The sequence below is a fragment of the Suncus etruscus genome, chromosome 14 (genome assembly GCF_024139225.1).
Source record: "Suncus etruscus isolate mSunEtr1 chromosome 14, mSunEtr1.pri.cur, whole genome shotgun sequence".
NCBI classification, from domain to species: domain Eukaryota; kingdom Metazoa; phylum Chordata; class Mammalia; order Eulipotyphla; family Soricidae; genus Suncus; species Suncus etruscus.
The window spans coordinates 43,140,370-43,273,239 of record NC_064861.1 but is presented as its reverse complement, the minus strand read 5'-3'; the positions used below and the strand labels follow the sequence as shown (position 1 = coordinate 43,273,239).

Genomic DNA, 132,870 nt, shown 5'->3' with positions numbered 1-132,870 from the left:
TAGTGTAACATTGACTTTAAGGCCAGTCCCACCATACAATTAGACAAAAGTGAATTAAAAGAACAAAGCAAACTGACTCAGTGACGGGCTAACCCCAATGGTTGTAGGATAGGATACAAGGGGTTACAAAATCTACTTTTTCCCTTTCTCTACCTCATTTGAAAAATGGTGGTTGTGGTGTCAGCTCAGTGACCTCCTGTGGTAATGTGTAGTAGTATACCTTTCAGCGTTCTCACCACTCATTGATCTCGATCTTTGTAAAGATATTGTCAACTAAACACACTGCACTTATTAAGGAATAACAAATTAATTTCCCCAATTTTATTAATAAAAGACATTTAGAAGTGATTGTGCAATAAAAACAGTATTAAGCTTCCCCATTTAATGAGGTGGCTGATGCTTTAGTTAGTCTGTGTGGCCTCATTATCAGCTAATGTGTGGATTCCCTTAGGTTTTCTGAATTTTTGCCAAGAATTCAGACAGCCCAACGCTACTTCAGTGAACTAAGGATTAGGACTTATTGCTTTCATTGGGTTCTCAGAATCCTTCCAGCTCTGACCCAGTTCTGTTGAGTCTCGATGTACCAAGAGGCATGGGGCCAAGTGCCAAGGGACAGGAGGCAGGATTGGTGCAGGGAAGCAACACTTACCTGGGGACTGGAGCCACAGATGATGTTTTGTTTAATCCACATGTGACATTTGGTTGTTTCCATATCCCGGCTTTTGTACTTGGTACTGCAATGTACATAGGTGTGCATATGTCTTTTTGAATTAATGTTTTTTTTTTGTTTTGGGGGAATAGATCCATGAAGTAGGCTCACTAAGTCTATGGAAACAACAAATGTCCAGTGACAGAGATAAAGAAGTTGAGGTAGATATAAAATACAATAACATATATTGTGTGTAAAGCATAGCGTGTATATTATGTGTACAAGCTTTAATGTATCCTATAGAATGGAATACTCTGCCACTGTAAGGTAGGTCATGCATTTTGCTTCAGCTCATATGGAATCACCTCATGTTGAGGGAGGTAAGTTGGAGGGTGAAGGACAAATGCTATAATCCCATTCGCCTGTGTATGTAGAGTTACATGACCAGGTAGTAGTAGTAGTAGTAGATATCAAATGCTGACAGACTGAGAATGCCAAGAAAGGGATGTGGGGGGAAAACTTGGGGGAAGGAGATTGGGGGTAACAAAAAGGTTTTATTGAGGCTCTTGGACACTATAATAGTTAAATTTTAAAAATGAGTTTGCTAAGGTGGTGTGGTAGGTGGCACTGGTGGAAGACACTGACATTGATGATGGGCCTGGAGAAGAAACATTCTAAGTCTCGATTTCTAGTAATTTTAGTGCCTAATAACTGTAAAAATCCACACCTAAGCAATGGAATCTGTCCTCTCCACTATCTCCATCATAGTCAATGCAGCAAAATGCAATGCACATGTGTGTTTGTGTATGTAATTGGGAGTGTGTAAAAAGTGTGTTGTGTGTGTTTGAGAATGTGTGTGAGGTGTAGATGTGAGGGTGTAAGAAGATGTGTGTGTAAAAAATGAACTGAAAGTTGGCTCATTAATGGAAATGTGTGCCTGTCAAGGGAAGTAACGGGTTGGCCCCTTTCTGTCAGCATACACTCTTGCTTGTTCTCTCTATACCTTCCTCCCCGCTTCTACTTTCCCTCCCCACTCTCTCTATCACACACACATACACACACAGACAGAAAGCTGATTTGAAAGCAGAGAAGCCTGTGTTTATGGTGCTGGATTTAGGGAGCTCTTTAGTTGGCTGTCAAGACATTCCTATCTACCTCTCATGACTGTGGGAGGCCACTCCCCATGGAGGGGGTGCTTAGAAGAGTCTTCTCTGTCCCAGACAGCAATGCTGAGATGATATGCAGACACTCTGCCTTTGGACTCTGCTAGCAGGGCCCCCCCTGGAATATTGACACTGCCACACTGGCTTTGGGGTTTAGAGATAATTGAGTCTGTTCCTCATAGGGATAAGCACCTTCCTCACACATCACTATCCTTCTCTAAGATCTGATCTTTTGACTCCAGTCCCTTGGAGTTGAATAGCTGTTCGCCTTATTTGGGCCCAATGTCATGGCAGCATCTGGTCCCGTCGCTGATGGAGGCACAGCACCTCTTGAGTACCAACTGTGCTCAGGAAGCTGAGCTGCATACTGGGGCCAAGCAAGGGTTCCCCCCCTCCTAAGGACAGCCTGCTGAGCTCACTCCAAAGCCCCGTCTCAGCAGGGATTTCCTGCCCACACATCTGGCTTGGCCTCTCCTGGGTAGGTGAACCGAGAAGGTGAAGTAACATTTCAGTGACTTCTGTCAGCTCATCCTTGTAGCTGTCACAGAGAAATAAGCTTTTTTCATGCTCTTCCAAATGCTGAAGCCACAGTGGCCATAGGTGAGGATGAGATGTGTGATTTGCTGTAAGTCCAGCACCTCACCTTCTTGCAACCTTGTGGCACAAATGTGAGCAGAGACCCCAGGAGATACCATCTACAGCCTCAGGAGAGATGTGGACAGGGTCACATGTGGGCCACAGTAGCCACTCCACCTCTCCTCTGCTCCCCAAGCCTGTTTCTCACCTGAGCTCTCTCAGATCAGTTGGGGACCACTTCTTCCACCCCCATATTGGGAGGTTCCTGCCTGGGTGCAGTTTGCACCCTCCTCTAGCAGTACATCCTCAGGCTTTCTTTAAAACAAGACACTATGGGGCCGGAGAGATAGCATGGAAGTAAGGCGTTTGCCTTTCATGCAGAAGGTTGATGGTTCGAATCCCGGCATCCCATATGGTCCCCTGAGCCTGACAGGAGCGATTTCTGAGCATAGAGCCAGGAGTAACCCCTGAGCGCTGCAGGGTGTGACCCCCCCAAAAAAAAACCAAAAGAAAAAAGAAAAAATATAAAACAAGACACCACTGCTCAAGAAACCAGAGAACTCTTCTCATCTCCTGAACTGCTGTGTGGATCTCTTGTCTCTACCCAAAAGATCTTCTGCGGTGACAGTTCTAATTCACCCAAGTGGAGTATGTCACCATCACCCTGAAATGAAGGTGCTGGCACTTGGAATAAAAGCCTGACTCCTGCTCTAGCATCTCCCTGACCTCCCTTCCTGCCTATCAAGCCTCAAGCTCTAGGCACAGCCTTGACTCTGTGCTCAGCCATGCCCAGCCCACCCCTAGGTGCACTCCTATCCTCTGCATTCACTGCCCACTGTGTCCCCCTGCCCAATGTGCCCTCTATCCCCTCTGCCCCTTTTACAGACCTTATGTGCCCACCACACTGTCTGTATCTCCTTCCCCCCTCTGGACTCACTAACCCTGTGCACTCACCACCCCCTCTGACTGGAGCACCCTTGTCTTGAATCCCCATAGGCCTCCGCCATTCTATCACCTCTCTGGCCTCTCCAGACTGTGCCACTCTGGCACCTCACCTTTTTCTGCTGCACCATCACTTTCAGGGCTATTTGCTCTTTGATTTTTTTTCTATATTCTTTTTTGGTGAGGACACAGGAATGTACCAACCTGGCAGCTGGGTTTGGTGGATGTAGCTGTTCCCTTTTCCAAGTGGTCACATGCACAGTTCTCCTGTAAGGGGACCTGCTCTTCCTTGCACCTGAGCCAGGTGCTGATCCTGGGATATAAGTGGCAGGAGTGGGAGGGCCTCTTGCTTAGTATTGGCTCTGTTTTTTTGTTTTTGTTTGTTTGTTTTTGCTGCCATTTTGAGTAAGGCCCTGTGATGCTCAGGGGCTACTTCTAGCTCTGCTCTTGAAAATGATTCCTGACAGTGTCTGGGGAAACATGTATGATGCATGGATCAAACCCATTCCTTTGGCCTGGCTGTGCAGCTCCAGTCTATTGAGCATCTCCCAGATTAACTTGATTTTTCAGGGGACATATGTTTCTCCCACATCCTGAAAAGCAACCGCTACAGGAGCCTGTTGAGAATCCTTTGAAAGTGGGCAGTGGAGGGAGAAGGCTTACCAGATGCACAGGGAATGCTCACGCCTGGCCTCCTCATTCTCAGCTGTGGGTTCCGGATCATGTGAGTGCAAAGGCCACACCTCACAAAGCAGATGTGTTGATGGAAAGCGGGGAGAATACGCCTCAGTTGCGGGTGTCAGAGGAGCGGCACAATATCCTCCTGACAGTTGAAAATTGCAAATTTGAAAGATTCCTTCTCACTTGTCAGCGATCTAGTCCTCCCAGCGCAGATGAATCCTAGCTTAGCTCTGAGGCAGAATTTCCAGCAGCTCTACAGCCAGCAGGTAAGCAAGCACCCACCTGCACTTAGAAACCAGGAACAGCCATATGAGGCTGATGGTTTCAGAGCTGAATCCAGACTTTTTCAGGTATGAGGTATTGACCAAGGGGAGAGATCAGCTGCCACAGAAAAGATGCTGTGGAGAAGTTGTGGTGAAGTTGGTGAAAGTAGGGAATCAGGTGGTCTGCTGGCCTTTCCTTTGTGGGTGACAAAGTGGGACTAGAAGTCCATTTTATAGAACTAACAATCACACTCCATTCAGGCCACTCATGCCCCTTTTTTCCTGGTCTTTAAATCCAACCAGAAATCTGCCTGTGACATACACAAGTGCTGGGAAGCCCCCTCTCTCCCCTATCTCACTCCCCTACTGCTTTTTTCAAACTTACCATATTTTTTGCACCATAAGACACCCCCCCCCCCAAGATGGGGGAAAATGTCTGTGTGTATTATGGAGCAAATTTTGACTTTAGTGATGAGGACTTCTTGGCGTTCCCAGAAAACTAGAAGAGTAGTCAAAACTTAAACTCCCTTCATTTTTTAATGACAGTCATAATGATTTCTTAATGTCAAGTTGACTGCTGTTCACATAACATGGTTGAAAGCTTGTTATAGTATATTAAATATTTTAGTATACCACTTGATTTAGAATATTTTTTCTTGTTTTCCTTGTCTAAAAACTATGTGTGTCATATGGTCAGGTGTGTCTTATAGAACAAAAAATATGGTACTTTCTTATAGGGCTATTCCTGGTCACCATATGTAGTCTGTTAGTCTTCTTCCAGCTTCCTTGCACCCCCAAGCCTTATTTTTCTCACCCCCAGTGCACAGATGGCCCCTGTGTCTCCCTGCATGAGACTAATCATCTCCATGGCTCTGTGACTAACTACAAGGCCCGTTTTGTTCAGTAATAGAACCCAAGGACCCAGCAGGTCCTGCTGTGGAGTACATAGTTGCTCAGTTCATCAGATGAACCAACATTAAGAAAAGGGATTATAGCAGTGAGCAGAATGGACAGTATCCTGTGCCCCTCACAGGTTTGATCCCCAGCAACCCACCCTCTACCTGAGCACTGATGGACTGGCGCTAGCATCACATATCTAGATGGTACCATGTGGGTGGGCTTGGGCACTGCTTCCTGTGTGGCCGGCTCAGTCTTCCTGGAAGGGGCCCCAAGTCCCACTGAACCCTGCTGAGGCAGGGTTTATCTCTAAATAAAATGCAAAAAGATTGTTTAAAAAAATGCTCTGTCCTATGGGCCTTGTGAGGAAGACAAAAAGCAAATGAGATTTCTGAGAAGAATGAACATGAATTCTGTGTGTGCCAGTTGAGTGCTGGACCACACCATTAAGGTGAGCTCTGTTTCCTGCTATATGTGGAACACCTAACACGAATGCAGATCCCTGCTTCTTTAGCTGCTTTAAGTTGCCTCGTTGAAGGCAAGAGAGGACAGGTACACTGCTCCTGACAGTAATAAGGCTTTTCCCAGAGTTGTTTACAGGTCATGTTTGCTTTCATTTTCATTGCCTTCTCATTTCAGGAGCGGCTGTAGGCAGCCCCTGCCATTCCGTGCTCCCTTGACATTTCCCACTATTATAAAATAAATAAAAAAATGGGTAAACCGCTTGGGAGTTGCTGGTGTTTGAAAACCCCTCTCGGAGACAACTACTGTGTGGAGAAGCTACGCAAGCCAGTAAGTGGGTATTGACTTGCATTGGCATTAAAGTCTTTTTGTATTGACATAAGGGTTTTATCAAAACTTGTCCAAGGGGCATCATCCATCTTCATCTTGACTTAAAATAGAAGATATTACCAGGTGGGTATTCTAGCTACATAATATAGACCAGTGCATAAACATATAAATGCATAATCAATATTTCACCATCAAATTAGGATCTGTTTTTCAATGATTTTCAAAAAGAACCTCAAGATGAATAATGAAGTGCAATAACCATTTTGAAATGCAAAAATTCTATTTTAATTTTATTTATTATTATTTTGGTGTTAGGGCACACCAGGGTGTACTCAGAATTTACTCCTGGCTCTGTGCTCAGAGATCACTTTGGGGGGGGGGCTTGCAATAGTTCTACGGACTGAACCTAGGTCTGGGGAATGCAAGGCAAGTTTCTTATGTGCTGTATTATCACTTCAGCTCTATATTTCTTAGCAGTAATTTCTTGTTTTAGTACGAGTTGGGGTTACGGTGCAGGCAGCAGAAAGGCCTGGCTATGGCAGGAAGAAATGCCTGCTTGGTTCTGGTGCTGAGGAGTATGGACTTCCCTGCCCTGGAGTCCACTTTGTGGCAACCTATCCTGGTCCTCCTGGAACCCTCTGCCTTTCTATGCGCTCATGCCATCTTCACTGAATGTTTGCCCACAGTGGTTAGTAGATGCTGCTCCCAGGCTCCCAAACAACAGCGCAGAAATAGGTAGGGCTGGAGGTTTATGCCCCTGGGAAGAACCTTAACCAGAGGAGGTGACACGAGGCCAACAGCTGGTCATGGGTTCTAGTCCACAGTATCCTGGGGTTTGGGTAACACCAATGACAGGGTCTTAGGCTTCTCATACCTGGTCCTACATCCAGGACCTTATTGGTCCTATGAAAGTATTTTTGTAATGGAATATTTGCACTTGAAGCCTTGTGTCCTTGATGGCTTTTGGGGGATCTGGCCAGATGTACCATTCATGGCACAAACTTTTAATAAGTATCTTCTTGTCATGGAGCAGTTTGGAGGAGGAGCTGAGAAGTTCAATAACCATGGCCCAGGTCTTTCTTAAAGAGAAAACAGTAACTTCATGTGCGATACAGATGGGGAATCAGAGGTCCCTTGAGACTAAAGGACTGCCTGAGCATTCGGGGACAGCACAGAGTGTCCTCCTCTGGGCTGCTGGGGCTGCGACTTCATCCTCAGATTAGAGCAGTAGGCTGCAATACCACCAACTCCACGTGCCCCTGGCTTCTCTGGAAAGCAAGACCCAATCCTAGAAGTTGAACCTCCCCTTCACCACCACTTCTGCATGACCCCATGGCCCTGGCTCCTTTCTTACATGAACAAAGGGCTGGGGTCACCTTTGGACTCAGGAGGGGACCTTGGGATAGGCTTTTTCTGATGCCTGGGGGGAAGACATGTGAATGCAGGTGGGGTTTGATTAGGAAGGGGGAAAGTCACTGCAGTCCCCTTCACTATGCTGACCCTGAGTTCATTCACCCACTCCCTGATGGCTGCTGACCACCTTCCCCATGGCAGATAACTTCCTAGGAACAGCCACCTGCTTTGTTTGTTCCATGTCACGCTACCAGTGCAGCAGTCATGTATGCTCAAGGGATCAATGAGGGAAAGAGAGTAGCTTCCTGTCAGGTGTTCAGATGCCAGATGTCCAGAGAGGATGGCTGGGCTGAAACCATCCTTGAGGACCAAGCCCTAGGCCCCTAGGAGGGCTCCTACCATGCATGGCTGGATCTGCCCAATGTGGGTCAGAAAGGCCCAGGGAGAAGGTGCAGATGTACAGTAGAGATCAGGCTTTCACACAGCCCCAGGGTCCTGAGGTGGAGTTGCTGTCTGACTTCAGATGTGGATCCTCCTCTCTGGCTCTGTCCACTTTCCTACTCCTCCCCTCCCCTCTGAGTTTTTGGGCCAAACCTAGCTATGCTCAGGGCTTGATCCTAGTTTTGCACTCAACATTCATTCCTGGAAGGGCTTGGGGGACCCCATGGGGTGCCAGCAATCAAACCCACAAGTCAAGTGCAAGTCAAGTGTCTCAAGTGTCCTGCCTGTTGTACTGTCACTCTGGCTCCATGTCCACCTTAGAGATGTGGAAGGTCCTAATCACTGGATATTTGGTTGCAAACTTTCTATGGGAAAAGGTTGGGGGAGAGCAAAGAAAATATATAGTGGAGAAGAAAGCAGGTTTGGAGACTCCAAGAGGAGGCTTCAGTTTTGTCTTAGGGAAACAGACTTGGATGGGGAGGGAAGGGCCCTGCTCACCCAGGATACACCCAGGCCACACACAACCTGGGACTTAATTCTGTGTGTGTGTGTGTGTGTGTGTGTGTGTGTGTGTGAAGGGGGGGGCAGATATCACTAAAAAGCATCATAAGGTGAGAGTATGGAGAGAATGGCCCTTGCGGACTAGTGGAGATGAGTCACAATTTCCCAACAGGCTCCCACAGTGGTGACGGTGATGAGGGTTCAGGAGAGAAAGAGACCAATGTGAGAGTTGCTTGAGAGACAAGGCTTTGGACTGCAAGTTAGGATTCTGTCCTAGCTAGGACATTTGTCATCTTTTTTTTTTTTTTTTTTTTTTTTTTTTGAGCAGTACTGACCAGCTTCTTACCACCAAAAAGGAGAAAAGTCAAGAGTGGCAGAGGGAAGCTCTCTTTTCCTCTGTATGCAGGGAATGAAGGGAGAATTAAACATAATAGAGTTAAGAAGTACTGTGGAATCAGTCATCCTAGCATGAATGAAAAGCAATGTTCAAACGTGTGCCAACCACTTCCCACACTGTGCAGACAACACTGTGGCTAACCAGAGTAGCAAATCAATGTAGATACCTAAAATACACGGAAGTGGCTCAGCAGAAAAACAAAACAAGACAAAACCAAAATCAACTTTACTTGTTCAGTTAAGTAAATTATCTATTTGTATATTTATTATATCTGTACATATATATGAAGACATACAGAATGTTGAAAAAATATTAGCTAGAAAATCTAGCAGAAGTATATGAGTAGGTATTTTAAAACACTTCAAAATTTTCAATTGATGTGGAAACTTTGAAAATAAAAAGCAGGAAAATCATTTCCAACTGAACTGCTAATCTGATTGGAGAAGGTCAAACTGCCTTTCAGAGGGCAGTAAAGGATTCCTGCTTGATCCTGGCTTTGGAAGGGGCAAGCAAGCTGGCCTGCAGTTATGCACCCCCCAAAACTGTTAGCTCCACAGCTGTTAGCTATGGGCTGAACTCAATTGGAAGACAGAGGGCAGCTCCCCAAGGAAATCCATAGAACTCAAATGCCCATTGAACATAGGCAGGGATTAGGGTAGTGGGAGGACTAAAGAACCCTGGAGAACACCTGCATCACTCCTTTGGCATGAACTGGGGACATACGTGTCCATTAGCTCTTCTTCCTGGCTTGCTCAAGCTTCAGAAGTGTGTGTGTGTGTGTGTGTGTGTGTGTATGTGTGTGTGTGTGTGTGTGTGTGTATGGGAAGGTTCTCAGAAATAAGCAGGTCTCCAATACCAGCTGGGTGTCCAATATTCATCTCAATACTGATGCCACCTCCCAGGATGCTTATCAGACCCTGAAGTTAAGGGCTTATTTGGCTGCACAACAGTTCCCTTTCCTACTTCAGATGCTAGCTACAAGGTCTAGCTGTCACCCCTGCTTCTGATTTTAGATCAGAGTTCCTGAGGGCTCTGTCCCTGGGCTCGATTAATACACTAGAGCAGCTCACAAACCTTCTTGAGATGTTTGACTTCCTAGACTTTGAGTTTGTTATACCAAAATATGGCCCAGTAACAGCCAACTGGAAGAGATGCCAGGGTGAGGATTGGGGAAAGAGTGTGGGGCTCCTAAGGCCTCTGTAGGGACATCAAGCTCCCTAAGCCATGGCCTGTTCACAAAACCAGAAGCCCCCCTCAAGCCGTCCTCTTGGATTTATATGGCTACTTCAGTCCTGAGGCATGATTTATTCATGCAGTGGCCAGTGAAAGGCTGTATTCACATTCCAGCCTGTCTCTCCTGTGGGTTGGAAGTTAGGACTCCAAGCCCAAGTCACAAGGCTGGTGCTGGCCCTTCTCTTTAGAGAGGTACCAAAGGGACCTCATTAACATAATGAAAGACACATCACTGGCTCTTATCACTTAAGAAGTTCCCAAAGTTTCAGGCTTTCTGGGACAGATATGCGACAGACAGATTAGCTGTACCTATAACCTATTTCTTACAAATCACAGTGTTACCTCCTGATGTTAGTGAGGAGCTGAGTCATGCCTGGAGCCCCACATGCCTGCTGTGGCAGGAAGAAGCTTCTATCTCTGGGAGGATGCCTTGTCCCGGCAGTTCCTAAAATCCTTAGTGATGCAGCCTAAGTGATATCCTCTCATTTCCCTCAGCCATACATGCCACCTTACAATCTAGATTCTTCTCCCAAATTCTCATGAGCTTGAGAAGGGACCTGAAGGCTCTGATCTGCAAAGAAGTCCCTGTCACCTCAGGGCCTGTCCTGCTTTCCTTTTTTTGTTGTTGTTGTATGAAACTAGAAAAAAAAAAACCACAGAAAAAAGAGGACATTAGTCCTATCCAAAATCACATAGCTGTTTCTGAAAGCATCTTCCTTTACAATGAAGTCTTGCACTTAGTTGACTCAGGACAAGTCAAAATCTTTAGCCTGGTGGTGAAACATTGATCCCAAAATCAGATCACTCGGTGCCTATTTGGTCCCTACTCTGGGAGCCAGCAGTGGTTCCCAGTTCTGGTTGCTAGTTCAGTTCATCTAAGAGTTCTCACAGCTTTGCCCAGATACACTGACTTCTGAATCTGAGCAGGAGTTCAAGTGCCAGAACCTTCTGAAATCCTGGGAGACTATTGTGTATTCCAGGGTGGGGGATGGCTACTTGACAGGAAGAAGACACCCACTTGGATGTGCCTGGAGGCCTGGTCTTGGTTCCGGGTGAAAAGCTGCTTGGCCTTCATGGCTTCCCCTATCTCTCTTCTATTTTGTAAAGTATCTTCAAATATTCAAGCATGTCACTTCTCTAAAGTGGAACATTTCCAAAGCACATCTATGTGGCCATAGAGGCAAAGGAAACAGAGTCAGCAAGACAGATATGTGAGACATGGGCACTGCTCTTTCTTGTTGCAAGGTACTGACTGATATGGAAGATTCTGTCTTCTGGGAAAAGTAGAGAATGTGCTAGAGCAAGGGAAGTGGAGTGTGGGCATTCATGACTCAACCACAGACTTTCCTGGATCATGTGACCTTGCTTTTGTGCCATGCCTGCAGGATTGCAAACATAGCTTTTTAAAAAGTGACAGTTTATCACTAGACAGAATACAGGAGTAATTTACCACCAAACTCAGAAGTGTCACTCTGCACAATAATTTAGCCCTTATAAAATCATTCTCACTTGCCTATTCTTTTCACCTATATTCAAGGAGAAAAAAAAAAGCAAAGCTCGATTTCCAACTGACTAACATAAACCTCAATTAATTACCCAGAGAGATTTGCCTTTTTCCAGTCTGAACACTTTAATGGCCCCTATCAAAGGCTCAGGTGGTCTGAGAAAGAGAACTGCATATCACCTTCACATGGCACTCCAGGAAACTGACCCAGCAAAAATAATTCTAGAGGACGTGCCAGTGCCTTCCCTTTGATGGTACCCTGTGGATTTTCATGCATTTCTTTCTCTCATGCCTGCCAGTTAGGGAAGGCTATGTTTTAATTAAAATTCTTTAATCAACTAAGTATTTAGTATCCAACTCTGTAGGTAGAAGAATCAAGTCATTTTGTGTCTCCATGTAGGAAAAAAGTTTTAATATTATGCTACTTGTCACTTTTATCAACATTTTTGTCTGAAATAAACAGATGCCCACATCATCCAGCTATTTGAATCATGTAAACATTTTTTGTGTGTATTGTGGTTAGTGTGTGTGTGTATGTGTGTGTGTTTGTGTGTGTGTGTGTGTGTGTGTTGTGGTTTGCCCCAAATAAGGTGCACACCAGCTGTCATTCTGCCCTTTATCCAACTGACTGTTGATGTCACTTTAGGCATCTATACCTCAACTCTGTTATTCAGAGGCAGCTCTGGAGCTTAGAAATACACAGGAGGGCCATGAAGTGTGCTTCAAGGGCTGGGGCTCATGTTCAACATGTAGAAGTGCCAGGTTCAGTCCTCCAGGACTGCTGGGAGTGGTTTCTGATGGAAAACCAAGCCAAAGCCGAATCCAAACTAAATACTAAATAAATGGGAGTTTAAGCCCTGACCCAAAGGTTCTTATTTAGAATATCCAGATGGGAACCCAGGGATCAGGCTATCTAATGAATCCCCAGGTGGGCTTTGGAACCACTTTATAGGCCATATTTAGTTCTTTCTAAGCAAGAGGCAATACTGTCCCCTTTACCTGTACCCCAGTATCTGTAACAGAGTCTGGTGCATACACTTGCATGTCAGCTCTTAATCCTCCCTGGAACAACCTTGGAATCCTGATGCCCTCAAATGCCAACAGTGTTCACTATGAATATTCCTCCCACAAACTATACATGAAGAGCCTTGGATCATCCCCAATAGCAGAATTACAATCACACTAAGGTCCTATGAAGATAGTGATAGTCCACAGAAGCAAATTAATTTAAGAGAATGATTATTTTAAAATGCATAGCAATAAATCCTAGAAACATGAAAAGATGGCATGCATATCAACACGATCGAATTGCTTCAATGCTCCAAAGTATAGAGGACAATGCAGAAAATAAAAACCCAAGTCTTCCATGTGAATTACAGGCTGTCTTAATACAGAAACCAAAGGGATACTTTTAGCCTTGTGGTTATTTTATTTTATTTTTTGGTTTTTGGGTCACATCGGTGGTGCTCAGGGGTTATTTCTGGCTCTGTGCTCAGAAATCACTCCTGGATGGCTTTGGGGACCAGCTTTGGGATGCTGGGATTCGAATCACCATCCATTCTGTATCAGCTGTGTGCAAGGCAAATGCCTTGCTGCTGTGCTATCTCTCTGGCCACATCTTGTGGTTATCGTAAGGACTGGCTAATGAAGGATGGATCCACTTGTTTCTTCACTCTGGGATCTCTTCTTTATGCCAGGGCACTGGAATCCAGCGGTGAATTCAGGTGACATCTACCTTGTCTCATAGAGCTTCTATTCACTTGTAGGAGCTGGAAACAAAGAACATAAAATAAGCAAGAATTAAGATAATCTAAATGCAATCATATGAAAGGTCTTCTTTGAAAGTCCTAGTAGTGAGAAGTTGAAATATATGCCTGGTAGTAAGGGAGGGCCTCTAAGAAGAGGCTATCCAGGAACTGAGATCTGAGTTTCGAAGGGCAAACTGAGCTGGGAGAGAGATGCATGTAGTGGCATAATGGAGTCAGCTGTAAGGGGACAGGATTCAGTAAGAAAGGAAGACTGAAATGAAGTGAGCCAGGAACTTGTTCTATACACAGAGCTTACTAATGCCATGGTGTCAGATGAAGACCATTAAAATGGCAAATACCATGACTTTGGCAGAATTGATGTCACTGAAGGGGTCTTTAGTAGAAAGATGATAGATTGAGTTTTTTGAACTCAACCTATAGAAATGGATCAACCAATAGAAATAAAAAAAAAAAACCAAAAGAAAAGAATTTTCTTTTCTTCTTGACTATTAGAATGAAAATGGTGGAGTTGGGCCACATATGAACAAAACAATCTTCATCCAAGAACAAGTCTGTTCTCTCACTCAAATTTCCTTTCAGAAATCACTTCCATAACAAGGTCTGGTCTTGTGGGGGAAGTGATGGTCTCTCACATTGAGAGAACTGAGTTACTCCTTAACAATCTCATTAACACTCTCATTATGTTTCTGCTGGCATTTATGGGGTTTTACCATGATCACTTAGTAGATACATATAATATTTTTAGGCCAATTCCACAGATATCCAGGGCTTATTCCTGGCTTTATACTCAGGGATCTGAGGCTCACAAATGGCATTGGAAATTGAATCTGGATTGGCTGTACGCTACTTTGCTATCTATCCATACTCCTATAATATTCTCAATTGATTTGTTCATTTCATATTTCACCTCTTATTCAAACATCTATTTTTGAGGTTAAAGACAGCAACTATTTTTCCCATTATATTCTCAATACTCAGCACAGTCCTTGGTACACCACATATTTGACAAACACTAGTAGAACATTTTTTGTAATAAAAGCCATTGGATTTTGCTATGATATCTAAGAATATCTGACAGTTTGGGTAGTCCTAGTGTTCCTGGGCTTCTAATTTCCTAAGCAAATTCATGTCTGTTCTAATCTTTCTGCCTTAATCATTTTAAATGGACTGACAAGCACAATTGACCAATTAATAGCGCTGATGCTCTTGTTACATCATTTGCAATCCATGATGCACTTTCTATTTGTAACGGTCTTTCAATTTTTCATGACTCAAAATGGAGGACATACATAATGAATACAAATAGCAAATTGATTAAATGTAATGCATATTCTACTGCTTGCTGAGTTTTTATGTGTGTTTATTAATGACAGAAATCCAGCAAATTCTCATGAAAACACCAATGACATACAACCTTGAATGCAAGATGTTGAAATACTAGAGGTCCTAAATTTTCCTAATTACCAAACAACAGGAGACATTAATTTCCCAGACGGCAACCTTTGTAAATAAGAATATCAGCATGACTGCTTTGTCCAGGTTCTTTTTTTGCTGAGCACAAAACCCATCACACAACCCATTTTTTCATCACTAAACTATTTGTGTTGTGTTTTGAAAAAAAGATACACTTGAGAGATTGCCTTATGAGCAAAGTATAAAGGATGCCACTTGTGCAAAATCAAATTTATTGTCGACTCTGGGATTGCATTTTTTTTGGAATGCTAATACACTGTGATACAAATTTCACATAGCTCTGACTGGTGTTCTGAGCATTAAAGCATCACAAAGGTGATAAAGCAAAACAAGAAGGATGATGGGGCTGAGTCTGGGCTGGAGAGTATGGAGAAGGAGACTCCCTTTGGCTGAATGCTTGTCTTGTCTCAAATTGGAAGCCTTTCATTGGTTTGCAATAAGAAGTCATATAAACTAACCTTTTCTGCCCATTAGGATAAAAACCTGGGAAGAGGTACTTTCTTAGACATTAGATAGGTACAGTATACCAAGGTCAGTGGTAGAAAAGTAGAGAGGCAATTTATGACAGTGTCCCTGAGTGCATGGTAGTATCTGTAGGGCCTACTCATTCTTAGAGACAAGCACACACAACATGCTGGATGGCCAAGACCCAGTTGCTGCTATTCAAGTCTCCTTCCTCCAATACAAATGAGAGGAAAGGTGGAAGGAGTTCATGGGGAGCTGTGTGGTCCTTGCCTCCTTTCCCAATAGTTTAAGCCTTGACATTTTTTATAATAATTTTTATTTTGACCAAAGTGGATTACTTATCTTTCACAGTAATATTTTAGTACATATTAACATTGAATCAAGGGATTCCCATCACCGAAGTTGTACTCCCTCCACACCCCCCATTCCCAGCTTGCATCCCATATCCCCCTCCCTTACCCCCTGGGCAGCTGGTATAAGTGGTCCCCTCTGTGTCTAGCTTGTTGTAGACTGGGTATCGATTCTTTTGTCGTTAGTTTTGGATTTGGTGTTTTAGTCCAATCATTTTTATTACTACTTAGTGATCATACAACTGTTTGGTCTTGGTACTCTCCATTATTTACCCCTCTATTTGAGAGGCGGAGCAAGATGGTTCAAGTTTTGTGGTTCTGTTTGAAGAAAAGAAAAGCAATAAAATGGGGTAAAAATCAAACAAACCGAAAATGGGCGGAGTCCTTAGAAGGCCTTGACATTTTAAGTGTGCATGCCATCTTAGATGGAAACCTCAGGATCCAAGAATGTACAACTGGTACAACCAATGTACAGCCAACTGGTTGACTGAGCTGAAGAAGAGGGGAGAAGGGATACAAAACAGGGTTTAGTTTAATCAGCTCTCAGTGGTGACTAGGGTTGACTTTCAGAAGAAAACTGGAAATCTATGCAAAACACATGCCTTAGAACTACCCTGATTAAGCAGTGAGAATTGTGGTACTTATTCCACCTTATTCTTTCCCCATATTTGTGATCATATATATATCAGCACATCGAGTTGCTATTGGTTAATGATGTCCCCAAAGAGATGTTCATTCTCAGAAATGCTCAGTCTCCCATGCTTATAAAGGGAGTCACAGTAACACAGGGAAGACTCATTGACAAAGACACAGTTAATACGGGCAGAGCCCTAGCAGACACTGTCTTAAAACCTTCACCTCCAAATTTTTGAAGGTCACATAGTGAAGGAAATATCTTACTGATGTGAATAGTGTGTTAGCAGACTGCTGAAAGTGATTTGAAAGGGGAAGCAAAGTAACAGACTCTCCTTGCTGAATTTTCCTCTCTATGGAGATGGCAAGACAGATTTCTTGCTAAAATTTAGGAAACAGACATGCCCTCCTCCCCCACTGTCATATGTCTATGTGAGAGAATAAAGAATTCACAACTAGTTCTAAAATAAGAGCCCACTGCTGAAGAGAAATACATTTACAGACCATAGGGTAAGAGAGAGTGCTAAGAGAGAAAAGGACAGAAAGGAATGAAGATTTCATTTATTGTAATTTTTGGAAAAAAATCACAAAATAATTTTGTTGTCTTTTATCATATTTCCCCCAGTTGAACAGGTTATGTGGGGTCTATTTGTCAGACAGGTCTTCATCTGCACTGGAAAGCATCTTCTGATGCAAAGAATAGGTCTGTACTTCTTTTGATATATTAGTTGTGAAAATCCTTTCTTAATATTTACTAATAAAACAAAATATAACAAACTACTTTTATGTAGTGCTTACTGGTGATGTTAAATTCTTTTACTACATTTACTATAATAGAGAAGTTACCTAACTAGCCCAAAATCATTCAGCAAGTAAAGCCTGGAATGAAAACCAGGTGGTCTGATCAGAATCAGGTTTCTGTTTCCCTTTCTTTGCTCTGACCCAGTTACTTATCTTGATTATTAAGTGATCATACCAACACAAACCCTGCCCTAATTGCATGTAGTTCAAGGACATGCTAACTGAGCAGGCCACTACATTGGATGGAGCCCATCTGAGGAAGACTGAGGCTTCAACTTTAAGCAGAAGAGCCACATCTGGTTTCCCTATCAGCATGCCAAAGTCACTTTCAGTGAACACCTTCCAGTTTTATCTGATCATAAATTACCTGCTTTTTGAATCTACAGAAACTCCCTCTGGATACAGGAAATCAATTTTTGCATCTTATGGTTCCAGATGAGGCTATTCAGCCACTGAACTCCAAACTGACTAAAAATGGGAAACATGTAAATGGTGTTGCTTTCTCATTAGCTTTTATTTGGCATTTACTAAACAAAAGAAAAGGTAGTGTCTGTGTGTATGTGTATGTGTGTGTGTGTGTGTGTGTGTGTGTGTGTGTTGATTATCTACAGAGCCAATGCTTAGAAAGCACTCGAGTGATTACTTAGATTTACATTTATTGTACTGTGATCTGGAGAACTGACATTTCCCCCCAGTAAGGCTTATAAACACAAAGCCAGAGAGACCTCTCACTCTTCTAAATGTCTCTTTAGGAGAAGACGAGAGGGAAAAGCTCATGGCTGACAGCGTTAAAAGCTTATGGTTTGCTTTTTCATGGTAATTCTATTACAGTGTAAGTGTATATGTGTAAGCACATACATGCTATTTGCTAAATTTAAGAGAAAGTGTTCCCACTTCAAACACTTAAGATTTATATGAGATAATGCTTCAAGAGCCAACAAAATCCACCACCACCACCATCACTACTACTACACACAAAGAAATAATTTCTCTAAAACCTTAGAGAATTGGTCTAGAGAAGGCCCACTGTTGGAACTACTAATGTTAGACTGAACAAAATGGTAGTGCACACTAGAGTGTGGGTGTGGTGTGTCCTTGTATGTGTGTGTTTACATGTGGTGTGTTTAGTGTCTGTGCATGTTGTTTCTGTGAGTATGTGTAGTATGAGTACTGTGTGCTATGAATATATTGCATATGTGATCTGTATGCAAGTATGGTGTGATCTGTGTGTGTGTATATATATACACACACGAAATACCAAGTTTAAGCAAGAGCTTTCCAGAATGTCATCATTCTGCCATGACTTGTCTTTCCCCAGGTTCCTATTCATCAATGACACCAGCTTTGGAAATAATGGGCCTGAATTAGTCAGGAGGAATTGTTTAGAAACTGACCCATCACAACATGCCTTTGGCTTATTTATTTAATCCAGCCTCATAATCAGCACCTGTCACTGTACAGGACTGCTGAGTGCAGAAGTGCAGCCTATGTAACTGGGGCTCTTCTCAGACACCCTCTCAACCCTGCCATCCATATACAAGCAGAGCGACGGCAATGGGTGGGATAGGACTGCGGTGCCTAGAAAATTTGAGACCGTGATTCTGTCCCTGAAAATGGTATGACATAGATCTGGATTGTGGAATAGGCCAGTAGATGCCAATGTAATTTTGAAGAACCATGATCTGAATAATATTTTTATTTTATTTTTGGGCTCTCACAGGAAATATTCGGGAGGCCTGGGGGCCCCTTGAAGTCAGCCAGGCCAGCTGTTCAATGCAAGAACCTAAAGATGCAATGCTGTGACCCCTGCCTTCTCATACTGGGGTTGCTTGGGCCATCCAGGTAATGCTCAGGGGACCATGTGGTCCCATGGATCAAACAGATTTGCTACATGCAAGGCAAGTTTCTTTACTCCTGTGTTATCCTGCAAGACAAGTTCCTTCACCCTTGTGCTATCCCTATAGCCCTGAATCACATTTTTTACAAAATAAAAACAACAATTTACTGCTGATTAATACTTCTTGTAATTAACTGCTTAATAATCCGAATGTGGAGGAGGTAGGTTAGTAATGACCCACAGATATACTGTTAAATAAACAACCAATATTAAATAGAATTAAATGAATAATGAACAATCTATCCATAAAATCTATATGCAGATACATAAACATAATTATAACTGACAACCTAATAAATAATACAACCAAGTTTCTACAGTAGAAAAGGAATGGTAAAGCAAAAATATATTACTCACAACTTGAACCATTTCTGTAAACCTGTGAAAGGGAACATTATAGAAAACAAGGACTCTTAAATTAGGAAGAAAATGCCTGCCACAGTGACTCATCTGGAAAACTTACTTATGGTGTTAGTGTCAGGAGATTACAGCTACATAACAAAGACCTGGAATGTTACGATAGGAAAGTCTCTGAATCAACTTGATGATGGCAGGGGCCATTTCTGAAGCAGAGGACTATTTTGTTTTGGGGCCACACCTGGCTGTGCTCAGGATTTACTCCTGGCTCTGCACTAATGGATCACTCTGTCACTGCTTAGTGTCCCTGCATTGATTTAGCAATACTACTTCTTTGTGTATATGTACCACAGTTTCTTTAGCCATTCATATGTTGATGGGCATCTTGGTTGTTTCCAGAGTCTGGCTACTGTAAATAGTGCTGCAATAAATATAGGTGTGAGGAAAGAATCTTTTTTGTATTGTATTTTTGTGATCCTAGGGTATGTCCTTAGGAGTGGCACAGGTGGATTATATGGGAGCTCAATTTCCAGTTTTTTGAGGAATTTCCATATTGTTTTCCATAAAGGCTGGACTAGACAGCATTCCCACCAGCAGTAAATGAGAGTTCCTTTCTCCCCAATTCCCAGCTAGCACCAATTGTTCTTATTCTTTGTGATGTGTGCCAGTCTCTGTGCTATGAGATGGTACCTCATAGTTGTTTTGATTTGTATCTCCCTGATGATTAGTGATGTGGAACATTTTTTCATGTGCCTTTGGCCATTTGTATTTCTTCTCTGAGGAAATGTCTGTTCATTTCTTTTCTCCATTTTTTTTTGATGGGGTTAGATGATTTTTTTCTTGTTGAGTTCTGTCAGTACCTTATATATTTTCAGTATTAGCCCCTTATCCAATGAATATTGGATGAATAGTTTCGCCCATTCTGTGGGTGGCTTTTGTATCCTAGTCACTATTTCCTTTAAGGTGCAGAAGTTTCTCAGCTTAATATAGTTCCATCTGTTGATCTCTGCTTCCACTTGTTTGGAGAGTAGTTTTCTCCTTGAAGATGCCTTTAGTTTTAATGTGATGGAGTGTTTTTACCTATGTGTTGTTCTATATATCTTATGGTTTCAGGCCTGATTATCAAGGTCTTTAATCCATTTGGATTTGACCTTTGTCCATGGTGTTAGATGGAGATCTGAGTTTACTTTTTTGCAAATGGCTGACCAGTTGTGCCAACACCACTTGTTGAAGAGGCTTTTGTTGCTCCATTTTGCATTTCTTGCCCCTTTATAAAAAACTGATAGTATATCTGGGGTACATTCTCTGAATACTCGAGTCTTTTCCACTGTTCTAAGGGTCTGTCTTTATTCCAGTATCATGCTGTTTTAATGCCTATAACTTTGTAATACAATTTAAAGTTGGAGAAAGTGATGCCTCTCATATTCCTTTTCCCAAGGGTTGCTCTAGCTACTGTTTATTGTTTTTTGTTTATTGTTCCAGATGAATTTTAGGAGTGTTTGATCCACTCTTTGAAGAATGTCATGGGTATCTTTAGAGGGATTGCATTAAATCTGTACAATTCTTTGGGGGGTATTGTCATTTTATTTATTTATTTTTGGTTTTTTGGGCCATACCTGGTGATGCTCAGGGCCTATGCACTCAGAAATTGCTCCTGGCTTGGGGACCACATGGGACCCTAAGGGATAAAACCAAGGTCCATCCTAGGTTAGTGCTGGCAAGGCAAATGCCTTACTGCTTGCGCCACTGCTCTAGCCTCAGTATTGCCATTTTAGTGATGTTAATTTTCCCAATCCATGAGCAGGGTATGTGTCTCCTTTTTCATGTGTCCTCTTCTGTTTCTTTTTTTTTTAAATATATTTTTATTTAAGTAACATGATCATATTTGGGTTACAGTCATAACCAGAACACCTCCCTTCACCAGAGTAACATTACACCATCCCCCTTCCCATCCCCTGCCTGTATTCGAGACAGGCATTCTACTACAGTTATTTGTTTTTAAGTTCAGTAAGTTGTATTTTTTTTTCCTTAAAGGATAAGAGTAAAAAATATAGTAAAGGTGTGATAGTGAGAATCGCCATTGTTTGCATAGGTCCAGAAAAATGGGAAAATGGAGAAAAACTCCTTGACCTGATTACAAAAAGGCCTCAACCGAGAAGTTTATTGGCATAAGACAGACTCTGTCTGTCTGTCTGTCTGTCTGTCTGTCTGTCTGGGTTCCAGGCATACCAGTTCGTCCAACTCCAGTCATTCTCAAGGTCCCGGTGAAACTTTTTCACACTTTAGCTATTGTTGGTATCAGATTCTTATATTTAAAGACTCTGGATTCTGTGCATTTCTTTCATCGATGTCAGGCTGATGTGGAGCACTCTCTAGTTTCAGCATACCATTAAATGCAGAGCGATCTGCCCTGCATGCAGACTGTTGCTGAGTCGTCTGGGTGTTGGGAGCACTCTTTGGAGTAAGTCAATGCCAAAGCAGTGGTAGGTCTTCCCTGGTAGAGGCTTGGATCCTGGTAATGTTAAAGACAATTGTGGTTGTTTCCATAGATGGTATCCATTGTTCAGGTGTGTGTGGATGATGCCCATTCTTCTGAGGCCTGAGCCAAATCATTATGCCAATGTTCAGGGTAAAAGGCCTAATTACATTACCAAATTTGTGTTCCCATCTCTATTAAATAAGAACTTGTTTGCATATGTATTATTTTCCCATTTTAATGTGCCTATGCAAAAGAAAAGCAATGCCACAAGATATTGTTGGTACATCTGGGGGCCGACGAATAAAGTCCCAAATATCCCATAACTTGGTACAAACATGAAATCTATACAGTGATACTCTTCTACCAGTATTGCTTATAAAACAGATCTCAGGGGGAAAAATCAAACAATCAAATAACAAATCCAGTGGGCAAAATTGCCACTATATGAGGATATTCGACATGAGTTATAGATGTTAAGGGAATACATCTGAGATATACAAAGGAGATACACGTGACCCTTTTATGTTTTAGAAATAGACAAGAGGAAGGGGGGTGTTTCCGAGATACCACTTTGATCTGTGATTGGACAAGCGAAGAGAGCATGGAGCCATGTCCTCCCCTTGTTGCCTGCTGAAGCTTCTCGGGGAGTTCCCCGAGAGGCTTTTGCTTCCTAATTGCTGGAAGTTGAAAGTTCAGCAGACTCCTCCCAGGAACAAGGAAGCCTGGGGTCTCTTTTAAATTGCACCTCACTGGAAACCAATTGCTGGGACCCTGAGCAGGTGTGTCCAGGAATAACCCTGGGGAAGGGAGGAAGGAGAGAAAAGGCTGTGGGGGGCTGCCGAAGCTGCATCTTCAACTTATCTTGGCCCAAAAGCCGACAGCATGGAACCTTGCCGTGACACATTGCCTGCTGAAGCTTCAGACTCCACACAAAAATTACTGTGAAAGATATGTAATCTACCTTGGCCAAAACAAAAATCATTAGTACAGAAAATGGTTAAATGTGGGGTAACAAGAGATGGGAGTGGGGAGTAAAGGAATAAAATGAGCGCCTGGACGGCGTTCAGATAATGACAAGCAGATGAAACACAATGATATCCATATATTTCTTATAATTTCTTATAATGGACAAGTATAATAAGGAAACTTCCCTGATAAGTCCTAATGCCATAACCTATTGTGACCCATGTCCCACACCCCTTCCTAGGCCTGGTTAAAGCAGCCTTTGGCATGGCGGAGGGCTGCCAAACGCCATGCTGGCAGGACCTCCCAGCTCAGCTCCCAGGAAGGAAAGAGATCCTTCCCGAGCCAGAAGGCCGGAAGGTCGCAGCCCCTGTCCCCAGACCCTCCCTTTGGAGCCAGTAGGAAATGGGGAGAGCCTAGGAAAACCAATAAACTCCTCCAAGGGACCCACCTCGGTGGCTTGCCCAGCCATGTGGCCAGGCAAAGCCCTGGAGTACCGGAAGAAGGAGGTAGGGGGGTGCTGGGGTGACCCATGTCCCGCACCCCTTCCTAGGCCTGGTTAAAGCAGCCTTTGGCATGGCAGAGGACTGCCAAACGCCATGCTGGCAGGACCTCCCGGCTCGGCTCCCAGGAAGGAAAGTCCTCTTCTGTTTCTTAAAACAGGGTTTAGTAGTTTATTTTTGTATAGGTCCTTCACCTCTTCAAGATATTTGAGTTTGTGTGACACTAATGTGAATGATATTGTTGTTGTTGTTTTTGTTTTTTGGGTCACATCCGGCAGCGCTCAGGGGTTACTCCTGGCTTTACACTCAGAAATCGCTCCTGGCAGGCTTGCGGGGACCGTATGGGGTGCTGGGATTTGAACTAGTGTCCTTCTGCATGCAAGGCAAACACTTTACCTCCATGCTATCTCTCCGGCCCCCTGGATTGTTTTTTAATGTCCATTTCTTCTCTATCATTATTGGTATATAAGAAGGCCATTGATTTTTGTGTGTTAATTTTGTAGCCTGCCACTTTGCTACATGAATCTTGATTCTAGAAGCTTTTTGACAGTCTTTAGGGTTTTCTACATACAGTATCATGTCATTTGCAAATAGTGAGAGCTTGATTTCTTCCTTTCCTATTTGGATACCCTTGATATCTTTTTTCTTGCCTAATTGCTATGTCAAGAAAGCAATACAACTTCTTGGCATCTTATTCCCAGACTACAGAAACATTAATTCAAAAAGATATATATCCTTTTGACATCTATATATCTATATCTATATCTATATCTATATCTATATCTATATCTACATATCTATGCCCATCATTGCAGTTAGAGCTAAAATATATAAACAACTCAACTACAGATAAATGGATGAAGAAGTTGTGGTCCTGGGGCTAGATAATATCATACTGATAGTGCATTTGCCTTGCACATGGTCGACTTGATCCCTGGCATCCCATATGTTTCCCCAAACCTGCTAGACTTAAATTCTGAGTGCAGAGCTAGGAGTAACCCTTGAAGTCCACTGAGTGTGGCTCCCAAACTAACAAAAAGTTGTGGTTCTACATACACAATGCAGTTCTTAGAAAGAATAAAATCATGCAATTTGTTGCAAGTTGGATACAACTAGAGAATATGCTGAGTGAAGTTAGAAGGGGAGGTATAAATACATAATGAGCTCTCTCAAAATTGGCACTTAATGATACACAGCAAGGTAGCAACTAAGATCTGAAATCAACATATCAGAACTGACCTACAAAACTGAGTTTGTAAGGTGGGGCTGGGAGGGAATTTCAAAGGGAAGCTGTATTGGAACCTTGTGGAAGGATGGTGGGGACACTGTTGAAGGCTGTGGTGTTGGAATATGTACACAGAGGCTATCATTAATAATATGTAAAATCATAGTACCTCAATAAAAATTTAAAATTGAAAAAGATTTAAGTAGAATTTATTAAACTAATTTTTAACTAAAGAAAGATAAAGTTCCAAAGAAAAATTCTCAAGAATTATGGTTCAGTGAGATGAGTAAGGAGATTAGATGTACTGTTCCATAAAGATCCAGAAAAGTAAATTAGAAAATGTCCTTTCTTCTCTCATCATGCAACAGAATTTCAAGAACACAGCTTATTAAAGCATGAGCTATTTAAAATAATGCATTAAATGGAATTCCTTACTTCTTGGGAGAGGTATATTAGGTAAAATGCTGAAAATAAAATCTTCTTTTTAGTTCATCTCATTTATGTTGACTAATGCTATATTAGTCTATAATGAAACAGGATGGCACTGTTAAGCATACCATAAACATCAATCAATTTAATCTGCATTTTGACCCAAGATGGTATTTTTATTTATCCATTTAATGGACAAGAGATTGGACAACTCCCTGAGGTCACACAGCTGCTAAACGTTGAGATCTCAGACCATGAGTACTATAACCCAGGAGCCACACATGGTGCCAGCTCTGTGAGCCAAAGGGCAACAAGTGACACGACTGGAGCAACACACTCACATTACCAGCTTCCCAATGTTTGAAAAAAATTGAACGACTATATGATATACTTCTACATGCTTGAGAGAAGGGAAGAAAATGGGGGACATTTGTCTTTATAATTACACATTGCCCTTCAAGGATTTGTTAAAGGGTTAAACAGTCTTTACATAAAAATGAAACAAGAGACTAGGTGGATTGGGAAGATATAGTTTTTTTGCTACCACAATAATCTTCACACTGAGATCAGATTAGAAAATGACCAGGATAAATGGCCAAGAATAAAACTCCCCCAAGTGTCACAGACACATTCTACTCGAACAATGTGTGACAAAGAACTGTTTCCTGCCACAAAGGCAAAAGAAGGTGCTAATGTTAACAGCTCCCAAAAAGATGCAGCCTAAAAGAATGCTCTGAATGAGAGCCTGACTTCCCCAACAAGTTTCCCCTCACCAAACTCTTATCTTCAGCCTGATTCCTAATTCCTTAGCCTCTCTAGAAGAACATCATTTACTCATTCACTTTTATCAAGTTGTTTATTCAAGAAACATAGTAGGATTCAAACTGAGCACAGATGAAAGGACACACTCTTGAAGAAGTCCATTTAGAGACACAAATATGAATAAACAATATCCATGACATGAGTTTGTATTCACAGAAATATCAAATCCACAGGTAATAGCACCTTTTAAAATAATGGGGTTAACATTGGCCATGCTAGGATGGGCAAGATATTTGGAGCCAAGGATAAAACTTAGGGCCTTTTACATGCAAGAACTGTGTTCTAGCACTTGGGCTATCTTTCTGGCTCCTATGAGCAGATCATAAAAACAAGTAATTTGCTTTTGATACAGAAAGGTAGGACCATGTAAACTAGGTTTCTCTTTTGATTGAAGCCTCACTAAAATGAGAATAATGACCACATTTTCACTTCTGGCCAAAATGGAGTAACAGGGATTTGATTTATACACTTATCTAAAAAGTTCCAGATTATGGACAAAATATAGAAAACAGCTGGGTGCAGCACACACATCACAAAAAAGCAGTGATCCTTGAGAGTGGGGAAACAAATGACGTGAGATCTAGGGTTCTATAAGGCTTTCTATGGGTGGAGGGAAGAGGGTTGTAAATGCAGGTCTATCTACTTGGGCTCCTGGAGCTCAGTGAATGAAGTGATGTGTTGGCAGAGACCAAAATGGTGGAAGGCAGAGTCTCTAGTGCAGTGTGGAAAGGAGAGAGTTCCAGAGAGCTGAGCAAGTCCTCTTTGAGAGAGGTTGCTAAACAATGCAGGTTTGAGTGGAAAATGCCCAAGGCCAGGGAAAAAAAGACTCAAGAATGAAAGGACAAATTCCATAGCTCACGTAAATCCAGGTTGTGTCTATTTTCCCCAGTTATACTGGGAAACTTTGGGATTCATAGGGGTTGGTCCAGTGCTCGCTTCAGCGCACATATACTAAAATTGGAACGATACAGAGAAGATTAGCATGGCCCCTGCGCAAGGATGACACGCAAATTCGTGAAGCATTCCATAGGGGTTGGTCCAGGATGGTGGTTTAAAGAGCTGAAGCTCACATAGATGGGTCTAATTTCTGGAACCACATGGTTCCTAAGTAATGTAAAGAGTAATCCCAAAAACCTCCAAGTGTGTCTCCCCAAAAATGATACACAGGGTCTTCTGTTCATACATAGAATGGTTTCCATTCATTGTGGGGGAGATAATTACCTATAAATCAAACACATCTTTGCTACCATAAAGTAGAATGCTAAAGCACACTGAAATAACCAAGATAAAAATTACATTGGATTACTACTGGTAGACAAGATATTGGACTAAGAAACTTCTGCCCATGAAATAAGGGAAGGGAGAAAGTTAAAAATATATTTATATAAATACTACCACTTGTAAGTTATATTTTCATATTATAGACAAGAGTATATTATGAACAATTAATTATGTTTTAATATACTACCTCATTAAGGTTCATTTGTTGACTTGGTTTTGGGCCACATCTGGCTGTGCTTAAGGCTTACTCCTGGTTCTGTGTTTAGGGTGTATTCCTCACAAGGCTCAGGGAACCAGATGGGGTGATGAGGATAAAATTTGGGTTGGCTGCATGCAAGGCAAGGTCTCTATTTGCTGTACTATTACTTCTTCCCCAGCTCTGAAATTTAAAATGCTTTGTATTTTAAATTTTATATGACTAATTAAAATTTAATACTTTATTTGGGGTATTTGATATTTACAGTAGAACTGTATTAAGCTAGAGGGAGCTCCCTTGTACTATCATTTGGCTCAATGTCCTCCATTATTTCCTCTTGCATTAATGTGGCACATTCGTACAATTTATGAATCATTATTGGTACATTAGTAGTGTTCATTGTGGTATACATGCTTCTGTTTGGCATGTGCCTGCTCTAGTTTCATATACAACTATCCACGTCCTAATGCCCTGTATCCTACCTTCCTAAATCCTAATCTTTTCTGTCTCTGTGGTTTTGTCTTTTTCTGAATGTTATCCAGTTGAAATTGAACATAGTACATAGCCTTTTTAGATATTTTTTTCACCTACCAATATGCATTTGAAGCTTCTTCTTGTATTTCTGTATGGATCATTCTTTCTTGTCATTGCTTACATTATAGGTATTTACCACAGTATGTTTATTCACTACTGAAGGGCACCTTGGCTGCTTCCAGGCTTCTGGAATTATGGATGCATAATTATGAATTACTATACACATCTGGATGCATATTTTTGTTGACACAAGTTTTCAAATTAATTTGGACACCTCACTTAATTTTACTAAATAAAACTGAACCATATAATTTACTAAGAAAGAAAAATTTCAAAATACAGAAGGTTAAATAATTTGTTGCTAGATTGTACAAGAAACGTTACATAGGATGATGATAATGATGAAGAAGATGATGATGATGATGTGTGTGTTGAATACTGAGGACATACTCTGCATATGCTGGGCCCTGAGTTTTATTCTTGGCACAGTATGCCACCCCTGCATCTGAGGATCTAATCACTAAGCCCTCACAGCTGAACTGAGTATTGCTAGTAAAGGTTCCAGGGCCCTGAGTAATGTTGGGTAGCCACTATGAAAGGAAAGAAAAGTTGAAGGAAATCTTTTCAGAAGAAGAAAAACTTACCAGAGGGAAATGTGAACTTACATTAAAAAATGAGGATACCTGGAAATGGGTGTAGGTGTAAGCTTTACCCCTAATTAAAAATTTGCTTCACAGGGGGCCTGAGCAATAGCACAGCAGTAGGACATTTGCCTTGCACGGGGCTGCCCAGGATGGACCTAGGTTCTATCCCCAGTGTCCCATATAGTTCCCCAAGCCAGAAGCGATTTCTATACACATAGCCAGGAGTAACCCCTGAGCATCACCGGGTGTGGCCTAATATCCCTCCTCCCAATTGCTTCAAAGAACAATTGTTTAAACACAATAACAGCATAATGTGGGACTTGTAATATTTGTAGATATTGTGTGACAACTGCAATGCAAGGTTGGGAGGGGAGAGACAGAATAGTGCTATTGCAGAAATGATACACTGTAACATGACTTCATGACTGTAAAGTGTCATGAAGTCACTGGAAGACTCACTGTACTAAACAATATATACGTATATATTCTATGTATACAGTATATGTATGCATGTGTGTATTTAAACCATGAAGAAACAGTTCAAAGTATTTATAGCTAAGAAGTCAAAAGAGGGTAAGATAAAATGTTTAAAAGTTTTTAATAAATAAATTTAGAATATAAATAAAACAAAGTAAAACATTAAAAACAAGCCAGGAAAGGAAAAAAAGGAACTGAAGTGATGATGAGGACAAATAGAAATAAAATGTTATTTAATTCTAATAGCATCAAAAACACATTAGATATAAATGCTCTAAATGCTCAAAGTGAAAGGCAAAGACTGTCAAATTAATAATTAAAAAAGACACATCCTACCTATAAGTAACACACTCCAAATCTAATAACACAGTAGACTAAAAGTAGAATGAAAAAATATACTATATTAATAAAACTAAACCTATACTGTACTATTAACAGAAATTGCAGAGCAGAATATTACCTGAAATGATGAATGTCATTTCACAATGATAAAGGTACCAATTCATCAGCAGGAAGACATAACCACAAATCATAAATTTCTACATTCCTAGGAACAGAGTTTCAAAATACACGAAACAAAAATTGGTATAATTGCAAAAAGATATAGACTAATCCATAAATAAAGTCAGATATTTCAATACCCCTGTCTCAATGATAAACAGAACAAGTAGACAGAGAATCAATAAGGAAATTGAAGATCTAAACAACGCTATCAAACAACTTATTTAATTGACATTTATAGAACATTTACTGACAACAACAAAATACACATTCTTTTCATGAGCCTATAGACATTTACAACGATAGACCATATGTGGACTATAAAACAAATCTCAGTAAATTAAAAATGATTCCAATCACACAAAACATATTCCCAGATCTTAGTGGCATTAAGTAAAAATAAACAGACAGAACTCTTGAAAATCCACAAATATTTGAAAACAAAATAATATGACTTAAAATAAATTCAGAATTGAAAAGTATTTTAAACTAAATTAAAAATAAAACATTAAAATTTGGGGATCCCAATGTAGTATGGGGGAGAAATTTAAACTACAAGTTCCTTTACTTTAGAAAAGAAGTCTAAGCTTCTCTTTAAAATACTGGGAAAAGGGAGTTGGTTAAACTTTAATTATGTAGACAGAAGTAAATAATAAATATAGAAACCGAAAACAATGATATGAAAAAAATAATAAGAAAAACAATCAGTGAGTCCCAAATCTTATTCTTTAAAGGGTCAATAAAATTCAGTAGACTTAAAAGAGAAAAAAGACAGACGACAGATTTGATAATAATAAGTCTAGGAGAAGTAACATAATTATACTTTTATAGATGGTAAAAAGGTAATAAAATGAAGATTATGAATAACTTATGACAATTTGAAAAACAGATGAAATAGAAGAACTTCTTTGAAATACATATGCCAAAGCTATTCAACAGAAACAGATCATCTAATATCACTAGATCAACCAACCAAAGCAGTTAAACAATTTTTTTTATTAAGGCATTGTGATTTACAAAGGTTTAGTTTCATGCAATCCCACCACCAATGTTAAACACCCAACACTAGTATCCTCAGGCTGTTACTTTCTGTGACTTCTAGACAGGCACCTTTTAAAGCTTGATTGTTCTAGTTTGGATCTTACGCTTTCATTGTTGTTAACTCTGATTTGGATATATCTCTATACCACCCTTTTACTCCCCCCATATATTGAATGCCCTTCACCCCTACCCCTATTACTTCCCATTCAATTTCTTCTTACTCCTCACCAGGAATTCTTAATAAAAACAATCTTCCTACTCTCTGGAGCCAGGGTGAGCCACCTACTATTTACTATTAGGGAAATGGAAATCAGAATGGCCTATTATCTCCCACCTATGAGAATAGTCTATATAGAATATATTGAAAATATCAAGTGTTGATAAATGTGTGGAGAAAAAAGGAACTCTGGGGGACCAGTGGGTAAAGTAATTGTCTTGTACATGGTTGAACCAAGTTTGATTCCTAGTATCCTATATGGCCACCTGAGCCTGCCAGGAGTGGTCCCTGAACGTACAGCCAAAAGTAAGCCCTGAGCAGAGCTTGGTGTGGCTCTAAAACAAAAGCAAGGTAACTCTGGTACACTGTGGATGGAAATGTAAATTGATGCAGCTGCTATGAAAACATGATATGGAGATTCCATGAAAAATAAAAATGGCAGGCAGTGAGCTCTGGGGGATGGGGAGGAGGCAAACTCCTCCCCCATGCTTTTTCATATTGGAGAGGGAGGCTGAAGCTGGACCCAGACGATCCCACATGCCAGGATTCCTGCTCTTCTCCTATGGGTGTGGCTGGGAATCTGGGCAGACAGCTGGCCAATGGCCTTTTGGGCTGACCACTTAGTCCAGGAGACCGAGATCCCCCCCATGCCAAACTGGTCTTCAGGGCCAGGTCTGGCAACTGGGCTCTGGGGGGAGGAGGGAGGAGGGAAACTCCTCCCGTATTCATATTGGACGCCCTGCACGTGTCTTTTCTTACCAATACTCATTTTTATATTTGCGCCCGCACGACAAATATACTTTTTAAGCATTATCTAAAAATGTTCTTCATTCTAGATGGTTCCTAGGAAAGGAAACAGAATACCAAAGATTTGGATGATTAACACTCAACTAGATCTTTAAAGTCAGTCTTTATGGACATGACTTTCTGTACTGACTCCAATCCGAAATCACAAACAATTCATATATATTGGATATAGCCCCTGTCATATAGCCTCTCCCCTACCCCTGTGTCTCTTCTATCCCCTCATCTCCCAATCCTTATCCGTTATCTTCTCCTAATTTAACCCTCTTTACCCTCAGTTCCTAACTCGGTAGGCACCAAGATTGACTCCTGCCCCAACAGACCACTTTCCAGCTCCTCAGTGAAAGACACCCTCTGGGTCCCCGTTCTCATGCCTCGGCAAAGAACTACAACCAGCATGCCTGCTGACTCATGCTTGATGGCCCCTCTCACCCCCAGCAAATCATGGACTGTTGCACGATACAGGAATCGACCTCAGCAAAACTCCCAGATCAAAGACACTATATAGTCTCACAATGCAGCAAAGCATCTCTCAAACTCAATTCCAAGGCCTGTGAATCGAAAAGTACCTTGGCTTTTACTCCTCACAAGAATATATCAAAAGACTTAATTGGGAGTCTTATATTACCTATGGAAGCTCAATACCTGTATAACAATACATCTTAAGATGTGTATTCCTAAATATACAAGTAGCCTCCTCCACCACTTGTTTTATTCGAATACGTTTTCTTTTTAATTCAGTTTATTTATTTGTTCTACTTTAATATATACAGTTTTTCTCTATCCTTACCATTTTTGGTGCTGCTTGGTACAAAAAGCCTTGACTGGGATAAAAGCTCAGAACAAAACCAGACGACAGAGACTGTGTGTGCAGCCTGTCATCCTTACCCAGAATAGCACCAGCAACACAGTATGACACCATATGTTTTTGTATGGGCACAGTAAAAAAAGGGGAAACCATAGACACAGAAACAAGACCTTATCTTCTAGGGATAAGAACTCACTTTTTATAGCAGAAGGGTGCCTCGCATCCTGAACATGTGTCATGTGGATACAATTGGTCCCCAGGAGATTGGACAGTGTTAGTCCAATCTGAAACCCCAGATCCCTGACGTAGAAATGATACAGTTCCGGGCAACACCACCAGGAACTAAGCTCCATTAGGAGATTTATAACACTACTCTGGCACCAACTTGTGCCAGTTTTGATATGACAATGAGGAAAGAAAAACTTGACCTAAGACCAGGCAATCCTATTACATCACCTAACACTAAATGGAAATCAGAAGAGATACCGTCCTTTGAACTGTGCAAAATAAGAGCACCAACAACAGAAAACTGACTTTGACAACCGTGACTGAACAGAGCCTACCTTGGGACTAATAAGGAAAACCCTACCCTAGGCTGTAGCCCAGGACACATAAAAAACAACAACAACAAGATGTCTTATTGCAGAGGTCCAACTTGGACAACAGAGACTGAGCAGAACCTTTGGATTTATAATATACTAGGCTTTGGCTTAGGGACTGAACGAAAACAGGGAGCAAGTGTTACAGAAGACTGAATACAACAACGATGGATAGGAACCTCTAGAACCTAGAGACTCTATCCTAGACCAACCTATAACCCACGCAAATATCAAGATCGCTAGCTACAGTGGCTTGATTTTCTCACACACAACCGAGAGGAAACTTTCCTGGCATCACAAAAAAGCCTTTGGGATGGGGTAATGAGTATATTTGGAGCCAGGGGTTGATCCCATGATGGTATGCTTCAAGGATGGAGAAACCCTGAATCTCTGAGGCCACGGGAATTCCCTTTCTTCCCCAATGCTTACTGTGCCTATGCAAAAAAAAAAAAAAAGTGGGGGGAACGCCAAACCCTACCACTCCAGCACCCATACTTTTTCTTGTTTTGTTTTGATTTGTTAGTTTTTGACTTTATTTTCCTTCTCTTTTTTCTTCCACTTTTCTCATTCTTTTTCACTCTTGTGGTTATTATTTAGAATTTTATTTTTATTTTTATTTGCTGGGTCCATTTTTTTCTTTTTTCTTCCATTTTTCTTTTTTTTCTCTCTCTTCTTTCTTTTTTTGGTAGTTGTCACCAATTTTTTTCTCCCCTTTTTCTTATCCTTTTTATCTCCAATGATGGTGGAATGGATGTTCAATCTACAACAAGCTGTAAAGTGGAGACCAGTTGCACTAGCATACTGGGGGTAGAGGGGGGAGATATGGGATGCATATTGGGAACAGGGGCGGACAACACTGGTGGTGGGAATACCCCTCATTCATTGTCACTATGTACCATAAATGATGCAGTGAAAGATTTGTAATTCACTTTGGTCACAATAAAAATTAAAAAAAAAAAAAGAAAAGAAAAATAAAGAAAAAAGAAAAAAAATGGCAGGCAGGAGGGAAACGGGATTTTGGTGATAGAAAAGTGTACTGGTGCAGGGTGGTATACATTATATGACAGAAACTCAATCATGAACAATTTTGTAACTACAGTGCTTAAATAAAGTAATTATTAAAATATAATAGAAACTACATATGGTTTAGCATAATAATAATAATCCTAGACATTTACCAAAAATATATAAAACCACTAACTTGAAAGGATATTTGCACTCCTATTCACAACAGCAAAACATACAGAAAAATTTATGCCTTCTAAAACAAAATAGATGAAATCTTAGATGATTGTGTTAGATAAAAAAGAATATTACATTCATACTGTAAACATAAATTACTAAGGCAAACAAACTGACAAAATCCAACTTCTAGATTCAATGAAGACTTGATGGTTGTCAAGTCAAAAAGGGAAGGGGATGGGAGCAGAAGGGTTTTTTTTTTTTTTTTTTTTGGTGGGGGGACTTTGGTGAGGTGTGAAAATAAACCCCTGAAATTCCATAGTATTATGAAGTAATGACAAGCCAATAAAAATACATTTTTTAAAAATAAATTTTATTTTCTAAATTTATTTTTAAAAACAAATTTTCAGGCCCGGAGAGATAGCACAGCGGTGTTTGCCTTGCAAGCAGCCAATCCAGGACCAAAGGTGGTTGGTTCGAATCCTGGTGTCCCATATGGTCCCCCGTGCCTGCCAGGAGCTATTTCTGAGCAGACAGCCAGGAGTCACCCCTGAGCACCGCCGGGTTTGGCCCAAAAACCAAAAACCAAAAAAAAAAAACAACCAAAAACAAATAAAAAAAATCAGATTTAGAAAATAAAAAAGTAAAATTGGCTATATTTATAGACATGACTACCTATGTGGAAAATCCAATAGAATAAACAAAACTGCATTATAAGTCAGTTTAAGTTGTAGGATATGAAATCATTATACAAACATTCGTTGTACTTATGTCTGCTAACAAGTAAAAAGTAAAATAATTTGGGGTCAGAGCAATGACGCAGCAGTAAGGTGTTTGCCTTGCACATACATGGCTGACCCAGGATGAACCGTGGTTCAATCCCCCGGTGTCCCATATGGTCCCCCAAGCCAGGAGTGATTTCTGAGTGCATAGCCAGAAGTAACCCCTGAGCTTCACCAGGTGTGGCCAACCCCCCTGCCCAAAAAAAAGCATTTAAATTGACAATACTTATACCATCAAGGGTATAAGATATTAAGGGTATAAAATACTAAGAAATCCCTAGAGACAACAGAATTGGCATCTTCACAAAATTCTGATATTTAAGGCATAAAATTTTGTACATCACTGTGAAATTTCAAAATCATAAAAATAAAAAAAGGGTCTTGAAAATTTCTACTGGGATAAAGAAATCATTGATAAGAAGTCTAAATCAGTCTAATGTTAGGCTTCTCAACAGTTAAAGCATAACAATATAAGAGGAAAGGGGAAAGATATTAGCATTAGTATTTCTTAGCTATACTTCATTCTAATAGAGTAGGAAGTTAAGCGACATTCAGAAGGGCTCGTCCCTAACAGTGTTTGGGGATCCAGAGCAGAGGCCCCAGTGATACTTGACTCTGCAGTGTTGATCTGATTATTTGGAACTTTTGCTAGCAGTACTGGAGAACATAAAGATCACTCCTAGAGGTGCTGATGGCAATGTGGTTCCAGGGATCAAACTTGGGGTCTTGTGTACAGAAAGATTGTGTTCCACTTTCCTGTAATCATAACATGACAATTTTTTTTTGTTGCTGTGTAGGAACTGCACCTGGCAGTACTCAGGGGTTACTCCTGGCTTGGCCCTCAGGGGTATTTCTGGCAATGCTCAGGGGAACATATGGGATGCCAGAGATTGAATCCATGTCAGCTACGTGCAAGGCAAATGCCCTGCTTGCTGTGCTATTGCTCCAGTTCCATGATTTTTAAAGGTGGTAAATCACCAAATATGAAGTAAAATCATATCATAGAAATGTGGAGTTAACCACAGGAAGGCTTATGAACAAAATGAATTAAAATTAGCTGTCTCAAGGGGCTGGAGTGATACCATAGTGGGTAGGGCATCTACTTTGCATGCCGCCGTACTGGGTTCAACCCCCCCACCATCTCAGAAGTTTCCGAGCCTACCAGGAGTAATTTCTGAGTGCAGAACTAGGAGTAACCCCTGAGCACTGCCGGGTGTGGCCCCACACCAAATCAAAACAGTCCCTGGGAGACAGAAGAGAAAGGAATGGGTCATAGAAAATAAATGTAATCATTTAAAAAGCTAATTTCTTTCACTTAACTTCTATAGGCCATATTTCAAAATAATTTTAAAATAAAATGGGTACATGTTGACACCGAGCTACCAAGCAGGATAGGCAAATATTGAGAGTCTTTGAGGAGATAAAAGAATAAGATGGCTGCAACTTTTCAAATTGAGCTGGTGACATTTTATGTTTCTGTCAGCAGCCAGTTGTTTTCCTTCCCAAATAGTCATTGATTCCTCTGGCTATCATCTACTGTTATCCTGGAACAAAATCCCCACAGGATTATTTGGATGGAGCAATGCTTAGTGTAAAGCCATCTACCTGGCCTAGAACCAAACTAAACTTATCAGGCACATGGAGAAACGAATGACCTCACATTTGAGGGTCTGAACAATCATTCTGTTCATTTAATGATCCATCCAATCAATCATTTGCACACTAAAGGGAGTGGTTACAAAACCTGTTTCAGATGAAAGTACAACTTAACCCAAAGTTACTAAGAAGCCAGGTAGGGCAGTTGGGGAAGAAATGTCACATAGTCTCTGAAATTAAGGGTACTTCAGCCTATGGGAGGTGCTAAATTATGATCTACAGCAACATTTTTCTGGGGAAAGTGAGAATGGTGATTCCTAGCATGAACTAGGGCAACACAACTGTGCTGGGGCTTCATAGGAAGAGAGTTCATGCTTATAAATTTCTCTTCCAATTTTATTTATCTCTAGGAGATCTGAGCCTGGATCCATTATGAATTTCTACTTTTCTCTCTCTATAACTGCTTCTAAATCTCCCTTCTAAACAAGACATAGGAGAGGGCAGGCTTAACATGTCAAGGCTACACACTTTTTGTGTATTTTCATGGTTATTGCCTATTTAACATGGCAAGTAAAATGGTTGTAGAAGTGATAATGGTAAAGTGCACCCAATTAAACACTTTCATTTGTGATGAAAATTTAAGATTTAATTTAAATTTATATTTAAGACAATCTAGTAAGCCACAGCATAGAAGATAAGCTATGATAGTCTAGTTGTGAGTATCATTTCTGTATCACGAATCAGAGCCCATCCTGGCTTCCCATCACAAGGCTCTGCACAAGGCAGTGAGACACAGACGAGAAATGACCTCATTTAGGCTGGACACTGGCAGTAGTTTCTAGATGAGAAACTTAGAATTTGCTCCTGCTTTTTAATAATCTCCCAATTAAAGGAAACTGTTGTGAGATAAATCCCAATTTAAAGCGCACAATAAAACCTAGAATGCAGTCTTGGGAACCGTGGGCCCATAGTTTCTGAAAAGTAGATGGCAGGTAAACTGCTGAGCTGTTTTTCCCTTCCCAATTATATCTTATAAACAACAACCCACCCTGTATCAGTGCCTTCACATCTCCACATACATGCTCCCTCAAGCTTCAAACCCTCTGCCCAGAGAGCAATGTGGGAGAAATGTTTCCCCTTAAAGCGCTGCTGCTGTCACTGGATATGTGGCAGTCTCCTCTTCCAATAAAGCCTCTCTTACTACTATGTATGGTAACAAAAAGATGACTTAGTTTCCCAAAATAACTATATGATTATTTGGCAAAAATCACCAATGTGCAAAAAGCTCTGGGTGATCAGTGCTGTGTTTACAAGGAAACTGAAGGAAAGAATAATGATGCAGAGAAAAATAAATCATACCAGAACAATAATGGTGACAAAAATATAGCACGGACAAATTAAAAACATGTGATCTATTTCATGATCTACAGACTATATATAGTATGTTTACATACTATCTTTAGGTACACACATATTCACACCTATATGACAGAGCACTGATTTTTAATGTCTGATAATATGAAGAGGTGGTGCGGCAAAACCTCACACCTGCATGCAAATTGTTGCCTACAGTTTGAGAACACTTGGTCCCATCTATTAACCTAGATAAATACCCTTGTAGTCATGTTCTACATGAAGCATTTCTAATAGTAAAAATTGAAGAAGCAATTAAATGCTCTTATTTAGGAAAAGAGCTAAATAATTACATGCTAGGTACACTGTAAGATATAACAAAGCAGTGAAAACAAGTGAAATAGATTTATAATGAATAACATGGAAAGATCTCAGAGAAATATTAGCAAATAACAAAGTAAGCTGCCCAAAGACATATGTGATACCAACGTAGGGGAAAAACAATGCTATTTAGTTGTTTAATACTATTGATTTGAATTACTGTGCCTGAATGTATAAAAACATTCTAGAGACTAAACTTAAAATAATGGGGAGGGTGCAGGGTATTGGGGAGAGAGAAGTGAAATAGATGCCTACATTGGTGGAAGTATAATCCAAGGTGATTCGATCTTAATTTATATCTTTATAAATTATACCTTAATTTTTCTGAGTTTATATTTCTGCATTATTTTAGTAATTTAAATGCAAAGATTAGTCTTTATACAAATAATATAAAAAAAAGGGTGAGGGTAATAGTAACACTTGCCCTTAATATGTCCAAGAGAAAGGGAAAGACATTTGTCCAACAGCAGAGGGAATATGTAGAATTTTGTTGCAATTGCTGAGAAAATCAATTCTCTTCAATTCACCCTGAGGAGGTCTGTCCACAAGGGACCCTTTCTTTATAACTATATCCTTTCTGTATCTTTGAAGGGTCTCAGGTCCTAGAATCCAAGGTTGTGATTTCACTACCAATAATCAGAATCACAGTTGAAGACCATGAAGTTGAGGAAATTAAAAAAGAAAACGCATGCCGTGTAAAGGAATCTTTAAAAAAATTAAATTGTTATATCCACATGAAACACTTTGGCAGCCAAAAGAAAGACCTATAATATGGTCTCCTGGTGATAATATTGTAAAAACCAAACACAGTGGCAATAACTCTATTGTTCCTTAAGATGGAGGTCTGAAATCTGTGCTTTTTATCCAGAACCACAACTTGGTAAAATGCAGAGCTATTAGAAAGCAGACCTTCCTAAATGTCTTAAAATTCATGTCCTTTTTAATTGCCTAGAATCCATGTCACTTGTGAGAAGCAGCTATAAACATACACAATCATAAAAACACATTTAGACACCCTGAACAAAATCAATGGCATATTATTTTAGTTTATTATTCCTTGTAGAGTTCACACTAGTCTTCCTACTTTGATATTTATTTATACCAAGGAAACGAAAGAACATAAATGCCACACTTGGGATAACACTAATGTTGGAATTGAGTAGAATACATATAGCTTCTGCCTTAATTTAAAAAATGAAAGCAGACTTTACGAATAAACCTCACATAATATAGGACAAAGCTGAAGGTCACTGTATTCTTCACTTAAAAAGGCGCTGACAGGGATTAAAATTAAGGATCATGAGATTTGAAGAAATGTTAGCTTGCATAAAGGGCTTTTTCCTTAACAGGGCATGGCAGGGTCTGTGTGTGGGGCAACAAATGGAATAAGAAAGCAATATACTTCTCCCCACACATCTGGTTTTGTTATTCTTCTCTCTTTGGAACCTTTAAGCTCTTTATTCAAGAGCTCCTTCGCTATTCACAACTTTGCTGCTCTTATGAAAAATTAATGATTTCTTTCTCTTCGACAGAAAACCGCGTTATTTTGCAGAAGATTAACAAAGAGAATTCGGTGCGGAAGTGAGTCGCTCAGCAGGAAAAGCTTCTTTCACACAAACTCATTTATGGCTGGGGGAAAATACCCCGTTAGTTCAAGGATAGCCAATAAATAGATGGTGTGCAGCCTGGTACAGACTAGAACAAGCACTACATCCTTCACAAAAGGGACATGCCAACAAAAACAGCCTGCCCCCAAGAGCAGGCTGACCCTGTGCCCTGCTCACTGACTCCTTTCTGCCCCCCTGAACAGCATACCACGCTGTGTTTGCAAGCTATTGTTTGGCAGGCAGGCTTTCTGTTAGGGGGTTAACAGGTGAGGACACTTATCCTGTATCCAATAGCAAGAACAAAATAGAGAGGACGCTTTTAGTTAAGCTGTCAATGCTCAGAATGGGCTTCAGAAAACACCGTGGCTCAGAATTGCATCATTCTTGAAGGGAATAACTGAGGGATGTGGGGTTTGTTTCAAACGATTGGCAAGAAGTGGTAAGAGTTTTTGTAGTTTCAGTTACAAAAATAAAATGATTCAAATTCTTCTTTTGTTGTACTTAAACATTACTTTCCATTTTAATACCCACTTATCTTCAAAGAAATTTCAGGTAAAACCCCATTTGACTATTTGAGTCCCTTACTTTTTGGGGAATGGGGTTAGGGATATTTGGATCACACCTAATTCTATGTGAAGAGCCTACACCTGGTTCTGTGCTCAGGGATCACTCCTGGTAGTTCTGGGAGAACCAAATGCTGGCTACATAAAAGGCAAGTGCCTTACACACTGTTTATACACACTGTATATCTTTCTGGCCCCCATAATCTTACATTTTTTTGTTTTTGGGTCACACAAAGTGACACTCAGGGGTTACTTCTGGCTATGCGCTCAGAAATCGCTCCTGGCTTGGGGGACCATATGGGATGCCGGGGGATTGAACTGCGGTCTGTCCTAGGCTAGTTTGGGCAAGGCAGATACCTTACCGCTTGCACCACCGCTCTGGCCCCCATAGTCCTACTTTTAAATATTAATTTGAATGCTAATTTCATGCAATTATTATTTATTGGCAGTGATCAGGTGCTATTTGACTCAGAGCTTAGGAGTCACTCCCAGTGATGCTTGGGGTACTCTAAATGATGCTGAAGATGGAACCAGGTCGGGCCACATGCAAGGAAAATGTCAACTCCTATTCCCACTCTGGTCCCCAGTTCATCTTTAAGGATAGCATCTTGCTTACAGTTGATCAAACTACAGCCTAGGGAGGCTATGCCATATATTGATTAATGAATAGAGATGGGGGCAGGTCTCAACTTTAGTTCTGCTCATACTATACCCAGGGCTCTCTGAGGTGGTAATGGGAGCATGCTCACATACATCAGCCAAGAGCTGCCCACAGGAAAGAAATCTCTGAGATTCCCAGTGCACTCTATCCTGACTATACATACATAGTGTTGAGTGAGTTCAATCAAAGTGAGAACAATATTCACATATGCCAAGACAAGCTAGTGGGAGAGGCAAGCTGCCATAAACATCTACAAATAAAACACTTTGGGGGAACAGACTTTGCAGATGGGTTTCTTGTTTTCCTGGCTTTTCAGTCATTGATTTTTAAGTCATTGTTTGAAAGAGGCAAACAAGGTTTGTCATGCCTCTGCCTTTGTATCATTGATGGCATACAAAATAACAGTAAGAAAAATTGGCTGCACTTTGACTTGAAAATACGACTAGCGCTGGTTCTTATTAGGTCTCTACTTTTAGGCCCTGTCTTTACCCAAAACAAAACAAAGGTGTTCTCCCCATATTCCTCTTCCTTTCCACCTAAGCCTTTGATATGTAAAAGTTCACCTGGATCTCACGCCATCCTCTCCCTAGTTGAATTTATACTGGGAGAATAAAGAAAGGTCAATTTAGCTTGGCACACACAGAGAGATCACAAGGTGAGAAGCCAACCAGACTCCATGAATCTTTCTTGACTGGCTTGTTTTATTAATTCTTCATGGCTACCCTTCTTCAGACCCATCCACCTGGGGTTAGAAATACAGTGTGTGGCATGATTTCACATAGTATGGTGATTTTACAAGTTCTCTCATGTTTTTGCTCATGTCTATAAACCTAAACATATTTGAGGGTCTACAGAAGCTGTAAAACACTTCCTTTGTGGTGGCCACTGTGACAGCTGTCTTTTGTAGTGCTCTGACTCCTTAATATTTCCCCATGATCCCCCAGACTAATGATCCCATGATCCCATATTAAAGGCAGGAAGACTAGATTAGGTATGAAGACCAAAACCAGGTGTCAAAGCTGCAATCCAAAGCTAGTAGATCAGCTCTTTTATGCCTTGCTAACTTTCTAAACTTGCAGGGGCCTCAAACTCAATTTACCTGGGGGCCGCAGGAGACAAAGTCGGGGTGATCCTTGAGTGCAAAGTCAGTAGTAAGCCTTGAACATTGGGGGGTGTGACCCAAACAACTAAAACAAAACAAAACAAAACAAAAGAAGATTCCTCTAGGGCAGGGCCACAAAATGTTGTAGGGAGGGCTGTTTGCGGCCTGTGGGCTGTGAGTTTGAGACCCCTGAAGTAAATTGTTATTTATTTATTTATTTATTTATTTATTTATTTATTTATTTATTTATTTATTTATTATAATTTTGGCGCCACATGCAACAGTGTTTCTGATCTGCCATGGTTCTTCACTCCCGGAGGGCTGAGGTGACCATATAGGATGCTGGATATCATAGTCGTTTTTGTTGGGTACAAACCAAGTGTCCTACATGCTGTACTATCTCTCTGTACCCAAGAATTGTTATTTTAAACACTTAAAATAATTTCAGCATAATTATAGATAACTGATCCCTAGACTAAAAAAATCTAGGAAAAAAGAGCCCCAGAAAAACATTTTCAAATATATACAGTGGATAGTAAAATTTCTATTATAAGGATTTTACCCATCAATATTTTATTATTAGATAGCAAAAAAAAATCATGATTTTTGATCATGATCACAAAAGAGTATAAATAAACTCTGTTCCTTAAGGAAAATTCTTCAATTATGTACAAGAATTTATTTTTCTCCTGGAAGTGGAAAACCAAAAAAAAAATCACCAAATTAGTTTTGTTTCCTCCTCAGAACTTAACACATGAAATTTCATAACATTTGCAATCAGTTTGACAAGAATGAGAGAAATCTGGTTGAAACCAGCATTTGAGTTTAAAATTAAAAGCTTATTTATTGGTTCATAAATCACAAAATGCTAGAATACAAGTTATAATTGGGGACTTAATAGTAACAACCTCTCTAGAAAACAAAGGGTTGATAATCAGAAATTATAAATTCCGTCCATAAATTAGTAAGATAACTCAAAAGAAAAAAGTCATAAGAATTTCACAGAATGGAAGTTTGAGCTCTCTATCACATGGAATAATTGCTAGACCTCAGTAGTAATAAAAGAAAACCAAAATGAAATCATAACAACATGTTTCTGATGGGAACCATTTTATTTATTTATTTATTTATTTATTTTAAATTTTATTTTATTGAAACCATAGTGATTCACAAGTCCTTCATAGTTTGGTTTCAGACATATGTCAACTATGTGATTCATTTCTTTTTAATAAAAATATTGCATAATTATTATGTTAGGAATTGCATAGAATCTGTTTAATGCTTTGGGTAAGATAATTATTTCTAACAATATTAATTTTTTCAAACAATGGACATTGAATATTTTTCCATTCATTTGTATCTACTTCTATTTTAATAATGATTGTTTTCAATGTATGTTTTTACTTCTTTTGGTAAATTGATTCTCACTTAAAAATTTGTTTGGATGAAATTACAATGTAATCAGGGCCAATTCCACTACCAGTGTTGACCTCCTTCCACCATGTTCCCGGAGTGCATCCCAACCACCACCCTTTTGCCCCCCAGCAAGCAGTATATATCAGGCCCATTTAAAGTTTAGATTGTTAAGAGTTTGAATCTCGGGGCCGGAGAGATAGCATGGAGGTAAGGCGTTTACCTTTCATGCAGGAGGTCATCGGTTCGAATCCCGGAGTCCCATATGGTCTCCTGTGCCTGCCAGGAGCAATTTCTGAGCATGGAGCCAGGAGTAACCCCTGAGCACTGCCGGGTGTGACCCAAAAACCACAAAAAAAAAAAAGAGTTTGAATCTCTTGATTCCATTGTTGTTGACTTTGGCATGTATATTTAGTTCTGTCTCTTTTTAGTTCCACCAGTGCACCTGAGACTACTTGGCCCCCACATCCTTTCATATTTGTGTTTTTCCTTTTCCACTCAGTTTCTTTCCTTCTCCTCACTATACTCTGGGGCCAAGGATGTTTGAGACAACTTCCATATAGACCATTGCATTTTTCATGCAGTTATTCTAAGTACCACAAATAAGTGATATCACCTCTATATTTATCCTTTTCTGGTTTACCTCCTTTAACTTCATTTATCTTCCATTTCCATCCATGTTGCTGCAAATTGCATGATTGCATCACTCCTTACAGCTATGTAGTATTACATTATATATATGTACCACATCTTCATGATCCATGCAGCATTTTAAAGTTGGTCAATGCTAGTGTCCGAACAAATGCTTTGCATGGACTGTGATGGGAGTATTAAGTGGTATCAAGTTGGAGGCATTTTAGAATTTCTCAGAAAAATGAGAAAATTATATAATCTGAAAATTGTCTATCCAAGGGAAGCTCTTATAAAACACTAGGGATGTAGTTGGAGATGGTTACTGAAGAACTGTTTTATTTAATTAATTTATTTAGCTTTAGACCATATTCTGTTATTTAGGACTTATTCTTGGCCTTGCACTGAGGGATCACTTCTGGCATGGCTTGGGGAACTAAAGGGTGCAAGGGATTGAACCTGGGTCAGTTAACACCTTATACATTGTACTATTTCTCCAATCCCTGAAGTAATGTTTTGGTTTTTTTTTTTTTTTTTTTTTTTTTTTTTGGGTCACACCCGGTGGTGCTCAGGGATTACTCCTGGCTGTCTGCTCAGAAATAGCTCCTGGCAGGCACGGGGAACCATATGGGACACCGGGATTCGAACCAACCACCTTTGGTCCTGGATCGGCTGCTTGCAAGGCAAACACCACCAAAGTAATGTTTTAAATCTAGAGACAAATTTAAATACCCATCAGTAGGGGAACAGATAACTAAAATTGTAACTGTTCATGATTTAGGGACACTAATGTAGATTTAAATGTAGCAAAATACTAAAACAATAGAAAAATTACAAAAATGTCATGTGATACTATTTATATTAATGTTAAAATAAATAAGGTTTTGCTTTTATATGTAAGAGTATATAAAACACTAGAAGGAAACACACCAAGTTTGGAATAGTGCTCCTTCTAGATAGTGAAAAAGGGGCAAGGGATGGGGGGATGTGCAAAGAAGAAATGTAAAGAAAAATTAAAATCAATAAACTGATATTTTAAATGGTAAGTTCACCCCTATATATTTTATTTAGTTTAAAACTAATAAATATTTATATATATAAATTTATTTATATAAGTAAATATAAATAAAAATCAAATGTGCTAGAAATTAATTTCAAATAGTAGTATATTTAATTTCCTTTTCCTTCAAGTTTTCAGTGTTACATTTTTTCCAATTTTCAAGACAAAAAATTAAAAATTTAACTTTAAGACCAACAGAATGTAATGTGTTTTTAGTTGAACCTGTGGTCTCACAGTCTTCTCGTTAATTTTCTTTATTTTTATCTTACACAATTATGCTCTTGAATAAGAACAAATTAGAGTTAGAACAGTTTGATCCTCTATTTCTTGTAACAAAAAGGAACATAATGTTCCAGATAACATACATCCCTTTTGCCTGAGAGTAGTTTCATATTAGAGGTATATGTCTCATAAGTTATAGATAGCACTTTAGGAAAAATCAAATCCATGCAATGACACATCTTATGAAATACCATAAAAAAACCTCTGGATTTAACTATTTTTAACAAAGAATGAAAACCTTTTTGCAACTCTGCCAGTAACTGCTAAGAGGCATTAGAGTAGTTTAAAGTTTAATTGTCTAATATAGTAATGCATTCACATTTAGATTTAAATGGATTAAAACTAAACAGTAAACAGACTAACCAAAACAAAAAATACAAAACAAAAAACAAAACAAAACAAAAAAAACCCCACCTCAGTCTCTCAGTTACTCTAGCCACATTTCAAATACACATGATCTGAGACAATTTCATTGGACAGCTCAAACGATCCCTAGAAAGTTCTATGGACTGCATTGGACAGCTCAAACGATCCCTAGAAAGTTCTATGGACTGCATTGGTTTAGAAGAGTCAGGGATTCTTAAGCCAGACTCCTGGGATTCTGGTAGCAACTCTACCAGTGATGGACTCTCTGGATGAAAATAAATGTCTTTACCAAATTGCACCTGTGGCCTCATCTCTAAATAGGAAAAATTCACAAAAATACCTTTTTACAGGGTTATTGTAAGGGTTAGTCATCTTAATACATGTAAAGCTGACAACATAATAAGCATTGTGCAGCTTCCATGCTATTACAACTGTCTTCTTTCTATCTACCTTACTGGTGGTAATGATGGCTACATGGGCCTCACCGTTTCTTCTTGACATGAGTTGGTGAGAAGGATATGACAAAGAAGAAACAATGTTCTGGTCACTTGGAAAAGATCCTTAATACAGGTAGGTAGTTCAGATGATAGTTGCTGTGACTACAAAATAATTTGCATGACTTTGGGTCACAATTTGATAACTTCTTCCATTGAAGGTTAGAAAAATTTCATTCATTTAAGAAATATTGAATACCTAACCTATGCCAAGTATTGCTATAGGATAGGTGAAATATCATTGAACAAAACAAATCCCTTCTTGTTGAACTTTAATTCTAGTGAAAAATACAAGCAATGAGCAGTACATGTAATTAAATAGCATGAAAGAAAGTATAAACTGCTGTGGAAAAATATAGTGAATTACAGGAAATTTGCTTGTGGGGAAGGGTCTAATTTCAAAAGAGAAGGCCCAGGGAAATAGCTCAAAAGGCTGGAATGCATGCTTTGCATGTGGGAACTCCAGGTGTAACCCCCAACACTGCATGGTAAGCAAAGCACTGAGTCATGAATTTGGCCTGAGCATGGCCAAATATGACTCCTCCCATCCAAAGTGGAAAGTGTAAAGGCATCATTGTGCAATCTCATGTAGGAGGGAAATTGCAGAGGTCCTTACACAGAGAGCCCCTGGTGGGTCAGAGTGTAATGAGTGAAGTGAGAGAGAAGAGCAGGAGAGCTTAAAGTCACAAGCCATGAGAAGTGTGGGAAGTCAGAGGGGAGATTTTGTGGGCCAATCCATTCAGACCTGTGACAGTTTTGAACAGAGGAGTGACAGGATATTTTGGTGACTACTAGAATGAGGCTAGAATACAGTGGGTGGAAATTGTCTGGCAGAAGGGAAATGAGATCACTGCTGCTCTCCCCAGGAGAGATTGGGGGAGGGGTCTTCAGGCCATGATAGCAGCACTGGCGTTGGTAAAATGGCCATATTTGTGATTTTTAATTATATTCTGATAGGACGTATGTATGTGTGTGAGAAAGTATCTATATAAAACTTGCTTATTTAATCCTTATTTAAAACTTTGAATCAGAAGCCCAATCCAAAGTCTGTATGTATTACAATGAAGTAATCTCCAATGAGGAGGACGATGTTATTGTAGATTCCGGGTTATCTTAGAAAAAGGAATGTAAATGGCTGAACATACTTTCCTATGTTAAAAAAGTGCAGGGATGGGGCTGGAGAGATAGCACAGTGGTATGGCATTTGCCTTGCTGGTGGCCAACGCAGGACAGAACTGGGTTCAATTTCTGGCATCCCATTTGGTCCCCTGAGTCTGCCAGGATCGATTTCTGAGCCCAGAGCCAGGAGTAATCCAAGTGTCATGAGATGTGGCACAAACAAACAAACAAAAGCTGCAGGGATACACCATTTTTAAAAGGTTACTTAAATGAAAGAAAAGAACATATAGAGAAACAAGTTTTTGAAGACACTTGTTTAATAAATGCGACTTTGCAATTGAAAATTGTAGAAAAATTTGAGAATTATTAAAAAATTTGAAGGAATATAAAGCAGCTAACCTTTGTGAACAATTAAATCACATACATAGTAACCAATCTAAGTGACTAAAACACAAGGATTTGACAAGAATTTGACATGATAGCATATGTAATAAGGAAAGGCTTAATTGTCTTCTATGTAACTATGTGACCATATATTTTTTTGTTTTTGTTTTTGTTCTTGGGCCACACCCGGTGATGCTCAGGGGTTACTCCTAGCCATGCATCAGAAATTGCTCCTGGCTTGGGGGCCCATATGGTGACGCAGTCCGTCCTAAGCTAGAGCGGGCTAGGCAGATGCTATACCCCTTGAGCCATCGCTCCGACCCTGTGACCATAATTGTTTTTTATAATTAATTACTCTGAGGATGATCATGATCTCTGTGGGCTATATCACATAAGTAATTTTAGCAGTTACTTTACAAATTAGTGATGACATAGTTGTTCAATAAAAGAGTATTACTATCACAATTTTGAATTGGACCAATCAGATTAATTAATCAATGAATTAATTTTTAAAAAATAAAAAAATTACCGGACTTAGGTCCAAAAGTATCCTGAATGCAAGAACTCTTCCAGGACCTCCCTGTCGCAAATCTTTTGCCAATCTGAAGAAGATCAGGGGATGGGATGGAAAGATGCCTGGGAACCCACACACCACAAGAAAACCCCAAAAGACAATGGGAAAACTTGTACTTCCAACATAAGCATAAGACCTGTATCACACCACCTCTTTACCTCCTATCCCCAAATGTAAGATAGTCTTTTGCATCACTTTGGTCCTTTAAATACTTTGCTAACTCATTAAAAAAATGTCTGTCCTACATATACATATGTAAGCACATACATTTTTATTCCCTATTTTTTTCCATTTTTATTTTTTTTATCTTTTTTGGGTATGTAATCTGTTTCTGTTTTCCCCTTTGACCACCCCCAAATGCACTGACAATATAATGTAGCACCATTTCCCCCTGCAAAGGCACACTAAAAAAGGGGAAATCTTACATATAAAAAAAGAGCTCTTATCTACTAGAGATAGGAACTCATAGTTGTTTACAATACAGGGATATCTCCTACCTTGAAAATATGTCATGTGGAATCAACTTAGACCTCAGGTGATTAGATACTATCCGTCCAGCCTTGAACCCTGGATCCCAGACATAGAAACGGCACAGTTCTTCACAACTGCTACAGGAAACAAATCCCATCTGGGACAGCCTTAATACTGCGAGGTCACCAACAAGTGCCAGCTCTAATATGACATCCTGACAACGAGGAAAATGGGAACAACTTGACCTAAGTGCAGGTTATCCTACCTTACCAGCTAACGACAAGACAAAATCAGAAGACTTGTCACCCTTTGGTAGGTCCAAAAGCCAAGATTTCGAGTTACAGATGACTGGCTGCTAGAACCATGACCAGACTATATACAGCCTGGGACCAATAAAAAAGCCCTAGCCTAGGGTTTGAACTACGACCTGCACAATAAACATGATCCCCAGTTCCAAAGGTCTGGCAGAGACCATTGTAATGGAATGGGGCTTCTGGAAGCACAAAGAAAGACACTATCCTAGGTGCCATCCTAGGTTCAGTGCAAAGACCAAGATCATCAACCACAGAAGATGGATTAAAATGACACTTGTAGCAGGACAGCCCCTGAAGAGGTTGACTGATGGAGGGATGGAGAATGAGGCCCTTTTCTTCCAGCTCGGAGCACGTGTCTGCCACCCTGTCTAGCCCACGGTTCTGAGGTGAAACGGCGGGTAAACAGCTCGCAGACAATCAGGCTCGTGGAAATATTTGCTTTATTCGGATGGACAAAACTGAAGTCCAAAGACTCCGATTCAGTTCCAGCCAGCAAAAAGCCTCTCGCCTTCCACAGACCCTTGCTCTTATAGTCCAGAGTCAGGTCCCACCCAATGGTGGGATCAGATACCAACCAATGGTGGAAGCAGAATCAGGTCCTACCCTAGGGTGGGGGCAGAATGCCAGGTCACACCCTAGGGTAGGGCACAATCACCTAATCAGATTAGGGTGAGCAACATAGTAATCCCCCAAAATATTTACATACACAATAATTCCCCCTTTTGTTTTTAGTAAACAAACAATATTGTCTACAATTATTAAAAGAAAAATTAGTCAATAATAAAAGAGCGGCTGTTTGCATAAGCGCATCACAGGAAAATGTAAAGAAAAACTTCTAACCTAAGCACAGGGTGTCTAAAACCAGAAACATGTATCAAGGAATCAACTACAAGCTCCTGAGAAGATAAATCTAAGACGTACATAGATCTTTCGAAGAGACACCAGAAAGGTTGTGTAGCAGGCAAGAAGAAGCACCTTTTCTTTATTTGTTGTTGTTGTAGGTGGTGGTGGTGGTCGTTTTTGGGTCACACCTGGCAGTGCTCAGGAGTTACTCCTGACTCCACGTTCAGAAATCGCTCCTGGCAGATACCGGCATTTGAACCAATGACCTTCTGCATGAAAGGCCAACGCCTCGCCTCCATGCTATCTCTCCAGCTCCATTTTCATTCAAGTTCAGGTAGACCAGAAAGCCCATCTTTGAGGGCATTGAACTAGGCCTTTATTTCGGAAGAAGTGGCACATACACCCTCTGCACAGTGGGGAGCCACTGCAATGATGATCAATAGGTATCTGAACTTAGTCCAAGTTCTTAATCCGGTCTGAAGTCCATAAGATGTCTGAAATTGATGTCGACTATTTATAGATGGGAGCTTAAGTCACAAACCAAAACAAAATGTTTAAGGCAGAGACCCTCCCTGTGTAAATAAACAACTTGAGGGCCCATCCAAAATGGATGGAACCTTCTATAAACCTAGTATTTTGCCTATGATGCGCCCACGCAAAAAACCCTGAGAACAGACAAAAATATCATTTGGGAAATTATAGACAATAATATATAACTCACAAACCTAAAGTCAAGAAAGCAAAACCTTAATGTAATACAACATCGATTCCTAATATTAAAAACTAAAATAGAAAAACATTAATTACGATAGTCAAAAGAAGCGTAGTACCAAACATAACTTCAAAGGATTACAGTTATAGGAAAAACAATAGATGTAATTTCTACAGAGTTCAATACCAATCTGTAAATATGAGGGGTCTGGAACTCCAAAAAGACCGGCAGAAGACACTTGATGGGTCTGGAAAAGCCGGTTGAAGCCTTGTACAGGAGATAACATCAAGCTGAATGAAGAAGGAAGGCCAGTACAGTCATCCATGTGTTGGGGCATCCCCAAGCGTTACATCATTACATCATAAGTTGGTTGGGCTTCTGTATTTCCTTTGGGATCGGTGCAATCTTGGGGTAGCCATTGTAGAAACGGTCAACAATAGCATTTTGTATGTGGATGGAAAACCAGAAATTCAGATAGCACAGTTTAACTGGGATCCAGAGACTGTGGGTCTTGTCCATGGATCTTTTCTCTGGTGTTACATTGTGACACAAATCCCAGGTGGCTTCATTTCCAACAAGTTTGCAGCATATATGGTGTAAAACTCCAACAGTCATGGATTTCTTCTTCCCGCCGAGATCAGGAAGCTTGTAGTTGTGGGTGAAGGAGATGGGTTGCACATGTGAAATCCTGAAAATTAAAATGTTAAGGACTAGGAAGAGAGAAGGAAGGATAAGGAAGACTAATTTGGGGAAGATAAAGTTAGGAAAAAGGAAACTATATACAAAATATGCAGAACAGACAGACACTAAACAAGACATACATACACAGACTTCACAAAAAATATGGCCATAACACTCACTCATACTAAAAAATATTTGTTGGAAAGGATCCAAAATAGAGCAAAAGAAAAGAGAATTCAGCTGAATCAATTAAAAGCTCCTTAAAATGTAATAGCCGGCAATTGTTTAGATAAATCATTTCAAATTCACAAAAAAAAAATTTTTTTTTATGGTTTTGCCTAGCAGATCTGAAAGAGAATTTCATGCATAATACAAACATGGACAACTCTACTATACGTGTATATCAGTATATATACAAAGTTATTGTATAACAGTAACTTTATGATAATCAATCATAGGCAAGAAGCACTGTGAAGAAAGTCCACCTAAAATTATCATTATGTAAGCGTCTTAAAACCTAAATTGAGGGAAATAAAGCAATAATGTTAAAATAAAAAGAGTGAAAGTCGTTAAATGAGTATACCTAGAAAGAAAAACAACATTAATATGATGAGAAATTTCTCTTTCAGGTGAACCTTGACTAAATTAATTTGTAAAATTTCATGATTAACTGAGACCTAGAGCAATAATGAAATTAAGACATAAATCCATCCTACAAGGAAACACATTGGGGATTCATGATTTTCAATCTATATTCATTGATCATGCCTGTGGAAAGAATCCTAGAGCATTAATAGCAACTGATAAGGAAGTAAAATGATTATCTGGTGTTCATTGTAGATCTCTAAGAAGTATAAAACAGGATGTATGCTGCTGTGGATTTCACCAATGTATTAGGGACTTTTTTGATCTTCTTGTCATCAAAATTGATCCAGTGTTGTTTTGCAGCAATTTTACAGTATGAAGTACAGTGTCCATAGTGAACTTTACCATAATGGTTTGACACCGATGATAAGTTGTATTTCTTAATCTTGCTTTTATTCTCTGAAGTGAATTCCTCTAAATTGAGGTCTTCTAAAGGAAAATCTACGTAAGTATGCAATTTTTTTATTTGTTTGCCATCAAAAGCAAAACGTTTCAAGTGTATTATAAGTACTGGTGGCAGTTTCCATAAGTACGTTTTCTTTGAAAAATCCCTTCTATTTTTGCAACTGTTGCACAGAACTTTGTTGTCATTTCTTAATTCTTCTTCTTTAAAAAATTCAGAGAGGCATTCCTGTAATGTACATTTATCTGTAGATGTAACAGCCAAAGACAAATGAACAAATGTCTCATAAACCTCAGACTTTTGGTGGCAAGTGAGACACTGGAGTATAGATTTGAATTGTCCTTGAAAGAGATCATAAATAATAGATTTATGAGCCTTTTGGTGTTCTGGACTAAATTGTTCATAATTTTCATTTCCCATGAGATGTGTAGTTTTGTCTGTCATTAGATTTACAGTAAGCAAGTCCTGATGTAATCCCTCTATTAGGAACATCAGTAGTTCGTGAGGATCCTGCTGATTGTGTCCAGCAAACTGGTCATTAAGTAAACCAATTGTTACTTTGAAGCTTTCAGGGTTAATATATCTATGAAATCCATTTCCCATGGTTTTGATGAGCCGACCAAATTCTTCGGCTAATTTACCTTCATGCCCCATCGGATTTTTCTTGTTAATATCCTTTTTATAATGATCTTTATAAAAATACTGAGTTAAGTCTGAAATATTATACAAGCATTGCAATATTGAGTTCATGTAGCAAGAGTTTCCTATATTTTGGAGCCCAGTTAAGACAGGTTCCTGTCTTTCCTTTTGCATCTCGGAGTGTAAGGGTTTATCACTACCATCAGTCTCACTCATTGTATGGTGTGTGACAGCTAAATCGTTCCCTGCCCCAGAGACCTTAGTAATATTACTGCTGTTAGTGTCTGAAGTATTCTGTTTTTTCTCTGAAGGGGAGTTTGTAGTCTGAACCTGATCATTTGTGCTAGCCCGATTTCTAACAAGACGTAATGGAACCCAAAATTTCTTGGGAGGGTCATCATTTATAGAAACATAGGCATAACCCCTTCCTCTTAGGAGAAGATAGCCAGCTATCCATTTTTCATCCTCCTTGATCCAAATAGGTTTATGGGTTGTTTCTTGTCTCTGAATATCTTCTTTAAAATGTCTTTCCGCTGCAGTGTAGCTTTCCCCTTGGGGTAAGTTAAAGTAATTTAGTGTGATAAGAGTCAAAGACAGCAAATCCGTTGGTGGTAAACCTCTTTTTCTATTTTTTTGTAATTGAGTTTTTAAGGTTCTGTGAGTCCTTTCTACAATGGCCTGTCCCCTACAATTGTAAGGAATTCCTCTGAGATGTCTTATCTGCCATTCCTTACAAAAAAATTCAAAAGTTTTGCTAACATAGGCTGGCCCATTATCAGTTTTTATAGAATATGGAATACCCATCACAGAGAAACATTGTAAAAGAAAACTACAAGCAGCCTTAGATTTTTGAGAAGACATGGGAATTGCCCACATAAACCGAGAATAAGTGTCCACCACAACATGAAGATAAGGTTTCCTTGGAAATAAATCTGTTTGAGTTATATCCATTTGCCAAAGTTCGTTAGACTGTAAGCCTCTTGGGTTTGCTCCTGCTATGTGAGTCTTTTTTGTTAACGGTGCACATACGTTGCAGTTTTCTACGATTTCTCTAGCTTGCCTCCATGGAATTTGGTAATTCACATGTAAACGGCGAGCATTTGTGTGTAGGGCTGAATGTTCCTCTACAGGTGATTTAAATATAGGCATTGCTAGCAAGTCAGCAGTTTTATTTCCTTGAGCCATAGGTCCTGGAAGACCTGAGTGGGCTCTAATATGTGTGATGAAGATGGGCTCAGTTCGTTTTTGAAGAAGCTGCTGTAATTGTTTAAGTAAGTCCTGTATGATCGGGTTATTAGCATTAAGGGATGCAGTGGCTATCACATGACATAAATTTACCACATACAAAGAATCAGAAACTATATTCATGGCTTCAGATACATTTTCTAATAGGTAAATTAACGTTGCTAATTCAACTTTCTGTGCAGATTTATATTTGGTATCTATGGTCATATTAATGTTGTCTCCAGTTATTCCTCCTTTTCCATTTTGGGATCCATCAATGTAAAAAACCTTGGCATTGGGAATAGGGGAATCCCGAACAATTGAAGAAATAACAAACTGAGTTTTCTTTAAAAAGTCCCAAATTTTTCCTGCTGGATAATGGGAGGATATTTCTCCTGTGAAATCTGAGAGGGCCCTTTGTAGAGATTCATTAATTGGCAATATTGACTCAATTTCCTTTTTTGGTACTGGCAAAACTATTATATCTGGATCAAAACCTAGTAAAGATATAGATCTGAGTCTTGCCTTGATAATAATCTCTGAAATCAGTTGTAAGTAGGGGACAACTGAGCGAGGTTGTTTGTTATGTAAATACACCCATTCCAAAGGTCCTGACTGTTGCATCAAGGCCCCTGTGGGGGTTTCTATAGTAGGGAAGATTAACAGTAATACCTTTTCTCCTGGGATGAATCTTGAGAGAAACGATTTTTGTAATCTGCTCAAGAAGATGTCCAATTCATTTTTTGCAGCTGTTGTTAAATTTCTCGGGCTATCTAAAGCAGGATCACCCTCCAACGTTTTAAACAGATTAGATAACTCTGCATTTGGGATTCCTAGTGCAGGGCGGAGCCAATTTACGTCACCTAAAAGTCTCTGAAAATCATTAAGCGTTCTGAGGTTTTCTTTTTTGATAGAAAATTTTTGTGGACGTATAGACGTCCGGTCCAAAATAAAACCCAAATATTGATACGGTGGCATTATCTGTATTTTTTCTAAAGCTATTTTCAGTCCTGATGTTTGTAAACAGTCAGTAACATAAGAGTATAATTCCTGTAAATCTGTTTCGTTGTTCATTGTGAGCAAGATATCATCTGTATAATGAAATATCATGGCTTGAGGAAATTTTTCACGAGCAGGGCTCAAAACCTTATCTACAAAAAACTGACACATGGTTGGGGAATTCAGCATGCCTTGGGGGAGAACAGTCCATTGGAAACGTCTGCAGGGATGGGTATTATTGAGAGAAGGAACTGAGAATGCAAAACGTTTTTTATCATCTGGGTGGATAGGAATATGGTAGAAGCAGTCTTTCAAATCAATTATAATTAGTGGCCATTCCTTTGGAATAACTACAGGTGATGGTAAACCAGTCTGCAATTTGCCCATAGGTATCATGGATAAATTTATAGCTCTAAGATCCATCAAAAGTCTCCATTTACCGGATTTCTTTTTTATAGTGAATATAGGTGAATTCCATTGAGAAAAAGATGGTTCAATATGTCCTAAACTTAGCTGTTCCTCCACTAATTCTGTCAGCACCTTTAATTTATCAGTTTTAAGGGGCCACTGACCTGTCCAAATTGGTTCATCAGATTTCCATTTTATTTTTATTGGTGCTGGTGTTTTTACGGTAGTGGCCCCCACTAAAAATTTTGGGTTTTTAAATCAAAAGAAGGTTCGGACTCTTCTGGAGCTAATGGGATGTGGAATTCTGCTTTCCACTGTTTGTGTAGGTCACGGCCCCACAGGGATGGTGAAAATGGGCCCACGTGAGGTCTGATTATTGCTTTTTGATTTTCTGGGCCGTAAAATAGTATAGTCCTCGTACTCAACAGACAGGAACTCAGGCCTCCTATTCCTTCTAGGGAATACGGGATTTCCTGAAGAGGCCAATTTTCTGGCCATTCTTTATCAGAAATTACGGTAACCTGAGCACCCGTATCTATCATTCCATCAAAGGGTTTGCCTTCCAAGTGAAGTTTGATCATTGGGTGTTCATCTTTACATTTAGTAACCAGAGCCACGATTGGGTTTTGAGCAGCACCCGGATCTGTGCTTCCAAAACCTCCAATTCTAGTCTTATCTGAAGTCCCAAATTTGACATAAGGCACTATTACTATCTGGGCAATCGCTTCTCCTTTTTTAAAGGTCCATGTAACTGGTACAGTAATAACTACAATGATTTCTCCCATGGAATCTGAGTCAATGACACCAGTGATTACTGATATACCCTTTATGTTGAGGGAACTTCTGCCAAGAATCAAACCCATGGTATCTGGGGGTGGCGGGCCTACAATGCCAGTTTCTAACATGTAAGGGCATGCTCCTGGGTAAATTGTAATGTCCTCTGGGCATAATATGTCTAATCCGGCACTCCCTGAAGTAGAGTGGATTAATTCCCTTATCGTGATGAATTTTCTTGGGCTGGGCTTGGAAGGATTATTGTCTGTGAACTTTGCCCCTGATTTGGAAGGGCCTGGGGGGAGGCCCTGTGGGCGTTTCCCTGCATCTTGTATGTGTGTTCTTGGGGAGCTGAATTTATAAGGAGACGACAATTTCTTTTGATATGTCCCTGTTTTCCACAATGGTAGCAGGCGATTTGCCTCCTGGGGACTGTGTTGAAACCTCTACTTAGGTTATTATTAATGAGGTTTCTGGATCTGCAATCTTTCGCCCAGTGGCGACCCCTTTTGCATTTTGGGCAAAGACCTGGTTTCCGGAAAGTGTTCTGTCCCCGAGGGGAGTAAGACATTGTTCCCTTGGTAACTGGGAAGGTTTGTACTGAGTCTGAGTGGGGTGGGGGTTGGGGTTCCACATAGACATTCCGGCAGGCATAAAGGTAATCATTCAGATCTGACTTTTCATTTAATGTATTCAATACTAATCTACAGGCTGAATTTGCATTATGATAGGCCACAGATTTTACTAGGAAGTTTCTAATCTCCTCATCTTCCACCTGTAACTTCAGAGCATCTTTAATCTTACCTACAAACTCTGCAAATGACTCATAAGGGCCTTGGGTAATTTTTAAAAAGTTTCCTCTACCAATGCTGTTAGAATCAATTTTTTCCCATGCTGACAATGCAATCTCCCTGATTAAATTTAAGATTTCCTTAGGTAAAGCTGCTTGTGTCTGAATATTTGCAAATTGATTTTCTGCCATCAATAATTCATACGATAGAGTAACACCTGCCACTTGCTTTTTCATACCATCCGGACTATATAATTTAGCTTTTACGCCTTCTGAATAGTACATTTCCCATTCAGTTCGCTGTTTAGACGACAGGCATATTTCAGCGATTCTTTTAAAATCATACAAAGTCCAAGATGAGTTATGACTCCAAAGTCTTAATAACTCCACACTGTATGGCGATTTTGGCCCATTTTCTTTACATGATCTTTTAAACCGATCTAATTCTTCCATCTGATAGGGTACATAGTTAGAAACATTTACCCCGTCTATAGGGGATAAGGCCTGATTAGCAAAATTACTCTGAATAGAGCTCTGAGACTGAGCATGTGGTTCATTTTTTGAATCTGCTCTGCTCTGCGATTCAATTTTGTGACTAGAAGGAGGCATACTTCGTGGAGTTAGCACTGGAGGTAGATCATTATCTGAGTCACTACTGTCAAGCAATTCACTAGAATCAGGCTTAACATTCTGAGTTGTTTTTCTTCCAGCAAAAATTTCTATATTGTTGATGGTGGGGCTGGATTCGTCAGCCTGCACCTTGGTCTGAGTTTTCGTCAGATAAATTTCCTTATTATCTATACTGGTTTTAGCCTCACCATTTCTACACTTTCTATTTCCTAAATAGAAATAACAGCAAATAACTATGCTCATAATAATAACGTTAGTCAACACAGAAATTCCACAAACTATGATGGCTAGAGACACTACACTTTTCATTTGAAATATAGACCACAACCATCCAACTGCAGTGATTGTCCTTAGATCAAAACCAATTAGTTTTAAACAAAATGGAATGATCCACTTGTATACTAGAGCACCAATGCGTAAGACTAAGGGTGGTAAAATCCACATGACTAACCACAGAAACCATTTGATGGTCAGCATAGGAAATTTCCAATGAAATATTTCACTTACAGTTCTGAGGGTCCAGGGTTCAGGTCCCTGTTCGGGCGCCATTATGTAGCAGGACAGCCCCTGAAGAGGTTGACTGATGGAGGGATGGAGAATGAGGCCCTTTTCTTCCAGCTCGGAGCACGTGTCTGCCACCCTGTCTAGCCCACGGTTCTGAGGTGAAACGGCGGGTAAACAGCTCGCAGACAATCAGGCTCGTGGAAATATTTGCTTTATTCGGATGGACAAAACTGAAGTCCAAAGACTCCGATTCAGTTCCAGCCAGCAAAAAGCCTCTCGCCTTCCACAGACCCTTGCTCTTATAGTCCAGAGTCAGGTCCCACCCAATGGTGGGATCAGATACCAACCAATGGTGGAAGCAGAATCAGGTCCTACCCTAGGGTGGGGGCAGAATGCCAGGTCACACCCTAGGGTAGGGCACAATCACCTAATCAGATTAGGGTGAGCAACATAGTAATCCCCCAAAATATTTACATACACAATAACACTGAGTGAACAGAACTTCTAGAACCACAAAGACTGACTTCATCATAAGACCCACCCCTGGATCTGTGCAGATACTGAGATCCCTAGACACAGAGGCCTGATTGTATCACCCAGGACAGAGCAGAAGTCTTTCAAACACCACAAAAGCACCACCAGGAGAGTAAATGATCCTGAACAGAGTCTATAGTTGATCCCATGACAATACACTCCAAGGGCGGAGAAACCCCATATCTCTTAGGCCAAGTGAATTCCTTTTCGAATGACCCCAATATTTACTGTGCCAGGGCAGGAGGGAAAAAACAAAAAGCACAAAACATTGTTTATGTTTTATATATTATTTTATCTTCATTTATTATTATTATTTTTATTTACCTATCTATTTTTGGTCAATTTCTCTGTTTGGGTGTGATTATTGAAGTTGTTGTCCCCAGTTATATTTATTCTTTCTCTTCCTTTCTGTTCTTTCTTTATATGTTATGCCATGTTTCTTATATCAAGACCATGGCGTTTTTTTGTTTTGTTTTGTTTTGTTTTGTGTGGTTTTTTTTTTTTTTTTTTTTGGTGCTTATCGTTATTGTTGGACTCCTTACTGGATATTTGACACTTCTTTTTGTACTGGTGGAGTGTTTCACCCTTTTTCTCTCCTTCGTCTCTCAAACCGATGATGAGAGCCTCTAAAAGAATTCCACTTATTTTCGGCGTATTAGACTTTTACCCCAGTTTATTACTTTTCTCTCCTTCAAAGAAAACTACGTAACTTGAACTAGCTAGTCCTGCCCCCCAGTTAGAGGGGGAAATAAGGGAGGCACCAGGACCAAACAGGTGCAAGACTACTAAGTAGTAGGCTAGATACAGAGGGGACCACATATTCTAGCAACCCTGGGGGTGAGGGAAGAGGATATGGGAGGTAGGACAAAAACGGAGGTGTAGGGAAAACAATTTGGTGATGAGAACCCGCCCTGATTTTATGTAAATATGTACCTAAAATATTATTGTCAATAATATGTAAGCCACTATGATCAAAATAAAAATTATGTTAAAAAATTAAAAAAAATAAAAAATTTTCTACCTTTGTCCATAGTAGTCAGTAGCAATCCAGAAGCAAGAACACAGTTACTACCCAGATTCTGATCTCTATAAAATATTCCCCAGAGAAAGAAACCAAGGTCCATAAGAGAAAAAGCTAAGTTCTGGGTTTGGAAAGGATATCTATAAGATGAACCCAACACATACCAGAAATTAAGGATGGTCTTATAGAGAACTGGGATCATGCCACCAGTATTTCAATGCTCAGATTCCAATGGCTTAAACACCAATAAACATAACTGCCACTATATAAAATAAGATTCCCAATAAACTCTTTACAAATTTGTAATAAATTAATAGAAACAAACAAAAGTGGTAACTGACCACCTTAGAAGCAGCCTGGAAAAAGTTCATTATTTTGATGACTACTATGTAAAAGGAAGAGAAAGCATTTTTCCAACTTTTTCTATGTCAACTATATGTCATGATAACCTATCAAGTGAGGAGGGTAATTTTCTACTGAAAAAACATTTTGGCTAGTAAATGAAGAAGAAATAAAAGAAGTAATGTTGCAAATTCCTACTGAATGAATTAATACATGGATAATCATTGTGGCTGAAGGGGTTGCAGCACATTATGAACTAATAATTCATAATTTCCTGATAAAGTAAACATCACGCATGAAGCAGTTCTGCTGCTCTGTCTAAAGGCGTTACACAAAACTCCTGTATTTGATGAAATAATTCAACAGGAAACATAGTAGACAGGAGCATGGAATAACACTATAAGTATGTAATCGAGGAAATCCTGACATTTGTTTAGAAAGTGAATTTGCCCACTTTCTATTTCTCTTCAAACATGACTAAATTTTCAACAGAACTTTTAGATGTTTTCTCTTGAAATTCTTTTTTGCAATGAAGGCAAAGATCAAAGCCCTGAGTAGATGTTGAAGGTTCTACTTTTTCCTGAAAACAGTATAACCTAACCTAGTCTGGACACCTAGTCTTCAGGGAATCTTGGTAGCAGGGATTAATTCCCAACCAAGTAAATTTAACGAGAACCAAGTGCAGATTGCTAGCTGCCTTGGCGGGACTGGCAGGATCTTTGTGTCCATATCCTAGGAACTTCTGCAATCCTTACCAGTCCTGATCTCCCTGGGAATCTTTCACCACTGACACTTACAAGGCACAACTCAAGAGAAAAGAGAGTGACTTGTATTTGAACATTTGAGGATTCACAAAAGTGTTGACAGAGTGGAATTTAAAGGGGAATATAAGTTTTACAGGACAATACTAGGGGCAGGGGCATTCCAGCTTGAGAAAAGTATGTACAGAAACCTAAGATGATTTCTCAGCACGAGGGGAATGATGTTGGGACTCTGGGCAGCTGTGAGACACTAGCCCAGAAGTATCTCAGGCTATTGAGTAGTGGAGAGAGTTTGACTGCTACTTTATAATTTCCTATTAATCTAAGGTGGTAGCCATCCTTTAGGCATTCTCTATAGGAAATGACATATGATTTACATATTCAAGAGAGAATTCTGAGGGCAAGGCAGTGGAGAATGGATTGGGGGTGCCGGAATTGGGAACTGTGAGTCCAGTTCTGAGGTTACTGCAGGCCAGTGGGTGAAAGTGAATGACTATATTGAAGAGATGGCCCAGAAGTAGGCAAGTTCTGTGTTAGAGAACATTGGTGGGGCTCAGTGGCGGACTGGCAATTCAAACTAGTGTTCTGTGTTATGGGGTTTATCTAAACTAAAGTGAAAACTGAACCAAACTGAATTTTCATAGGAAAGCAACAAGTCAAAAATGTAGCTTTGCAAGTGGTCTGTTTTCTCACAAAGTGAGATCTGGCATTGTTGTGTTATGATTCAAGTTCAGAGTGTAGGGTTTCCTGGGCCTTGAAAGATCAGCAGAGAAAGTACTTTTGAGGAAAGAATGATATTCCAATATCATTTACATTTTAAAATAAGAATTATATTACCCTACACTTTTCTGCGTAATTGTTGCAGATTTAGTGACAATGTTTTGGGAAAAATAAAGTGGGATGTAACCATTCTGTGAAGTATTTTCTTTAATTGTGCTGATATTACTAAAAAATAAGTTATACTTGCCTGTGATGCAAGATTAGTATCCACAAAATACTCATAACTATAACACTAAAAACATGGAGATAATTATGTGGTAAATACAGGTAATATAATATTTTAGATACATTCTTCTTCTGTCTAATGCCTTATACTACATTTCAATTCCCCTGGTTGAGGTTTCCAGGTGGATAACAAACAACTGGTCTCTGTATTCTGGGAAGGAATCTATAACATATTTAGAGACACAGAGATGAAGCTTTGCCAGAATATTCTTGCCCAGAATAAATAGGAACTAGTTATTTTAGCACAAGCTATCATATATTTAGAAAGGTTAAGGGTTACAGTGCCTGAATCCTTTGGGGGGTATTATAAATGCAGATAATAGCATGGGGTTTGTTTTAATTTCAATTCATATACCTGCATTCTTTAAAAGGTTAGATATTAATGAAGAGGAGGTGGCAGAGATGAGCAGCAGAAAAACCACATGTGCTAAGGTAGAAGATTATCTGTATAAAGATTTGGAAAGGGAGATTCTTGAGATTGGGTATTCAGGTCACATGTTCTGCCCCTTCCATGCCCAAGCACATAAAAGGGGAAAAGTGGACTGGTTGGTATTTACTAACCTTTAATAGTGAAGACTGTTAAACGGTGCAATAGGGCATTCTAAATAGCTAACAAGGGGGAAACAGGATCTCATCAAATTCAATATGAGAAGGACACTTTAAGATCATTGATCTTGTAGACTGGGGTATTGAAAATGTAAAGTGACATCCCCAGAGGAGATATTGAATAAAATGAAAAGTGTTGGTTATATATTGAATATCATGTGCTGAATATCTGCTCTTTGCTTCTCCAGACTATTCTCTCCCTTCTTATCCTTTGTCAAGGTGCTCTGTGTTCCCCTAGGATAACTGTGAACAGCCTACATAGTTTCCAGTCTTTTCTGACTGGAAGGTGGTAGGACTTTTACATTTTTCATTTCTCCCTGGGAGCTGGCCCTGGTATGCTCATGTGTTTTAAACATGGTCTTGAATGCTGTCATATAACCAAGTTTTTCCTCATCTGGTAATTGCTTCCTCCCCTTGCTTCTGCAAGTCTATTTAATAGCAGGTGCTCATTGTTATTATCTCTAAGGTATAGGACTATCCTGTGGTTTCTCTACACTGTCCATCAACTTTCTTCTAACCTCTAAATTGCTCTTGGCAGGTTTGGGGGACCATATGGGATGCTGGGGATTGAACCTGGGTCTGTCCTGGGTTGGCAGCATGCAAGGCAAATGCACTCACTACCACTGTGATATCACTCTGGCCCCTCAAAGGAGAATCTTTTTTTTTTAAAGATCTTTATACGATTTGATTACAAACATGATTGTAGTTGGGTTTAAGTCATATAAAGAATGCCCCCCTTCACCAGTGCAACATTCCCATCACCAATGCCTCAAATCTCCCACCTCCTTACCCTCTCTGCCTGTATTTGAGACAGGCTTCCTACTTTCCTCATTCATTCATATTGTTATTTCTCTAACTGCCCTCACCACTCTTTGTGGTAAGCTTCATATCGTGAGCTGGACCTTCCAGTCCTCATCTCTATTGTTTCTGAGAATTATTACAAAAATGTCTTTTATTTTTCTTAAAACCCATAGATGAGTGATACTATTCTGTGTCTATCTCTCTCCCTCTGACTTATTTCACTCCGCATAATAGATTCCATGTGCATCCATGTATAATCTTAATGAAATTCCTAGTGTCTTGAAAGTTCTAGTAGACATCTGCCATTGCATTTGTATTTATTTCAATCTCCAATTGCAGTGGACTGACTTTCTTGTCTAGGGATTTCCTTACTTTTTGCCTCTGGATGGGAAACAGAAACCAATAATCTTATGGAAGCCACATACTCATTTTTCCAAGGTCCACCACAGTTTGGTCTTAGAATGTCATTCATGCTCCATTAATCAGAAATTTGATTTCTGATATGGCATAGGATAAGTTGAGATCTCAGAGAGCACATCTTTGTTGGGGTGGCAATACTTTGCACTGTATCAGTTTCCAGGGGGAGAAACAAGGGGCATCAGGCTTAGTGTGCAGATGGTGGTAGAATCTGTACCCAGTAACAGACACTATTTGGTTCACTGCAGTGATTTTATGTGTTGCTCCTGCTATCTCAGTTCTCAGTTCCTCAGTCTAGAACTCCCAGAGGGGTTCCAGAGAGTTGCACAGCTTTGGTTTCATTCCTTTCCAGCTTGAATGAGCCTGGATTACTTTTATAGTTTGAAATGAAAAACAGTGAACCCAACGGTTCAGGGATATAAAATACCTCACTCAAAGTTAAAAATAAGTCCATGCCTGAGCAACTACTGTTTCAATTACTGCGACAGGTATTACGAAGTTAATTAAGATTGACAAGTAAATAATTACAACTGACATTACCACTATGATGGAACCTTAACTTTTGGAGTATAGATGTTGAAATAATTACTTCTGCCTAGGAAGGTCGGCTCATTAGAGGGAAAAGTGTAGATTAGGAAGGTTGGTGTGAAACTGCAAGGTCCACAGAGTTGAATTAGATTTGAATTAGAGAAGTACAAAGGGATCACTAGAGGTGAAGATGGTAATAGTGGATCAAGGTCCAGCTGTGAACTGTCTTAACTTCCTTCTTTGGGAAAGCAAGTCAGAGATACAAAAACTTGATGCTAGATTAAAGAGAGGAAAGCAGAACATCTATTTACCTTCACAAAGAATATATAGCCAGAGTCTCAGGGATTGAGATAAAAAGGTAGCAACAATGCATGTATTTCAAGAGATAGGAGTTAGGGTTTGCAGCCTGTCCAGTGTGAAGGGTCATAAGTTCCAGGTATTTTTGTTTGTTTATTTTTTGGGTCATATCCGGTGGTGCTCGAAGGGTTACTTTTGGCTCTGTGTGCAAAAGTTACTCCTGGCAGGCTTGGGGTACCATATGGGATGTCAGGAATCGAACCCACGTTGGCTATGTACAGGGCAAATGACCTATCCACTGTGCTATTGCTCCAGACCCAAGAGCTCCAGGCAGTCTTGAATGCCAGCTTCAAAAAGTATGGTCCAAAGTTTCCAGTTAGTACAGAGAATTCATCAAGCTTTAGTGTGGAGAGAGAAAACTGCTTTGACTTTAGGTATTTCCAGAACCTTACTATCACAGAATTAAATTAACAGGCACATTTCATATACAGAAATTCTGCCTCTAATTGCTGCTCTAAATGCTGCTACAGGTATAGAGTAAATTTATTTCTCTAGTACATATGGGCTATTCCACTTATTACTGGTAGATCATAGTAGCCTTAAACTGCATGCTCATCTGGAATAGTTTTTAGATTGGCAGGTAGGAAGATATAATATTTTTTGGGGGGGCACATCCGGTGATGCTCAGGGGTTACTCCTGGCTCTACACTCAAAAATTGTTCCTGGCAGGCTCATATAGGATGCCAGGATTCGAACCACCATCTGTCCTGGGTTGGCTGCCTGCAAGAAACACCTTACCTCTGTGCTATCTCTCTGGCCCTGGAAGATACAATTATTTTGAAGGGCTAAAAGTATATATGCCTTCAAAGTGAGCACATTGAAGGGTTAAAAAAAGTAAGCTGTCTAAATTTTCTCCACACAAATTTTGTTTTCACCTTCGGGAAGAAATCTATTCTAGATCTACTTAAGCACCCACTGCTAGATTTACTAGAACCTTTGAGAGGTCACTGGCGACAGGATCAAGATGAGCCCTCTCCCTGGCCTGTAAACTGTTGGCTTTCTTTATTTCATTCCTGAGAATTCTCCTGCCAAACTCACAGAGCTGACAATGAGAATCTATGATTTTTTCAACCCATTTTATTTTGAAAATTAATTTAAAAATAAAACTGTTCACTATTGAAAATGTATAAAATCCCTTAGCATAGCAAGCTCCGAGGAAATACACCTTTTTTAATGTAGTAGAAGGCAACCACATGTATCACAAATACCTTATTCAATGCCACATGCTGGGAAGTTTGTTTTGTCCTTTAGAGAAGCTCTTGTAATGCTTTTTGCAAAACTAGTTTCAAGGCCATGAATTCCCTAGGCTGTTGCTGTTCATGAAGTTCTATATTTCTTTAAATTTAAATGATACTTCGACTCAGTAGAGTAGAGTACTTTTGGTGAGGTGTTCATTTTGCTATAATTTTGTACTGTATGTCTGAACCACAGAGTTTCATTTATAGACCTGTTGTATATCTTATGGATTTTCCTTTGTATGTAAGTTCTTTTTTTTATCTTGTTACTTTCAGAATCTTTGAATTTTGTCATTTCAAATACAGTGTATCATGGAGTTTTCCTAGTTGAGTCTAGTTTCACTGGGAACCTTTGAGCCTCTTGGATCTCAGTGCCTGTGATTCTCAATTCAGGAAATTTATTTTTAATTTTCAGTATTTATTGAAACACTGAGAGATACAGAGTTAAAACATTGTTGATAGCTATTGGAGGCAGGAGCAATAGCACAACAGGTAGGGCCCTTGCCTTGCACATGGTGGTGGACCCAGCCTCAATCCCCAGCATCCCATATGGTCCCTTGAGCCTGCCAGGAGTGATTTTTGAGTTCAGAGCCAGAAGCAACCCCTGAGTACCACCAGATGTGGCTAAAAAAGAAAAACAAATAAAGGGTGTTAGTTGAGTTTCATTTATACAAGGATCCATACATACAAGGACCCATACATTCTCCAGTTTTTAACTCTAGGAAATTTTATCATGATTTCCTTGACTATTGTTTCTTGATCACATTTGCTTTCCATTTTTCAGGGATTGTGATGATTCTTATAGTGTTCCTCACAAACACATCCTATAATTTTCTTGTATATAGTTAATTAATTTTCAAAAATTTTCCACCTTCTGTTGTTTCCTAACAGCTTTCTCATTTTGGAGCTCCTTATTATTTTACTCAGCTTCTGTTATTCTGCTATTCAAAGCTTCTGTTGACTTTTTACTATCATCTACTATAAGATGACACTCAGCTATTAATCAAAATCAAAGGTGTTCTCCCATCTTTTTCTTTCTGTGAACCTCTTCCTTTGTATGTAAAAGCCCACCTGTATCTTATTCCACACTGCTCCACCTGTTTGTATGGGTTTTGGTTTAATAAAGGAAGAGGCAACTCTGGCTTTGGTTCAGGCAGAGATCACAAAGGAAAAGCCACTGACTCCATGTTTCTTTCCTGATTGGCTCTGTTTATTAATTCTTCACGCTACCCTGTCTCTTTAGACCCTTCTGCCTGGGGGTAAGTATACTGTGTGTGGGGTGATTTCACAAGATGGAGATTTTACTTTACAATCCACCATATTCTTTGTCATTTCTGATTAAAGTTTTTTATTTTTTAATTTTGACTCTCAGATATTTTTGCATTTACTACCTATGCTATTTTTTTCTTTCAACTTACTGAACATCCTTATCAGACTGTCATTAAATACACTGTCAGTAGATTTACTGGTATTGTTGATGTATTCAGATAATATTTTTTGCTCATGAGCATGGTGGGTTTCTATGTGTTTTCCTCATTAGTGCTTTCACTGCACTGGGGATGAGTCTTTGTATTTAGACTCCCTGGAAAAATGCTGAAACATTATGTTGAGGTTGCTTTCCTTCTTTTCTACCCATCTTCATCAAATGAATAACAAAGAGCAGCACATAATTTGTTGAGTATATCTGTTGCTTATAATTCATCATTTTAATGTAAGCTTTAAAACTTCAAAAACATATTTGGTTTTGCTTCCTCTAGCTCTAGGTTTAGTACCTTTTGTTTGGTGTAAATAGTAAGAGTTTTTTGTTTGTTTGTTTGTTTGTTTGGGGGCCACACCTGGTGGCTCTCAGGGTTACTCCTGGCTCTGCACACTCAGAAATCACTCCTGGCAGGCTTGTTGGACCATATGGGATGCCAGGAATCAAACCCAGTTCCGTCCTGGGTTGGCCACATGCAAGGCAAACGCCCTACCACTGTGGTATTGTTCAGGCCCCTTAAATAGTAAGGTTTTTCTAGCTGGCTATGTGCTTAAAAGTGAACAGACCTATACCTGATGACATCTTTAGACTTGGATTCTAAAGAGGATTCACCACTGTGCACTTGGCTAAACACTTAACATTTATCAGTGAATGGCTTTTATTTATCAAATTCTCAGCTAGCACACAAAACTAAGGCTAAGACTAGGGTCTAGTCTATTATGTTACTCTTTTATGAAGTGCAAAACAATGACTCGTGGCCTTAGAGATGCTTTCTGGGAACCAAACACTGGAACAGTTTTGTTAATGGAAGAGGCATAGTCCTTTATTCATTTTTTTCTCCCTTGGTGAACAATCATCTATAAGATAATATGATTTCTACGAGATCATCAACTCTTTGGGACAGAAACAGATTCTAATCTACATCTAATTCAGCTAGAATAATAAAAATTACATGGTTTGGGTCAAATAAAAGTTGGTTGAATTAATCAGTGATATAGATATTGAAGAAGAATCCACAGTGAGAAGAGAAAGATCCCATGATCTACAGCAATTTGGCTATATTTTTGAAGTTGTTTTGCCCCTGGCTGTACTAGGGTAGAGTCTATTACTATTGCCATACAATACGCAAACTCCAAATGAAGTATCTAAGCTCATGGATTAGCAATGTAGTCACCAAGTTCACAGTGTTTCAGAGTTTTTTTTTTTTTTGGGGGGGAGAGGCTGGGATTGGGCCATATCCAGTGGTTCTCAGGGTTTACTCTTGGCTCTGTACTCAAAATTTGCTCTCAAAATTTACACTCAAAACTTGCTACTGTAGGCTTGGGAAACCAGATGGGATGTCAAGGAACAAACCTGTGTCAGCCACATGGAAGGCAAACACTTTAGCCACTGTGTTATTGATCTGGATCCATCTCAGGGATCTTTACACATCATAACCATGATATATCAGCAACAATTGATGAAGGTTGAGCATGTGAAATAAAACTTAATAATGCCATAAATTTTATGGAAGTTAAACTGACTTATATTTAATGATATGCATAATCAGTTATGCAGTGTTGTCAAAAGACATTAATAATACATTTACACCAATGACTATGAGATTTTGCTTGTGTTCAGCTAAATAAACTGATTGGCATTCTCCCCTCTCTTCCTAGTTAATTATTCTTTAAGTCTACTATCACAATTAATAGTGAAGGGTTTCTTTGATGATATGGATATTTTATTTCTTGATACTCAGATACAGAAATCCTTACTGGAGAGACCCAACCAGGCTAGGCTCTCAGCATTCAAGCTACCATCTCGAATATCTGAAGTAGATGCCCATGATACTCTGCCATAGCCTTTGGACTACTTCAATGTTTTCAAGTGATTTCTAATTCTAATTGCAGGATCTCTGCTTAAAGGATTTTTAATTTTTCTGAAATGAAAGCAAGTCTTTGTGACCCAAACAAGTTCATTGGAATTAAGGAAAAGTTAGCAGCCTCGACCCATGGGCTCTCATCAATGGTAGACAAAGTCCTCGTCTGGAACCAGGTAGGGGAAGGTATAGTAATACTGGAGTTTGCATTCCATAGTAACTCCCAGAGTTACCCAATGGCAACAGCATCACATAACTTATGAATAAAGCCTTGACAGCCTTCCTTCTCTGGCTTCACTTCTGCATTCTTCTACCAGTGCTTCATGAGTCACCTCTCACTCAAATCACTTACAACAGAATTTATGTCTCCAGCTTCTGCTTCTAGAGGAACACAAAGTGAGAATCCAGTGAAATCTATTGAAGACTTTAGTGACAGAATGACAGAGCTGAAAATCTGAGGCTTCTCCATTAAATCCACGATACTTCTTTGACTCCTCCCTTATCTCTCTTAAATTTCTCTCTCTCTCTCTCTCTCTCTCTCTCTCTCTCTCTCTCTCACACACACACACACACACACACACACACACAGATTCACATTCAGAATTGATGTGATGCTAAAAGCCAGTTTCAGGCACTGTACTAAACACCTGTGCTATTCCCAAGTGCAGCTCTGTCACAATGTGGTGGACCAAGGAAGGTCAAAGAACATGTGATCACTGAAAGAATGGAAAATATTCTCTTCTCTGGATTCCTAAATAGATGGAAAGGTATGTAGGACAAGAGTTCACTTGGCTAAAGCAGAGAGGAAAGAGGATAAAGATCACTGTTGAAGATCCCATTGCTCAGAAAATATCCCAGAAACTTGATCTGCAACAATTATGTGATCTATAGCATTTCTGGGCATTAAGTTTCTGTAAGTCCTGATAACTGACTTCTAGGGCTTTCTTCATGCAGAGATTTTCATTTCTTAGTGGGTAAAAAAAGGGTTAAGTATAAGTAGCCCTTGAGAATTCAGTGCATTCAGTCCAAAGTGTAAATGACTTGCAGCTCATTGTTATTTGTTGGTGGGAGTAGCTTAAGCACCAATGAGCTAAAGAAAAAGAAATAGTCTTATCACATAGAAGGGTGAGAAGTGAAAGGTAACTGTAACTAAGACCTCTTCTACAACAGACCTACTCTGACATCAGAGATCTGTAGGTGGAATAAGAACAAAGATGTCACATACAGTGAATCTTATGCCATACTGCTGTATGTAGTAGGGTGCAGGTCAGCAGAGCCACTGGTCAAGATAAAGACACACAGGGTGCAAATTCCAAACCAGAAATGAATTCACATGAAACACACCATTGCTAATAACATAAAGAATCTGAGTATTGGCTGATGTGTATAGAAAAAACTCTGGGAGGCAGAGTTTTCTGTCCAGGGGAGGGACTGTCATTTTGAGTAGCTGATTTGAAGGTTGCATTTCAGCTTTGACTTCTATGAAAAAGGAGTAAGACTATCCACCTTGTACGTCTCATAGAGCTGGTTAAGAGCTTCATATGATGCTGGCTTGGCAAAGATTTGTTACATAACATCAAAGAGCAGAGCCTCTGGTGTCTGACTACAGAGGCAGAAATATCTGCTCAACATATTTCGGTACAACCATGCATCCATGGTTCTCTTACCAGTAAAATAAGATTAAATATATATTTTATCATATATATTTGTTTATATATTTATATTAATAATAATACATGACCATATAACAATTGTTATATTATATTGTATATAAAGACTATCCCAATGAGGGCCTGAGTACACATGTATGAGGCCTGCTTCTGATCTCTGGTACCACACTACATACTATAATAGACAATGATAAATAGAAACAGTTAGGTATTTTAGCCCAGAACCATTAAAAACAACATATACAATTTAGGACTATTATGTAGATTATTTCTAGGAGATTGAAAATAAACTTTTGCTTTCTGTGATAGTCTTTCTTATTTTCTGAGGTCTCAATTCAGGACAGAAAAGGCTTGGTTAATCCTCTTTGCTCTGGATACAGGTTTTACCCTGTTACTAAAACATGTATAGTTGATGTTGAGTTTCAGTGAGTCCTAACATTTAGTTCCAGTTATTTGATAAATATTTGCTTTGAATAATTATTTGAGTTGCCAGGATCTAGATTTTCCTTGTTGGTAAAAATTATGTAAAGAGGCTAAAATTGGTATCTAGACTACTGAACAGATGTGCCATTTTTCAAAGTATAATAAAATTCTGGCTCACTATCACAATGTGCCCACTGGCATTGAATTTAAAGAATAACCTGATCTTTATTTGGTGAAGAAACACTGAATGGAAGAAACCAGGTTATTCTGGGAATTTATCATTATCAAGTTATTCTGGTTTAAAGATATAAGAAGAGATTATTAATATTTTCTTTTCCTGCTTTCAATCTGCTAAATAAATTAATTAAAGTACATTTCTAATTTACAGGGTTTAATAAAAGTCAAACCAATATTAAAAATTATAAATAATGATGCCAGAGAGAGAATACAGCATACAGAGTTTGCCTTGCATGAGACAGACTTGTCTTTGAACCCTGTATCCTGAACCCTGTTCCCGAGTGCTGCCAAGAGTGATCCGTGGGGCCGCAGAGATAGCATGGAGTTAATGCGTTTGCCTTGCATGCAGAAAGTCGGTGGTTGGAATCCCAGCATCCCATATGGTCCCCCGAGCCTGCCAGGAGTGATTTCTGAGCAAAGAGCCAGGAGTAACCCCTGAGTGCTGCCCAGCGGGACTCCCCGCCCCCCCAAACAAAACAAAACAAAACAATATCCGTGATTGCAAGTTGAGGAGCAAGCCCTGAGTACTGCTGAGCATGGCCCCAAAACAATTCAAAAAGAATAATAAAGTAAAATTATATAAAAATTTCAAGCTAAAATTTAATATAAAATTGTAAGCTGAATACACAAATGTTAACATGCTAGCTTTTGTTAAAGACTTCTTACCTGTTCTATCTTCCAAGACATATCCTTCCATACTAAGGTTCTTGTATAATATGTGTTGACCTTGGGGCTGGAGAGGTGGCACAAGCGGTAAGGTGTCTGCTTTGCCTGTGCTAGCCTAGGATGAACTGCAGTTCGATCCCCCCCGGCGTCCCATATGATCCCCAAGCCAGGAGTGATTTCTGAGTGCATAGCCAGTAGTAACCCCTGAGCATCACTGGGTATGGCCCCAAAACCAAAAAAAAAAATGTGTTGACCTTGTTAGCCACCAAGGGTCATCTTCTGTCTTCCCAGTGAGTTACTGAGGGCATTCCCCCAGCTGATGACTGGGAAAGAACAGGCCCCTAGCTGATGACCAGGCACTTTATTTCATTCTAACAATGGAACCTGGACCATGCAGGTTAACAGGATATAGCAGAGGCATAGCTAAGGGGCAAGTAAGGCTACAGGGAGAAGATATAGATAAGCACAGGGGCTTAGTAATGCTTTGATATCAACATAGTGTTGATAGGTAATCTCTCTTTTAACCAGAGGTCTCTTAGAGAAAGAAAAGGGACAGCTCCAAATCAAGTCTGATTAGTAACCACTGATCATGGGGAGATGGCACCCCCCACTTGTGCTGTCCTTCCCCATATCTGGATTAGAGTCTCTAAAATTTTCACCTCAAGGGGGAAACCTGGAATAGCTGCTCTACAGGGTCAGTTGCTCAATGGGTTCCGTCTGTGAGGCAGTTCCGGAACAGCGCATAGGAGGGATCCAACAATATAGAAATAAAGTAGGTGCATTTTAGAAAACAAACAAACAAAAATATCTTATGTACAATCTAATGTGTCTTAAATTCATTATTAACTAAGTCTGAAAAACATATTAATTAAGAAAGTTAAGGATATATGGGTGTTCTACACTAAGATATAATCTTTGAGGTGCTTCTGTGGCTATAATGATCACATTATATTTTCTAAAGTCAATAATTTAAACATACCAAGTAAAGAGAGGTCATATTATGACTTGCTTAAAACATCTAGGAATATGAGCATGGTATTTATAAGATGATACTCTCTAGAATCATTTTGTAGACATGCTAATCCAATAAACTTGTGATTGCAGAAAGAATAATACTGGTGGTACAAAAGAACCAAAAGTGGGTCACAGAATAGAAGAATAAACTCAACAAATCAATTTAAAACATTTTGGGACTTAAATCTTCAAAAATGACAAAATATTAATAAATCACAAATAAACTCTTAAAAGTCATCAAATCATTGTTTTCTTTTATTTTGTTTTGGTCACATTCAGTGGCACTCAGGGGTTACTCCTGGCTCTGCCCTCAGAAATTGCTCTTGGCAGGCAAGGGGGATCATATGGGATTTCGGGATTTGAACCACCATCTGGCTGCGTGCAAAGCAAACACCCTACTGCTGTGCTATCTCTCTGGCCCCAAGAGCCATCAAATTATATTAAACCAAAGACTGGGAAGAGCAGTGAGCAAAATCCCTTTGTATGAATCTATTTATGTTCCAGTATCTTATAATGTTTTGCAAAGGGACAAGCTGGTCAACTGTGCTTGTCTACTTTTAGATGCCATCTTAGAAGAAATTAAGCATTCACCCTTATAGTGAATTTATATAGTTAAAACAAAGGAAGTCTTATTGTTGTAAATAGGTTTAAGCACATGCATTGATTTCCTCCTTCCTTCCTTCCTTCCTTCCTTCCTTCCTTCCTTCCTTCCTTCCTTCCTTCCTTCCTTCCTTCCTTCCTTCCTTCCTTCCTTCCTTCCTTCCTTCCTTCCTTTCCTTCCTTCCTTCCGTTTGCTTTTGGGTCACACAGGGTGGCGCTCAGGGGTTACTCTTTGCTCTGTGCTCAGAAATCACTCCTGGAAGAATTGAGGGACATATGGGATGCCAAGGGATCGAACCTGTGTGCAAGGCAAATGCCCTACCCACTGTGCTATCACTCCAGCCCCAATGAATTGTATTTTCATACAGTAAAAGATGTTAAAAAGTGCAGGGTCTAGAGTAGCAGAGAGGTTATGTTGCTTGCTTTAGTTTTGCTGACCAGGTTTGAATCCCTGTCACAACATATGGTCCTCTGAGCACCATTAACTGTGATCCCTGAGCATAGAGCCTGGGACATCCCTGAACACATTCAGATGTGCCCCCTAGCATACAAGCAGTGGAATATTAGTAAGACACTATCTTTCACTTCACAAAATGCCAGATCACACTTATATATCATGTATAACTTACATAATAGTTTATTTACTTTCTTTCCTTTTTTTCTATTCATCTTTGTACCATTTTAAAAGTAGAAATATAATTGTCAGGTGAACAGTTGTAAAATGAATAAAAGGTATGAAAAAGCATAACACAGATGTCAATAATCTGTTTCTAGTAGTGATACATATGGAATACTATTTAGGGACAAAAGAGGAAACAGTAAAAAGAAAGAGACTTATAAAAAATTCAAACTAAACCTTAATGCTTAATAGGAAAGTTTCCTATTTGAAGTTAATTAGCACTATTTTCTAGCTAGAAACATTTCATTACCAGTGTTGTATTCTCCGGTTGTGCTGAATGAGAAAGTGAGTAGGAGTTTAAAGCTGAAGGTCAGGAAATAACCCACCTCAGCCAGCTCAATGATCATAGCCAAAGAAGTTCATCTTTGTTAGACTATATTTGACATCCCAAAATTTGATGTAGTAACTACTTAACATCTTTATGCTGAGGTGAATATGTATTTATTTGTGAAAGATGTATTGGTCTTTAAAGAGATATCACTATACAAATGTAGCTACTGTTTTATACTGCTATTTATCAAATATACTACTTTAATCTACCCAGCTCTAAACATACTTGTATATCCTCATAATAGTCTTTTCAGTAGCTAAATGGTTATGAATAGAACAAGATTTAATCGAATTCTTTTCTTAAACATATAACCTTGAGTCCACTCCACAAAATAATGCTTTGATTAAGGCAATGAACATAATAGAGGTTACTCTAGTTTTTAGTACATCAAACATCATTCATAAAAAAAACTGTTTTTGAAAGAGATGCATTTGTGTTGAGAAGAAAAGGTTCCTAATGTAATTATGAATGATTTATTGATGAATACAAATCACAATCTGGCTGGGAGGCACTTCCCTGATTAAGAGAAAAAATATCTTAATTGTGCCACTTGACATCATATGTATTTTAATATTAAGATGAAAACCTTTTTGGCATCTATTAAAACACTATTAAAAATGTTTATTGAAGTCTGAGAATGAGAAAATACCACCTATGCAGAAAGTAAAAACAAACAATAATTCTAACCAAAGGCCTAATCCTAACCTAATCAATGTGCTGATGTGTACTCCATCTCCCATATTTTATAGAAATTTTCTAATTCCTGTACATACATTCTAAAAATATTATGCATCTTGCTTTCTTTCATTTGATATTATTTTTAAAGGATGATTATTTGTAAATTGCCGCAAATTCATGGAGAAATCGATTTCAACAGAAAGAATTCAACGGGCAATGGAAAGGTGCCCAGCTTTTTTCATTTCATTGAACAGAAACAAGTGTTCTCATTCAGAATGAGTGGGGTTAACAAACTGTTTTAGTCCTTATCGTCTAATTAAAAGCGTGGTTTCATGTAGCAACAATATGGGTAGGAACAGAAGAGAAAATAAGTGTTTAAATTTGCAGCAGGGTCATTTCTTCTGACTAGAAAAGCTCACTCACTTACCAGCTCTAAGCTGCAGGCCTAAAATGGATCTCGTTGAAGCAATGTCAGAACTTTTGCCAAGTGACTAGGACATAAACACTCCTTTGGTTACACAGTAAGACATATGCTCTACAGGAAACTGGTTCAAAATAGACAAGTACATTTTTCTAGAATAAATGAGATCATTTGAATAGTTTCATCTTCAGAGCTTATATACATTTGTGCTCAGCTCTGTTTCTTCCACAGGTAATAGCAGCACATAGTTTTTAGATCCTGTACATTAATGAATTGCCATAAATTTGTTTCTGATAGACTGGAGAGCTCTATCTTCAGCTTTTAGGCAATGCTGAAGAGGTACCTTGTATTCTAGATTCACCTTTTGCAAGGTGAGCATTATAGGCTACTTCCATGGAGAATATCCTATTAAAAGAACTACTGTCCAAGCATAATATGAAAAAAAAAAACTCTTATGAAGGTGGCTAGGCACGAGAAGTTCTCTATTATGTTGACATTAGCACACTGTCAGAGCCTCTCTTCCCTTTTCCCAAAGGGGTGAGGGCCAGAGTTTATGTTAGAAACAAAACTTAGAGTATTTGTGTCCTATTAGGAACAGGGGAACTGGCACCATTCACTCAGGATGTGCACCCACTGCTTGAGTCCCAGGAGTGAGCAATGCTAAAAGGTCAGAAGGTCCTGACTTGTAGGAGGGTAGAAGGGAAGGCAGGTAGGCTAAAGCAGAAAAGGTCGCCATATACTCTACTCTGTATCTCAAATACAGACAAAATTTCTTTTCCAGTAGGTTTTAAAATGGATTATCTTATTAATAAGGAATATTTAAAGAACATATGAAAAAATTTAAAATTTTTTGGGTCATACCCAGCGATGCTCAGAAATCATTTCTGGTAAACTTGGGGGGACCTTATGAGCTGCTCAGTATCAAACCCAGATCAGGCACATGTAAGGAAAATGTCCTACCTTCTAAACTATAGTGCCAGCATAAGAACATATAAAAATTTATTTTAGAAATGTTTTGTAGACTAAAAGCAAAACAATCTCAATTGACAAAATGTACCAAGGCAACATCATAATTACCTTCACCTTTCTTTTATAGACAGCCAGATTCACAGTCCTTGAAGTCGTTTATATTTAAAAGTGGAAATGACAACATCAAATGTTATAATGCTGGTGATTTTCCAATTAAAACCCAAGATAGAAATGGAAAAAAAACTAAGCCAAAAAAAATAAATAGCTAACTCCTGAATTGTATAGCCTCTAAAACCTGCCCCTTCTTAACTGTGTGAACCACTGGGATTGGGCTGTTAATTTTTATCGTTATATTTTTGCTTTTAGTTTGAGGGGACGTACTTGGGCTATGCTCTGGACATACTTTAGAAACAAGTTTCTAGAGTGATAAATTTCAGATTGAAGACAGGAAGGAGTAAAACAAGATCATTTTTTTCCTATGTCATCCACAAAGGGAAATAAATTTGATCATTTTTTTGTTATTGTTGTAACTTGGTCCTCACAAAAACACCAGCCATGCAGTAAGTAGTCAAAACACCTGGATTTAATGAATCAATGTAGAGCAAGGAGTGTATGATGTTTAGTGAAACTGTGGCAATTGGGTATATACTGCTTTCAAGCAAATATTCTTTGCTCAAGATTTGGGAATGAGTACTACCATGTAATATGTACTATATATACACACACCAGTGTCTTGAATTATACATATTAATATATTATATTATTATATATTATCATATTGTGTAGCATGCAAAGCCACCACTAGTAAAATGAGGGCAAAATGAGTGTCTGACCACTCCTGAGAAGAGTAAAGATAGGTTGGAAAGCAACTGCCTCAGGACTAGAGAGCTTGTGCCAGGAGTAGGCTAAGCATGTGAATTTCCTCATTTCACTTTTTTTTTTTTTTTTTTTTTTTTTTTTGGTTTTTGGGCCACACCCGGTGACGCTCAGGGGTTACTCCTGGCTATGCGCTCAGAAGTCGCTCCTGGCTTGGGGGACCATATGGGACGCCGGGGGATCGAACCGCGGTCCGTCTCCTAGGCTAGCGCAGGTAAGGCAGGCACCTTACCTCCAGCGCCACCGCCCGGCCCCCTCATTTCACTTTTATAGCCAGACTCTAAGGCAGATCCTTAGGACTATCCCATTTATCAGATAGAGAAGCAAATTGAGTGACAGAGCTTACCAGATAAATCTCACCAGTCAGGAGCAGGCTTGGTATTTTAGCTCTGGCATTTATTTTGATTTTAGAGTCTATACAAGAACCACTTGTTTATATATATCCTTTCCAAGAGAATTCACCTGCCCTAGGCTTTGGTCTATGGAATAAGAACAGCTGACTTTCACACACAACATTATGGGTTCAAGATGCAAAGTTCTCATCTTTATTTGCCTAAAAAGACTACTAAAACTTTATTGCAACAATAATTTATTGTCTTAATGCTGCTGGTGCAGTAGATATTGGGACCAATTTCATAGTGAGTAAGAACAGAAGAAAGTATCCACAAAATGTTACAGTTACCAAATTTCAAAAGCTGTATAATGACTTTAAGTGGTTAATCTAAAGTATTGTTATTACAATAGAAGAAACAGGAATGTAACCAGTCTATTCGTTGAGATCAGGAATAAAGAAATCTTGGGTTGAACAAATACTGTCAGTGAATTTAAATTTGAATCATTTAAAATTAAAATTTGATATCACTTATCAAAAATGACCTTTTTTTTCTTTTCAGTTTTTGGGGCCATACCCGATGGGGCTCTGCACTCAGAAATCATTCCTGGCAGGGTTCTGGGTGGGATTCTGGGGATTGAATCTGGGTCAGCTGCATGCAAGACCCTCTGGGCCCACTTGGGCCCTGCAAAAATAACTTTCTAATTCCTTTATGCTACCTAACTAGCTTATGATACCATTTTGGTTAGGACCTCAAGCAATGCTAAATAGTAGCATGAGTGGTTGGTTATAAAATGGATAAAGTGAATGAACTGAAAGGGTTCCTTCATAAATACCTATATATGGAAATGTATTTTATTGTGGATTTCCCTCAGCCTGTTACTTAAAAAGTGAATATAACTATAAAAGAATTATTGCAAATGTTCTTATTTGAAGAGAATATGAACAGATAAAAATTTAAAAAATTATAAAAAGTTAAAAAATGACATTTATAATTTCCCAATAATAGGTTTATTATTTAGATATGATTTGCTTATTTCGAGTTTTAAAAATTAGAAAAATCTTCACAAATTAACAAAATAATACTGTATTTTTTTCTTTTTTTTCTTTTTCTTTTTGGTTTTTGAGTCAAACCTGGCAGTGCTCAGGGGTTGTTCCTGGCTCCAGGCTCATAAATTGCTCCTGGCAGGCACAGGGGACCATATGGGGCGCCGGGATTCGAACCGATGACCTCCTGCATGAAAGGCAAACGCCTTACCTCCATGCTATCTCTCCGGCCCCTGTATTTTTCTTAATATAGTGATATAGTCCCTTTCTGGTTTGTTGTTTTGGGGCCATACATGGTGGTGTTTCTTGGCTCTACGCTCAGAAATCACTCTTAGTGGGTTTGGGGGACCATCTGGGATATCAGGGATTGAACCCTGATCGGCCATGTGCAAGGCAAATGCCCTACCAGTTGTGCTATAGTTTGGGCCCCTATCAACACATACTTGTACTTCAAATAGATGATGATGTTTACTAGGGAATTTGGAATTTTTTAGTTCAAAATACTTTTAATATTTTCATTTTAATATTCTCAGAAAACACAATGACATTTACCAGTTGATTCTTAAAAGGAAAATGATTTATATATAACCTTTTTTTATAATGGCCAATCACATATAACTTGATTGTGGTTGAGGTGAATCTGAATTTGCAATAAATTAGGATTTAATTAATAGTAATCGTTCAAGAGTTCAAGAGAATAAACTTGTATTAGATCTATTCATTATTGATAGAGAGTTCCATTGAAATCTCAGAAGAAAATAAAATTAAGCTCAGTTCAAATGGAGGAATTTTAACAAAGGAACCATTTATGGAGGATTTGGTGGGGCCAGTGGGATCAGAAAGAGATGCTAAAACCCCAGAGATGGAGAAATCGTTCATCTTCAGGGTGTAGCTACAACAGGAGTGTTGTTGAGAACAGGAGCCCAGGAGAGGAGAAAGATGCTGAGCAGGAGTCACAATCTTGGAAATGGAGAAGTCAATGCCAGAGATGGCTGAGTCACACAACTCCAGAGCAGCAGAGATGAAGGAGAGCAGGAGGGAGAAGGTGGAGAAGCAAGAGGGGAGAGAAAGCAAGAAACATCCAAACTTTTCTCTCCTCTGAGATCATCTGCTGTGTCTTCCCTTGGCCAAGGCCGGAAGACAGCTGCAAGGGTCAGTTTTCATGGACAAGAAATAGAGAACCAAACTCCACACAGAGGCAGAGGGAGGGTGGAAAGCCCAAGCCCTCTGACCTAATTTCTAAGCCTAACAGAAAATATCATTTGGAGATTTTCCTATTTAAATATATATAAACAATTTAAATACATTTGCATTTTAAATATATTTAAATACATCTTTAAATAAAAAGATCCTCCTTTACTTTTGTTTTTCTCCTTCAAGTCCTATTTATATTCTTCCTTTCATTTATCTCTTGATAATGCGGTATAGAATTCTTAGAGAAAAAGCTAGAAGACTTTTTTTTTCTAGGACCCATCATGAAAGTGTTTAGAAGAACTATGTGGTCTTTCTTAAACTTAAAAGAAATAAATCTAAAGCTCTGTGACTTACAAAGTTACTCATAGTTCAGTTTTAGACATACAATATTTTAGCATCAATCTTACCTTTTCTGTTCCCCTTCCTCACCAAAGTTCCCAGAGACCATTCCATACCAAGCCATCCCACTTCCTGCATCCCAGCCTGCCATCACATTTTCAATTTGGTTGTTAAAGTTTGAGTCTCATGATTTTATTTTTCAATGTTGTTGACTCAGAGCTTGTATAGTTCTGACCTTCTTTAATATTATAATGCACCTGAGTCCCCTTGACCCCTGTCCCCCATTATTTCACATTTGTCTTTCTTCTCCTCCACTCTACTTCCTTTCTTCTCATTATACTCTGGGGCCAATAGTATTCTATACAACCCTCTTTTAAATCACTGAATTACCTCATGCCCTTATTCTAAATTCTACATATAAGGGATATCATCTTGTATTTATCCTTCTTTTTCTGGCTTACTTCATTTACCATAATATCTTTCAGTTCCATCCTAAGCCTTTATACAATCGAATGAATACAGAATCCAGAAAATTTCCTTTCTCTCTGTTCCTGTTAGTGATAACTTTCTCCCTTATATTAATTCAGCCAACCACAGATATGCCACTTTTCTTTGAAGAACATCAAATGTATTTGTAGGAATCCCTAAAACACCTGTGTTAGTGTAATTCATTAATTTTTTATGTGCAAAAATTCATGTATGTTCCTATTTTAGGACAAATGAAAGAAAACTGTGAAAATGATCACAACTGCCTGTGAAAAGCTTAAACAGTATCACTGATAAGAAGCTTTCTCTGCATGATTCTTAAATGGAGATTCCCCCGCACTTCAAACTTGAGGTTCTAAAAAGTAGGAAGCATGTGTGATTCATCCATGGGGAACTACAGGCCCTAAAACGTTGTCTTGCATATTGTAGGTACACTTTGTTGAATTTTCTAGACCTTGGTTTGTCCCCACAATCAAACACCCAAAGGCACCCAGCTAATTTTCTGAAGAAATCCCAACAGTATATGTTTTTTTTTTCCTCAGCTGTTGTGTAGAATTACATTATTTTATGTTTTTTCCCACTGACCTTAACATCATTTACTTGACTAACGGCTTCATACAATAGTCATAGCAGCAAATAGCACAGCTGATTCAAGGCATCTTTTTTAAAAAAAGGTGCCAGTATCTCTCTCAATTTAGAAGACATCGTTTATCCTTGTGAACAAAGGTTAGGAAAATGCATAATATGGTATTAACTGAAGAGCTGAGATACTATGAATATATTCTCTGATATTTTTAAAGATCAAAGCCTTTTTTTAAAAAAAAATTAAAACATGACTAAATACCTGGCCTTCATTAAAAAGTAAGCCTGTATTTTCTGGCATTTAATAAAAGCTTCCAACTTCAAAGATTATTTTGTAATGTAACTTTTAAAAAGTTAAATATCAAAAATGAATCTGAGCAAAAAAAGACATTCCCAGGAAAACAAAAATTTTGGTGAAAATTAAAGTTTGAATTCATAATTACACAACTTAAAATCATTCTTATGTTGTATATTCTGTATCCAAAAATCTATTTGAAGTGACCTTGATTCTTGAAACACTACATTTAACATTTTTTTAGAACAAAATAGCCTTTTTCTTCTGCTTATGGGCAAATGAAGTAAATACTAAGGAATGGTACTGTCTGGGTCTTTGAATCCAGACTCAAAAGAGATGAAATACTGATTGATGTGTATAAATATTAGAGAACCCATATGGACTTGAAAAAAGGATGAACTTATTTCATAACAGGACAAAATATTTCCCTTTCCTAACAATGCTCTCTCATTCTAAAAACATACTGTTAGCTGTTGACTCTGGGCTGTGGTGGTAGTGGAGGGTGGGTGGGGCACTATGACTGCAACAGCTATCAAGAGAGCTATTACATACATTTCTCAAAATGCACTGGGGTGGAAATTCAGAATGCACTGAGGGGAAATAAACCTTTGACTTTCACCAAAAAAGTAAAGCAGTGTTGAAAGCAGCAAAGACACAATAGTGTAAATTTATTACTTACAATCTTCAGACACATGGTTTTATAATATTTCACCAAGTTTCAGCACCTGAAAAACCGTAGCAGGTTATAGCCTTAAGTTATAATCTTAAGTTTCAGAAATAGCTAATTGAATCATTTTATTTTTCAGATTTTTTTGGTTTACATATTTATATTTTTTCATTCAAAATGAATAGGAAGGAATTTTTGGTCCTTATCCACCAAGAAATGAAAATTTCACCTTTCCAGGTGCATAAGAAATGACAAAATTTTTCAACAAATTGGTGCCAAAGAAATCACCTACATATAACAATTATTTTTATCTGGCTCTACCACTTGAAGTGCATTCAGACTTCAAAGTCAACCCTAAGTAATATCATTGTAGATAATGTCTAATTTCCTATTTAGTGGAGTTCTTGATGATTCCAAAAGATCAAGACATCCTCCTGTTTCTCCAACATCTATTGCTCTGACAACTGCATCATTACTTCCTCGCCACTCTTGCTGACTCAAATGTACTACCACTGACCTTTCAAGAGCTGATATGGGAAGCACATGTGTTGTTTCTGTCTGCTCAGCATCTCTTTTCTATTTTTCCTTTGTAGGATCCCCTGGTTTAGATGGTGAGGAACTAATGCCGATATCTCCTCCAGAAAAAGGAACTTATAATCTAGGTTTAATTGCTGCTTGTGGGTTGTGGGTTGCTCTTCAGACTGCTTCTAAAAGTACAGCCCTGAGCCTAAGGAAAAGGGGCTCATCGTTTCCTTCCAGGAGTAAGTGCTATATTTCTAAGAGTTATCACCTGGAGACAACTTGTCTGGAAATGAAATCCAAACTAGAAAACTGACCCAGATAATCTTAGATGATGGATCTAACCAGACTGTAACCATAGGCTTCTGCCTCAACCAAATAAAGCCCTTTAAATTTAAGTTAGCCTGAAGTGGTATGTCACACACAACTTAAAAAAAAAAAATCCTAGGGCCAGAGAGATCGCACAGCGGTATTTGCCTTGCAAGCAGCTGACCCAGAACCTAAGATGGTTGGTTCGAATCCCGGCGTCCCATATGGTCTCCCGTGCCTGCCAAGAGCTATTTCTGAGCAGATAGCCAGGAGTAGCCCTTGACACCGCCAGGTGTAGCCCTCCCCGCAAAAAATCCTACATCTAACAATGTGACCACACTGAAGAGAAACACTTGAGGTCTCTCCATAGATTTCCCTCCTTACATATATTACCTCACTCCTCACAGTGCAAGAGCCTGTTTATGTCTTTGAACGAATATTTATTTAAACATTGAGCCAATATTCATTGTTTGAACACATACTGTGTGGAATAGGGCTGGGGAATGCCAAGAAGGGGACGATTAATCTAAAATATGGTACCCAGGGAACTCTCACATGGGAGTAAAGTGGAGGTTACACATCTCAGGATGCTCGATAGTTATTAAGTGAGTGAAAGAATAAACAATATAGAGCAGAGCCAGGACATGCTCCTTGCAGTGATTGCTGAATGATAAATGAGGATGTTCTTACAGAATTAGAAATGAATCTTAAACATTCAAGACCTCAAGTGGTGGGAAGGTTACACTGGTGCAGGGGGATTACATGTTTACGATCATGGTGCTTAAATAAAGATATTATTAAAAAATGGCTCAAAGAATAGTACAAAGAGATGGAGTCAGAGTCCAGGTAAGGGCATGCATCCCTAAGTCACTGGGGTAGAAAAATAATGAAGGGGCAGCGTTTGGGAGGCCAAGAAAGAGCCTTAAGTATGGGTCAGTAAACATGCCTGTAAGATATATAAGCAAGGAGGTCCAGCAGGAAGGTTGAGGGAGAGCTACAAGATGGAGACTCCTGGGGTGTCCCTAGACAGAGCTCAGGCTTGGGTACCCGTCAGCAGGTTGCCCAATGCACACAACCAAGCTTTCCCAGTATTGATGGTAGCTGTGGACACTAGCTGGGGAGGCTCAGAACCCTAAGAATAGACCTTTTGCTCTACCTAGATATGTCTCCAAGTAACTTGTGGTGTCAGAGCTAGTCCCCTAGATTCTAGGAGCATCTCATCTTTCAAATCTCTCATCTCTTCTCTTGATTCATGTCTCTCATACTGAGTGTAATTACAGCGGGCAACGCTTTCTGCGGATGTTTGGAGAAAAAAAAAATAAAAGAACAAAAAACGATCAGAGTTGAAAATTCCTGGGGGTGTGTCACTCAAATTAAAATCGCTCTCTTTTCCCTGGCCCCTTTCGCAGGTCCAGAGGAATCCCCCGAGGTCCCCGGGGAAGGTGGGGCGCGCCTCTCGGAAGGGAGGCGGGGGCTGCGTAATTCTTCAAACCAAGCTCAAAAACTCGAGAGACAAAGGGAGCTGACAAACGGGAAGGCGTGGCTGCCGGCCTTTCCAAGGTAGTTTTTTTCCCCCTCGAGTAGACGACAACGTTCCCTAGAGGGCGGCAGAACCCACAGTCGAGAGCCCGAGGCCAAAAGGAGGTGCTGCAGCCCGCTCCCCCGTCTCTCCCGAACCCCCCGCGTTCGCGCGCTGCACTCGCAGACCCGGGAGCGCTCAGAGCGCCTGGCGCTCCGCCTGCAGCATTCTGCCTGTTTTTGCTCAAGGGCCCGAGCCGACCTTCTGCTACAGCCTAGATACAGAGAGAGAAAAAAATCTTTTTCCCAACAAGCCCGCCAGGCTTGTGCTCATCTTCCAAGTTGCCTTCCAGCATCTCAACTGGAAATGCTTTTTCCTTGCCCTTAGCATCTCCGCAGCCTGGAAGCGAGGCTCTCAGGTCTACCTTTGCGACTAAAAAAAAAAAAAAAAAAAGAATAAAAGAGCACAAGAAGTTCTAAATCAATGCCCGAGGCCAAAAATCTACCAAAGGTTAAACTATTCCTGCCAAAGAGACCACAAAGCACAAACTTTGGAGTCTAGCCAAGGCAGTGTGGTGAGGCATGCCTGGCTAAAAGGTGTAATTGAAGGTGAACTGTAATCATTTTTTTTTTTATTTTTGGTTTTTGGGTCACACCCGGCAGTGTTCTGGGGTTACTCCTGGCTCTACGGTCAGAACTCGCTCCTGGCAGACTCGGGGGACCATATGGCATGCCGGGATTCAAACCACCGTCCTTCTGCATGCAAGGCAAACGCCTTACCTCCATGCTATCTCTCCAGCCCCAGTAAAACATAGTGGGTTTTTTTTTTTTCGTTTTGTTTTGGTTTGGTTTTTGGGTCACACCCAGCAGCGCTCAGGGGTTCCTCCTGGCTCTACGCTCAGAACTCGTTCCTGGCAGACTCGGGGGACCATAAGACATGCCGGGATTCGAACCACCGTTCTTCTGCATGTAAAGCAAACGCCCTACCTCCGTGCTATCTCCCTGGCCGGTGCTATCTCCCTGGCCCCTGTAAACATTTTATTTTTACAAAGTTTGAATGCAAAAGAAACCATATCAAATGCAAAACGGTCTCAGACCGTTTGCACCTGCCACCATCCTTGCTCAGTAAGAAGCATCAAAGTCAGGACTCCATTGTCTTTGCTTTCCACTGCTCCCTTGGTGTCAGGAGGGGAAACATCCTGTCCCGCACAACGTTACTATTACTAGTTCAAGAGCCAGGCCTAAATGGATGGGTGAAGGAATGAATTAATAAAACTGTCCGCTCGGTTCGGTCGGACTCTGCCTCCCTCAGAGCATACACTTCGAGCCAGCAGCTAGGCTCCACGGCCCAGGCTGCAGACCCGGCCCGGGCCTCCCAAGGCCTCCACCCGCTGGAGTGGAGTCCCAGCCCGGGCAGCGCCAGGAGGCAACACGTGCGCCACCCGGGGACCGCGGCCAGGCCCCGCCCACTCGCGCACGCGCACACGCGCGCACGCGTCCAGCGGCCCGGACGCCCTCCTGGCGGCCCTGAGGGAGCCCTCCGCTGCCCCTCCGCCGAGGCCTGCGCCCGCTGGAGGGCGCTCCCTCCCACCCCTCTCCAACCCGAGCGCGCGCGACGCCTCCTACCTGCGGGAGGCGGGTGGCAGGGCAGAGGGGGCTGGACAAGCTCAGGGCCTGGCGCGGGAAGCGAAGCGACAGAGGGAAACGACCCTAGCTAGGCGAGGCCGCGGCGATGGACGGACGGACTAGTCCGGGAGCGGGGAAACACACACACGCGCGCGCATGCGCGTTCCCGGCCCTCGCTCCCTCGGACGACTCCCGGCCAGAGAGCCCTCTAGACCCTGCAGCCGCGCGCCACCTGTCTCGCCGCTCCTAATAACAACGGAGCCCGGGGTCAGGTGGCCGCGCGCGGACCGTGCCGCTATTGGCCCGGCGAGGAGAGCGGCGCCTCCTGATTGGCCGCGGGGCGGAGCCTCCGCGCGGCGGGGCGGGGCCTGGGAAAGAGGCGGGCGGGGGCGGGGCCAGGCCGCGGGCCGCGCCTTTGTGTGTGTCCGGCGCGCGCTCTCCGCCCGCCCGCCCGCTCCGGCTGCAGCGCCCGCTGCATCAATAATTCAGAGCGGCGGCAGCGGCGGGTGCGGGCAGGAGGCGGCGGACCGAGCTAGAAGCAGCGGCGGCGATGCATCCTAGTGTGGCCGGGCAGCCGCGGCACCCCTGAGGCCCGCCCGGGTGGGGCTCCGGGTGCATCGAGCGCGGCGGGGCAGGTGTGCCCGGGAGTGGACGGCAAGGACAGCCGTGTGCATCGAGATCGGCGTCCGCGGAGGCTGCAGCGAACGGAGCCCAGCGGAGAGGGGGGCTTCGGAGCCGGACTGGGGCGGGGTGGGGGCGGCTGGCGCAGGCAGCCCCCGGGGCGGGGGGCGGGGTGGGCGCCGTGGCCGCGATGCTGGGCGTCGTGGAGCTGCTGCTGCTGGGAGCGGCGTGGCTGGCGGGCCCGGCCCGTGGGCAGAACGAAACGGAGCCCATCGTGTTGGAAGGCAAATGCCTGGTGGTCTGCGACTCGAACCCGACGTCCGATCCGACCGGCACGGCTCTGGGCATCTCGGTGCGCTCCGGCAGCGCCAAGGTGGCTTTCTCGGCCATCCGAAGCACCAACCATGAGCCGTCCGAGATGAGCAATCGCACCATGATCATCTATTTCGACCAGGTGAGTGCCCTGCAGCTTGGGGTTGGTGGAGTTGTGGGGAGGGAAATGCCCGACCCTGGCCCTTTCCAAGGTCTTTTTGGAACAAGAATCCGGGGCTGACTCTGACCCACCTACCCGCCTCCTTTCGTTCCCATCTCCTTCTAGGTACTAGTGAACATCGGGAACAACTTTGATTCAGAACGCAGCACTTTCATCGCCCCGCGCAAAGGGATCTACAGTTTTAACTTCCACGTGGTAAAAGTCTACAACAGACAGACTATCCAGGTCAGCACCCCCGTCCCAGGTCCAGGCCGGGTGGCGTTAAGGGCTGTCAGCAGCGCGAGTGAGCTTTGGGTGGAGAGAGAAGGGAGTGCCGCAAGTGTCTGGCCAGCTTGGAGGGACGGTCGCGGGCTTCACGGTTCTGTGGTGTGGTGTGATTATTATACCTCGCCTCTCCCGTTATGGGCTCTTCTTGGAACCTAGCTTTATCCCCAGGGACAGTTTCTTGCCTCCGCTAACTGGGTCCCCCTCTAAAGAGGTTTTCTCGTTTTTCTCCAAAACTCCAGGCATTCTCATAGACGTTGTTAGCACCACTGACCTTTCCCACTGTCAGGAGCTTTCCAAGACCTGAGACCCGCCTTTTGCATCAAGGCGGTACCCCATTTTTGCATCTACTCCCAAGCTTTGTAGACTCTGATACACTGGCCTTGAGCACCATACCCAGGAATCACCTATGTACCTTTAGGGAATGATTCCAGATTAAAAAAAATAATAATAACTGCACCAAGCGTTAAAGAGTGAGGCTTTTGGAGAAAGGGAGCAGCAGGGCGTAGAGTTACTTTCCCTGGGTTCCAGCCTTGCCCCAGGGGGCACTCACTAGCTCTCTAGGTTCCCCCAAGGTGTCCAGGTTTCCTTCTGTTGAGGACCGGGTCCTGGCTGCTGTTGCTTTGGCAAGGACAAAACCAGCAGCAGTTGGTGGCAAGGTCTGGGGTGGGAATTGAGCCTGGGAGCTGGGGATGAAGTGGCTCTGCAGAGATTTCTCATCTTCTTATGAGTTGTCTCAGGAGCTGCACGCTGAGCCTGCTTCAATGTAGTGGTAGCTACAATCGGGAGGGACTATGGCTTTCAAAGAGTGAGGATTGGTGTGTGTGTGTGTGTGTGTGTGTGTGTGTGTGTGTGTGTGTGTGTGTGTGTGTGTGTGTGTGTGTGTGTGTTTTCCTCCTCAAAGGGCCAAAAGCAGAGTTGTCTGAGTTCCTTTCTGAGATTGGGGTTAAGTGTGTGAGCAGGCTGGGACTGAGGGCTGAGCAGGAGAGAGGCCTCGGGACTTATTAAATGGAGCTAAGAGTGCAGCTAGGGTTTCCCCTAGCACTCAAGGAATGAAACTGTCTGTCATTTGGGGGAGGGGGGGTGTTGACCATTCTTTTGCCCGGGAATAAGCTTTGCCCCCATTGTATTCTCAGCAGGAAGCTGCAAGGTGCTCTCTCTCTCTCTCTCTCTCTCTCTCTCTCTCTCTCTCTCTCTCTCTCTCTCCCTCTCTCTTCCATCTCTTCCCTCTCTTCTCTCTCTTCTCTCTTTATCTCCTCTCTTCCCTCCCCCCCATACTCTCCTCCTCTCCCCCAATCTCTTCCGACCTCTCCTAGGGCTTTCAGGCCTGAGCCTTTAGACTTTCACTGGAGGTTGGGTATCTCCTGACCTTGCACACCCGCTGTGCCTCTGAAGTGGTCCTTTCTCTTCCCAGGTGAGCCTCATGTTAAACGGGTGGCCGGTGATTTCAGCATTTGCTGGTGACCAGGATGTGACCCGGGAAGCTGCCAGCAATGGAGTTCTAATCCAGATGGAGAAAGGCGACAGAGCATACCTCAAACTGGAGCGGGGGAACTTGATGGGGGGCTGGAAGTACTCAACCTTCTCGGGATTCCTCGTGTTTCCCCTCTGACTGGCTGCTCCCCACCCCAGAGTGGAGGCAGGGAGAGGGCAAAGGCAGGATGAAGGCAGGAGGAGGGAAGAAAAAGAGGCCAGAAAGCAGCACAGCTTACAGTTTACCTGGTGCCCGACTGTATCCGGTAAAAGGTGTGCCCTGGGAGGGCAGCTTTGGCCATTTCCTCTTCAGGCAAAGTCAATTCTGCTTAGCTCTGCTCACTCCCCTTTCCAAAAATAAACTCGCCTCCCCCACTACAATCGCAGTAATCAAGAGAGACTGCCTTGTCATTGTTTCTTCGCCCCATGTTTATGCTCCCTACAGTTTATATAAAAGAAACTCCGTATTTCACCGTATAATGTGAAATATCTTCCTCCTCCTCCCACTTTGAATAGTTCTACTTGCTAAAACTGAAACGCCCCTATCAGTTTGGAGAGAAGGGGTAATGGTTTTCTTGTTTGTTTTTCTGTTGGGGGGGGAGGTTATTTTAATTTGGCAAGTGTTGCTCTTCTTAAAATACCAAACAAGGGTTAATTAGCTGAAGATACTCCGAGTCTCTTCTGCTGCTCTTTAGCGGAGAAAGAACTCCATAGTGGTGGTGCCTGGTTTTAAAATATATATGTATAAATATATATCATTTGTACACGAAGGACTTTTCCTAGTGGAACCTGGCTGTGTTTCCGTATTTCTGTCCTACTCGGAGTGACCGTGAAATCTAAGGCTGCTTACTGTCCTGACGCTTGTCAATGCCCTCGTGTTCTGTGGCTCCACTAAGGGCCGGGAGGTTCTTGGGACACGTCCTTGTCCTCTTGTAACATACGTGTGAATAGCCAAGATTTAATTTTGCTTTAATCCAATAAAGTTGAAGTGGAACTTTTATTTTTCTGAAACAGCTTTATAAACACCCTATCTTCCCGCCAGGCTTCGAGATTTGGGGACAGGGACAGTATCAGGAGCCTTGGAGAGTGCGGCCCTGGAGAAAGGCCAGGAGGCAAGGCTTGACCCGTGCGCTGGACAGCTTCTAACTGCGCCAAGCCTAGCTAGGGAAGCCCTGCATTTGCCTCTTCTCCCTGCTTGGGTACAAAAGGACGAAATTTGTCTGAAATCTTGCTAGGTCAGGCGCGGCCCCTGGCCTGGAATAGAACTACGGGATTTTTCTCCTCCGCCCCCACCCCCAACCCCCCAATCCAAATGCATCAGGAACTATCCCATTTCGAGGAGCCAGAACCAGCCTTCCCAGAGTGGCACACTTTCCAGCCGTCGGCTACCCCAGGATTTCTCCGACCCTCCCTGGCTCCACAGTCCCTAAGCAAGCAACGTTATCTTTTATATTGCCGCCTCTGAAGCCGGAGTCCGCCAGCCCGTCAATCCCGGGCTCCGCTCCCCCGGGTCTGCGACCGCGCTCATTGCCGAACTTTTATTTCAAGAGGTTCGCCCAGGAGTTTGATTGTATCGGAACATACATGTGAAATCAAAACTGAAATAAACGACTTCGTTTTAAGCCTGGAAGTCTGAAATCCCATCCCTTTGGCGGCGGGGAAGTCAGCCCAGGAGATGCGGGTGGGCTGCGGAGAACCGGGTAGCAAAGCTTAGACCCGGGACCCGGGCGGTGCATCTCCCCCTCTTCCAGGTCATTTCCTAGAGGAGATTTAAAGATAAAACTAAGTAGCAACTCGGGTGGCAGGGCCTCATCAGAGCGCTATACGTAACATTTCCCGATTTATTCCTGCAGCAGCGTCTCTAGCTGAGGGACTCGCCGATCCCATGACTTGAAACTCGGACCCGCGCGCGCTCCAGCGGGGCGCGTCCCTAGCGGCAGCCTAAGAAGTCCCAGCGCTCTGGCTCGGGGATGAGAGCGAACTGGGATGACAAGCGAAGCAAACCGGGGGGTGGGTGGGGGGTGGGTGAGGTGCTTATAAAGCACGCGGGATGAATTTAGAATGAAAAACTATGCTTTATTTAAGAAGCACTTTGAAACACGCGTTCACCGCATTCTTCACCTTGGGAACCAGCAACGGAGCGAATGGTGGACATGCTTGTGCCAAATGCGGTGCGGTGCCCACGCATCACCAGCCTGCCAGGTACACAGCCGGGCACCCGGGCACCCGGGTAGGGTCCAGGTTTGCGCTTTGAGCAGGGACCAGCAGGGTGCCTCCAAGGAGGGTGAGGATACGTGTTTGCCTCCTGGAGAAGTCCTGCCTGGTCCTCTAAAGAGGCGGGAATCCGAGCGGCTGGTAGAGGCCTTCTGGCCACTCTGAAGATGAGCCTTTTCCCCCGTTAGGACCAGGCGCGCAGTTCGTAGGATTTATTTAGTTCCATTCTTGCTGCCTAGACTCTCCTGTGCTAATAGCGACTTATAAATGCTAACCTGAGGCTGGGGTGCAAATCAAGGGGACACAATCGGGCCCCAAACTGGACGGAGAAGGTGTAGTTCTTCCTGCACTCTGCTCTGGTTCCTGCCTCCCTCAAACTGCGAACGACCTTGACATTGTATGTCTGCATTCAGCTCCAGCCGCTGCTTTCTCCCTCTGTCTTGCTGTTGCTTTGCAGGGTGTTGACTTGCACTTCCTCCCCACTGTACTTTTCAAATCCCTTCTCGCAGCCTCACCTAAGCAGCTCAGCTGAAGGCTGCACCTCGGAGAAGGAGCCTAATCCTGCCCTTTTCCTCAGGTCCAGGCTCCTTGGGCTCAGGGAGCTGTGGAGTTTCTGATCCTCTCAAACTGCCCTCTCCCTCAGGCCTGAACCTCCCAATAGCCAGGCTGAGGTGGTCCCTGGCTTTACTCTCCCAAGGGACTTATAGGTGCTTGGTCAAGCCAAGAGGCTTCTAGCAGTCAGGAAACAGTAGGAAGATGGGAATGGGCAAAGGCTCAACCAAAGGCTGGTGGGTCAATGATCTTCATCTTAAAAATTTTGTTGGGGAGACCCAGGAGGACCCAGAGCTGCAGGAGTTGCTTGGGCCTGCCTCCTTCATCCACGTATGTTTTTATGATTTTACACTAAAGCAAAGAGTCAGTGGAGTCCCAGGACCTCCCTCTCATTCAGCCTCATCCTCCTTTAAAAGCCTCCTCTTCTCCAGCCTGGTCGCTCACTTTCTTCTCTGCGGAGCCCCATTGTAAACATCACCTTCTCCAGGATGCCCATAGGGGTTGACCCCTCCCTCTCCTGGCCTTCAGTGCCCGTCTAACTACCTTCCCCAAGGTGCGGCTGGGTCAGGGTTGGGTGCTTGGAGGTTTCTAGGACCCAAAGAACCCACAACCAACTTCTGGGCCCCTAATTTCCCAGGCTTTGTCCTGAACTTCTTCTGAGAGCCATTGAACCTGCACAGCCTCAGTGTGAAAGGCTCCAGCGTCCTTGTTGTCTTTGCACTCGGCTAGGCTCGGCGCTTGACGCTCCAAACTCGCTTGCTCGGCGTTAGCGGCTTCTACACCTGCAGAGGTGGGAGAGCACCCGAGCTGCTGGGCGCCAGTGAGACTGTTATGATGAGGACATAATTAGCAGTTAGAAAAGGAGCATCGCCCGTGGCTCTCTGGTTGCATTACCGGGCGAGCGGCAGGAGAGCGGGGCCCCGGGCTCGCTAGCTCTCCCGCTGCGCGTCCTGTTATCTCCAGCCACGCTCTTTGCCATTGGGACCCGACTTTACCCAGCTCCCAATTGCAACTGCGGGCGGGTCGCTGGAAGCAATCTAGGTTTCCTTCCAGGCCATGGCATTTGCCAACTGGACACCAACCTCTCCCCGCATTCAGTCTCGCTCTTTCCATAAGCGCTGGAACCATCAGTCCCTTCCACAGACGCTGGAACCTAACAGTGAAGCTCATCATGGACTCTGGGGGCGGCCAGAGGAGGTCTGGAACCAGGAGTGGGGCCAGCAGGATTCTTGAAGACACTTCCCTAGCTGAAAGGCAAGCAGAAGCTGGGTGTCCCCGGTCAATTCCAACACTGGCCAGAATCTTTCTGCCAGTCCCCCTCACCCCCTCACCGCTACCCCAGTTTCCCTGAGCCTCAAGGCTTGCCCGTTTTTATTTTTCTAGTCGGGGAGGGAACTGCCTTCACAACAAGGGAACCGCTCAGGACTGAGATTCTGGCTTCCAGCGCTGACCCCCACACAGAATGGGGGCTGGAATAGGCAACACCCTTCCAGCCTTCTGGGTTAGCAACTTCTCTAGAACCTGACTGGTGTGTTGGGCTGGAGCTGGAGCTGGAAACCAGGAAGGGCAAGGCACAGTGCCTCTGAATAGGGAGGCCAGCCAAAGAACCCTCAACTCCCCATCCTTTCCAGCAGATCACAGGAAGGTGGTCACATTACCTCCACCAGTGTCCTGGGATGCACAGATGCACATTTTTCTGTGTGCTTGCCTTCACATGGGTATAGAGTTGGCTTGTAGTCAGGTCCCTTTGGTGGAACTGTTCTTGCTCACCCTCACCTCAGGATGTCTGGCACAGAGTGGGTGTATTGTGAAACAGAACTGCCCCGACAGATTGCAGGCCCTGAACCCTACCACTAAAAATAACCTTCAGGGAATTTCCTGAGCCTTCTGCTCCTCCACTCCCTCTAGTGCTGACCTGGAAGAACTTGAAGACCACCACAACCACCACCCTTAACCTCACCATACGCACAAATATGAAAACCTTCCTAGGGACCAGCTCTTGCTCTCTCCCTTTCCATTCACTCAGGCTCAAACTGATTCTCCAATGGCCCCCTGCCTTGACCCTGGAATGGAAGTGAGTAGGGGTGGCAGGAGGAAGCCCAGGTAAGATGTCCAGGTGATGTTGGAGTTTGTTGCTGGCTCTTCCCATTGGAATATGCTTTTCTATGAGTGGAGTCTACCAACACTTGAGGCAGCAGTAAGGAGACAATGCTACTGAGATCAGGACCTAAAATTCCATGATTACATAGAAAAGGCTTCTTTCTACTTGGGTGGCCAGTCCAGAGATTAAGGATGTCTTTGCCCATCTCAAAAGACCTCCGAAGAGGTCTGGGAAGAGGATTTTAGAAAGGAACTTACCCCATTTGGTTTTGAGTGGACTCCAGACTGGCTTCATCTGCAACCTGTTATCTGGCTCTGTCCATCAGCACTGACCTCTGTAATCTCAATCCTCTATTTAGATTGTGCTCTGAGGGCAACCGCTGGACACCAAGTACACCCAACCATAGGATATTTACAGCCTCTGAAAATGTTCCTTGAATGAGTTGAATGAAAGGACGTGTCTATGGATAGGTAGTTGGAAGTAGCACAGTTGCATCACAAGTGCATTTGCCTGGTCCACCAGATTGAATCCAAGTGTGTCTGCCTGGTTTTCAGTTGCATTCAGTTCCCACAGTAGTCATGGAAAGTATTTTATGAATGAATAAATGAATGAAGAATTTGGTAAGGTGACTTCCTGGATTGTGAGGTTCTAGAGTACAGGTTTAATGCTGTGTACACCTCTCTAAATCCCTGTTACTGGCAGTGACATTTCCTTTGGAACCCAAATGAATTATACCCATTGTCTAGTTACCTTAAAATATACCATATTGGCCTTGGATACTATTCATTTTATTCCATTTCCTAACACTGCCAATTTTTTAGAGGGTTGGGACTGTTTTATTTTCCCAAGAGAGCAGGAATATCCTTCCTTCTCTCAACACCTAATTACATAACTTACTTTCAATTGATTTTTTTAACTTAGGATAAATAATTTATTCTATGTAATTGGTGAGCTTGAAGCTTTCTGCTGAGGATGTCAGGTATCACCCAATAGTTGGTAAAGCCAACAGGTTTTTAGTGATGCCACCAAACTGTGAACCAGTTCTCGCATCTTGCCTTGACCAATGAGGGAGCTCACATTTCCTTAGCAGACTTGGTTTATGTATAGTTATAAAGTTTCTGAATGACATTATATCTACAAGCAAAATAGCTTCTGAAATCACCTCACAACTTGGGTTCTGTTGAGACAATAGAAGTGGAGTGGACTCACCTTTTCTTTCTATAAATAAAATTAAGGCTTCCTCAAACCACTTTCTTCCTCAAATTCTGTGTCCATCTGGGAGTTCAGTCCAACAAAAAGTTCTCTAGAATGCTTACTCAGGTAAGGCTTCAAGAGCTTTACTTTCATCATCAGAAATTATTGCATACGTTTAGGGAAGCTTTCAAAGAGGGAAGCGGGAATTCTCATAAAAGAGAAGCTAACTGGGCTTCTCTTCCTACTCATTTACAAGAAAACTATTTGCTATTCCCAGATCCAGTGTTGGATACATCTTCCTTTGTATTTGGATAAACTCAGAAATAAACATCCCAATGAGTTTATCTACTAAGAAATTCAGATGACTTTATAATAACTGTGTGATTCCAAATAAGGACTTAAATGCAGTGGACAAGAACACTGCTATTTTTCTAGTTCCAACACCTGCCTTATCTTTGAAGCTCTTTCATTTCAGGTACCTTATTTTCTGGCGTATAAGATGACCCCCTAATTTTACAGTTAAAACATAGGTTTAGGCCTATATTTGCTGTATGTTCCTGTGCTGCAACTGTATCTTCCACAGTGAGCCAATCACAACAAAAGGTCCAAAGGTTATACTGTAATAGACGTCCTCTCTGACTCTGGCTAATCTGAGCAGGCTCTTTACAGTGTAGATTCGGGTCCAGAACATTGTCTAATTTGTATGCATAAAAAGCCTGCTTGGATTGGCTGAGTTAGAGAGGCGGTCCGAGCAGACTGGCAGTGATTGGTGCAGGATTGAGTTGGAAAATTCGTTTTGTGGCAATATTCAGACAATTTTCGTTTAGCGGCATATCAAAACGTTTTTTTGGGATATACTCGGTGTATAAGACGACCCCCGATTTTTGGTTAACTTTTTTTTGTTTCAGAAGTTGTCTTATATGCCAGAAAATACAGTAGATATATGGGTTATTTGCTCATTTTACAGATGTAAGGTCAGTGGGCACATACCCTTTGAGCTGTCGATGCTGACTCACACACTGTTCATTTTTTTTGAAGGTATCTGAATGTCTGATGTTTTTCTTTCCTTTTCCTGATGCTTTGTAGGTAGGACCCTGCCTGCCATATTTACATAGCATGGGCCTCCATGGTCTCCTCCATCCATATGACTGATCCTGTTGTTCTGAGAGGCTCTGAGTTTGCAGCTGTTTCTCATGACTGCCCACCTGTATCCTTGGCTCTGTCATAAGAAATTAAGTTTCAGGCTAAAAGCATAAATAAGGAATGAACAACTCAACCTTTAGGGTTTCATTCCAGTTAAAAGTTTATGAAATGCAGGATGCTCCAGGTCACTGCTAAGGTCTTTACAAATTTCCACTTTAATCCTCACCAGAACTCTACCATCTATTTCCCTTAACCACCAAGAAAAAAGCCATATAAACTATGACTAGAACTTTCTTGTGATCTCTCTCAATTTATTATTTTATTTAGTAGCTGAACTAACTTCTCAAAATATAAGTAAACATGCCATATGACTCTTCTGCTGAAAACTAGCCTCTCCCTTGGCTATCTGGACTCCAACCTGAGTCCAACCATATACATATAGGCTTATCAGGATCTGAAGATGAAACTTCTGCTGCCAGCTCCAACATTATCTTCCACTGGTGTCTTCCCAAATGACGGGGTTCATTCTGGTTTCCTGTTCATTTTGAGAATAATATCAAGTTCTACTCTCAGAACTTTTTCATATGTTGATTGATGCTTTGGTGGTAGGAAATACTCTGCCACTCCCCAAACAGTGCTTCTGATTTGGTTTCCTTCATTTTCAGGTCTCAGCAGGCCATCTCTGATTACTGTCTCTGATTATGAGCCATTTCCTTTATTAGCTCTTGAGTTTTTTTTAACATTGTCTTGAAATGGTCATTTATCTTGTTTACTGTTTCTCTCCTAGGGAACAAGGACCTGGTCTGTCTTGGTTATCATTTTCCTTCCTAGAGATGGAAAGGAGTTTGCAATGGTAGTAGTAGGGACTTCACTTACCTCTGAATGACTGAATAACAAGAAATTCATTGAGTCATGTCACCCAGAGGTCAGTGGTTCTTTTCTCAGTAAACATTCTCTTTTTCTTGGTCCCTGTCATTAGTCTCAGGAGTGCAAAAAAGTTGTGGTCCAGTGAAACAAACCATCCTACACAGCACCCAGCTGAAGCCATGAGATTGGATAACTGATGTCTTATCAACAGGCTATCTTTGTGCTTATTGGTATTTGTTGCCAAACTTGCTTGCTTCAGCTGAACCATGCAATTGGGCTAAAGAAAAGTGAAGTTAGTTGTGTACTAATAGAACTTTGCTCTGAAATTTTCTTCACATAATCACAAACCAGAAGAAAAGGGATGAGAATCTATGGCAGAGGCTTTCCTTCCTTCCTTCCTTCCTTCCTTCCTTCCTTCCTTCCTTCCTTCCTTCCTTCCTTCCTTCCTTCCTTCCTTCCTTCCTTCCTTCCTTCCTTCCTTCCTTCCTTCCATCCTTCCTTCCTTCCTTCCTTCCTTCCTTCCTTCCTTCCTTCCTTCCTTCCTTCCTTCCTTCCTTCCTTTCTTCCATCCTTCCTTCTTTCCTTCCTTCCTTCCTTCCTTCCTTCCTTCCTTCCTTCCTTCCTTCCTTCCTTCCTTCCTTCCTTCCTTCCTTCCTTCCTTCCTTCCTTCCTTCCTTCCTTCCTTCCTTCCCTTCCCTTCCTTTCCTTCTTTCCTCTTTCCTTTCCCTCCCCTTTCCTTTCCCTTCCTTTCCCTCCCCTTTCCTTTCCTCTTTCCTTTCCCTTCCCTTCCCTTCCCTTTCCTTCTCTTCCCTTCCCTTCCCTTCCCTTCCCTTCCCTTTCCTTTCATTTTTCCTTTCCTTTCCTTTTTCCTTTCCTTTCTTTCCTCTTTCCTTTCCTTTCCTTTCCTTTCCTTTCCTTTCCTTTCCTTTCCTTTCCTTTCCTTTCCTTTCCTTTCCTTTCCTTTCCTTTCCTTTCCTTTCCTTTCCTTTCCTTTCCTTTCCTTTCCTTTCCTTTCCTTTCCTTTCCTTTCCTTTCCTGGTGCTGTCAATAAAATATTTATTTAACAACTAAAGCAAAAGTTCATAAGCATTGTAGGCATACCCAGTGCCAGCTCTATTGTTGCAGCTCCAACAGGAAGGCCCAAGCTTTGAGACTGCCTTGTCTATAACCCACCCACAGATAGAACACTGGAGAGAAAGAAGGCTAAGAAATTAGGTTGGGCCTTGGCTGTTCACTTACTTGTGTGTTTCCTCCCATACCACTGTGAATTCTGGAGTACAAGATGATTTTCATAACTTTTAGGTTTCACCCTTCTTGATGTCGCATAGGGGGACCCTGGTGAAAAGCACATAGTTTGAATTAGATAGCTTGAAGGATCATGAATTGATCTAGACTCTCTCTTGATTTTAAATGATAGAAGAATTACAACTTAAACTGTCCCTAGTACCACTCTTCCAAAATAAATCATTTGCTCCTATAACAACAAAATCTAGGAATGACTAAATTCAGCATAGCTGATTCAGGCACTTAAATGGAACCTTCAGAGCTTTGTCTCTATTGGATTGTTACCAGGACCCTATTGTGTGGAAATTTAACTAGAGCAGCAATAGACCCACGCTCTACTTATCTTGTGTTCACCTTAGCAACAATTTTTTTTCTCACTATAGCTCCAGAAAAAGGTTCATAGTTATTGAATATTGATACATTTCTAGAACATATCTGTTTTTTCAGAGAAATAAAATGAGTAAACTGTGAAGCTGGGGCCAAGTTCAAGGTGAAGATGGTAAAAAAGAGAGAGGAGTTTATCTGGGAGTATTGCTATAACCAAAGAAAGGAAAATGCATGTGAAAAATAGTAGATTCCACACCTAGTTCCTGGTTGTGAATTTAAAAATAAGGAGCTTAAAGAAATAAGGAGATTAATGTTTATGAGCTTTGATTTTTCTTATCTATTAGAGTGGTATGTATGGACAGTAAGAAAACCTAATTCCATTAGAGTCAACAAGGTAATACATACAAAATATTTAGTAGAGTAGGGTGGAGCAATAGTACAGTGGGTAGGATGCTTGCCTTGTATGTAACTGATCCAAGACCACCACCCCCCCACATCCCATATGGTCTCCAGAGCTACATCATGAAAGACCCCTGAATAATCAATCCCTATACAATGCTGATTGTGGCCCATCCTCTGATGACCCCCCCTTAAAGAAAATAAAAAATTAGCATTGTAAATACATAGTACAGCACAGTAAATAGTAGTTATGACCAGTTTCCAATATAATCTTTGCCAATGTTTATACATTTTGACATTATTACTTAATTGTATTAGGAATAAAGCCCTTTCCTTGATGGAAAGAAAACTCCTTATGGCCTAATGATGCTTATTTGTACAATCAGATCATCTGGAGGTCATTTGAAAATGCAGATTTAGAGTCCTTATGCCTGGGTTGGAGCTTGAGATTCTGCAGTTCTAGTAAGCTTTTAAGAATTGATGTTTTAGTATTTTTTTATAGTTCTAAATCTTCAAAATTTTATGTCAAGGGGGTGTTAAAGAAAATTCAATGAGTACATTTGAGAGATCTCATTGACTTCAATCAACAATTATGGCAATAGGCAGCCTCTCATCTAGCAGACAGAAAAGAGCTCCAAGTAACTATACAAATGAAACTTTTCTTCTAAAAAGCATTTTGTTTTGGTTTATGGGCCACACTTGGCTGTGCTCAGGGCTTACTTCTGACTCTACACTCAGGGATTACTGCTAGTGGACTCAAGGGGATCATTTTGGGGAATCATATATCAAACCTGGGTTGTTTGCTTGCAAGTCAAGTGCCCTGAATGCTGTATTATCCCTCTGGTCCCAGTTCTGTTTATTTAATTTTTTAAAATATAAATTTTGTCTCCTAAGCAGTACTCAGGGGACTGAAGGATTACTCCCCACAAACCAAGCTGATTGAATGCTTGATCAGTTGATGGTTGATGCTTGAACCCAGTGGTACTAGGGGCTCAAGGATCATTCCCACCATACTCAGGAGCCATGAGGCATTGGGCATCAAACTCTGCTTCTTAAGTATGCAAATATGTATCTCTAACTCTTAATCTATCTTCACTAACCACCCTCAAAATATAAAGTTGTTTTGGTTGAAGGGGGCTGGAATAAGGATGTTATGCCAGTAAGAACGTTGATCAGTTCTTTTCTTCTACCTAATGTTAATTAAACAGATTACCTAATTAGTGCTTTTGGGTGATTGATACTCAGTTGATTACTGTAAGATGCCATTCCTGAGAGAGCTGAAACAGTACTTATGTCTCAGTCTGATTTGGGCCTGTTTTATTATGACTGTTTTGGGTTTGTTCTCTTGTGTCTATGGGTTCACAGGCCAAAATTAATAGTAGTGGTATAAGACTATGCATACCCTATACAGTTACTTCCAAATACCAGTGCACAGGTGATATGTAACTAAATTTTCTGGAATGTTTTTTGGGGATTGGATAGGGAGAGAATATCCTGGTGGCTCATATAATCCAAAACTGATTCAGAGAGATTGTTTCAGGCTGATGCAATCAGTCTTGCTCATGTTCATGTCTGTTCCTCATGGTCAAAAGAGGGATACTGAAGCTCCAGCACTTTCCCCATCTCTGTTTTAAATCCTCTATCCCAGAAGTCTTTCCAAAATTCTCATGGTATTTAATTGGGTCTGAAGGGTTCCTATACAGTCAACACCATGTATGTAGACAGGCAGTGCAGACTCTTATTGGCCTCTTATTGATAAGAAACTCTTATCAATAAGTTTATCTGCCTTATGAAGTCAGAAGACAAAGTCTACTTCATTGAAAAACTGTGTGTAAGTGTGTGTGTATGTATATGTACATGTATGTAGGTAGAAGAATTTACAAACAAAAATTAGCATAAAAAGTATGGGCCATTTATAAATCACCCTGAACCCTAATACCAAGCTCCCCACTTACGAAGTGAATGTACATCTCAAGATGTTCGAGATGTTTAAAGTGAAACCCCGATCTTCTCTCAAATACAACCTGTCAGTTTACACATCACTGTTAGTAGAAACCCTGGTATTTCTGACTTCCCCTTCTCTTTTTTTTTTTCCTTTGGTTTTTGGGCCACACCCAGCAGTACTCAGGGGTTACTCCTGGCTGTCTGCTCAGAAATAGCTCCTGGCAGGCACAGGGGACCATATGGGACACCGGGATTTGAACCAACCACCTTTGGTCCTGGATCAGCTGCTTGTAAGGCAAACGCCCCTGTGCTATCTCTCCGGGCCCTCCCCTTCTCTTTTATACCCCCATTTAATCTAGTAGCAAATTCTCATCAGCTTTACCTTTAAAACAATCTCACAGGGCAGGATGAGACTGTATTTCAGTGGTAGAATAACTATTTCATATATGAGGGCTTGGACTTTATCCTTGGCATTACATACAATAAATATTCAACAGTCGGCTGACATAGTGATTGGCACTGTCCCTTGAACTATGGCATGCACTGACTGTATATCCTGGTGGGTGTTCATTACCCCCACAGTAACCACAACCTGGTCCCTCTAAGCTGGGAGTATTGCATTCCTCTGTGGAAGCTGACCTCATGGATTTCTGACTCATTTGTCATGGACCCTAAAGATTTCCCCCTACCTCCTCTGACACCTAACTATTTCTCTGCTCTCATCACCATTCCCCTGGGGGGGGGGTTGTCCAAGTGCAACTGCCACCTCCTACTCTTGAGATCTTGGTTTAGTAGCTTCGGGATGAATATTGGGAGCCTGCATTTTCAAAAGTCAGCTGTGTGATTTGGATGCAGCCTTATTTGGCAAAGAATTTTCCCACACCTGTCCTGGCTTATGGCAAATCATTGCCATACAAATCAGCCCAAATATTTACTGCTAGATTTGGTGTGGTTTTCAAATGAAGTAGAATGTGTGGATGTGTGAGTATGGGGTGGGGGTAGAGATGGAGTTACTTGTTATTTTCTACAGTGATATCTGATCCTATGAAGGTTGATGCCTTTATGAGTCTGAGAGCTCTGAGAGGTGTAATTAGCATCAGCTTGGATGTCCAGCCCAGGTGATCAGCCCTTGGTCTCTCAGCAAGATGCCTGGGAGGCTGTTTGGTGACTGTATCCTTCACGTTCACTTCCTGATGACAGCCTATTACAGTATTCCATGTTTCTGTCGAGTTCCTAATGAAGGCTGCTTCACAAGAGCCTTTGTCTGAGCTGTTCTGGCTGGAGATACAACTTCCTGACTCATGCCATTTTAATTTGCTCCCACATTGTGACAAGGCATCTGGCCTCCTGTCATTCTAGTCCATTACCATCCAAGGGCCTGTCTGTCCATTATGTGAGTACCCAGTTTTTCCCCTCAACCATCATGGGCTCTGCAGTCCAGAGCCTTTTACCTTCTCTTTGAAACACAAAAAACCGCCCTTCAATTGTTCCTCACCAGTCCTCAATTCCCAAATGGCCAATTTTTTGTTGGAATGTTGCCTTAATTTCCAAGAGTTAAGAAAATCTTTACTAGAAACATCCAATGCTCAAGCTCATAATTTTTTGTGCGCTCACACCTAGTGATGTACAGGGGTTATTTATGCCTTTGCACTTAAGAATCACTTCTAAGGGGCCAGAGCAGGGCGTTTGCCTTACCTAGATGGACCTCGATTTGATCCTGGCGTCCCACATGGTCCCCCAAAGCCAGGGTGATTCAATTTCTGAGTGCATAGCCAGGAGTAATCCCTCAGTGAAAGGTGTTGCCCCAAAAAAACAAAAACAAAAAATTATTAAAAAAAAAGTTTTTTGGGGCTGGAGACAAAGCACAGTAGTAGGGCGTTTGCTTTGCAAGCAGCTGATCCAGGATAGATGGTGATTCAAATCCCGGCATCCCATATGGTCCCCTGAGCCTGCTGGGGGCAATTTCTTAGTGTAGAGCCAGGAGTAACCCCTGAGAGCTACTGGATGTGACCCCAAAACAAATAAACAAACAAACAAAAAACCCAGGTCAACCATATGCAAATAAGTACTCACCTTACTTGCTGTATTATCTCTGGCCTCATTAAAAAAAAGACTGCTTTATTTAAGTTTCATGGTTATGAAATTGTTCATTATTGGGTTTCAGTCATACAATGTATACCATCCTTCACCAATGCACCCTTCCCATTACTGATGTCTCCCTTTTTTCTCTTACCCCACCATCCCTGCTTTGCTCTATGGCAGGCAAAATTGTTTCTCTCTCTCTCTTTCCCTCTCTCTCTGCCTCTCTCTCTTTCTCTCTCTCTATCTCTCCTTTTTGATACTGTAGTTTCACTATCTTTTCAAAATTGTACCATTAACCCAGCATTCTGGAAAGTGTCCATGTATATACACTTGAGTTGTAAGGAATAGAAAATGTCTATTTTAAGTAGAAGAGAAAAATCTTATGGCAACAGACAAATTTGAAATGAGAACTGAAGAATAAGTCTTAGTAAATCCTAGATGCAGGACAGCCTGGAGGTGGGTACTCTGTGGGCAAGAAGTGATGACAGGTGCTTCAGAGATTTACCTTCAGTAAGTACTGATAATGCTTTCTATTCTCAGGAGACACTTCCTCATCTAAGAGTACATTGGTGTCATTATTGTGACGGACATAACCATAAAGATGCAGAAGTTCTTCAGGACAAAATGGTAGCAAGTGTTGGGTCAGGGTGATAATCTAGTCTTCCTCTTGAGGTTTTACTCTTGAGGTACAGGTCCTGGCAAATATACTTTAAGCAGAACTGTGACACCATTGTTGTGACACATAAAGAATGACAAGAAGAGAAGGACCTAAAAGTGGACACTAGCCTCTGAAAGGTCTGTGACAGTACCCAGAGAGGAGGGTAGAGTATGACCATAACAGGTTGCGGATAATAGATGTATTTGAAGGACATTTAGGAGTGAAATCCTTTTGGATTAGGATAGAGAGATAAAAGGGACAGAAGTTGTTTAGGCTTCTGATAGGCTTGAGTTGCTTTGGTTTCTTCAAGATTTCTGCTTATACTATAGAATAACTAGCATGTCCATTCTCAGAGAGAAGTATAACAGGGCCAGGAGGGGCTCTGAGGTCAGCTGGGGACAGGGTGCATTGGAGTTCCTTTGTGGTATCAGATGCTAACAACAAATAGTCAGCCAGAGTTGAGAATAAGACAGCCAGATAACTGGTCTGAGCTAGAGGAATAGACCTGGTCCTTCTATAGAGGCCCTGAACATGGACGGACTGATTGAAGGAGACTCACAAGCAAGACAGGAAAGAGTTTAGGAAGTGCTACCTCTTGCAGAGATTTCAATGATGCTTGTGTACCTGTGTGTGTGCAATCTCTCCTGCTGTCACTGGCTTCTGGGAAGGTGAAGCTTACCTCATATTGAGACTTGTTTATTTGATTAGCTCCTGTTGTCACCTCATAAAGGTTAAGATCTAGAAGAGCAACATAATGATGGTATGGTAGGAGGTGAGGACGAGGGAGAAAATAAGGCACAGAAGGCTAGCTTATTAAGCTGCTCTCATGTACACCCCAACACACACAATTCAGGTCTGACACTTTGATTGAACATAATTTCTTTCTTTCTAAAGCCTTCCCTGGAAGAATTATGAGTCCAGCTTCCCCTACAGTACCAGGGGGAGGATGGTATTGGTGATGGCATAAAAGCTGAGCAAATCGGAGAGCCAGCGATAGAAAGTGTTTATCCTGAACAGGGTCCTGGAGTCCCAGCCATCTTCTTCTGAGCAAGAGACAAACCAAGAGCTCTAAAAATAGAACAGCTTAACTGCTTCAGATGGGGAAAACAACCCAGACTAAAGGCATCATTCCTGATTTGAAGCACTGATCCTCACTGAGGCGCCAAGGCCCTCTGAGCCCCAGCGTGTAGACAGAGGGAGACTGGATAAGAGAGGGGCCCTGAACAGACTGGCATAGAATTTTGTCCAGGAGCTGCTAAAATATCTTCCTCACCTCTCTGAGGAGAGAGCAGGATCCTCAAGGTAGACAGCACTGTCCCCCGAGATGCATCAGGCAGCAGCAGGACAGGCTGTTCTGAAACAGATCAGAACAGTTGCATACAGGCACAAGTTGTTGTCTCCAAAAACATATTCTCAGAAAACGCAATTTACAAAGACAAAAGGAAGGAGGGCAGGGCTGAGGCAAACTCCGGGCCTGAGGGATGAAGACATGGGGAACGTAATGTGGTCAATGTCCCCAAGAGTAGAAGATTCTGAGTACCCTGGAATCTTGGAGGCAGCTTTAGGCAGGTAGTGGCTTTGTTTTGTTTTTAATAGACTTCACTTTTCAGAATGGTTTTAAAACAGAAAGGATAATACAGAATCCTGCTCTGCCCCACTGACCAATCTCCTATTGTTATATTTTTTTATTATCTTGGTGCATTTTTCACAATCAATGAACATTATTACACAAATACAGAGTTCTCAGTCCCTAAACAAGCATACCTGGACTTTTTGCTTATTAGGTGTCTCTGCAGAGATCAGATAAATAGTAAAGTTGGGCCTTTGACATGGGGGTGGTTGTGTGGTGTCTGTGCAGCTGCCGAGGCTTCAGTGGGCCAGGGGACTTGTCTGTCCCCCCATCCCCCCCACACAAAGGCACCCTAGAACTGTAAGGCCTATGTACCACGAATTTTCGCAGCTTGGCTTTTCTCTCTACTGAGAGTTAAACGAGTCTATGGAGCTGGCTGATGAGCAGAAATGGCAGTGGGTGTGGCTCAGAATTTACCTTATTTCTAATGACCTTGACATTTTGGAGAAGTCCTGGTCAGTTCATTTGTAGAATACTCTCTTATTTATCAAAGTTTGCCTAATATTTATCTCAGGATAGAGGTGGGTTTTAGATTTGGAGGTCGAAGTTCACAAGATAAGGGCCTTTTTCATCATGTTGGATCCAGTGTACAAGCCATCCACATGACTGATCATTGCTAATACTGTTCAGTCTTCTGGCTGGTGTTGTCTAGATCAGATTTTTTCATGGAAGTGAGTCCACTAGCCCACCCTGTTCACTTTTCCACCCTGTTATTCTAGAAGGAAGTCCTCAGGTAGAGCCCATACATAAACAGTGAAATAAATAGACACGTGTCCTTGACAATTCACTATCATGGGAGATTGGTCTTGACTCCCTCATTTTCTTATTTATCAAATCACCTTATGTATAGTAGTAGGAACTCACAGAAACTAATTTCATAGTTTATATAATTCAGTACTGCTTAAATTTTTCTCCAAATCAGTCCAGTTAGTGCAGTAGGAATTCTTAAGAGTTGTCATCTTATCCATGTCCCTTTGACATGCACCCTTCATTATAAATTTAAAAAAATTCTTCCCATTTCTTGGCATTTTAAGACAACAATCCAGCTCATCTCATACATTTCCTATCTCAGTCTTAGAATCAGCACATTCTTAAGGAACTTGGGTTGCTTTATTGGAGAATGACTTTAGAAAGCATCGCGTTTCTCATCACTACATATGTTAACTGTAAGATTTTTGCAAATGTTCTCTATCAGATGAGAAAATTAGATTTCCAGTTTGTTTCTTCTGCTTTTACTTTCTAAAAGAGATAGTAGAGAAAAGCTTTTGTTTTTACTTTCCTTTTCTCTAAAGCATTCAGCAGAATTCAACAGTGAAAACACAAGAGCCTGGATCATTCTTTCTTAGGGTTTTACTGATTTGGGATTACTATTACTTATGATTGCTTTTTTTTTTTTTTGGTAAGATGTTTGTTCAGATTATTTATTTTTCCTTGTGCAAGTTTTGCTAGCTTATTAAGAAAAAATTTTTGGCAATCTTGGGAGGAAAGGGCTAGCAAAGACTCTGTCCTGTCAAAGCCTTACCAATTGCACTCACCATCCACAACCACTACTTTGCCAATGGTCCAGCTTTACCATTTAACACTGATCTCTGAAGAGATGCCAAGTTGATCAAAATTCTAGGTTTCTTGATATTTGGGTGGACATCTCCAGTACTTTTTGAAGTGAGTGTGAGCACCCTTGGCCCCACCATTTAATACTTCTGGAAGCCTTGACAACAGAAACCATGCCCCAGAAAAGCTACAATATAAGCCACAAAGCTTGGAATTCCTGGACTTTGAGACAGCTCCAAAGTTTTTCAATACTGACATTACCACTTATCTATAAACAAACAATATAAAATATATTCCTTTTGCTTTCCAAGGGGGTAGGCTTGAGAATGGGTAGGGATCAAGGAACAATGATGGAAGAAATTTTACATTGGTGGTGGGACTGGCCTTGGAACAAATGCACTATGAGCAGCTATGTAATACATGGTCTTTAAATAAAGTAATCTATAAAAAAAATAAAGAGGAGAAAACAGCACTCTCCAGAGAAGAGGAAGCAGAGATATACAGATAGGACTATATTAAGCTGAGAAACTTCTGTACCTCAAAGGAAATAGTGTCTAAGATACAAATCCACTCACAGAATGGGAGAAACTGTTCACCCAATACCCACCAGACAAGGGGCTAATATCGAAAATATATAAGGTATTGACAGAACTTAATCAGAAAAACACATATAGCCCCATCAAAAAATGGGGAGAAGAAATAAACAGATACCTCCTCAAAGAAGAAATACAAATGGCCAAAAGACACATGAAAAATGCTCCACATCACTAATCATCAGGGAGATGCAAATCAAAACAACTATGAGGTACCATCTCATACCACAGAGACTGGCACACATCACAAAGAACAAGAACAATCAGTGCTGGCGGGGATGTGGAGAGAAAGGAACTTTTATTCACTGCTGGTGGGAATGCTGTCGAGTCCAGCATTTATGGAAAACAATATGGAGATTCCTCAAAACACTGAAAATTGAGCTGCCATATGACTCAGTTATATCACTCCTAGGGAAATACCCTAGGAACACAAAAATACAATTCAAAAATCCCTTCCTCACACCTATATTCATTGCAGCACTATTTATAATAGCCAGACTCTGAAAACAACCAAGATGCCATTCAACAGATGAAGGCTAAAAAAACTATGGCACATATATGCAATGGAATATTATGCAGTCATCAGAAGATGAAGTCATGAAATTTTCCTATATGTGGATGTACATGGAATCTATTATGCTGAGTGAAATAAGTCAGAGGGAGAGAGATAGACACAGAAGAGTCTCACTCATCTATCGGTTTTAAGAAAAATTAAAGACATTATTGTTATAAGGCACAGACAATAGAGTTAATGGCTGGAAGGGCTGAAAAGACCGGCTCACAATTTGAAGCTCACCACAAAGAGTGGTGAATGCTGTTAGGGAAATAACTACACTAACAACTAGTATGACAATGTTAAATAATGAGAGAAGTAGAATGCTTGTCACTAATACAGGCGGGGTGGGGAAGAGGGAGGCATTGGTGGTGGGAATGTTGCACTTGTGAAGGGGGGTGGTATTCTGTTTATGACTGAAACCTCACTACACACATGCTTGTAATCATGGTGCTTAAATAAAGATTTATTAAAAAAGAGATATTATTTTACCTGAGTTGTCACAAGTATGTACATACCTATATCTGTAAGATTTTCTTGTGACCTAAGAATATATGTTGTTTTATGTCAGTGAAAATTAACAAAGTGCGTTTGTGGTTTAGAATATGGTGTACTTTGCTAAATGTTCCATGTGAACTTGAGATGAACAATTTGCTTTTTTGGATGGTGTGTTTTAGAAGTGTCAATTAGATCAAGTTGCTTAACAATGATCTTCAGATCACTCATATCTTTCCTGAATCTCTGCCAACTAGTCTTGTCAATATTTGAAAAAGCATTGTTGAAGTCTCCAACAGTAAGAATAGATTTGTCTGTTTTTTCTCAGTTTTATTATGTTTATCTTTGGGCCATATCTGTTGGTTTTAAGAGCTTATTCCTGGCTCTGAACTCAGGAAGTACTTCTGGCAGGCCTGGGGAACTATATTTGATGCTGGGGTTTGAACTTGAGTCACAAGACAAGTGCCTTACCAGCTGCACTATCTCTTCAGCATCCCTTTATTTGTAGTTATGTCTTTTATTTTAACACTATTATTAGGCAGTTATATATGAAGGATTGAATCATTGTGGAAATTAACCCAATTATCTTTATCCAAGGTAATTTTTCTCATTCTGGATAGTGTGTTTTCTTTTATTTTGAAACTGTTCAAGTACTTTACTTTTAATCCATGTCTTTAGATTTAGGTTGATTAATTCTTTAAATGATATAGTTACATTTTTCTTTTAAACTCTTGATTTTTTTTTGAGGGATCACTGATGCTTAGGTCTTACTCTTGGCTCAGAGAAGACACCTGATGGGGTTAAGAAGATTATATTGTGTACCAGAGATTAAATCTAGATCAACAGCGTGCAAGGCAAATGCCTTATCCCTATACACACTATCCATCTATTTTAATGCCCTTTATAGTTAAAGAATTGATTGATGTATATCTCTATTGTTTGAAACTCTTATCTATTCATTGTATTTGTGCATTTTCTCTCCTTTACCATCTCTGATTTTAATTTTTTATGATTTATTTTTCACATCTTACATGTTTTTTTTTTTTCTTTTCCCCCTCTTACTGGGGAATCTCAGATGGGGGCTGTCAGAATTGCTTCAGTACACAGCTTCACAAAGGATTAAGGTTACAGCCTATCTTGCCTTAAATGCTTTCTAAGACAATGAAGCAGCTCTTGGGAAGGGAGAAAAACAGCAGCACTATTAGGATGGCCTCAGCAGATACAGGTAACACTTCAAATTTTATGCTTGCATGTTGAGCCCATTAGCCCCTGTTCCAACTTCTGGATCTTTAAATTATATAGGCTATTTTTGTTTTTGTTTTATTTGGGGGGGGGCACACCCAGCTGAGCTCAGGGGTTACTCCTGGCTCTGTGCTCAGAAATTGCTCCTGGCTTGGGGGACTATATGGGATGCCGAGGATCAAATCTGCATCTGTCCTGGGTTAGCTGCATGCAAGGGAAATGTCCTACTGCTGTACTACCACTCCAGTCCTATACAAGCTATTTTTAAAATGACAGAAATGTGCATTCACAATTAATCCAAATAACACCATACCACTTGGCAAATAATGCAGTATATGCAGAATATTGCATTTATACCTACTCACTCTTTGTAAAATGCTGTCATTGATTTTATGCATCCTTAAATTATAACCAGGCAGCTTTTTTAGTATTATTTGAGAAAAATGTGCACTTATTAGATTAACTTAGTACATGAAAAGTGAAAAATATTTTTTGGAAATAGCACACACCCAATGTGCTCATAGCTTAAGCCTACTTGGTACTCAAGGATCTATCCTGGTGTTTGGCAAACTATTTGCAGTGCCAGGAATCAAACTGTGATGATCATGTGTAAGGAGAGTAACTTATCTTTTATACTCTTTGACACAAAAGCTGAAGATCTTAATTTTTCTTTATTCATTCACTGATATTTTTACTTCATAATGTAGATATGAGTTTTTAGCTTACATAAATTTCCTGCTTCCTGAAAAAGTCTTAAAGCATTTGTGCAGCAGGCTCACTGGCAATGAATTAAGTCTTGTTTTACCTATCTGAGAAAGCCCCCATTTCCTCTTTGCTTTAAAAAGATAATTTCACTAGATGTAAAATTTCAGGTTGGTGAAAATTTTCTTTCAACACTTTTAATATTTAATTAAAATTTCATTTTGCTTGTGTTATTTAAGGTGAAAATTCACTCTAAATCTTATTCTTGCTCTTCTATATGTATAAAAACTTTTTTTGAATTCCTTGAAAATTATTTTTGTCTTTGGTTTTCTAAAATTTGAATGTAATGTTCCTGGATATAGAGTATTTGATATTTGTCTTGCTTGGTGTTTGCCTGTACTTCCCAGATTTTTAAAGTTTAGATTGCTATTAATCTAGTACTTTGTGTTTTATTCTCTTTTCTTGTCTTCTGGTACAGCTTTTATGTGTATGCTAATTTTTTAAATTGCTTTACAGGGCTTGGATATCCCATGACTTAATTTTTTCCTTCTGCATATACTGGGGAAAGATTTTGTTGCTGTATCTTCAAGCTCTGATTTTTTGCTCATCCATATCTAATTTCTGAATGAGACTATCAAAGGCCTTCTTCAATTTTATTATTTTTATGGGATATAGTGACAAAATTTCAAAAATAAAATGAGTATTTTGTAAGAATACTTCACTCAGACAAGAAGGAATAATAAACAATAGCTCAGATACTTTATAGACTCAAAACCAGCCTTAAAAGATAAGCCAAGGGGCCAGAGTGATGGCACAGGATAGGGCATTTGCCTTGCATGTGGCTGACCCAGGACAGACCATGGTTTAATCCCCTGGTGTCCCATATGGTCCCTCAAGCCAGGAGCGATTTCTGAGTGCATAGCTAGGAGTAACCGCTGAGTGTCACCGGGTGTGACCCAAAATAAAAAAGAAAAGATAAACTGAAAGGTCTACTTTAAGACAAGACAAATCAATAGACACAATAAACTCCTACAAAAAGATTATAATAAGTACCATGACAATTATCTCTCTCAATGAACTAAATGTACCAGTTAAGAGACACAGAGTGGCAAAATGAATCAAAAAGCTGAATCCAGTTTCTTGTTGCCTACAAGAAACAAATCATGTAGTCAGATAAAACATAGACTCAAAGTCAAAGGTTGGAGAACAATCATTCAAGCAAACAAAACCTTTGAAAAGACTGTAGTGGTCATACTAATAACAGATGACATAGACTTAAGGCTTAAAAATGTTACTAGGGACAAAGATGGACATTTGTTAACAATCAGGTATATGTACAACAAGAAAAGAAAATCACACTCCTAAACATATACACACCCAATGAGGAACCAGCAAAGCATTTAAAACAATTGTTGAAAATTTGAAGTAAGGCATCAATAGCAATACAATAATAGTGGGAGACTTCAATTATTCTCTGTCTCCCATTGATATGTCAATCAGTTGAAAACCTAACAAGAACATATTTTATATATACAATATATATATATATATATATATATATATATATAGTGTTCTCCATCTTCAGAAAACTAGATACATATTCTTCTTCAATGCACATGGTAAAACATATGGAGGTAAAACATACCTCCATAAAATCAAGAGGATAGAGATTGTATGAATTACCTTCTCAGGTCAGAATGCACTAAAATTATAAGTGAATTACAAACAAAAGCAGAGGAAAAACTTTAACACGTGAAAATTAAACAGCTCACGACTAAACAACCAGTGGGTCAGAGAAAAAACAATCAAGAATGAAATCAAAAGTTTCCTGGATACAAATGAGAATGAAGACACAAACCATCAAAATTTGTATGACACAGCAAAAGCAGTACTAAAAGGAAAATTTATAACTTTGCAAGCACTCATCAGGAAAGAAGGGGACTACATACATAACTTAATGACACAGCTCATAAAATTGGAAAGTGATCAACAATATGAACCAAAAATAGGAGGATAGAAGGAAATAATAAATCTTAGAGCAGAAATTCATGAATTCAAAATCCAAAAAAAAATCAATAAAAGCAAAGAGTTGGTTCCCAGCTCACAATTTGAAGCTCATCACAAAGTGTAGTGAGTGCTGTTAGGGAAATAACTATACTAATAACTAGCATGGCAATGTTAAAGAATGAGAATGTTAAAGAATGGTCACACCATGAGGTGTGACTCAAATGCCCCCAAAAAATTAAAAGGGGAGATTTCTATAGATAATACAGAGATTCAAAGGGTAACCAGAGAATACATTGAGAAACTTTATGGCATAAAACAAGAGAACCTGGGAGAAATGGATAAATTCTTAAACTCTTATAACCTCCAAAGGTTGAACTAAGATTATCTAGCATATCTAAACAGACCCATCACTACTGAGGACATTGAAATGGTGATAAAAATTCTTCCCCAAAACAAAAGCCCATGTCCAGATGGATTTACTAATGAGTTCTTTCAACCCTTTCTAGAGGACCTACTACCAATCCTTTTCAAGCTCTTTAAGGACATTGAAGAAACAGAAACACTTCCAAAATAGTTTTTTTGAAGCAATCATCACCCTGATACCAATAGTAGACAGAGATACCACAAAATAGAGAACTATAGACCAATATACCTGATGAACACAAATGCAAAGATTCTCAACAAAATCCTAGCAAATAGGATCCAATGTCTCATCAAGAAGGTCATACACCATGACCAAGCAGGTTTTATTCCAGAGATACAAGGATGCATTAACATATGCAACTTAATCAACATAATACACTATATCAACAAAAGGAAAAATAAAAACATATGATCATATCAATAGATGCAAACAAAGCATGTAATATAGTCCAACACCCATTCATAATAAAAAAAACTCTCAACAAGATGGGAGGACATTTTCTCAATATAGTCAAGGCCATTTACCACAAGCTCATGGAAAATATTATATATTCGGAGATAAACTGAAAGCCTTTCCTCTAAAATCTGGAACAAGACAAGGTTACCTCCTCTTGCCACTCTTATTCAACATAGTACTGGAAGTACTTGCCATAGTAATTAGGGGAGAAAAAGATATTAAAGATATCCAGGTAGGAAACAAAGAAGTCAAGCTCTCACTGTTTTCAGTTAATCTGATACTAAACTTAGAAAATTCTAAGGACTCTACCAAAAAGTTTCTAGAAACAATAGATTTGTACAGCAAAGTGGCAGACTACAAAATTAACACACAAAAACCAATGGTCTCCTTATACACAAATCATCAGGGAGGTGCAAATCAAAACAACAGTGATGTATCATCTCATGTCACAGAGACTGGCATACATCATAAAGAACAAGAACAACCAGTGCTGGCATGGATGTGGGGAAAAGGAACTCTCATTCACTGCTGGTAAGAGTGCCATTTAGTCCAGCCTTTCTGGAAAACAATATGGATATTCCTCAAAGAATTGGAAATTGAACTCCCATATGAACCAATACCTCTACTATATATTCAGCAATTACCTAAGAACAATAAACACGATGCAGAAATATCCTCTGCACTCCTATGTTCATAGTAGCTCCATTTATATTAGCCAGAGTCTGGAAACAACCCAGGTGTCCAACAACATATGAGCGGTTAAAGAAACTGAAGAACATCTATACAATGGTATACTATGCAGCTTTTAGGAAAAATGAAGTCATGAAATTTGCCTATTAATGGATTGACATAGGGACTCATGCTGAGTGAATTGAGTCAGAGTGAGAGAGAGATGATCATACAATAGTCTCACTTATCTGAGGGATAATATAAATATTAATTAAAATAAATAAATTAAATAAATAATTAAAATAAAATAAAAGAGAGTATGCTAAAAAATACCCAAAAACAATAGAGATGAGTGTCAGAAAGACCAATTCATGATATGAAGCTTACTATAGAGTGATGAACATAGTTAGAGAAATAACTGCACTAACAACTACCATTGTAATGATAAAGAGACAAATAGATTGCCTGTTCCAAAGACAGGCAAGCCATTGGTGGCAGGAAAGTTGCACTGATGAAGGGTGCTTTACATTCAATGATTGAAACCCAACTGCAAACATGTCTGTAACTATAGAGTTTAAATAAAGAAATTATTATGAAAAGAAAAGAGGATATCCACATAGATGAAATAATAATAATTTTAATAAATGTGAACAACACTATTATAATGAAAATTAAAACTGCGTTGTTGAAACATTCATCCAGATAAATAACTTATAATAAATATAGAAATATAATGATATTCAGAATATATCCTTTTCAGATTTATCTTTTTAAAGAATTGTTTCTAAGACAGCTTCTCCAGAAGTTTGTACAAATAGTTACTGGATTTTTGACCAAACTCAGAAACATGCAGCTCAGAGAGTTTTTCCAAGTATAATGGAACAACAAGATCCACTAGAAGCGTGTCGACTGCTTGTTCAATAGCCATCCAAAGTCTAGGCTTCAAAGTTAGGTTTCTCAAGTTGATAATAACAGGGAGCTGTAAAAAGGCACTTTTATGAACATTAAAAAACTTATTAAGGGTATAACAAATAACCAAAGAGAACAGAACTGAGAATTGACCCTGGAATAGTACCTAGGGATGGAGGTGAAGGTGGGTTGGTCAGAGGAGCCTCAATAAAAATTGTGAGAAAAAAAAGACATAATAGTAAGAGAGAGGTAAGTATGTCTTTGGTGTGAAGTTTTATATTAATTTATATATGTTTCCATATGCACCAGAACTTTTAGTCCCTCCAGGTCCCATTTTTTCTTTCTTTTTTAGAGGGGGATACCTCTTTATGCTCAAGGTTTATTCCTGGCTCTGCACACAGAAATTATTCCTGGGGACTCTTGGGTGACAATATGGGTGCAAGGGTTTAAAAGTGGGTTGGCTGCTTTCAAGTGAACTGCTGTACTATCACTCTGTCCCCATTCTTATTAAAGTTATCATGTTATTATTATTATATTATAATATTTTTTGTTTTTTTGGGCCACACCCGTTTGATGCTCAGGGGTTACTCCTGGGTAAGCACTCAGAAATTGCCCCTGGCTTGGGGGGACCATATGGGACGCCGGGGGATCGAACCACGGTCCTTCCTTGGCTAGTGCTTGCAAGGCAGACACCTACCTCTAGCGCCACCTTGCCGGCCCCTATATAATATCTTTCTTATATAGAACTTATATATTGCAATCTTTCATCTGTAATGCACTAATATTATAAGAGGTGCCTGATACAGTGATAGATGTGGGTGAGAGAAGACACTCTATAATCATTAATTTACAGCAGGGGTCTTCAAACTACGGCCCATGGGCCACATGCGCCCGCAGAGGAATCTGATCCGGCCCGCCAGCAGTGAGCGCTGTTTGGTTGCCAAGATATCTGCCAGCATATACACTCAGTGTATATCCAAATATCAGGGACCATGCACTCAAAATGGTAACCATCTTTGGTAGCACTTATGCCTGTGAATAGACTTTTTCAAGAATGAAACATCTGAAATCTCCAACCAGATCAAGATTAACTGATGCCCATTTGCATCACTTGTTATGGCTGGCAGTGACAAATATGGAACTGGACATTGACCATCTCATTAGCCAAAAGCAGGCCCACAGTTCCCATTGAAATACTGGTGCGTGATCTGTTTATTTATAAATGGTTTTCATTTTATTTATAAAAGATATGTGCAGTGTGAGTAGGAATTAGTAGCTCATATAGTCCAGCCCTCCAGCTCTCAAATGAACCATAATCCAGCCCCCACTTTAAAAAGTTTGAAGCCCGGAGAGATAGCACAGCGGTGTTTGCCTTGCAAGCAGCCGGTCCAGGACCAAAGGTGGCTGGTTTGAATCCCGGTGTCCCATATGGTCCCCCGTGCCTGCCAGGAGCTATTTCTGAGCAGATAGCCAGGAGTAACCCCTGAGCACCGCCGGGTGTGGCCCAAAAACCAAAAAAAAAAAAAAAAAAAGTTTGAAGACCCCTGATTTACAGTATTTTACGCTGTCTGTGCTCTGCCTTTGTGAGGTTTTCTTTTCTCTCTTGTCTTTTCCCTCTCCCTGTCCTTAGGCAAGTAGCATCAGGAGTTTGTTACCCTGAGAAATTGAGAAAGGGTCTAATAATATTCCTTTAACTGAAGAATAGTCCAGGTGTGGGAAGTACACTGGTTATATTAAAATGTCTCTCCTAGAGCCGGAGACATAGCATGGAGATAAGCTGTTTGCCTTGCATGCAGGACAGTGGTTCGAATCCCGGCATCCCATATGATTCCTCAAGCCTGCAAAGGAGCAATTTCTGAGTGCAGAGTCTGAGCGCTGCAGGGAGTGACCCAAAAGGCAAAAACCAAAACTAAAAAAACAAAATGTCTCTCCTAACACTTTTACCTCTTTGCCATAAATATGAGGGATCTTATGGAATCATTACTATCAAAATCTGGTAGTGTTCCTGGAATCAAAACCCATGAATATTGAGGGAATGGAGTCTGTAAGACTTGGTCAAATGATTCTTTCTCTCAAGCTAGACCAACATGGAGAAAAATATATCTAGGCAAACTAAGAAAGCATGCTCCAAAGATATTGTTAAGCTTCTATTTCCTGCTGTGCTTGAAAACAGACTTGTGAACTTTTGTTAGTGTTCTTTTGAGACTTATTCCCTTTTGGTTTAAACCTTCTGAGAGGGGCTTACTTTGGCTGTCTACCATTAAGAGAAAAGTTCTTTAACTAGTCATCTCTTCTTGAACACTTGGATATTTTCCAGATTTTGACGATTGTGGATAGTGCTGCAAGAAACATAGTGTGCATATATTTTTTGTTCATTTGCTTTGGTGCCTATGTGGTATATTCTAAGAAGTAGTGTTGCTAGGTCAAATAGAAATTAAATTTCTAGGTTTTTCAGGAATGTCCATATTGTTTTACAGAAAGGTTAGACAAGCCAGTATTTTTACCATCAGTAATTTAGAGTACATTTATCCTCACATCCATACCAGTACAGCTTGTTATTGTTTATTTTGATGTATACTAATCTCTATCATGTGAAATGATATTTCATTGTTGCTTTGATTTGCATGATGATTAGTGATGCAGAGCATTTTTTCTTGTGCACTTTGGCCACCTGTATTTCTTTTTGTGAGGAAGACACTGCTCCTCTCTTCCCTTAGCTTTTGACAGAATACTACTCAGCCATAAGAAAACATAAAGTCATGCAATTTACTGCTACATGAAGGGACATGAAGGGTATCAGACTGAGTGTAATTAATCAAAGGGAAAAGACTGACATAATTATTTACCTCAGATGGGAGATATAAAAGAGCATAACAGTAAAATAGTGAATAACAACATAGCCCAAAGAAACTGAGGCAGACAGACAAATAGGCAGTAAAGTCCTCTTTGTAACATAAAATATATTTTCACCCCAGGTCAAGAAGAGTAGAACTCCTTGACTTCACTCCTGGCAGACTCAGGGGACCATATGGGATGCCAGAGAAGGAATCAGGATCAGTCCCTAGTAGGCCGCATGCAAGGCAAATACCCTACTGCTGTGCTATTGCTCCAGCCACAGAAAAACTTTTCTATGAGAGAAACTTATTTCTATTGCAGGGGCAAACTAGTATCAAAGAGTTCTTTATCATTTGAGTTATTTTCTCCTCATGAGGTGAGTTCTCTTGATGTTTCAGGATCCAAACCTATCCCTAAGTCACACCCACATTTTTTTGTTTGTTTGTGTTGTTTTTGAGTCACACCTGGCAGAGCTCAGGGGTTACTCCTGGCTATATGCTCAAAAATTGCTCCTGGCAGGCTAGGAGGACCATATGGGATGCCAGGATTCAAACCACCATCCTCTGCATGCAAGGCAAACACCCTACTGCCATGCTATCTTTCCGGCCCCCACATTTTTTTTTTAATTTTTCTTGGCTTTAGAATCTATGTTTATGAAGCATCCCCAGAAATATGCAACTAAATGTGTTCTTTTCTTCTGCTAGTTTATCTGATGTTAACTCGATTGTGTGGCAAGCCAGAGCATAACATAGCAGAAGGGCGGAGGGTAATTTTTTCTCTGACTTGTTTTCTCTGACATGTTTCGAACTTTGAAATGTTTATAATTATCTTCTTGGAGATATGTCTGTATTTTTGTTTCACCTTACAGTTCAGCTTCTTTAGACCTAGAACTCCACTTAATGTGAGATCAAGCTTTCTTTTGCAATCTCTGTTCAGAGGGAGCCTTCTAGAGCCATGGCACAGTGCTATAGATTAGGGTTTAAAACATGAGAGCACAATCTCTCTGGAGACCACAAGTTCAAGATGTCAGTAGGTTTGGTTTCTTCAAGGCCCATCTCCTGGTTTGGTAGACTGGTGTCTTTTCATATGAACCCTTCATTTGGACATGTATCTTAAGGCTCTTTCTCTTCTTCTAAGAGCCTGGTTTAAGTGATTAAGGACTGAACTTTATGGCCTCATTTAAGTTCAGTTACCTCATTCTAGTCTTGGTATCCAAATATTAGCACTTGGGAGGCTTGGCAGTATCTTCAAATATCACTTTGAAGGCTTCCAAATATATGAGATTCTATTTTGGGGGGCTTGAGGTGTGATAAGAGATAACATAATTTCAGTCTGGACTACCATCTTCAATCAGCCCAAAAATTTCTCTAAGTTACAGAAAAAAAGCTCATTGTTAGAGTCCAGTGAGGATTAGGAGAAATCCTAGTGTTGAAAATGTCATCAAGCAGATATTGGTAATGCAGCTTCCCTAGGTCAACCAACACTGTTGGATAGGACTCTATGGCATTCCAAAGAAAGATGGGGCCTAGTAAGCAAATGAAAGGGACTTGGCCTCTGACTATTGATTCATTAACTTTTTAAAGGTCATTTTAAGACTATTGGTCTCTGAAAATATAATATTACACTCTTCCCAAACACAAAAATAACTCTGTATACTTAACAGATATATCTTACAACATCTTACACAGCCTACCTTTATCTATCTCTCAGAAAGAAAGCCTGGTTCACATGTGCTGCCCAGACACATATGTAACTTGTGTATGTGTACTGACTATGCCCATGTGTTGCTGCTGGGCACATGTGCTTCCTGTGCACTTGTTGCCCACATCTTTTCTCTTTAGATGTGCACTTTTGGACTCTCTGCACTTTGGAGAAGTCCATGTTCTCTATTGAGCATGTATATTACATTACCTCTCACCTCCCTTTATTTCTCAATAAATCTGTTTTAACTCAACAACACAAAAAGAAAAAAGAGCAATCCTGTTGGAGTTAGAGCAATATGACTGTATACAATGAATAGGGTACTTGGTTTGCATGTGGCTAACCTAGGGTTGAGCTTCAGCACCCTATATGATCCCCTAAGCACCACCAGGAGTAATCCTTGAGCACAAGGTAGGAATAAGACCTGACCACATCTGGGTGTGGCCCACAAACAAACAAAAGTAATCCTGTAAACAAATCTACACTGAAAGTTTACTGGAAGTAGTCTTAGGGAACTGCTAAGAGACCTACCTTAGCACACAAGGACACAAGACCCAAGTGAACAAAATCTTATAATGAGTTCAGAAGGGGCTGATTCAAGGATCCTTTTTGTTTTCCTTGTTATAGGAAAGTGTCATTCTTACTTCTTACATTCTTACTTCATTCGAGAAGGGGTGGTTGCTGGAAAGGTGGAAACACAGTTTAATAGAAGGCCTTCTTTACAACCTGAATTTTAATCCTGACATTGGCCTGATATGTTATATAACCTTGGGAAAATCCTTTCTTCTTTTTGGACCTCAGTTCCCTGCACAATGCGAAGGAGCCTCCTTTTGGCTCAGTTCTCTGGGGACACAGAAAATGAATGGTGTAACAGAGAGAAAAGTGTTTTAGATAGAAAATGCCATAAAATAAATTCAAGGTGTTATTATTTTAAGGTACAAAATCAGAACTTATAAAACCAGACATAAAAATGTCCTAGTGGATATATTTTTCAATCTGGAGAAAATTAATGGCTGCATCTTTGGTTTGAATTTTCTATTGTCAGTCCCAGAATGTATTTGGAATTGTACCCTCCCAATACAGTTGGAAGACAGTTCTCTGGGTTACACAGCCTTAGAGGTTTACTTGGGGCTGGAACCCAGTGTTCCTGTTACCTTACGAGACAAACCTATATATCTAAGATTTGTCCACCCTGCATCTGAATACATCTGACCTGGTTGGAGAGCTCTGACTTGCAGATCTTATGGGCACACAGAGGAAAACCATACAATGATTTCTGACCTAAGCTCCTTTGTGCTAAAGGTACCTGGACCTAAAAATTCAGGTCCTGTGGCCACATCCCCCACTAGGCTAGCTCCTGTACAGTTTGACTTGGTATGGTTTGAGTACAGAGGTAATTGCAATATATTGAGGTTTTGTATTGTAATAAAAATAGGGGCCATTACAGCTACCATTTATGTCATTAGTATTTAGAGGTGGTGTGTTGCAGCTTTTTTAGTGCTCATAAAACTGTCGCTGCTTGCAGATATGTCACGGCGCTGATATAAATTTAAAGGGTTGGAAATCCATAAGTCATAAAAACTAGATAGTAAATAGCAACAGAACAGGATGGACAAGAACTGTTGCATTAAGCATGCAAATGCTTATGGATTTGCATGTCTAGTGCTTGCATTAGCATAATGAGAAGCACATTTACATTACAGTTAGACTTGATTAACTAGGCCCTTGTAAATAAAGTCCACTCAGCCTGAACAGGGGAATTTTGGGCCCCTGAGGAAGGATTGTTACAGGACCCAAAAGACAAGTAGAGTAATTTTTTGCTTCTTTTCTGGCTTTATCTACTTGGAAGTGAAGTCTTCAGAATCACTGATAACTACAAAGGGGAATTTGAATACACTTGATGTAATAATAAAGTCTAAAAACACAGTCGCACTTTCAGTATTATGTACTTACTTGCCATTATTTAAATATTTTACATATATTAGTTTACCTAATCCCCACAGCAGCTCTATTATAATGTCTGTTATACAGATGAGGAAGCTAAGGGAATTAAAGGAAAACTAAGACAGAGTAAGGAAATTGATCAGAATCCAACAATTATTGGTAAATGACAAATCCTAGACATGAACCCAGGTAGCCTGGCTGCAAATCCTGTGCTCCTACCTGCTATACTGGCAGCCTTTTCCCCAGTTCTTGTGTGCATACAACAAATCCTTGTGATGTGTATCTATTCCACAGCAGTCTTTGTGCCACTGTTAAGTATAAAGAAACATCAAGATTAGCGTTTTGCAGACAGTTCACATAACCTAGAGGAGAAGTTGAGAACAAAGCAAAAATCCCTACATTATGCTGAAGGATGTCAGAGAAGGCACTTCTCCAGGAAAGGAGACTCAAAGAAGGCAGCCCAGAGACTTTTCTTTACACTGCCTCAGGGACAGCAAGTACAGAGCAAGGACAGGACAAGGGGGAACTCAAGTGTGTTTTTAGTTCCCAAGCAATTCCACACAGCAGGAGAAGCAGGGTCTAACTGAGGACTTGTAGGACCTGAGAAGATTCCAGTGATCCTCAAAATGTGGCCTTTGGGCCACATATTGTATTTGTTCCCGTTTTGTTTCTTCACTTCAAAATATGATATATGCAGTGTACATAGGAATTTGTTCATAGTTTTTGTTTTTACTATATCTGGCCCTCCAATGGTCTGAGGAACAGTGAACTGGCCCCCTGTTTAAAAAGTTTGAGAACCACTGATAGGCCCCAGAAGAGGAACCTCCTTCTGTATACAGCACGAGGATTTACATTTCACCTAAAAAGCAAAATCCCCATTACAAATTTCAGCACTGAATCTGCTGCCAAAGTCTGTGTCTCTTAGATCAGGACATAGTCACCACTTTCTAGAAATGGTCAGGACACCACAAGCTGCTTCATCTGTCTGAGTCTCTCTAAAGAGTGAGCTGTTCAGCGTCCACCCAGAACTCTCCTGCTGGAGTTGGGTAGAAGCTGATTCTGACCTGGCTACTTAAGAGAGCAGTAGAATGAGAGGTCTTAGGAAGAGTTAATATTTTAGAGTGCTCCCCATTAAAATTTATCTGTTTCATGCATTTTCCTTTTGAGCACGGCTCCTGATAGTAAATTTACTTTTATTCTAGAGTTATTTGGAAGCCACCTGTGAATAAAGATTTTTGATGGCAGAACTTTTGGGGAGGGGAGACATCCTGAGAATTTGCAGTTTTCTTTGGTTTACTCTAGGGAGTCAAGGTGAGGCTCATTATATTTGGTACTTCCAGAACATATGTAGTGTAGTCTGGAGAATGTTTTAGGTGGAGTATTCAGAGGCCAGCATTAGTCGTTTTCTCTATTGCTTAGAACCTCTTGATGGAACTGGGGCTTCTCAGAGGGACAGAATTGTCTCCATGAGGTGGGTAGGTGATACTATGAGAAGCTGCTGGTCCTGGGACTATTATAATTCAGAAATGAGAGGCAGAAGGAAGGTAATAATAAACTAAGGAGTCTTTGGAGTCTCCAAAGCCTCAGGGAAGAACTTTCTAACAGGAGTAGTGAATGAAGTTCTGTTGAAGATTTCACAGTTCTCCTTGACCCCTTCTCACCCCTCTATTTAATTCCTGATGACCTCTAGTTAGAACTCTACATAAAATCTATCCAGGTTTTTCTCTTCTTTATTCAGTGAATCCAGGCAGGATAAAATTTGCCACACTATTGCTGATTCTGCCCTCATTCATCAGAAAGCTTTTGAGAGTAGAAGAACTCTACCTAAAAGAACTGTTGGATTTGGGGTCCATACCCCTAAGAAATTAAGTGCTTCTGTTTAACATCCCAACCAGTACAACCTCTGGATCTCAGTAGCCACTTCCATGGATCCTGGGCTTGAATGTCTCTGACAGCTGGGTCTTACCTAAGTCTGCAGGGTGCTCTCTGCTTTGACCTGCCCTTATTTGTCACTCTCAGCCAATCAGCACAGTGACAAAGCCGGGTTTGTTTAGTGTTGACTTGGAGCAGAACTAAGACAGGGGCATAATTTCAGTGTCTTAAGGGAATTGGACATACGGTTCAGTTAATGGATGTACAATCTGTGGTAGTAACCATTTGCCAAGTGATATGTTATTAGTGAAGACATATTATATGGACTTGTCTGTTGGTAGCTGAGGCATATCAATATTTTCTCTATGTATATTAGCAATATATACAGTGTATTTTTCTGCTTAAGAGTATACATTTTCAGCTTGTCTATCCTAATAATGAGAATGTATGAGGAAAATAGAAAGCCTGTCTAGAGTACAGGCGGGGGTTGGGTTGGGAGGAGGGAGATTTGGGACATTGGTGATGGGAATGTTGCACTGGTGATGGGTGGTGTTCTTTACATGACTGAAACCCAAACACAATCATGTATATAATAACGTTTAAATAAAAATAAAAGAAAAAGTAAAAATCATAAAAAAATGTTTCTAGCTCATGAAAGAATGAAACAGAATGATCACTGCTTTAATGTTAAAACCACTGTTAAGATGACTTCAAGAAGTAAAAAATGCCTTCCACCATAAAGTGACAGTTTTCAAAAGACAAGGAAGCATCAGAAATACACCTGATAAAATATTTTCTTCTTTATTTTCACTGACTATATTTAATTCTAAAAGGAATCCAGGTCCTTTTTTGCATAATACACACCAATATGTTAAACTTCTCTTCAAAAGAAAAATAAAACAGGTGCCACTTACTTTAGATATTCACATGTATGAACTACTTAAAGTACCTGAATAAATATTCTGCTCTGCAGTGAAAAAAAAGAGTATACATGTTCAGCTTGTATGGGTGTATTTCTCTGTGCAGATTTGTATACGTGTATATATGTATAACATTGTATTTTTCTGTGTATACATATATCTCTACAAAGTATATACAGCTGTATCTATGTATGCATTCAGCAAGAAATGTGGAGAAGTTCTAGGCAGCTTTGGGGGTTAAGGCTAAGAGGGGATGCTGTAATTATTTTCTCTGAAATGTCAGGTTCATTAGGGACAAAAATCCATTTCCTTACCTGCCACCTCCCATTCCTGCCCCGTCGCGGTCATAGGAGGCTGAAACCTGAACTGCCAGTTGGGCTATAAATCCCCTTTAGATTTTTCTAGTTTCTTTTCCAAGGTGTTGGCCCTGAAAATGTGGCAAGACCTACAAGAAAATCTGATAAGAACTAAGGGGGCTATAATCACAGAGCAGAGAAATCAAGTGTTTTCTCTACAAACTCTGCTCCTCGTCGTGAAATTAGAATCCTGATGTGATAGCAAACTATCACTGTGCTTCGTTTTATGTAGATAAGCTCATTTGATTCTCACAATAGTTCCATGAGCATTATTAGCTCCAATTTCTGGGAGAAGAAAGAAAAATGGTGTCCTGAAGTGCTTGCCATGATCCAACATCAGACAACAAGATTCCAAATGCACACTGTTGGTCTCAGACACTATGAGTCTCTGGGATGAATCACATAGGCCTGAGATTTTTATTCCTAGTGACCAGAGATTATTCTTGATTTTGGCCAAGAAAGTGAAATTTTTCCTTTCACTCCTTTCATTGGTTCATCACTCTTCTCTTTGTTCCAAAAATATTAATATTTCACTCATCAAAATCCAGTTTTTTATTTGGATACCTGTTTGCTATTGTTTAGCCAATCAAATATGATGCCCTCATTAAAACTGTCTACCTTGCAAGTGGCCACTCTCACTGATCTGCTCTATGCTTTCCAAGCAGCTTCCATTTTTAGCCAACTAATCATTACTAAGGTGATTATGGCTACTAATAAAATTAAAAGACTTGCTTTCCTGACAGAAAGCAGTCAAAAGTACACTTCAAGTTCATCCAATGTTCTGTCATAGACATACAATAGTAAAGGACTCAAGGGTCTGAAAGCTGGTGAGATGATATATTGATTTGAATTCATACCCAGTTGTTTCAAACTCAATACTCTTACTTTATCTACATATGGCCTTAGTATTAACCCAAAAGAAAGATGATGGTGGGACCACAGGCAAGAGACTAGTCATTGTCAGAAATACTGCAGCTAGTATGTAGGTATTTATCTATGATTAGAGCTGCCTGCTTGATGTATAAGAGTGGAGGGGAATCCTCCTGAATGGATGTATACTTTCTGTGGTTCTTGTCTAAGATCATAAGAACCCAACCTGAAATGTCTTCATAAAGTCCTAACCTGAAATGTGATATCTTGACCAAATCCAAGATGATCAAAATCATCAGCCTCCCAAGCATCAGTATCTTTTTAAGAATAGAATACAGAAAAAGGGAATAAAATAACTTTTACTGGGTTAATTGGGCTAAATAGATGCTCTATCTAGAAAACTCCAGCTAGAGGACAAGTCTAAGATAGGGAGAAAGTATAAATAACAGGTACAATTTCCTAACACGTGTGACACTAACCTTCCACAGGCTACCTGACACTCAGAACAGTCATAGCAGCTATTTTTAAAATAATTTTTTATAAGTGCAGACATCTGATTCACTCAGCTAGTGTCCTTGATTCATTTCCTGGATAGGATCCCTTAAAGTACATAACATGAACAGCAAGAATCTTTAAATACAATCTCGGGTAGAGGATGCTAGTGGCATCTCCCAACAGTGGGGTGTTCTTGAGCCCCTATAGCCATACCAGGCTTTAGGGAACTCACAGACACCAGATGCTACGCTGTACAATTTGTCTCAGTGTTTTCCCATCTTCAAGTAACTCATGAGCAGTTTAAAATTAGTTTCCAAATGTGTGTTTAGGCTGGATTTACATCTGATTTGTTGCATATTAAATGCTTATTATTAAAACATTTGCATGGTACTTTAAAAATGATAGATTATATATCTGTTACCTAAGTCTCAGTGAAGGCTTTATTAATTCATTATTATTTTATCAACATACAATAAACTGTTTTATTAAATCTAAATTAGACAGATATTTGGGGAGGGTTCATCTGAAAGGACCTCAGCTGATCTATCCCCAGGGAAGGACTTAATGAAGTTTCAAACAGTTAATAACTATCAGTTCATAAATAAACCATGTGTATTTAAAGACCTGTGAAATACTAAAATAAGATGTTGAGGCTCAACAAAAGAAGTACAAGAAAGCACCTTTGAATTCTGCTCCTTGTAACACACAGATAAAACTTCAACGTCTAGGTATGTATTGGGTGCCTGGGAATATGTGGCACCCCTGGGGACTTTAATATTACTCTCACTCTGGTGCCAAATTCACTAAGAAAATGGACAAATGGGCAGAAGCAACCTTGATATTATGTTTTCCTCTCAAATCATCCACTTTTGAGTTAAAAAAATGTTGTGATGTGAGAGGATAGGTGAGAAAGAAATTCTATCCCAATATAAGATGACAATTCCTTGATAATCTACTTGGCAAATTGAGAGTTTACACAATTTTGGAGGCAGGTCTCGCTGCTGCTTTTTCAGGACTCAATACAGATTTAAATGTAGGATTCCTTATTAAGAAGTAATTAAGAATTTTAAAGATGGCATTAGCAAAACATTGAATCAAGTACAGGGGCCCTTCTAAGTGTGGGAAAAAATGTAATTATGCATATTGGACAACCAAAATACTGGGCTATATCTTAGCAACTATGTGAGGCAAAGGGAAGCATAAGAAGCCCAGGTCCAAATGTGAAGATGTAATTTGTGTTACAGAGGCAGGGGGAATGTAGAGATCTGGAAGGTCCATTGTAGAGAGAACCATGATTAGTGTACAGTGGCTACAGGTCATTAAAGACTAAGTGGACAGGAGGTAATTGAGTCTTTATACTATGATAATCTCAATTCAAGTCCACTAAGATTCAGTGATTAAGGTGTGACCCAGTAGGGAGGCATAGGGAAGGAGTGAGGGAGATAATTTTTTTGTTGTTGTTGTTTGTTTTTGGCTCCCACCAGCAATGCTCAGGGATAAGTCCTGGCTCTGAATTCAAGAATTACTCCTGGATGTGCTCAGGGACCATATGGGATGCTGGATGAAACACTTGTTTCAGAAAAAAAAAGCTCCATTTCAGTCCTGTCCTCATAGAGGCTACTATGTAAGTTGTATCCTGTTGAGCAATGTGTCTCACTGGATTGTTTAGGGAGGACTGTCCTAAGTAAGATGGGCCTGATCTTTTACACTGATTCATCCCAAGGTAGAGGCTATATTAATTCATCTTTCCCTTAAAGCTGTGAACTAAGGAGGAAAGGCAAGATATGCTGTTAGGACCTGAATCTAACACACAAAGAGACTGTGAGCCCATCTGAGACTAATGACAAAAGGCCTTGGTTGCTAGGAAGAAGGCAGTGGAGAGGCTCCACATAGGCTGTTTGCCAGCATAGATTAAATACGCATTGAAATATGAATCATTGGAGGCCATTTAAAGAATGTCACCTGACATATAGAAATCACATTTCTCTTCCAGTGGAAAATGGCAGCAGACATTCAATTGTTCTGAGATGCTGCATGAATGGCAGGCCTTGTGCAGGGCTTTATTCCATGCGTAACATTTCTGTCTGCACAATGTTTGCAAACACACTGGGGCAAAGAAACGCACACTGCTTATTCATTTGGAGATAGATATTTTAGAGCTTCCTTTAAATTCTTAAGAAGACTCATTTGCTTTAATTATCTTTTTACATTTCTCTAAAGTGTGTTTGTTATTGGTTTTCATGAAATTATGACATAGGCCTCAAATATAATATTTTTATGTTAAATTAAGAATTTAAGTTTGGTTTCAAATGGACTAGAGTGCTGATTTTGATTCTGCCATTGCAATCTTGGACAAGTTACTTTATCTTTCTATGGATTTTTTTTCTTTTTTGCTTCCCTCCCCCCCCCAAGTCTTTCTATGTTTTATACAATTCTTTTCTTTTTTTGTTTTTGTTTTTGTCATTGTCACATCTGGCAGTGCTCAGGGGTTACTCCTGGCTCTACACTCAGAAATCACTCCTGGCAGCCTCAGGGGACCATATGGGATGCCGGGATTCACCACCATCCTTCTAGATGCAAGGCAAATGTCCTACCTCCAGGCTATCTCTCCAGCCCAATACTTAACATGTAAAATGAAAATGATGATATACTATAAGAATGAGCTAAGTTATTGGAAGGGTAAGAGGTTTAATCCCCAAGGAGCTCTTAGCACAGAATCTGGCATATGATTGACATGTAATATGAGCTGCTCTGTTATTTGCATGGAATTAGGAACTATTTGTGTTCCCTTCAAACTCTTCTTTTGAGGGTTGGAGTAATAGTACAGCAGGTAGAATAATTGCCTTGCAAGTTGCCAAACCAGAGTTCAATCCTTGGCATCCAATATGGTCCTCAGAGCACCACCAGAAGTCATTCTTGACTGTAGAGCCAGGAGTAACCCCTGAACATGGCTAGTTATAACCCCAAAATAGACAAGCAAGAACCTACCCCCTCCAAACCCCAAATTTATATGTTGAAGCTTTAACCTTCAGTTGATGATACCAAAGGTGGACTCTTTGGGTAAAATGATAAATATATTAAATTTTGGTAATGGTATTGATATCATTAGAAAAATCTGACAGAGTTTGTCTGCAAGCCTGCTGAGAGTTTTCACAAGAAACTGAATTGGCTGGCATCTTGTTCTAGAATTTTCTAGTCTCTGAGACTGTGAGGAATAATACTGCTTTCTAAGTGGTAGTTGATTATAACAGCACCAAAAGATTTAAGGACATTGCAACTACCACCAGGAACTCATACTCTGGCCCCATATAGAAGTATGCACTTCAAGCCTAGAAATGGGCACAGAGCATCCCAAGGCTTTCTCCTTCTCATCATTCTCCTTTGCATCTAAGGAATGTTTCATGGTAAAATGCACAGCACAATGTCTTTGAGCATTCTGTGGGTTAGGTGAATTTGGAGTCCCATGGAATATGTGGAGGACATGAGTAACTTTTTCATTACTCTGATCTTCATTACTATTTCTCATTACTCTCCTCTCAGGTTCTTTGACCTCGTGCCTACTAGTTAGAGACAAGATACCTGTCTGATTTTATTCCTGACTCTGATCCCAGCCTGCTGTCTTTGGAGTATGAGTATCCCAGTGAGATCCTTCTCTCCCTGGCTTACTTGGATCCCTACATTTTTCCTATGCTATTGTAACAACTATTCTGACTCAGTAGCTTAAAACAACACATGTTTCTTATTGTTCTCAAGTTAGCTAAAGACTGACCATGATGTCACTGCAGCAAACTGGACTCACCCTTTGTAAAATATCTAGTAGAGAATCCATTCCTTGCTTTTTCTAGTTCCTAACAGCAGCCCATATTCCTGGGATCCTAGCTCCTCCATCTCCATTTCTTCATCTTCCATCTTCCATCTTCCTTCAACTCTTTCCATTCTCACCTTGTCAGGTGCTGTGCTTTAAAGATTCAGGCTAGATTGGGTCCCTATGGATAATTTAGGTGAGTCTCTCTTTTACAGACTTTGGTACTACTTTCAAAGCCCCCTTTTCCATAGACAGTAGTAATCACAGGCTATGGATGAGAGCATGGGAACTATCGAGGGTCCATTCCTATACCTGTCACATTCCTAAACACATCTTAGGGTGAAACCAGGACCATCAGACTACCTGTAAGAGGGCATCTGTCATGAGCTGGGGCAGGCCTGGGGAGGGTTTTACATTTGTATCTTAGCAGAGCAATAAGTGGAAGTTCAACTCTGTGCAGTGGATGGAGGCTTTCCAGTCAATCAAATTACAGTTCAATCAGTTCACTCTAATCACTCCTCGGGAGAGAAGTAAAATCCTGCGTTGAAGAATACACAGCAATTTTATTGATGACAAGTTTAATTGTTTCATCTTTCCTTACTGTCTCCAACACAGCCGACTTTTAATCAGTGGGAGCTGAAGTTCTAATGAAGTAAAGTCCACTTTTCTGCAGTTCACAACTAGCTGGAAATAATTGGGCTGAGACTCCCATCCAGACATTGCAGAGCCGCTGGCATTTTCCTGAAAACTGGGCTTAATTGCTTTGCTGATGTGGTTAAGTGGTCCTGAGGGGGTGAAAGTAGTAGTGCTGCCCACATATGCTTGGAAACAATGCCCCGAAATGTCTTAAAAGGGTCCTCAAAGTCTGTCCAACGGGTAGTGAGGAGGAAAAAATGAATCAGGGAGTGTTTTCTGCAAGCTCGGGTGGGGGCATGTGTGGGAGTTGTAACTTGGGTTGTTGCATTAAGGTCAAGAACAACAGCTGCCACATTTTTCCCTTCTGAGAGATAAGCAGCATTTCAAGTGGAGGGGATCTGTGCCACCCCAGTGCTCCTGAGGTTCTAGGGCAGCAATAAAGTTTTAGGAGCAATGATTGGTTTAGGCTCTACATGGGAAGACTACATGGTCATTATCTTGGGCCTGAGCTTAGGGTGTTAGAGGGATTGGTTTGGAAAAATTCAAGAGCAGAGTTGAAGCTTGGAAGAAGTAGAGAAAACTTGCATTTGTTTGCAACTCCCTGTTTTTACTTTGCCAGGTTCCCACCTGGTATGGTGCTGAAACATAGCCCATTGTTTTTGTTTACTTTCTTTGCTCTTTACTTTTGTTTATTTTGGGTCATACCTGATGTAGCTGTTACTCAGGATTTACTTTTGGCTCTGTCATCAAGGATCACTTCTGGTGAGATTTGGGGGGTCCATATGGAATGCCAGCAATGAACCTGGGTAGCCACTGTACAAAGCAAGTGCCCTACCTACTGTTGTATCGCTCTGTCTAGGCCCTGATTTTTGCTCATTTTCTATGTGGACTGCTGCTATATATTTTATTTTTTAATTAATATCTTTATTTAAGCCTTATGATTACAAACATGTTTGTAGTTGGGTTTCAGTTATAAAAAAGGACAACCTATTTATTTTAAATATGTTTCTTTTCTTCCTCACAAAAACCACTAAGTCAGATACTGGCTTAAAATAACAATTTAGCTTATCTTTAATATTACCCTTAAAATAATAATATTATCCTTAAATAATGTTATTTTAGGATCTCAAAGCACAGAGATGTTACAAAATTTGCCATAAGGTCATAAAATAGTATTTAAACCTAGATTTTTCAGGACACCAGAGCCACTTCTCAGCCTCATACTACATTTTCAGTCACCAGCACCATATTAAAATAGACTATCTTTTCTTTTTTTTTTTTTTAATTATATGAACAATGATGCAAAGAAAGAGGACAAGGTAAAGTTACAGTGGAAGGACAATCACCCAAAAACAGAGTTTTCAGAAGAAATCCCCCTGATGACATCTTAATTTTAAACTTACAATCAAAGAAAGATAAAACAGAACTCATGTACAATTACTTTGTCCCTCAAGTCCCCAGATTGTAGTACATTATAACATTTCTTAGCAGTACACCAAGCAATCTAAAGCCACACAATTTATGTAACTCCTTAAACTTGAAGGCATAGTAGCTTTTTACATTTCCATGCACATGCATATTAGTTTAAGTTAACTTCAAAAGTTTAAGTGGGTTTTTTAAGGTTTAGAGTCAAAGGAGCACAGTAAAAATGGTGTTAGAGCGGCAATTATTGTTTGCATAGGCCCACAAAAATATGGGGGGAAATAGGCTGTCTTTTATTGACCATTTGCTACCTTCCAGGCCTAGTTGGAAGAACTTTCTGTATGTTCTCCTATTGAATCTCCAAAGCAGCCTTAGAAGGCATAATCTGTTTGGAGAAGTAGAAGGAAGGAATTGAGTCTAGCATGAGTGCTGAGAATCATAGGTGATTTCACATACATACATACATACATACAGGTCTTTCTGTCATGAATTTGGGTTT

General features: G+C 40.4%; 1 protein-coding gene, 1 long non-coding RNA gene and 1 other non-coding gene across 3 annotated transcripts; 2 read left to right on the top strand and 1 right to left on the bottom strand.

The window, feature by feature from the left end:
- Nucleotides 1-12,684: 12,684 nt before the first annotated feature.
- LOC126027132 (uncharacterized) lies at nt 12,685-86,784 on the bottom strand. Its single transcript, XR_007502207.1, has 2 exons — nt 86,669-86,784; nt 12,685-13,161 (listed from the first exon to the last, which is right to left on the bottom strand). It is a non-coding gene; the product is annotated as an uncharacterized LOC126027132 (long non-coding RNA).
- On the top strand, nt 26,487-26,592 carry LOC126029087 (U6 spliceosomal RNA). Its single transcript, XR_007502743.1, has one exon. It is a non-coding gene; the product is annotated as a U6 spliceosomal RNA (small nuclear RNA).
- Nucleotides 86,785-87,446: 662 nt separating the features above from the next.
- On the top strand, nt 87,447-91,141 carry CBLN1 (cerebellin 1 precursor). The gene is made up of 3 exons (XM_049786091.1): nt 87,447-87,743; nt 87,888-88,007; nt 89,461-91,141. Exons 1-3 carry the CDS (start codon nt 87,480-87,482, stop codon nt 89,656-89,658), a joined length of 582 nt encoding a protein of 193 aa, XP_049642048.1. The 5' UTR covers nt 87,447-87,479; the 3' UTR covers nt 89,659-91,141.
- Nucleotides 91,142-132,870: the final 41,729 nt, after the last annotated feature.

Excerpts from the sequence above, each read along its gene's own strand:
- CBLN1 (XM_049786091.1), top strand. The coding sequence starts at position 87,480 with ATGCTGGGCGTCGTGGAGCTGCTGCTGCTGGGAGCGGCGTGGCTGGCG. Across the intron at positions 87,744-87,887 it reads TGATCATCTATTTCGACCAG|GTACTAGTGAACATCGGGAA; the intron begins GTGAGTGCCCTG and ends ATCTCCTTCTAG. Across the intron at positions 88,008-89,460 it reads ACAACAGACAGACTATCCAG|GTGAGCCTCATGTTAAACGG; the intron begins GTCAGCACCCCC and ends TTCTCTTCCCAG.